This window comes from Lutra lutra, chromosome 6 (genome assembly GCF_902655055.1).
Source record: "Lutra lutra chromosome 6, mLutLut1.2, whole genome shotgun sequence".
NCBI lineage: Eukaryota > Metazoa > Chordata > Mammalia > Carnivora > Mustelidae > Lutra > Lutra lutra.
Genome location: NC_062283.1, coordinates 4,270,772 through 4,392,667, shown reverse-complemented (window position 1 = coordinate 4,392,667; position 121,896 = coordinate 4,270,772). Strand labels below are relative to the sequence as shown.

Here is a 121,896-nt window from a genome sequence, read left to right as displayed (position 1 = left end):
GTCTACTCGCTTCCTAATTCAGTTTCATTCTCAATACCCTACAGGGAAAAAAAGGAAAGAAAAAGGAGAAAGCTCTCTGTTTTGTTTCCTTATCTGTGTTTATACATAGTGATTGAATATCTGTGAAACTCATGTCTGTCTTGTATCACTACTGTGGAAGGGACAAGTCTATTAACTTAAAAATATGCATATAGGGGCACTTGGGTGGCTCAGTGGGTTAAGCCTCTGCCTTCTGCTCAGGTCATGATCTCAGGGTCCTGGAATCGAGCCCCTCATCGGGCTCTCTGCTCAGCAGGGAGCCTGCTTCCCCCTCTCTCTGCCTGCCTCTCTGCCTACTTGTGATCTCTCTCTGTGTGTCAAATAAATAAATAAAATCTTTTTTAAAAATGTATACTGTATTTAATCACTTCTAAAACCTACTTTTTTTTTCATATTTAAAGACCAAAATTGGGATGAGTCTTGAAATGATGTAATTAGAAAGCATAATTTATCAGCATTTTTTCTTTCTTGGTGGTACATAAAGTGTTTAACTTCTCCTTGAAATTAACACTATCTTACAGTTGATTAAATACAGAGTGTAAATCTTGTGGGTTTATGTTCCTCAATACTGAACCGCACAAGTTTAGACTCTCATTCCATAGTGCAGTTAATTGTTTCTACTACAATACATTTAAATACAAACTGAGTTAGGAATGGGCATAACGTCCTCACTTCCAAATTGCGCATTTTATCATCTGTATGAAAATCCTCCAGAAACTGCAAATCATGATCCGCAGCCCGGGTATTTCTTCACACTCTTGGTTACTAGGGATAACCCTTCCCGCGCGCCGCTGACCTCTCCAAGGGCGCAAGGGTCGGATCTAGGTCCGACAGCCCCCGCCGCACAGGTGAGCGTGCCCCGCCCGCCAGCCCAAGCCCGTCCCCCCGCACTTTCCAGGCACGAGACGCGAACTCTGATTGGCCACGGGACGCAAGGAGCGCTCCCCCAAAGCACCTTCCGAGCATGCGCGGTAGGGGAGGCGCAGGCGCAACGCGGCACGCGCATGCTCAGTACGCTGCGGTCGTACTTTTCTTAAGCGCCCGCGCCGGGTCGCGTCCGTGCCGGCTAACCAGCCACTGACCGGCATGAGGGCCTGGGGTGTTAGGGCAACCTTCTGCTCGCTCCAGCGCCATGGAATGCCTGCGGAGCCTGAGCCGGCTGCTGCCCAGCGTCGTGGGGCTGCCCCGGCGCACGCTGTGTACTCTGGCCCAGAGTCTGACCCCTGGGGCGCGCCCCGTTGTCGTCTGCGGCCGCGCGACCCAACTCCTCAGGCAGAGCCGGGCCGCGCCCCTGTGCGCACCCCTTCGGTCCCGCGTGGCAGGTACTGCGCTCCCCGCCCCGCAGCCTAGTACGCAGGTCTTGCGGTGTCCCCAGGGCCCTGACCTGACCGCCCGACCCCACCCGGCGTGGCCGTGGCTACCCCGCGCAGGCCTCGGACCCCGGTCTGCCCTTGGGGCGCCCGTCCGGGAGTGCTGGTGGCCCCCAGTGCGGACCCGCCGGTGCGTCGTGACCCCCTGGCCCTCACGCCCTCGCTGCAGATCTTCCCGCTGCAGATCTCCCCGCTGGAGTGCTCTTACGGGAAGAGTTTTGTTCTTTTTTTTTTTTTTTTTTAACGACAAGTTAACCTTTATCTAAGTGTTTTTTTCCCCAGTTTTTTCCCCTTTGCGCGTTGATGTGTTTTTCCAGTTCATTTAAGGAATGGGGAAGCACCTGTAGATGAGGCTGAAAACTTTAAAGATTTCATAGTAACAGTTGCTCCTGAGAAAAATCTGTTTTCAAGTACGGCGTGACAAGCTGCAGGGGTCAGAGTAGTGGGGAGGAGGAGGAATCGGAGTTATTTATTTACTTATTATTTATTTTTTCGCCAAATGATGAAGCATGATGATATGTTAACATTTTCACAAATGTCAGAATGTAGGTGCTAATGTTGCTCAGAAACCGGCGACATTAAAATGTACGGCTCTCAAAAGGATTGCGCTGTTCTCAAGTTTTCTCAGTTTTATGCTCAAAAGTCTTCTCAAGTAACCGCACCACCTTCCCCACACTCACTAAAGAGACTGAACTGGGGTACTCCCCATATTCCCTACTTTAATAACTCTTGGGAACCCAGTTTCAGCCCATCTGCTGTTTTAAGACAAGCACTGAGATTCAGAATCCCGAAACATTGTATCTAACTTGTGGCTGATTAGCAAATGAATCTCAATGGAAACATTTTATTTAACGTGGGGAAACACTTTATCTAACTTGAGAAACAACAAACCTCAGATGAGACACTATATGTAATGGGAAGGAATAAGATCGGAAATGAGAATATATCTGCACATTCCATGGAGTCCGCATGATTACTTTGGAAGCAGAAAATAATTGGTAATATTTTTACACTTTCTGTCCATTGCTTTTATGTTTAGTATTTTGAATGTTGTCCCTTGTTAGTCATTAAATTTATGTGATTACACTTCAGAACTCACTTCAACTCAGTCTAATCACACTTTAAATTTTGATTTTCAAATAAGGATTTTTCTTCATTCCAGTTCATGGGGGTCTGCACTCCAGTTCAATGGCTTATTTCATGAGTAGTCACTATGTAATGTGGAAAAGCTAATATGGAAGTAAAATCTAGGTTTCATAACTTATAGGTCAAATAATCCTAATATTGGAATGCTAAAACTGGTGGTATTTTAAGATCCATGTTTTCTAAAATACATGTACCAGTATAATTTTCATGAAGAGCCTTTTAAAATTATGCAAAAAAAGATGAACATTTTAATCTCAAAACACTGTTATGCATTTGTTCATTTGACTTTGAGATACCAGTAATACTTAGAATAAAAGTGTTTGGAATCCATAAATTGTTCTAGTACCTTGTCTAAGCCATTCCCTGCCAAATCTAACCTAATCCCCAGCAGATGTTAACATTAGCAAGTAAGAGTGTTTCTTTTTCCTCTAGGAAAAAGTTTCCAAAAAATTAAAGTAGTCTGAAGACCATATAATAGGACAGTTATATTGTAGCCATATGTTAATATCTATTGTATGATTACAGAGAATTCTCTAATTTAATCTTCAGGTGAAATGCACCGGTTTAGAACTTCCGATGTCTCTCAAGCCACTTTGGCCAGTGTAGCCCCAGTGTTTACTGTGGTGAGTATGTATGGTACATTTGATAACTTACACAAAGTATTTCCCATACTTACTGAGTTAACTGGGTTGGACTGGTCCACCAAGATAATACTTATTTTTTGTTTTATAGTGAGTCATTATACTTGTAAGTCCTTTCTTCTTTGTGTTTTGCCTAGCTAATGACCTGGATGTCTGCAAGATTCACTTAACAGCATCCTTGAAACTTTGCTATTGACTGACTATGGAGGTTTTCTTTAATCCTAGAACTGTTTGTTCAAATCACAGCTCAGCACTTCCCACTCAAGATTTCCTTGTGAATTTATGTAAAGTCCTTGAAGGCTATTAGCCATAGGTGCTTGACCCTGTGCTATGCAACGTAATATATGCAGAAGTATTTTGAAGGCAGTGAAGTGTAATTTTTAAGAGTGGATGCTTTGAAGTTTTATGATCTCTGCAATGGTCTCTGAAAAGCATCAGGAGAAAATAAAATAAGACATAAAAAATAATGTGTACCACAACCACATATTCTCGAAAGAAAAAAATTAGGCCATTGGGGCAAAATATTAGCAATATTAACAAAAATATTAGCAAAATATTAGCATTCTAGATTAAAGTCACAGGGGAATTGGCTGTAAGATATTCTTGCAACTTTTTTGTCAGGCTTTACTTTTTTCAAAAAAAAAAGTTGAATTTAAAAAAGTAATGTGCTTGTTCTGAACTAGCATCCCTAAATTCAGATCTCAGCTGTGCCTCTTACTATTAACTTGGTGGACCTGAACAGGGTATGGTAACATTTTTATGCCTTTGTTTTCTTATCTGTAAACTGGGGGTGATAGTGCCTACCTTATCAAATTGTTGTGAGCTGTGAACTAACTCACACTGTATGTAAAATCCTTACCCATGTAAGCATTCAATATATATATTAGCCATCATCATCATCATTATATAGGCTTATTTACATAAGTTTATTTTCTTTATAAACTATACAAAAAACATAACCTCCAGAATTACATGTGAAAGTTATCACTGTTATTCAATGTTCTAGAACATTTGGCCAGTTTGGTTAAGAATAGATTCAAATATTAAATATTGAAAGAAGATTCTTTGCAGGTGAAGTCATTGTATACCAAGAACACCTAAGAAAATTAGTTGATACTATTTGCTGTGAATTGTGTAAGACTGATGAATCAGACCTGTACCCCAGAAACAAGTAATATGTTAATTTTAAAAAAAGAAAGAAAATTAGTTGATACTGTTTGAAATGAGAGCTTGCTAATCAGCTCATTCTACATGATGTTACTTTATAAGATAGACATTAAAAAAAATCAGTTTGTATGATTTTTTTATCAGAAAATATCTCATTAAAGAAAAATGGTGAAGATAAATACTGAGATGCAAAAATACTCATGTTAAGTTGAAAATGGAAGAGAGAGTGCAGAAAAGTATAAAATGAATATATATGAGTAGGAAAAGTCTGGGAGGACATTCAGTAAAATACTGGTATCGTTTTCTCTAAAATTTATCTTATTTCATGTGATGTATTTTTTCAAATTTTCTACAGCAGATACATTATTTGTGAAATAAATTTGAGGAAAGTTAGTCTATTACACAAAATAAAGTTTCTTTTGATATAATTTGCCTTTAACACTGATGGCTTATGGTACTCATACTAATCTTTGCTCATGAAAAACAAACTACAATATGCACTGTGGGGTTTTATTCTGTTGCTGTTAACAGAGCACGCATACATTCCCTTGGTAGTGACCCAGCACGTGTAACTTCAGCTATACCTTAGAGTCTTTCCGAACATGCATATTTAGTAGTAATTAATAATTCAGTAGTAATTTAGTAGTACATTCCAGCACATATTCAAACTTGACAAGTATTCAATACTTGTGGACAAGTATTTCAGAAAAATGTTTCCTCTGCTTTATAGGAAATAAATATATTTTCTGCTTCATGTCCTCTCTAGAAAAAGCCAGAAGAGGGGGCACCTGGGTGCTCAGTAGGTTAAGGCCTCTGCCTTCGGCTCAGGTCATGATCCCAGGGTTCTGGGATCGAGCCCCGCATTGAGCTCTCTGCTCAGCGGGGAGCCTGCTTCCCTATCTCTCTCTCTCTGCCTGCCTCTGCCTATTTGTGATCTCTGTCTGTCAAATAAATAAATAAATAAAAAGCCAGAAGAGGCCTTTTTCTGTAAATCTTTGTTGATTCTGCAACACTTACCAGAGAGACTTCATAGCCTCCAGTACTTAGAGTCACAGGATAAGCCACATCTGGTCTCACTCTGTTCAGAAGGCTAACGGATAGGAAATGCAAAGGATAGCATCAGGTGTTTCCCCTTCCAGAGAAGTCCTTGCAGCCATCCAGTGGTTTCTCTGAACCTTGCTTGACAGTTCAGGTGCAAGGAGTTGATGTTCTTAAAGGTGGGTGTGAGTTCCACCTTAGCTTAGAATCCCTATGCCTTTTAGTGCTGATATCTCTTGTAATCATCTCCAAGGCCCATGCAGGGTTCCTGCAAGAAACATGGCCAGTTATAAAAGCCACCCCACTGAGGGAGAAGCAGGGGGATGGCTTCCTATCTGTAATTCTTTCATAGTCTTCCTTGTTCCATGAAATCTACCAGGCATTGGGCATTTTTACCATGAGCAATGTTGCCTAGTAACATAGCTGATACTCCTTTATCAGATTTCCGGGGGGAACCAAGACAAAGTTAATCAAAGGTCACATTTGTCCTAGCAGAAGAAAAAGGGGTTCTTTTAACCCTTAACTCATAACCGAATTTAACCTAAAGAAGCAGTTAAGGCTTACCTGTGCACTTCCGCATTTGGGAGCTCTCATAATACCATATGGTGTAATACTATAAAGAGCATACTCATTTGGGAGAAAATAATATTTTGCTTTTATTTTCTCTCTTCAGACAAAATTTGACAAAGAAGGAAATGTTACTTCTTTTGGTGAGTATCTTTCGTTATCTTATAATTCACTTTTTAAAAATCCGTGAATGAGTGAATCTCATGGAAATCAAGAAATTGCAGTGTTTTGAGTAGAATATTCTCTGTGTGTAGGGGTGTACTGAAAGAGATCTATCCTCTGCGTTTGTCCACTAGTCCTAATTGGAACTGGCAACACCTGGACTGTGCGTGTTCTCCCAGAATTGGTTTCTGGGTTTTTTTTTTTTTTTTTAAGATTTTATTTATTTATTTGACAGAGAGAAATCACAAGTAGGCAGAGAAGCAGGCAGAGAGAGAGAGAGGAGGAAGCAGGCTCCCTGCTGAGCAGAAAGCCCGATGTGGGGCTCGAACCCAGGACCTGGGATCATGACCTGAGCCGAAGGCAGCGGCTTAACCCACTGAGCCACCCAGGCGCCCCCCCTTTTTTTTTTTTTTTTTTTTTTTAAGATTTTATTGGTTTCTGGTTTTTAACAGGAGCCACTTTGTCTCTAACAGAAAGTTACAGGAACTTTTTTAGTGTCCCTTTCCACACCCTAGACCTCATGTACAGCTCCTGTTCCACATTTGAGGCAGATTTATGTAATACTGCTGATGTTGCGATGGCAATGAGGGACAAGCCTGGAGGGACAGGGCACTACATGGCACTCTGCTGATGATGGTGCCTACGGACAGTGACTTTGTAAAAGGAAACTAAGCATTACTTTACTCTCTGACCTCAGATGCAGGCTTCATTGAGATTTCCCATGTGTTTCCAGCCCCATGATCCTGTTCCTGCTGCTGCTGAGATCCTGGTGGGAAATTTGGGGTATTTTTGGCTCATTATCTCCTTCAAATGACTGTTCTACTTAGGGCTCTGTCGCAGGTGTGACTGGACAGTACAACTATACATGCTACTTTAATCACTTCTTGAGTTTCTTCATCCATTATGCTTTCTCTTGGGTAATAAGGTTAGTTTTCAGGTGGGAGAATCTAGTGAGAAAACCAACTGTCTTCTCATTTTGTATTAGTCCAAGAACCAAGAAAACTGAATTCTCTGTTCACAGATTTAAAATACTGAAGATAGAAAACATTGGAACGTAAAACAATGGAATGTAAAATAATCTGTATTTTTAAAAAATGACCTGTCTCTAGAGCTAGAAATTGATATTGTAAGTCTTAATTGTGTGTGGCTGTGGTTTTTTATACTGGTCCCAAGAGACATCTAAATGCAAAGAAATTTTATGAAGTATGAATAAGATGAAAAAAGAATTAGGGTTTGACCAAATTTTTATGTTTTTGAGGTAAAAATGGTTATTAAAAAGACTCCTTTTGGCTTGTTTCTTTCTGGTAGTAGAAAATGATGATGGGAGGGGTGCTCTGATACTAAAGTCTTCCATTAATTGGTTTGGCCCACTTGTTTTGTTAAAAATATTTCTTTTATAGAAAAGAAGAAAACTGACTTATATCAAGAATTAGGTCTTCAAGCCAGAGATTTGAGGTTTCAGCATGTGATGAGCATCACAACCAGAAACAATAGGATTATCATGAGAATGGAGGTAAAGGGCTTTATGTCACCTACCTTTCTCACTAGAGTCTTTAAAATGTTACTTTTTAGCCGTCTTGAGCAATATCTAGGTTAAAAGCAATTCTGTAATGAAATGGCTATGTGAAACATAGGATACTTTATATTATAATGTGTCATTGTAGTGTAACTCTTGTGGATTCTATACGTGAAAGGCATAACTCTGCTCTGTTTTATGTAGGAAAAGTTACGAATGCAGTCTCTGTTCTTTCTCACTGCTTGAATTTGGGCTCTAGTTTCTGAAATAAGAGAAAGAATCATGATTTATAATAGACATGTTCAGTTGTATGCAGTTACATGTCATCATAGTATAAGTTCAGCTACCAAGAACATTCTGGTTCTCCAAATAGATCAGGAATATCTCCTGAAGTTTATCATTTTAACTTAAATTTTTATTTTAACTGAAAGCTTCTTAAAATAAATTGTATCTTCCCCTGCCTACTGAGAGTAGACTAAATATAATTTGACTTTATGTAGTGATTGAGAATAAATTTGAACCTATGTAATTTTAGTGAGCTAAAGTCTAGGGTTCAGAAATAGTTGAGATATGGTTCTTGATGGTGTGGGCCCTGCAGTAAACATCAGACCTCCTTTCTTCCTTTTTTTTTTTTTTTTTTTTAAGATTTAAGATTTTATTTATTTGAGAGAAACAGAGACTGCAAGCATGAGTGGGAGGAGAGGCAGAGGAAGAAGCATACTCCCCGCTCAACAGAGAGCCCAACACGGGGCTTGATTCCAGGACCCTGAGAATGTGGCCTGAACCAAAGGCAGATGCTTAAGCAACTGAGCCATCCAGGCACACCTGAAATCAGTTGCATTTCTATACACTAACAATGAAGCAGCAGAAAGAAAAATTAAGAAAACTCCCATTTATAACTGTACCAAAAATAATAAAATACTTAGAAATAAACTTAACCGAGGATGTGAAAGATGTGTACTGTGAAACTATAAAACACTGATGAAAAATTCAAGATGACTCAAAGAAATGGAAAGATACTATGTGTTATGGATTGGGAGGATAAGTATCGTTACAATGTCTGTACCATCCAAAGCAGTCTTCAGATTGAATGTAGTCCCTATCAAAATACCAACAGCGTTTTTATTATATTTTTTTATTTTATTTATCCATTTGAGAGACAGAGCATGAGCAGGATGAGGGGCAGAGAGGGAAGCAGATTCCCTCCCTGAGCAGGGAGCCCGACACAGGGCTCAGTCCTGGGACTACAGGATCATGACCTGAGCTGAAGGCAGATGCTTAACTCAGTCCCCAGGTGCCCCTAAGTTTTATTTTAATCACCAGTGCTCCTCATAACAAGTGTACTTCTTAATCTCCATGGTCTTTTTCCCCCATCCCCCTACCTACCTCCCCTCTGGTAACTATTAGTTTGCTCTCTATAGTTAAGAGTCCGCTTCTTGGTTTGTCTCCTTTTTTCCCCCTTTGCTCCTTTGCTTTCTTTCCTAAATTCCATTTATGAGTGAAATCATCTGGTATTTGTCCTTCTGACTTCACATAGCATTGTACTTCTAGCTCCATCCATATCTTTGCAAATGGCAAGATTTCATTCTTTTTTTTATGTCTGAATAATATTCCATGATACACATATACTACATCTTCTTTATCCATTCATCAACCAATGGATATTTGGGCCACTTCCATATCTTGGCTATGTAAATAATGCTGCTATAATTTATGGGAGTACATCTATCTCTTTGAATCTGTATTTTGTATTCTCTGGGTAAATACCCAACAGTGCAATTGCTGGATCATAGGGTAGCTCTATTTTTACCTTTTTTTTTTTTTAAGATTTTATTTATTCATTTGACAGAGATCACAAGTAGGCAGAGAAGCAGGCAGAGAGGGGGGGGGAAGCAGGCTCCCTGCTGAGCACAGAGCAGATGCAGGGCTCAATCCCAGGACCCTGAGTGCATGACCTGAGCCGAAGGCAGAGGCTTTAACCCACTGAGCCACCCAGGCGACCCTATTTTTACCTTTTTTGAGGGACCACCACACTGTTTTCCACGTGGCTGCGCTAGTTTGCATTCCTACCAACAGTGCACGAGGGTTCCTTTTGCGCCATATCATTGGCAACACCTGTTGGGGTTTTTTTTTGTTGATTTTAGCCATTCTGTGAGGTGTGAGGTGGTATCTCATCATAGTTTGGTTCGCATTTTCCTGATAATAAGTGATAATGAGCATCTTTCCATGTGTCTTTTGTTGGCCATCTGGATATGTTCTTTGGAGAAATGTCTATTCATGTCTTCCACCCATTTTTAATTGGATTTTTTGGGTTTGGGGTGTTATAGCAGTTCTTAATATGTTTGGATACTGTCTCTTCATCGGATATATCATTTGCAATATCTTCTTCCATTCTGTAGGTTACCTTTTAGTTTCGCTGAGCATTTCCTTTGCTGTGCAGAAGCTTTATTTTTATGTAGTCCCAGTAGTTTATTTTTGCTTTTGTTTCCTCACCTCGGGAGACATGTCTAGAAAGATGTTGCTACAGCCAGTGTCAGAGAAATTACTGCCTGTGTTCTCTTCTAGGATTTTTGTGGTTTCAGGTCTCATATTTAGGTCTTTAATCCATTTTTAATTTATTTCTGCATATGGTGTAAGAAAGTGGTCCATTTCATTTTTTCGGATGAGGCTATCAGTTGTCCCAAACCATTTATTAAAGAGACGGTCTTTTTTCCATTGAATATTCTTTCCTGCTTTGTCGAAGATTAGTTGACCAGATAGTTGTGGGTCCAGTTCTGGGTTCTCTATTCCTTTCCATCGATCAGTGTGTCTTTTTTGTGCCAGTGCCATATTGTCTTGATGACTACAGCTTTGTAATAGAGCTTGAAGTCTGGAACTGTGATGCCCCCAGCTTTGTTTTTCTTTTTCCAGATTGTTTTGGCTATTCAGGGTCTTTGTGATTCCATATAAATTTTAAGATTGTTTGTTCCAGTCCTGGGAAAAATGCAGTTGGTATTTTGATAGGGATTGCATTAAATCTGAGATTGCTTTGGGTAATATAGAGATTTTAACAGTATTTGTTCTTCCCAACCCATGAACGTGGAATGCCTTTCCATTTCTTCGTGTCTTCTTCAGTTTCTTTCATAAAGGTTCTGTAGTTTTCAGAGTACAGGTATTTTACTTCTTTGGTTAGGTTTATTCCTAGGTATCTTAATGGTTTTTGGTGCAGTTGTGAATAGGATTTTCTTTTCTTTTTTTAAGATTTTATTTATTTATTTGACAGAGATCACAAGTAGGCAGAGAGGCAGGCAGAGAGAGAGAAAGGAGGAAGCCGGCTCTCTGCTCCGCAGAGAGCCCAATGCAGGGCTCGATCCCAGGACCCTGAGATCATGACCTGAACTGAAGGCAGAGGTTTAACCCACTGAGCCACCCAGGTGCCCCAGGATTGTTTTCTTAATTTCTCTTGCTGCTGCTTAATTAATGGTGTATAGAAATACAAGAGATTTCTGTACACTGGTTTTGTATTCTGCAACTTTTGAATTCATGTATCAGCTCTAGCAGGTTTTGGTGGTTTTTAAGGTTTTTTTTATATATAGTATCATGTCATCGCAAATAGTGAAAATTTTACTTCTTCCTTACCAATTTGGACGGTTATTTTCCTTTTTGTTGTCTGATTGCTGTGGCTAGCACTTTAGTACTGTGTTGAGTAAAAGTGGTGGGACTGGATCTTACCTTGTTCCTGATCTTAGGGAAAAAGCGTAGTTTTTTGAGTATGATGTTTGCTGTGGGCTTTTCATATTTGGCCTTTTATGTTGAGGTATGTTTCCTCCCCAGAGATGGAGGGTTTTTATCATGAGTGGATGTTGTACGCTGTCGGGTGCTTTTTCTGCATCTATTGAAAAGATCATAGGGTTTTTATCCTTTCTCTTGTGAACGTGATATATCACATTGAATGATTTGTGAATATTGAACCACCTTTACATCCCAGGAATAAATCCCACTTGATCGTGGCGAATTATTATTTTAATGTATTTTTAATGTATTATTGAATTTGATTTGCCAGTAGTTTGTTGAGAATTTTTGCATCTGTGTTCATAAGAGATACTGGCCTTTGGTTCTGTGTGTGTGTGTGTGTGTGTGTGTGTGTGGTAATTTTATCTGGTTTTGGTGTCAGGATGATAGTGGCCTCACAGAATGAATCTGGAAGTTTTCCTTTTTTTTTTTTTTTGAATACTTTGAGAGGAATGGATAATAATTTTTCTTCAGGTATTTGGTAGACTCTGCCTGTGAAGCCATCTAGTTCTGAACTTTGTTGGGAGTTTTTTGATTACTGATTCAGTTTCATTGCTGGTAATTAGTCTGTTCAAATTTTCTATATCTTACCTGTTTCAGTTTGGGTATTAGTTTCTAAGAACTTACGCATTTCTTCTAGGTTGTGCAGTTTGGCATAGTTTTTCCTGATATTCTCTTAAAATTGTTTGTATTTTGGGTGTTGGTTATTATTTCTCCTCTCTCATTTGATACTACTTTTGGTTCTTTCCCTTTTTTTTCCTTGATGAGTCTGGCCAAGGGTTTATCTATTTTACTGATTCCCCCCCCCCCCCCCCCCGCCAAGAAAACATTTAATTTCATTAATTAATTTGTTCTATTCATTAATTTGTTCTATTGCATTTTTAGTTTTTATATCATTTATTTCTGCTCTAATCTTTTTTATTTTCCTTTTTTGCTGGCTTTAGACTTTGCTTGTTATTCTTTTTCTAGTTTCCTTAGGTGTAAGATTAGGTTGAGATTTTTCTTGCTTCTTGAGGAAGACCCGTATTGCTATATACTTCCTTCTTAGGACCACTTTTGCTGTATCCCAAAAGTTTAGAGCCTCTATTTTCATTTTCCTTTGTTTCCATGTACCTTTTTATATTTATTTCCTGGTGGACCCATTCATTGTTTATGAGCATATATTAGTGTTCTTTCCAGATGTCTTCTTGTGGTTGATTTCTAGTTTCATAGCACTGTGGTCAGTAGAGATGTCAGCATGACTTCAGTCTTTTTTAATTTGTTGAGGCTTGTTTTGTAGCCTAATATATGATCTGTTCTGGAGAATGTTCCATACACACTCAAAAAGAACGTGTATTCTGCTTTTTTAGGATGTAATGTTCTGTATATATCTGTTAAATCCACCTGGCCCATCTGTTACTCGAAGTCATTGTTTCCTTGTTGATTTTCTGTTTCGATGATCTGTCCCTTGATGTGAGTAGGGTGTTAAAGTCCTCTACTATTATTGTATTAGTATCATTTACTTCCTTTATGTTTTTATTCACTGTTTTGTTATTTGGGTGCTCCCATGTCCAGTGTATAAATGTTTAAATTGTTACATCTTCTTGTTGGATTGTCCCTTATCATATAGTGTTCTTCTTTGTCTCACATTATAGTCTTTTTTTTTTTTAAATTAACATACAATGTATTATTAGCCCCAGGGGTACAGGTCTGTGAATCACCAGGTTTACACACTTCACAGCACTCACCATAGCACATACCTTCCCCAATGTCCATAACCCAACCACCGTCTCTCTACCCTCCTCTCCCCAGCAACCCTCAGTTTGTTTTGTTAAGATTAAGAGTCTCTTGTGGTTTGTCTCCCTCCCAATCCCATCTTGTTTCATTTATTCTTTTCCTACCCCCCAAACCCCCCATGTTGTCTCTCAACTTCCTCATACCAGGGAGGTCATATGATAATTGTCTTTCTCTGATTGACTTATTTTGCTAAGCACAATACCCTCTAGTTCCATCCACATCATCGCAAATGGCAAGATTTCATTTCTTTTGATGACTGAATAGTATTCCATTGTGTGTGTGTGTGTGTGTGTGTGTGTGTGTATTTATACACCACATCTTCTTTATCCATTCATCTGTTGATGGACATCTAGGTTCTTTACAATTGAGGACATTGTTGCTATAAACATTCGGGTGCACGTGCCCCTTCAGATCACTACGTTTGTATCTTTAGGGTAAATACCCAGTAGTGCAATTGCTGGGTCATAGGGTAGCTCTATTTTCAACTTTTTGAGGAACCTCCATTCTGTTCTCCAGAGTGGTTGCACTAGCTTGCATTCCCACCAACAGTGTAGGAGGGTTCCCCTTTCTCTGTATCCTTGCCAGCATCTGTCGTTTCCTGACCTGTTCATTTTAGCCATTCTGACTAGTGTGAGGTGGGATCTCACTGTGGTTTTGATTTGTATTTCCCTGATGCCTAGTGATGTGGAGCAATTTTACCTGTGTCTGTTGGCCATCTGGATGTCTTCTTTGCAGAAATGTCTGTTCATGTTCTCTGCCCATTTCTTGATTGGATTATTTGTTCTTTGGGTGTTGAGTTTGCTAAGTTCTTTATAGATTTTGGACACTAGCCCTTTATCTGATACGTCGTTTGCAAATATCTTCTCCCATTCTCTCAGTTGTCTTTTGGTTTTGATGATTGTTTCCTTTGCTGTGCAGAAGCTTTTGATCTAGGGGTGCCTGGGTGGCTCAGCCAGTTAAGTGTCTGCCTTCAGCTCAGGTCATGGTCCCAGGGTCCTGGGATCGAGCCCCGCATCAGGCTCTCTGCTCAGCGGGAAACCTGTTTCTCCTTCTCCCTCTGCCTGCCTCTCTGCCTACTTGTGATCTCTCTCTCTGTCAAATAAATAAAATCTTTTTAAAAAAAGATAAACTTTTTTAAAAATTCTAAAAAAGATGTTGTTAAGTTGGTTAGGAAAAGAAAGAAAAAGAAAGTGGAGAGAATTTGCTCAGGCTGGAGACTAGAACAAAGCCCTGTGCTAGGTTTAGGGTATATTTTGATCTATTAGAAGTTGTATCCCAGGGGTGCCTGAGTGGCTCAGTGGGTTAATCCTCTGCATTCAGCTCAGGTCATGATGTCAGGGTCCTGAGATCGAGTCCTGCATTGGCCTCTCTGCTTAGCGGGGAGCCTGCTTACCCCCCTCTCTCTGCCTGCCTCTCTGCCTACTCTCCCTTTCTCTGTCAAATAAATAAAAAAATCTTAAAAAAAAAAAAAAGTATCCCAAATTTTTTTAGAAGAAAAAACCCTATGTGTCTACAAAAAATAAATTTAGATACAATGAAGGATAAATATTACTATAATAATGAAAGTTCAAAAATATTTTTTAATGACAGGTATTATTAAGATAAACTAGTTAAAAAACGTTAAAAGAGAAAAGAGTAAAAGTTAAAAAAATTAGAATTAAAAAATTTTAAAAAATTAATTAACTTTGCAAGACTAAAGAATCATGGGGAGAAAGCCATAAATTCCATGCTTTGCTTCCTCCTCCTCTGGAATTCCGCTGTTCTCCTTGATGAGTGAACTTGGTCTTGGCTGGATTTCTTGCTGATCTTCTGGGGGAGGGGCCTGTTGTAGTGATTCTCAAGCGTCTTTGTCCGAGGCAGAATTGCACCACCTTTGCCAGGGGTGGGGCTAAGTAATCTGATCGGGTTCAATTTCGGGAGCTTTTGTTCCCTGAATGCTTTCCATAGAGTTCCCGAGGATGGGAATGAAAATGGTGGCCTCCCAGTCTCCGGCCCGGAGGAGCCGAGAGCTCGGGGCCCCACTCCTGAGTGCACCCTTAGAGCAAAGTGCTTAATCACTCCTGTCTCCCTGGCCTCCAGCCGCACCCTGAGCTTACCCAGCCTGTGACCAAGCATCTCTGTCTCTGGCACACAGCCCTGCCTGGAGTCTCTAAACCCAGCACTGCTCTTCCAGGGGGGTGTCCCCGGATCTGCCACTTCTGGGGTCCCTGCTCAGAGCAGTAGTGTGACTGTGCCATGGATCACAGTTTAAGGTACCGAGTTGAGCGCTCACTCCTTGGCTCTGTCTCTGGAGCTGGCTTCCCTGCTCTAATACCTGTAAGCTCTGTGACACTCAGGCACTCCCGATCTTTCTGTGGCCCCGCAGGACCTGAGATCACACTGTTCCCACATGGGCTTCACCCTGGCTTAGCCCCTGGAGCATTGTCCCTCAGTGGAGCAGACTTTTTTTTTTAATTTCTTTATTTTTTTATAAACATATTATGTATCATTAGCCCCAGGGGTACAGGTCTGTGAATCGCCAGGTTTACACACTTCACAGCACTCACCACAGCACACACCCCCGCAACGTCCATAACCCCACCACCCCTCCCGACCCCCCTCCCCCCAGCAACCCTCAGTTTGTTCTGCGAGATTAAGAGTCTCTTATGGTTTGTCTCCCTCCCGATCCCATATTGTTTCATTTATTCTTTTCCTACCCACCCCCAAGCCCTCCACATTGCATTTCCACTTCCTCATATCAGGGAGATCATATGATAGTTGTCTTTCTAGTGGAGCAGACTTTTAAAAGTTCTGATTTTGTGCTCAGTTGCTTTGCCACTTGCTGGGAGCCGGCCCCTCCCCCTGCAGTCTATCTTCCCGTTGCTTTGGATTCATTTCTCTGCAGGTCCTGCCTTTCAGAAAGTGGTTAATTTTCTGTTTCTAGAATTGCTGCTTTTCTTTTCTTCCATCTCCTGTTGGATTTTTAGGTGTTCGGAATCTAGTCTTTGTTTTAAAGTCTGTTTTTTCCCGTATAAGTTATTGTTACTCTGGCTTTCTTTTCCATTTGCGTAAAAGATGCTTCTCCATCCCCTCACTTTCAATCTGTGTCTCGGTCTAAAATGAGTCTCTTGTAAGCAGCCGATAGATCGGTCTTTTTTTTTTTTTTTTAACTCTTCTAATAACCTATGTCTTTTTATTAGAATGTTTAGTCCACTTACATTCAAAGTAATTTGGTAGAAATGTATTTATGCCACTTTATTACTTGTTTTGAGGTTGTTTCTCAAGATTTTCTCTGATCCTTTCTTGTCTTTTTTCCTAGTTTGCTGGGTGTCTTTAGTGATATACTTGGAGTCCTCTATTTTTTTTACATATCTATAATTGGTTTTGATTTGTGGTCATCATTATGTTTGTATAGAACATCTTATACCTATTGCAGTCTTTATGAAGTTGATAGTCATTTAAGTTTGGAACCACTCTCCCTGCCCCTCCCACCTTGTTCTAGGTATATGGGATCATATTTTTCATCCTTTCAATTTGTGAGTTCCTTGACTGATTTTTTTTTTTTACAGATATATTCATTTTTACTGCTTTTGTGTTTCTAAACTTTATACTGTCATTTTTAGTCTTTCCTTTTGCACTCAGAGATTCTCCTTTAATATTTTTTACAGGACTGGTTTAGTTGTCATGAACTCCTTTAGTTTTTGTTTCTCTGGGAAACTCTTGCTCTCCTATTCTGAATGATAGCATTTCTGGATAAAGTATTTTTGACTTCAGGTTTTCCCATCTAGAACTTTGGATAATATATCATACCACCCCTTTGTCTTGGAAAGTTTCTGCTGAAAAATCTGATAACTTTATGGGGTTTCCTTTGTATGTTACCATCATCTTTGTCTTGCTGCTTTTTATATTTTTTTCTTTATCACTATATTTTGCCATTTTAATTACAATATGTCTTGGTGTGGTTGTGCCTTTGTTGATTTTGTTGGGAGGTCTCTGTATCCTGAATCTGGGTATCTGTTTCGTTCCCCGATTAGGAAAGTTTTCAGCTATTACTTCGGCAAGTAAATTCTCTACTCTCTTTTCTCTGTCTTCTGGGACTCCTACAAGGTGAATGTTATTACATTTGATAGTCACTGAGTTCCATAAGTGTTCTTCTGTTGCATAATTCTTTTTCCTCTTTTTTGTTCAGCTTGATTACATTAGTCTGTTTTCTAGGTCATTAACTCATTCCTCTGCTTCTTCCAGCTTTCTCTTCATTCCATCAAGTGAAATGTTTCTTATTTCATTTATTGGTCCCTTTATCTCTTTATTATTCTTCATCTCATTAAGGATCTCATTGATATTCTCCACACTTTTCTCAAGTTCATTGAGTATCCTTATGATCATCATTTTAAATTTTCATCAGGCATATTACTTCTGTTTTGCTTAGATCTCTGGCTGTGGCATTGTCCTGTTCTTCCATTTGGGATAAATTCCTCTGACTTCTCATTTTGTCTAAGTCTCTGTGCCTATCTCTGCGTGTTAGCAAAGTCATTTATGTCTCCTGCTCTTAAAGATAATGGCCTTATGAAAAAGAGGTCCTATAGTGCCCTGAAATATAGTGTCCCCTGTTTCCCAGAGCGTGGCACTTCTGCATGTATCTCCAGTGTGTGCTGGCAGAGCTCTGCTGTTGTGTCCTGGCCACTTTATCCTTCAGGCCAGTCATCTGGAGAGGCTTTCTTTGCCTGTTGTGGACAGTGTTTAGTCTCTGGCCTGAATGTGGCACATTTTAACTAGGTATTCTCTGGTCTGCTTGTGAAATGAGAGCTCTTGCCGCTGCCATGGAAACCAGGGCCTTGTAAAACTCCTGGGTCAGGAAGTGCGGGATGAGCAGGGGTTTGGGTTGGTCTTCTGAGGTAGGGAGCCTGCTGTGCCGGGATTGAGAAAGGCAGGACTGAGATGACCATTCCTCCAGCGTGTGGGCTGGTGAGATTTGGTGTAAGCAGTTAGGTAATGAGGGTTGCTGCTAGGCTGGTTTCTGCAGGCAGCTCAGTGCTGATGCTGAGGGGCAGGGGAGAGAAATGGTGTCTGTCTGTTCCTTTGGCCCTTGAGTGGTCTCTCCATGAATGCTGCCTCTCTGGGGCACTTGCCAAGATGAACAGCGAACATTTCCCCACTGTGTGCCCCAGGTGCTCTTCAGATTGCTGTTTGCCCTGCCTTTTCTCTAGGAGCTGCCCTAGTGTCCTCTATGCTCCAAGCATGCTGACCTTTAAAAAGCCCCAGGCTTTAACTCACAAAATTCAGGCTTTCCTGCTTTTCAAACCAATTGCTGTGGGGATTTGTTTTCCCCATGCTAGTTTGCCTCTTGTCTTTCCCCGAAACCACGGCTCCCTCCCCACCACAGCGGGCACAAATTGCATCTCCATACTTCCTGTCTTCTTTTTTGTGGTCTCGCTTCTACCTTTAGTTGTGGAGTTTGATCTGCCAGTCATCAGATTAATTTCTGGAGTATTTAGGATGGTCTCATAGTTACCTAAGTTGTATTGGTGGGAGGAGGCAAGCCTAGTGTCCTATTCCACCACCATCTTTTCCTCCCACCAACAGCATTTTTCACAAAACTAGAACAGTATCCTAAAAGTTGTATGGAACCACAAAAGACCCCAAATAGCCAAAGCAGTCTTAGAAAAGAACGAAGCTGGTGGCATCACAGTCCCAGATTTCAAGATCTATTGCAAAGCTGTAGTAGTCAAAACAGTCTGGTAATTGTACAAAAATAGACATATAGATGAGGAATAGACTAGAAAACCCGGAAACAAACCCATGTTTATATGGTCAGTTAATCTTTGACAACAGGCAAGAATATGCAATGGGGAAAGGCAGGCTCTTCAATAAATGTGCTGGGAAAACTGGACAGCCTCCTCCCAAAGAATGAAACTGGGCCACTTTTTTACACCATACACAAAAATAAACTTAAAATGGATTAAGACCTAAATGTGAGACCTGAAACCATAAAAATCCTAGACGAGAGCATAGGGAGAAACAAACTCTTCATTCTAGAGAACAGACAGATGATTACCAGAGAAGAGGTGGGTGCAGGACGGGGGAAACAGGCGATGGGGATGAAGGGGGGCACTTGTGATGAGCACCGAGTGATGTATGAAGTGTTGAATCACTGTATTGTACCCCTGAAACTAACACAACACTCTGTTAAGTATATTGGAATTAAAATATTTTTTTTATTTCCCCTCATCATTTTTTTAAAAATTATCTCTTTGATGAAGGGAGAAGTGTGTGATAAAGCGAATTTAGAGGAATGTTATTTGTACAGTCTTAATGATATGTTTATAGGTGTTCACTGGATAATTTTTCAACTTTTATGTTTAAAAATTTTCATAATATGTTGTGGAAAAATGTGAAAAATCTCTAATTTTATATTACTAATACAGAGGCCACAGGCTACTCTTCTAACTTAAATGATGCCACTCTTCAGTATAAATTTCTAATTTCTTGCTCCCTAAATTAGAGTACTAAGGCTATGTTTTGTCTTTATAATTTCAGATTAGCTTAATATGTTTTGGTGACAGTTTAAAAAGGCAACTTTTACATTTCAGCCAAAGTAGTCATGATTAATCTAAATCTTTTCTAAAAGTCTACCAAATATATGGCTTAAGAATACCTTGGGGCGCCTGGATGGCTCAGTCAGTTAAGCAGCTGCCTTCAGCTCAGATCATGATCCCAGGGTCCTGGGTTTGAGCCCCGCATTGGGCTGCCCAATCAGCGAAGAGCCTGCTTCTCCTTCTCCCTCTGCCTGCTGCTCTGCCTACTTGTGCTCTCTAATAAATAAATAAATAAATAAATAAATAAAATCTTTAAAAAAAAAAAAAGGAATACCTTGTCTAATTTTCTTTGTTCCCTGTGTTCTCCTGATTATCCTGGATATCTCTTGATATCCTGGAAGTCTTGATATGTAGCTTAATTCCAGTTGTGTTGAGAGTGAGGTAGACGTACATATATTTTAGGCTTCCTTTCTTTAAAGAATATCTTTTTTTCTTTTTCTTTCTTTTTTTTTTTAAGATTTTATTTATTTGACAGAGATCACAAGTAGGCAGAGAGAGAGAGGAGGAAGCAGGCTCCCCACTGAGCAGAGAGCCCGATGCGGGGCTCGATCCCAGGACCCTGGGATAATGACCTGAGCCGAAGGCAGAGGCTTTAACCTACTGAGCCACCCAGGTGCCCCTCTTTTTTCTTTTAATAGTGATTTGGTTTAGGGTTAATCCAGAATTAAAGCAGTATTAAACCCTATTTTATGAATGTTATTCTTTTCCCATAGCTATACAGCTTGCTTATATGCATGTATGTGTGCATGTATATACCTATGTATAATTTTTTTTTTTTACAGTACTTGAAAGCTGTGATAACTCCAGAGTGTCTTCTGATACTAGATTATCGTAATTTAAATTTAGAGCAATGGCTCTTCCGGGAACTCCCTTCTCAGTTGGCTGGAGAAGGACAACTTGTCACATACCCTTTACCTTTTGAGTTTAGGGCTATAGAAGCACTCCTACAATATTGGGTAAGCCTGTTTTTATTTTGCTTCTTGAATTTTTTCTTGTTTTAAAATGCCATTGAGTAGGAAGACAAGTTGGTATTGTTTCAATGACACCATCCCTAACCATACTCTACCTCCCAACAAAAGTTCTCTGAGGGTCCTGTGTGAAGAACGTACTTAATTCTTAAGCTATACGATCCAATCAAATAGATCTGAGGTCTCTAGGGACAGTTTATAGAGTCTCTTTGAGAGTCATATTATGACATTCAGTTAAGCACATTTTAAGTTGGCAGTCCTTTGTATAGTTTTGATAATTGTATTTGAGGGGTGATAATTCAAAATACTTAACATCATATCAAAAAAGTTTTAAATATTCTCTATTATTCTGTAACTAAAGTGAATATTGTAAAACTGCATACATACGGTGAACATAGATCATTCTCATACTTTCCCCGTCACTCTGATTTGTGGGTACAGTCTTTGGAGGCAGCTACATGATGCCACTGTTGGAGACCTACTTTGACATAGGAACCAGGGATAATTCTTCCAGTGATTCCCCTATTATGTAGATCATTCCTGGGTGTCTAGGGACCCTATCGGGTCCTGAACAACAATGGTCACTGCCCTCCTGGCCCCACAAAATGGTTCATTATCTTTTCTTACCCCCCAGTGGTCAGTGCAGTGCTGTTCAGGAGCTGGCTGCCTGCAGCGGTCGGTTTAGAGCGTGCCAAGTGGAGGGAGGGAGGGAAGCAGGCGAAGAGGACCTGCAGTGGCTGAGGACTGGATGGACCCGGACCCTTCTCTTTTGTCTCCCCTGCTGTACCGAGGGAGTAGGAAATGGCTACATCCCCCACTCGCTCGGGTTCGTGAGGCAGAAGCACTGGCTAGTACCAGCCCAGGAGATGGTGACCAGTTGGAGCCCAGTTACTAAACAGGGAAAATGCAGGGGAGGGAAAGGAGGGAAGGTGCAGCCAGTGGTGAGTGGCAGGCTGCGTGGGCTAAGCTCTCAGGAGCTCAGGCTGAGATGAATAGTGCATGCTGGCTTCTATGCCATTCGTTTGTTTTACTAATTAACTGCTTAATTCTGTTAATGCTGTTTGCCAGCTGGTACGGGAATATTTCAATAGTTTAACAACAGGTATAGCCTGTATCAGTGCTTTCCTGCTGAATGCCTGAACAATAAGTAGTATAGTTTTGACTTGACACTGGTTTATTTTTCAAGTCCCAAGTTATGTTTTGGGTTTTGAAGAATCTTTTTCATAGGAATTTTGAACTGTGTTCTGTTTACGAAGAACGTGGGTATTGTTTACCAAATGTAAAGTATGTGTTTTAACCATGAAATGGCAGGTTTTAATCAGCCTTGCATTCCTTTCATAATAAATGTTTGTGGGGGAAGACTCTTAGGAGAGTTAATTCCCTGTCAACCAAATGGAAGCCTGGTAACATGCATGGTTATCTTTTAACCTGGTGGATCTAGTTTATGAATCATCTGAAATAGGCATTTCAGCAGTGACCACGTTCTGAAGCATTACCAGCCTGCCTAGCTATTACAGATTTCTGTGTCTAATCAGAGGATTCACTGATCCTGAGTATTCTAAAAAGATTGTTTTGATTCTTATGAAAGGTCATGTTGTTATCTAGATCAGCACTCTTCAGGGGAAACTTAGCATTTTGCAGCCACTGATCCTTGAGACATTGGAAGCTTTAGTGGATCCCAAACATTCTTCTGTAGACAGAAGCAAATTGCACATCTTACTACAAAATGGCAAAAGGTAAATATGGGTGATCTACCAATTTGGGAGATAGACAAAAATATCTTAAGCTTTTCTTTTAGTAGTCCTAATAGAAAATGTATAGCATTAATTCAGATACAAAATCAGTGTGATTATTCCCTGTTTTAAAAATACCAACTAGTTTTGCTAATGGTAATGGTTTTCTCTCTGTGCTTTGAAGTCGGAAGGTAGCCTAGGTGAGAAGTTGAGCTAACAAGGGCACATAGACTAATGATTATGGAAAAGCTGTTTTTGCATGAAATGTTATATCAGGGTCTTTAATTTATTTCTGGATGGAAATTGATTCTTGAAGTGCATGGTGAATTATCAAAAATTTCTTTTACAAGTCGGTGTTTACCATTAATGTATAAGTGGGTCTACTTGATAAGATACTTTAAAAAGTTATGTTTTTTTAATAGGAAAAGTGTTTATAAGTTAATGTTATTGATCATTTATATACAACTACTCTTATAGTTTGTCGGAGTTAGAAACAGATATTAAAATTTTCAAAGAATCCATGTTGGAGATCTTGGATGAAGAGGAGTTGTTGGAGGAGCTCTGTCTCACGAAGTGGAGTGACCCACAAGTCTTGTAAGTCTGGAGTCCTGCTTTGTCACTGGTCTTGTTAGGATCAGTCTTCTGTCTTCTTCAGGATGGTTCTTCTTAGAGAATGTAACGTTTTCTCCAGAGTAGAGAATACAGGCACTTTTTATCCTCAGTTGTTTCACATTTGCCCATATGCATGTTTAGTGTAATGAGGATATACTGAGTGTTTGCTGTGTACCTAGCACTGCGCTGGGCTGTGATGAATACAAACAACGCCATTACCTTTATCTTCAAGGGCCTGACCCCCAAAGTGGCTGACACATCTACCCGAATAACTTAGCCTGGGGAGTGCGGTGGGAGAGCGGGAAAGAGACTCACATGGGGGCAGGGAAAGCGGGGTGGAGGAAGATAGGACACTGGCATATATTCTGTAACTTTGATCTGATATAGAAAAGGCTTATCTTAGGGGCGCCTGGGTGGCTCAGTGGGTTAAAGCCTCTGCCTTCGGCTCAGGTCATGATCTCAGGGTCCTGGGATCGAACCCCCCATCGGGCTCTGGCTCAGATCATGATCTCAGGGTCCTGGGATTGAACCCCCCCCCCCATCGGGCTCTCTGCTTAGCAGGGAGCCTGCTTCCCCACCCCCCACCCCGCTCTGCCTACTTGTGATCTATCTCTATCTCTCTCTCTCTCTCTGTCAAATAAATAAATAATCTTTTTTTTTAAAAAAGGCCTATCTTGAGGCACCTGGGTGGCTCAGTGGGTTAAAGCCTTTGCCTTCAGCTCAGGTCATGATCCCAGGGTCCTGGGATCGAGCCTTGTATTGGGCTCTCTGCTCAGCAGGGAGCCTGCTTCCTCCTCTCTCTGTCTGCCTCTCTGCCTACTTGTGATCTCTGTCTGTCAAATAAATAAATAAAATCTTAAAAAAAAAATGGCCTATCTTAGAAAACTTTTATCTCTTACAGAATTAGAAATTATTTATTCTTCTTATGCACATCAAGTTAAATGTTTATTTTTTTAAGTACTCAGAATATTTCATTTTTGTTCTTTGTAGACAAATATTAGAAATTAATGGAGACACCTCTGTAATGTATACAGTTTCCACAACCTGTACAGATTTTTTAAGCATTTTGGGAAATTAGTTATCTATATTCTAATAAGGAAAAATTAAGACTATAAGGGCTATTATATAGCAGATATAGTAGCAGAAACTTGAACACATTTGTAACTCTTGTTTGCTTTATTAGGCCAATCCGTGTCTAATGTACTCTATGATCTAACTCTTTCACAGAGCACTTCAGTCCCACTAACTCTCCTTGGTAGGGGGTGGGGGGATGAGTAAAGGGGTACAAAATGACTATTACCATCACTCAAGGACATATTTCTTCATATATGAAAATAACATATGTATCTGCCTTGGAAAGGAAAAGCTTTTTGTTTTGTTTTTAGTTTGTTTTGCCTTATTTTCACTAATTTGCACTCATTCATCAGCATTTACACATTCAGAATTTTCCTTTGTCTGGTAGTGCGTATGTGCATGAGAATCCCTTGACCTGGGACCAAGTGCAGTGAGCCCAGGCCTGCGGGCTGGAACCCGCACCCCCGCTTACTCTTCATAGTGTTCAGGATCACTTGGTAAAGCCACTCACTGATTGAGCTCAGTCACAGTAAGAAAAAACCGAGGCCACTTTTTCGTTCATAGTTGAGTATTCTGTACGGATTTAGACAGTTTTTGGTACCAAATGGGTGATGCCTGTGTTGGGGTGTGCTAATTATGTTAACTCTTAACTGAAGTGAAAAGAGCAGTGCTGGAATCGACCATGCAGAAGAGATGGAGTTGCTTTTGGAAAACTACTACCGGTTAGCTGAGGATCTCTCCAATGCAACACGGGAACTCAGGGTATTGATCGATGATTCTCAAAGTATCATATTCATCAATCTAGACAGGTGAGAAAGCATCCTGTAGAACAACCAAAGGAATTCTAAAGTGATGAATGTTTTAAGAAAACTGTCATTTTGGGAGGAGTTATACCATCATTATCATGTATAAATGCTACATAGAAAGATGTCCTTTTCTAAAGATATAGATTTAATTTATGTGGTTTTAATAAATGATTTCATGAATTTACTATGTATAGTTAGTGGGCCCTTCTGATGTAAGCTGTTCTCCTCTCCAGCCACCGTAATGTGATGATGAGGTTGAACCTACAGTTGACCATGGGAACCTTCTCTCTTTCTCTCTTTGGACTAATGGGAGTTGCTTTTGGAATGAATTTGGAATCTTCCCTTGAAGAGGTGAGACTATTATTTCAGTGATCTAGGGATTATTTTTTGTTTTGAATATCATTTTTTAAAATGGTTTTTAAGGGGCACCTGGCTAGCTCAGTCAACTCTCAATCTTGGGGCTGTGGGTTCGAGCCTCACATTGGGAGTAGAGATTGCTTCAAAATAAAATCTTTAAAAAAAAAAAGGATTTTAAAAAAGAGTCTTAACATGTATACATCCCTAGTGAATTAAAATGTTTACTCTAATTCATTCAAAATTCAGGCAGTATTTTTAGACCCTGTTGTAACACAAATATAATTATAGCCATGGTTACCTCATGTTTCTCAAAAAATGGAACCACACATAGAAAAGGTTTGACAAAACAGTATTACACTGTGAAGGAATGCTCTTTGGAGGATCACACCGTCAAAGAGACTGCTCTTCCAGGACTGCGCCATGAGGCTCTGGTGATGTGGGATCACAGGATGAGGTGGTGCTCCCGCGGGATCATGCTGTGAGGCTCTGGTGATGTGGGATCATAGGATGAAGTGATGCTTCTCTAAGATTGCGCCATGAGGCTCTGGTGATGCGGGATCACAGTAAGAGGTTGTGCTCCCCCAGGATCGTGCTGTGAGGCTGTGGTGATGTGGGATCACAGGATGAGGTGGTGCTCCCGCAGGATCGTGCTGTGAGGCTCTGGTGATGCAGGATCACAGGACAAGGTAGTGCTCCCGCAGGATCACACCATGAGGCTGTGATGATGCAGGATCACAGGGTGAGGCGGTGCTCCCTCAGGATCATGCCATGCTGTGGCGGTAAGCAGGATCACAGTGAGGCCATGCTAACAGAAGACTACCTTTCTAGTTTTCATGTTCCCAGGATTGGTAGTTCGCTTGCTTTATTTGGTGAGGTCACAACTATGAAGATGGACGTGTTATCCCTACTTTATAGATGAGAAGACAGACTCAGGAAATTGAAGTGATTTGCCCAGGGGCACAGTGCTAGAAAATCACGGTTGTGATCTGAGCCCAAGACTTGTACTCTCCACTCTGCTGCCTTTTCATATTAAGAGAACACTAAGGTGCCAGAGCTCTTCCTATCATTGCAGTGTGGTCTTTCAGAAAGTATCTTGCCGTAGGATTTCTAGAAAATAATCTGCACACTACACTGCATTCAGCACACGTGGACTCTATGTCCTCATTAATCTTTTTTTTTATTTTATTTTACTTAAATTCAATTAATATATAGCATATTAGTTTGAGGTAGAGGTCAGTGATTCCTCAGTCTTATATAACACCCAGTGCTCATTACCTCAGGTGCCCTCCTCTCACCTCCCCTCCAGCAGCCCTCAGTTTGTTTCCTATGATTAAGAATCTCTTATGGTTTGCCTCCCTCTCTGATTCTTATTTTGTCTTTCCTTCTCCTCCCCTTGATCCTCTGTTTGGTTTGTTAAATCCCACATATGAGTGAAATCATAGGTTATTTGTCTTTCTCTGACTGACTTATTTCTCTTAGCATAATGCCCTTTAGCTCCATCCATGGCATTGAATGTGGCAAGATTTCATTTTTGATGACTGAATAGTATTCCATTGTGTCCTCATTCATTTAAAAGATCTGTTCTCTGTCTCTTTGGCTGCCATCCTGGTTGAACCCATGTCATCTCTGATCAGGACACTCTTTGCTTCTGGAAAATGGTCTGTAAAAGCAGCAAACCTTGTGGTCACTTTTCTGTGAAATGATTCACTGGTGTTTGCCCTTAAAATAAAGACCCAGACTCCTTGGTCCGCAGGGCTCTCCACGCTGAAGCCAGCCACCTCGCCCTCGCCACGGGTGTTGCATCAGTATTTCCTCCCCCTCGAGCTTCCTCCAGGCCACAGCTGTCCTTGGCTCCCAGCTCTCCTGCCCAGCCGACTTCTGCTTACCTCTACATCTCGGCTTATGCACTGCTTCCAAGGACGATCTCCAGGGCCCAGTCGGTGTTAGTCATTTTCACGTTCTTTATAAGATGTGAAAGGAAAAATCAGTGCAGTACATTTGTTCCTTCATCTTATAAACGTGGGTTTTGGTGCCTCCTCTGTAGTGCACGCTGCTTTCGGCCCCAGGGAAACGGCAGGGAGTGTCTGCCCTCAGGAAGGAGACACAGAGCACGTTTGGTGGTAAGTGCCATCAAGAGGAAGCCGGGTGGAAGGATGCCAGGAGGTACGCTAAGGAGCATTTTAAAGCTGGGTGCTCAAGAACGTCCCGAGAAGGTGATGCTAGAAAGCAGGACGGTCGGAGGGAAAGTGTTTTCAGCAGAGGCGCGCGCACAAGGAATTACTGGAGCGGGAACAGGCTGCGCTTGTTCAAGGAATGGCAAGGGCCGTGGGGGCAGGAGAGGGTGAGCCCGGCAGAGACAGGTGGGAAAGGTCAGAGCAAACGAATGGGAGATGGTGTTGAATTTGTAGAGCCTATGAGGGTTTGCATTTAAGTGTGTTAGGCATCCGTTGGGAGGCTTTTAAGCCCACACGTAGTTACTAGAAAGTTCAGAAGCAACCAAAACATCTTGTGCAACATAAACCAACCCTTGAAATTCTCCAGAGGTAACTTCTAAAGACCTCTGCAGATTCCCTAGTGTGTGGCTACAGAACTCTATACAAGATCAGGTCATTTTTGTTAAGAATCGTGTTTCTATACATACAGTCTACAAACTCACTTTTATACTTTTTTTTTCATTTTATACTTATTTTCTCATTTAACGTCCATTTTTAAAAGGGATTTTTGAAAATTCCTCTCTGATAGTTCCACGCGGTCCCAGGTGTAGAGCAACCCAGTTATGACGGGAGGTGAGTGGTTCGTGGCCAGTTACTTGCTCAGTACAGGGTGATTAGCTCCGGCAGAACAAGATTCAGATCAGTCCCTCATCAGTTACTAATTATGTGTCTAGATAACCTGAAGAACAGCTCAGACATGTTTACTAAATCCCCAGATGTCAAGGTCTCTACCCCTGTGTAGATGGGGTTACTATTGACAATGATCAACCTAGGATAGGAAAAACTTTTTTTACTTCTTGTTTTAAGATAATTTTAGACCCTTCTAAGAGTAGTCAAAGAATTGCCATGGAGCCTTCCCCCATTCTTTTATCACCAACATGTATCACCTTCCCTGTCTCATTCTCTTTTTTTAAGATTTTATTTATTAATTTGACAGATCACAAGTAGGCAGAGAGGCAGGCAGAGAGAGAGGAGGAAGCAGGCTCCCCGCTGAGCAGAGAGCCCGATGCGGGGGCTTGATCCCAGGACCCTGGGATCATGACCTGAGCTGAAGGCAGAGGCTTTAACCCACTGAGCCACTCAGGCACCCTCATTCTATCTTTATATACAGCCTCTTTTTCCTAAAACCACTTGAGAGTAAGCAACAGAGGTGATACCCCTTTACCTCTGGCAACCCAGAAATAAATCCCACTTGACAGTAATGAATGATTGCTTAATGTATTATTGGATTTGATTTGCTAGTATTTTGTTGAGCTTTTTTGTATCCGTGTTCATCAGAGATATTGGCCTATAGTTCTCTTTTTCGTAGTGTCTTTGGTTTTGGTATTTGGGTGATGCTGGCCTCATAGAATGAATTTAAAAGTTTTCCTTTTTCCTTTTTTTTTAATAGTCTGAGAGGAACAGATATAATTTTTCTTTAAAGTTTGGTAGAATTAACCAAAGCAATCTGGTCCTGACTTTTATTTGTTGAGAGCTTTTTGTTTTTTTTTTTTTTATTACTGATATAATACCATTGCTGGTAATTGGTCTGTTCAAATTTCCTTATTTCTTCCTGATTCAGTTTTGGGAGGTTATATGTTTCTAGGAATTCCACTTCTTCTAGGTTATCCAATTTTTTGGCATATAATTTTCTATAGTATTCTCTTACAGTCCTTTGTATTTCTGCGATGGTTATTATTTCCTGTTTCATTTCTGATTTTGTTTGAGTTTTCTCATTTTCTTTTTGATGAGTCTGGCTAAAGGCTTCTCAGTTGTGTTTATTTTTTTTTTTTTCTCAAACAACCAGCTTGTTATATCTTGTTGGATTATCTTCTTTATTATTATGATGTCCTTCTCTGTCTCTTGTTACAGTCTTTGTATTAAAGTGTTTTTTCCAATGTAAGTATGCTACCCTGGCTCTCTTCTAACGTCCATGTGCATGATAAATGCTTCTCCATCCCTTCACCTTCCATCTGCAGGTGTCCTTAGATCTGAGACGAGTCCCTTGTAGGCACCATGAGATGGGTCTCGCGTTGTTATCCACTCGGTCACCCTGTGCTTTTGACGGGAGCATTTGATCCGTTCATGACGTTCATAGTAATTGTTGATAGGTGTGTGCTTTTTGCCATTTTGTTACTTCTTTAATGGTTGTTTTATAGTTCTTCTGTGTTCCTTTCTTCCTTTGCTCTCTTCTCATGATTAGTTGGCTTTCTGTGGTGTTATGCTTGGAGTCTTTTTTTTTTTTTTAAATTTTTTGCATATCTATTACTGGTTTTCAGTTTGTGGTTGTTGCTGGTTTGTGTTTAACACCTTCTGGGCATAGCAGTCTGTATTAAGCTGATGGTTGCCTAAGTTTGAGCCCATTCTTTTTTCCTCTCCCCACCCCCACCTTTTAGGTGTCATACTTTACATCCCTTTACTTTGAGTCCGTTGACTGACTTTTACAGGTGTACTTATTTCCACTGCTTTTATGTTTCCTACTTTTCATACTGTCTCTTACGGTCTCTCCTTTCTGCTCAGAGTCCTCTTTAACATTTCTTAAAAGGCTGGTTTAGTGGTGATGAATTCCTTTAATTTGTTTCTCTGAGAAACTCTTCTCTCTCCTACTCTGAAGGACAGCCCTGTGAGGTAGAGTGTTCTTGGCTGCAGATTTTTCCCTTTCAGCCCTTTGGATTTGCCATGCTGCTCCCTTCTTGTCTGCATTTACTGCTGAGAAATTAGCTGGTAGCCATGTGGGGTTTCCTTTGTATTTAACTGCTTTCTTTTGCTACTTTTAAAATCCTGTCTTTATCACCACTTTTTGCCTTTTTAATTACTAGGTGTCTTTTCTTTTTTAAGATTTTATTTATTCATTTGAGAGAGAGAAGTGAGCATGGGGCGGTGGGATGGGGAGGGAGGGGCAGAGGGAGAGGGAGAAGCAGACTCCGTGCTGAACAGGAGTCAAACCCAGGACCCTGACATCACGACCCGAGCTGAAGGCAGACGCTTAACCTACTGAGCCACCGGGCGCCCCAATTACTGTGTCTTGGCGTGGACCTCCTGGGTTGATTTTGTTGGGCTATCTCTGTGCCTCCTGGATCTGGATTTGTTTCCTTTCCCAGATTCTAGACGTTTTCAGCTATTATTTCTTCACATAAATTTGCTGCCTCCTTTTCTCTTTCTGGGGTGTTATTACGCTTGATGGAGCCACTGAGTTCCCTAAATCTGTTCTTGTTTTGGATCATTTATTTCCCTCTCACCTGCTCAACTTTACTTTCCATGACTCTGTCCTCCAGGTCATTGATCTGTTCTTCTGCTTCCTCTAGCTACTAGTTATTCCAGCTGGTATATTTTTAATTTTGTTTATTGTGTTCTTCATCTCTGAGTGGTTCTTTCTTCCCTCCTTGTTAGGACCTTACTGATGTCCTCCACTTTTAAGCCCAGTGAGTATATTATCATTATTTTTTTTTAAGATTTTATTTATTTGACAGAGACACAGAGAGGGAACACAAGCAGGGGGAGTGGGAGAGGGAGAGGGAGAAGGAGACTCCCCACTGAGCAGGGACTCCGATGTGGGGCTCAATCCCAGGACCCTAAGCGATCATGACCTGAGCCGAAGGCAGACACTTAATGGCTGAGCCGCCCAGGCGCCCCTGATGATTACTTTAAATTCTCCATCAGGCATATTGCTTATCTCCATTTCACTTATGTCTCTTGTTGTGAACTTCTCCTGTTCTTTCATTTGGGACATAGTCATTTGTCTCATTTTGTCTGCCTCTCAGTGTTTGTGTGTGCGCACTAGGAAAGTCCGCTGTGTCTCCTGCCCTCGAAGGTGGTGGACGCATGGGGAAGAGGTCCTGTCTGCCTGCAGGGCGAGGTCCCTGCTCACCAGAACCTGGTGCTTCAGAGCTCTTCTCTCAATGTGCTGCGATTCCCCCCCCCCCCCCCGCCCGCCCACCGTGTGGCTGGGCTGTGTTTGCCTGCGGTCCAGGTGTCCACATGGCTGTTTTTGCCTGCTGTGGGCCGTGTTCGCTCCCTGTGACATCAGTGGGTCAGTCTGGGGCCACCCTGGGCTTGAGCCGGGTCAGACCGGGTGTTTGGCAGAGCTGCAGACTGCTTCTCTGCACTGTCCCCCGAGACACTTCCACAGGTGGGCAGGGCCCGCAGTCTGACCAGCTGTCTGCGGCCAGCCTGCTGTTGGGGCCACATTCAGTGTGTGCGGTTAGTTCCCCTCTCCCCGGGCAGGGGGTACTTTGGAGTGGTGCCGGCCCCTATGGGGGCAGCTTGCACAGGGCCAGGAGTGGGGTGCTTCTTTTGATGGGCTCCTGCTTTGGAGAGGGTGGATGCAACCCCCCTACTGGGTACAGGAGCCTCAGTGTTAGCAATGTTTGTTGGGTCTTCTGGGGGCGCAGACCCCATGCTGGACTGAGGCCAGCCTGGCTGGAGCGTGCGGATGGGAAGCTCCGGTGAGCGGGTGGGCGCAGTGTAAGCAAATCAGTGGGTGTTGTGCTAGTTCCCCCAGGCACTGTGTGTTTGGGGGGGGCAGTGGAGACAGCACCTGCAGGTCCTTCGTTCCTGGAGGAGTCTCTCACGATCTCTGTTTCTCCAGAGCGCTCTCTGAGGTTAGCGAGCCGCTCTCCCACTATATGCCCAGGTCTTTCCAGATGCTCCTTCTGTGCTGTATCTCCCCAGGCTGTTGTGTTGTCTCTTTAGTGGTGGGGACTCTGTTTCCTCTCACCCTCTCTGCTCTCCTAAAGTTGAGCCTGCTGATTTTCTACAATTCCAGGTTTTAAGTCCTACTGATTGTAAAAACTCACAAAACGCAGCCACTCTGGTTTTCAAAGCCAAATGTTATGGGGACTCAGCTTTCCACGCAGCCTCCCCCGAGTGACAGTGTGGTTCTCTCCCTTCTCTGTGCTGGCAGCTTCCTTCCTTTCATGGACAGCCCCACAGTTTCACTGAGCTCCCCGCCAGGTCTCTGCCCTGCCCGCCCTCTTTGATGTGGCCCCTTCTTCGTTGCAGAGTCCGTTCTGTCAGTCTCCAGGTCATTGTCTGCGTTACTTACACTGATGTGTTGTCTACTTGTGCCTGCGTACGAGGTGAGCTTCCGGTCCTCCTCCTGTGCTGTCTTCCCACAGTTTGTGTGTGTGTTTGGAATTTCAGGCTAGGTTGGAACTTCTCTCTCTAGTTTATCACATTTTGGCATTCTCAGATTTTTCTTCATAGGTGGGTTGTAGAACCAGTCTACAGCAAAGACAATAGTAATCTATTGTTCTAAATCTCATTTAAATGTAATTTTTAATAAACTACACCTCTTTTTGGGTAACTGGAAATGTGTTCACCAAAAATATTTAACTTGTGTTAGCACTTGTCTTCCTGATATAGGTCTAAGTTCCTGTTCCGAAGAGATGGGTTTCTCCTTCATATGGTGTGCATTGCCCCCAGCGAGAGCTAACCGTTTGCGCAACACACCAGCCTGGGCCGGGGAGCTCCCCGTCCCTGGAGCCACCCGGACTGTGGTTGGTAGCCAGCGGTGGCATAGCTGGCAATGGGATTCCTTTCGTGGAGGCCTGTGGTTCCGTCTACGGATGCGTGCACATTACACTGCCAGATAGTACAAGCTTGAAAATGACGGGAAGATGTTTAAGTCACAGGTTCCCAAACTTTCTTGGTTCGTGATATGTTTAGTGTCTAGTGTCTCGGGAATTTTTGCATAGGATTACTAGACCCAGAGTTTCTTTTAGGACATCGTTTCTGTGATATTACCTAACAGGTTGTTTATGAAGTAGCTAGGTCTGTTTTGCAGATGACATTGTGTTTTCCTTGAAAACTTAAAATACTCTCGGGTGCTGTGGTGCCCAGGACACCTCAGCTCACAGATCGGGAACTGTGGCTCTAAAAGCAAAAAATTCAAATTTGGTGTATGTCCTCTGTGATTACAACTATTAACATTTGTATACATGCAAACGAAGACTGGGAGGAAACACAAAAGTGGTTATGTTTGGCTTATAGATGATTTTTAAATATCGAAGCCCTTTATGTCTTGTTTTTCTTCTGATCTATTCTCTGATTCTCTGGATGCTATCAAGTTTTGTTCTTAGGTCCTTTCTATAGGAAAGAGCTGTATGGACAACACCAGGCCTCTTTAAGCTCCGGGGCAATCGTAGTTGGGGAATTTTACAGCTGAGGAGCCTGACCTTTTGTGATTGAAACTCTGTGTTCTCTTTTAGGACCACAGAGTGTTTTGGCTGATTACAGGAATTATGTTCATGGGAAGCGGCCTCATCTGGAGGCGTTTGCTGTCATTCCTGGGACGACAACTAGAAGCTCCTCTACCTCCTGTGGTATGAAGGGTCTGGGTTGGCGCAGTGTAGTCAAGGGGCTGACGTCTGGTTCTGCAGGCGCACCGACTGCCTGGGCTGGTGGTGTCCCCGGCTTTGTGACCCCGAGCAAGTTCCTTCATTCCCACATCCGTCAGTGGCACCAGTGGCAGCGGTCGGAAAGCACTTCTTCCAGTAGCGCTCCTGGCACGGTGCCGGCGCAGCCCCCCGTGCTCGGGGCATCACTCTGTGATGAGCTTTCTGCCTTTAGATGTTGGCAGTTCTGCTGCAGGCTTCGTCATAACCCAGTTGAAACAGAAAACATGGTGTCGTCATTAAGAAAACAGGTTGACCCTTTCTTTTTCCTTTCCACACTCCGTTTCCTCCGGGAGTGAGTACTTAGGGTACTGACAGGGGCTTCTAGTCTCCCGTCTGCTAGTTACCTCTGCTTTTACTTGTGGCATTTCTTTTAACACACACACAGACTGAAACGAGTCCTTGTTCTGCTTTATTTAGATGGCCTCTTTGCCCAAGAAGTCCCTTCAGGCGGACAGAAGGACGGAAATGAAGCACAGCTTCCGGCCAGACGGGCTCGGCTCAGGCAAGAGTGTCCTGACAAACCGTTAGAGACATCGGCCCAGCAGAGACTGGGTTACTTTTTGCGGTAGTCACGGGAAGCTTCTGGTACTTTCATTATTTTATAGAGTCAGAGACTGGAAAAAAATCACTAAAATTACAATGTCTGATGATAAAGATACCATGGCACTCCGTAATGCTAGAACTTCTGCATTTTCAAAATTGAGGAAAGAAGCAAAGGATATGCTTTGTAAAAGGCCAAAATTCTATTTCCCACAACCTTAAAATGCTGTTTTTTATAGATGTGATGTGAGAATAGATTGTTGTGTACATTTTCTGATTCACACGTGTCTCAGGCCAAGCAAAGCCTGAAAACTTGACAAGCCCACAGTGACGAGCTCGGGTAGCAGTAGTTCTTACTAAGGGGATCATGTTCTTGGGAGCTTCCTGACTCGCAGGTGACTGGAAAGGCAGGAAAAAATACATACTAACCTTAGAACAAACTCTGAAAGTTTGTGCTTTAAACCGATCTTTAACATACTCTATTTTCTTGTCTTTTTTATATAAGGCAAATAAAAAGGAAATGATTAACTAGAATCCATTTAAGCTGATATTAAATCAATATTTTATTCTCTTGACTCCTGAAACACTTTTTCTCTGCTTGGCTACAGTGGAAGCCTTTGGAAGTAATGTTGAAACTGTTTCCATTTTGTTACTGTTTTTTAGGTCTGGAGTAGAGGGAGTAGATGACTGAGTAGATGGAGGTGTCCCCTCAGTCACTCCCATCCCCAAAAAAGAAAGTGTATGGAGCCCAGTTAATCTGTATGCCTACGCCTCAGAGCTTGACAGGGGGCTTCCTAAACCAGAAGAGTGGCCAGAGCTGCTCTGCTACTACAAACGTAATAGTAGTAAAGACCGTGCGCGGACAGTGTTGGGGTTATCTGATGCCGTATAGGATGGCAAAGGAGGAAGTTTGCGAGTCCATTCACCAAGTGGTTTGGTGAAGAGAATAAAAATGCTGTTCCAGTAGCAGATTTGAGAGAAAACAGAGTTGTTAAGTAGTTTCCCTGCTCCCCTGTGTGGTTAGAAGCAGCCACTAGAAGCTGGCACATACGATGACCCAGGCTGGGTTGGTCTCAGCACGGAGTGGCCCACTTGGCACCTCCCCGTGGGTCAGGGACACGCTTTGAGGTATGGGTGTCGGAGTGAGGCTCTCTCTCTAGCATCATAGATGTGTGCGAGGACTTTCAAAACAAAGTATCTTTGATAGTCTTCCGATTCCATGGGACACTGTCCTACCTCAGAGCACTGCTGCTGTTCTTGATCTTAGGGACTCACTGGACATAGGTTAGAAATAGGACTTCCCTGTAATGGGAAAAACAGAGCCCAAGGGGCTTGACTCCAGTCAGGCACAGAAATAGAATTTTGGCCTTTTTCCTTCTGGTGTGACTTGTAGACTTGAATAAAAAAAATTTTTTTTTCAGGAGTCCTGTTTCCTCAATCAAAGGGAAACGTAACTACCTCTTAAGTCTGATGCAGAGAAGTGACGGGTGGTTTATAAAGTTCTTGAAGGTGGTTAGTTCAAGGAGGATTTCAAAATGTCAATTCACTCTGCTTTGTGGATAGCAGGATGCTTCTTACCCAAGAAGTTAGGCAATTTTAAACTTTGACTTAAAAATGATAGAGCACAAGTGTTTCGTTATGTGAGTGAGCAAGCAGTCTCATCCCCCGTTTAACAAGGTCAAGGCATGAGATTCTTAATAGACTGTTTTTGGAAGGCCTCTAAGGAAAGGTGGCCGAAGATAGCACAGACTGTGAGAAATAACCACTAAATAAAAAGCTGTTGGTCTCGTTATTCCAGGAGTTGTACATAGCTTTATTTTTGGAGCTACAATATTTAATACACTTTAATCTCAGGATTTACTTTCCCTACTTTAGTAATACCTATGGAGGTGGTCTGAGGGATGGTACGTGGACAGGGCATTCGGAGATCTGAGCTCATTGCCGGACTTACTCCAAATCCTTTTACGTCTCTGTTTCAAAGGCTTGAAACCATTTTGATCTTAAAGCAAGTTTTGTAATAGGAAAATTGCAAATACATACATGTGTTTTGATATCTTTGAAATAAAGGTCATGGAATTAAGTGCAGAGTTGTGTCAATGAGAATAAAACCCTACAAGGTATTTGTTTGTTGTTAACCATTTCAGAACCTGTGTTTAGAACTATAGCTAATACTTAGCGTGAAAACAGTCCACCTACGGGGCTAACGCACAGACTGTACAGGCCGGCGTGTACGGCTCTGCCATCCAGGGTGACCTTCAGGAGTAGGAATACCACTTCGCACTTTTGAGTGCGGGATTATGCAGGTTAAGGATTCTGGATGAGATCCTATGTGAGAACCTGGTTCGGTCTGGTGTGTCTAGACACTGAGAGAAATGTCCATCCTTGGGTAGAAGATGGTCGTGCGTCAGCACAGGCCCTCTCTCCCAGCTGAGGCAGCAGCCCCTTGCTCCAGCCATGGCGGTGTGAGAACACAGACTTCTGAGGAAGAGGGCCAGCGCTCACAGACCTCTCAACGCGTAAGTGAAGCTAGTTAAGGAATTCTGGCCCCTAAAAGTAAACTTCAACTAAACATAGTTATTTCACACGAGTTGAGCTACCACTCATTGTTACCCAAATGAAACCAAATGTGCTGTTCCCTAGAGATGCAGCGGCTAGCACCTGTCCGGAGGAAGGACGACAGTCCCCGCAGTCATCGCGAGGTGCTCTCTGGTATACGCCCGTTGGTCCCCCTCTTCCCTGCCCTTATGCTCAGTGTTAACTCACAGAGCGTTGCCGTGATTTCTACTTTGACTCCTTAGCTGGATTCTATCTTTGAACCAGTCTCAACGCTGCCTCTAGGGAAGTTACAAAGGGATCTTGTCATCGGTTACTTTTCTCTACTGTTAGAGCCAGGAGGAGGAATGGTTCCTCCCTGATGGCTGCAGGAGCCCTAAGAACGGCTTCACATGTTTAGTGAAGCCAGAGCCTGTGGCAGATGCCTTCCCCACAGTGTCCCCACCTGCAGGCCTGGCCGATGTACGCTCCACCAGTCACCAGTCAGCCCCGGAACCGAGGAAGCCAAGACACGCTTCCCTCTGCTCGCTCTCGCGCGGTGGCCTCCACCCGGAGCTCTACGGGGCGAGTTTTGTGGGCACGGCTTGCGCCAGCACAGTGCGACGAGGGCTTCTCTTGGGAGGACACAGAACCAGTGGAGTCACTGGGTTCAGCTGTTAGAACAGCCGCTCCTACAAAAGCAGGTGAGGGCACTAACGGGAGGTTTTGGTTTTGTATTAGTCGTTCACTCTGTGAAACCCTGGAAATGCCGCAGTTCTCGTAAGGACCCACTCGCTTCCAGCAGGTGACTGGAGTGGCAAGGCTCTCCCACACCCCCTGCTGCTCACCGCACTGTTGCTCTGCCCACTCTGTCCTGTACGCTGTGCTTTCTGTTCCATTTTGATTGGAATGAGTCACCAACTTTAAAGGACATTTTAGGAGAAACTGTGACAGATTTTCCTAAGAGCTAACTAAGTACAGAGAAGCCTTTCTAGGCATCAGGAGGACGTAGGTATGGTGTGGAAAGGGCAGCGGTCATACAGCAGGGCTGAGGCCAGGCCAGAAGCTGGGAGTAAGTTTCAGTACAGGGGAAGCAAGGGAGGAAACCTGGGAAGGGACACGAGGCAGCAGAGTATCTGTCGTCATCCACTGGGTCGTAGTCGCCCCCCCCCCCCCCAGGCCTGTCTCCACTCCAGGAGCCCCACTTCTAGCAGGATCCGCCCGGCTCCCCTGGAGGTGCCCCTTTGTCCACCAGAACGCTCACCCTGGCGAGGACTCGGCCCAGAGAGGGGACACAGAGGAGGAAGAGGTGGCGAGGTCTTTACTCAAGGCCGAGGCTGTAGACGTGCAGGGCCCCGGAGAGTCGGGCTCCCAAAGAGCTCCTCCCAGCAGCGACGACCACTTGGTTCTGTAGAGGACACGAAACAGTATTGTTCATCACGCCCGTGAAGTCCCTGCCTGAGTCCAGGCACCCTGCTGTGCTCCGGTGGCAGAGATGGGGAAAGTGCCATGAGGGTTCAGAAGTGTGGACTGAGGCGGCTCAGGTGCAGGCTGAGTCCCAACTCCGTCCCGGCCCTAACCGGCTCGCTGCGGGAGGTCAGTGAGCGGCCGTGCTCCTCCTCAGACTGTCCGTGTCCACTCCGCAGCGGACCCGGACTCGGGGCTTCACGCCACAATCCCAGGGAGCTGGGAGAACTAACTGGAGTGTCCACCTCAGTGAACTATCCTGACAAAGGCGGACTTGCACTGTTAAACAGCAAAGAATCAACTGCCAGTTTCTTACAATCTAGAGCACCTCGCAGCTTGTGTAAGTCATGGCGGATGTATAATTCACGGGTTCTTGATAAAATTCATTTTCCAAAAAGTTAGATATTAAGTGTAAGGCAAGCTTACGATGTAATCTGTCACCAGACCTTTTGAGAATCCTCCCATAAATTTAGTAATCCATCTTTTTTGTTCTAGGTAACCCTACATTTTGCTCATCAGTATTGCCTAGAAATGGAGTCAGGCAAGGGCCACTTGAACTGTGGGCCACAAGAGGGCAGTGTCCCCCAGCGCCAGGACGCCGGGGCCAGCTGTGCCGCAGCTGGTCCTGTCCCTCTCCTCTTTAGCCCTTAGTCCCGCCCTGATGGGCATTTCCCTCTCCTTCCCGTGCGGGTAGACCGTGTGCTTCTCAAAGGTATGGCTTTGTCTCAGAGCCTGCACGGTTCTGTGCGATTCCGATTCCAAAGTAAGCGAATGGCTGGGTTCGGTTGGTCTGGCTGCAGGGTGGAAGATAAAACCCTTTCACTGCTGTGTCCATTACAAAGTGTGCAGACCCTCTGCTTAGCGATCTTCCAAAAACAGCAGCAGGGATATTTGCACAGTTATATAAAAATATAGCTGTGCAAGAATGCTCACGATAGTAAATAAATTGGAAATAATGGAGAAATAACAGTAAATATCTGGGAAAAGTGAGCGGAACAAGACAGTGCGTCGGGACAGTCCCCTGCAGCCGGCAAGCAGCTGGCCCTGCCTGTGTCTGGCGGAGAGGGAGCGCGATACACGGGAGCGCGCGAGCGGGACCAGTGGGAGAGTGCGCGTGCGCACGGTGTGCCCCGAGAGGCCGGCAGCGACTCCGCAGTCTGGAAGGAAACACTAACAGTGCTCGGCTGACGTGGCAAGGGTTTGCCCACGCTCCCCTGAAGGCCCAAGTCTGTATTCAAACGTGAGGCTTCGCGGGGCAGCAGCCGCCACAGACGTGCAGGGCCGTGGCCCAAGGAGACTACGGACACTGAAGTTTAAACTTCATATAAATTTCACGTGTCATGAAATATCCTTTTTTTCCCAGCCATCTAAATGAATCCTTTTTAGTTCACGAGCTATACAGAACTCGAGGCGGCCCACAGGCTGGAATTCGCTAGGTCCTGCCGTGGGGGATGAAACCGGGAGAGCGATGGGATGGTGTGTGGAGGTTCCTTGTGTGTGTGTGTCTGTTTCAGACAAAAGCTGAACGACGAAATGAGATCATCCCACCCCAGCCTTAGCACGGAAACTTCAGGAGCGCCGTCTTCACCCTCACCTTGTCTTTAGACCTCACGGTGACCACAGAGCTCCCGAACCTTGAACTTGCCTGTAAAATGGGGAAAAAAACACCAGATTTTATCAGTTTAAATTAAGGGAAAGAGCACTTCCGTGGTTTTCCTCATTCCTACAGGAAGTACTTACCTCAGGAGAAACCAGTACGTATTGGGCCTGAAAGGAAAAGGGGAGAAGGGGACCGGTTACCGTCTGTGTGGGTTTAACGGACACCCCACACGCACACCTCCGCACGCGAGACGAGCCGGGCCCGGGTGCCGCCCTCAGACACCAGAAAGTCACCTCACAGGAACTTAGCACAAAGCAGATGTAGTCACATATATCCTCACTTATAATTCACTTATAAATTCGTTTACAATATAATTCCCACTGTATCTCTTTTATAACACTGGACTGAGGTGGACTCAGGGACTGGTAACCGCTGCGGAGGTTTACATAACGGTGGCTTATCCGCAGATAACCCGGAGGCAGCCGGGACAGTTGCTGCGGGAGAATGGAAGCAAGCGTGAAAAAGCCAGGGGAGAGACCATCACGTTACAGAGTATGTGCAGCAGCTCAGTTAATACAATATACCCACACCCAGTGTAATGACGAAGAGTGCGTTTCGGGTGCAGGTCCCTGTCCTTTCATTTCCGAGCACTGTGACCTAGAGCACCTTCCTCGGGCATAGTGCCAACGTACCAGCGCTGATGGGGGTCAGAGGTGGCCGGGCAGGTAGGGGGAGCTGTGCCGTGCTCCGCACAGTGCTAGGCGCAGAGTAAATGCACAGTAAGCAGTAGCCATGGAGGTCAGGAAAATATACCAGAAGGATGCACATCGAAAGGTTAATGATTTCTGCAGCGTGCAATTCTAGGTAGATGATTTTTGAATTTTTAAAAAGAAATTTTGTACCATATTTTCTACAATTTTACAATAAATTTTAATTTTGCAACTAAATAGTTTTTTTAAAATAATGGGTGTTTTATGCTCAGGGAACTTAAGGAAACCCACCTGAGACAAGGAATAAAAGCAGTGAAATGGGCACCTGGGTAGCTCAGCAGTTAAGCATCTGCCTTCAGCTCAAGTCATGATCCCAGGGTGCTGGGATCGAGCCCCACATCAGGCTTCCTGCTCAGCGGAGTCTGCTTCTCCCTCTGCCCCTGCTCTCTCTCTCTCTGTACTCTCTCAAATAAAAATCTTTTTAAAAAGGCAGTGAAACGGAAATTAGAGTGCGTTTTAACGAGAGTGCAGTGGCCTGGGCCTGTTTTCCTCTGCTGTGGGCTCCCACCCGGTGGTGGCAGGGTGTGACCAGAACCAGTGGGACACCATGTCAGCTAGACTTGAGCCACGGGGACAAGCGCTGCAGACCTGCAAGAAGGCAGGGCCACTTGGCCTACAGAAACAGACCGTGATGGTGTCCTGACCGCAAACAGTCCCGGCAAAAACTCTGGGATCCGCAGTGGACATGACTACAAGGCATCGTGGGCGCCCGCCTTTCCCAGCACGGCACGAACACCTTACCTTTTCTTCAGGACACGGAGCCGTCCATGATTTGCATTTGCCTGTCATGTCACCAAAGGTGATGTCTTTGCCATTATATACATAAACACGGCCATCTTCTCCCCCCATCAGTCCAGAGGTGACATCTGTTATCCTCAGGGGGGCGGCCATGATGACTTCATCTGCAAGCAAGAGAGACCAGAAGGAAGTATGTCCCCCTCACTGTCCTTTCCACTGCCCCTGCTGGGTCCTAGCCCAACCTCCCACAAGTCGGATTAGTGCATCCTTCACGGGGTCTACCCTGCGCTCATCCCCGCCCAGCAGAGGCGCGCTTTCCTAGCTTATCCTCCATCGGTGACAACGGATGCGGGTGGCTCTCATGTTACCGCCTTCAAAAAGTGCAGCTCAGCCGGCTCCGGTCCTGCCGGACTCAAACCAGTTGTAAAGGCCGTCGGGCCACTGAGCTGTCCGTGTGAGGGCAGAGGCTGCGTGATCCAGTTAGGGGACTGGTCTGTTGAGCAAAGGGATTCGATTCTGAGCCAGAGGCCCTGTTCCTTTCCCACCTAAGCCATCGCCGTCCAGGTCACTCAAGTGCAGAACTCCGCCAAATCGAGAGAAGCGGCGGTCCCCGCTGAAGGTGCTGAGCAGAGCAGGCTGGGTGTCGGGGGTCAGCTCGTACATCCGAGTGGTTCCGCCTTGGTGCAAGGTCATGGTCAGGAATGCCATTCTGGACACCTCATCTGAAATAAACCAGGGCACACTGTCTGCTGCCATCCCAGGAAGGAAGAGAAGACACAGTCCCAGCCTTGCTTCAGCCTTCCATGCTCCGGTGACACGATGGCGCAGAACCGCACAGGGCGGGCATTTGTAGCGGGAAGGTCCAGCTGGCTGGGGCACGGAGGCCCAAGCGAGAGCCACACTCAGGGCTACCCCATCTGACAGCTCTGACCCACACAAGCGTCTTAGTTCTAACACTAGGCCCCTCAATCCTTTCAGTGGCCTCATACCTTCGCAAAACTGGGATTTGGGGATTATAATAAAATGCAGGTACCATGAGAAAATCCACGTGGATTGAAAATGAGGATGGAACTGCCTGATCGGATTCCAGGTTTGAGAACAGGTGCGGTACCCAAAGGGAGCCACGTTGTTGGGACACAAATTCAACCTGTGCAGAACAGTCACACCAGGCCCCATACTTGGCTTAACACTCTCCAGTCACCAACGTGAAAATCTGATTAATCTTGCAACAGAGGGGCCCTGGGCGGCTCAGTCAGCAAAGCGTCTGCCTTCTGCTCTGGTCACAGTGCCAGGGTCCTGGGTTGGAGCCTCGCATCGGGCTCCCTGCTCAGCGGGGTGTCTGCTCCCTCTCCTCCCTACTTGTGCTCTCTGCTGCTCTTGCTCACTTGCTCTCTAAAAATCTTTAAAAAAAAAAAAAAAAAAAAAAAAAAAAAAGGCAACCACCTTGGATGTGAAAGCTTCAGGGTGCTTGTCTATGGAAAGCTCAGAACTGCCTGGACCTGTTTCTTGGGGGAAAAAACTTTTTTTTCCCCCCCAACAGAGGGCTCTGCATTTTTGTTTTGTACCAGGACCCACAAATTTATGTGGGTGAAATCTAAGCAAAATGCAAGTGAAATAGGAAAATCTGAATAAGATTCGAGTGGTGGATTGTATCGGTGTCAACAGCCTGGTTGGGACATACTGTGGTTTGCGAGTATCTTGAAAAAAAAACTGGATAAAATGGGACATGGATCTCTGTATGATTTCTTACTATCGCAGGTTCATGAGAATGGTCTCGAAATGGTTGATCTCTGGGGACATTTGGGGGCCTCAGCTGGACAAGCTGCCAACTCTTGGTTTCCTCTCAGGTCAAGATCTCAGGGTCCCAGGGTCGAGCCCCACACTTGGCTCTGTGCTCAGTGGGGAGCCTGCTTGTCCCTCCCCCTCTCTCTCTCGTAAATAAAAATAAATATGATTGGGGCGCCTGGGTGGCTCAGTGGGTTAGGCCTCTGCCTTCGGCTCGGGTCATGATCTCAGGGTCCTGGGATCAAGCACCACATCGGGCTCTCTGCTCAGCAGGGAGCCTGCTTCCTCCTCTCTCTCTGTCTGCCTCTCTGCCTGCTTGTGATCTCTGTCTGTCAAATAAATAAATAAAATAAAAAAAAAATAAAAAAAAAATAAATATGATTAATTTGTATAGAATACAGATCTCTAAGTTAGTCTTTTTATATTTCACATACTATTCTGAAACAGGAAAATACTAAGACAGGAAAAACATTAAAACAAAGTCTGCACAGCACTGCAGTGGAAAGAGAAGTGAAGCAAATAAAACCACTAACAGGTGTTGTAAGAGTTTGGAAATCACCAGCTAGTCTCTGTGAAAGGGGGAGAAACCCCGACTACTGCAAGGCTAAGTCAGCAAGTTTCCGGGGTTGCAGTGCTGTGTCCTTAATCATGCAGTGAGAAAATCCCGTCATTCAGGGTTGGCTGGCCGGTGCCATCCCCAGAGCACGCACCCCTTGATCTCCGGGGTCGTGAGTTCAAGCCCCACGCTGGGTGTGGGGCCTAGTTAAAATGATAGAAAGAAGAGAAAAAAATCTAGCCATTCCTGTACCCAGTCCACTCTGCTTATTATCCTAATGTGTGACACAAACACCTTCCTGAAAAATAACTTGACGATATGTAAGAAGAGCCTTACTGGTAACCCCTCCAGCCCAGTGCTTCCTCCAGGACGCTGTTTTAAAAGCTATCCAGGAGGCAGAGTTTTCCGTACATCGATGTTCGAGAGAGACCCTATTCAGGAGCAGCCTGAATCTCCAGCAGCGGGATGGTGGTAAGAGTGGACATGTGACATGGGAGCAAATGTGATCGGGATCGAAAACCACACTGTAGAATCAGTACCATGAGGACGCGCTCAGGGCATACCATTTAAAAATTACTTAGGAAAACGTATACACACACATATATATAGTATGAGCTTAAGTTTTTAAATATTTGGAGAAGGGGCAATTTCTAGCTACGTCTGTATTTTCACAAATTTCTACAATAAGCATGATTCACTTTGATCATCTTCAAGGGAGTAGGTTCTGTTTTGTTTTTAAGATTTTAGTTCGAGCGAGCGAGCGAGCGAGTAAGCGTGAGCAGAGAGAGAAGAGGGAGCCTGATGCAGGACCCGATCCCAGGACGCCGGGATCATGACTTGAGCCCAAAGGCAGACACTTAACCAGCTGAGCCACCCAGGGGCCCGAAGGGAGTAAGTTTTTGTTGGTTTCTTCAAACTCTTTCCCATAAAGTAAATAAGATAATGGCTCGTTAACACATGTCCTTAGAAGACCTAGTCCTAGAACTGACTCGGGATTTTCTGAGCCTCCCTCTCGTTCTAAGCTCAGCGGGACAGGAGATTTAAAAACACAGTAGGTGACTTTCCGGAGGGATTGTCAACAACTCTTTGAGGTGGATTATAATCAGCATTTTGCAGATGATGATACTAATGTTCCAGGAGGTTAAGTAACCTCCCCCAGGAGGTTCTCATAACCTCCAGGTTATGAGAAAAGGAAATATTCGCAGTCAGGTCTGTCTGGCTCTAGATGTCACAACACTCCCCCCACAGGACAGGGTCAGGGAGCCACCGGACTGAAACGCAGCCAAGTCTCGCGGTGCGTGACCTACCACGAGTCGGGGCTCCAACCAGCAACACCTGTTTCCGGGTCCTGTTCACCAGCACGTGGCCACTGGACAGGGAGGCCCCCAGCTTCTCCATCGCCTGTGAAGGGCAGTCAGTCAACACCGTGCGGCCCCAAAGACGGCAGGGTGCCCCGGCTCCCGCGGAGGGAGCGGCGGCCGTACCTTGTCTCCGGAAATGGCAAACGAGCTTTGGCAATTTGGGGGCAGAAAGCCGTACACCCGGCCGAGGCTCTGTTTCTCGTCGTGAGCGCGGAACTGGGCGGCCAGGCTGGAACGAAGCACACACGGGCGGCGGGGGGAGCTGGCCACGTATTCCGGCCCCAGCAAAGACGAGCTCCCCCTGCCCCTGCCCGGCCCCAGCCCTGTGATCCTCGGGGCAGCAGCGCTGGCTGTCCGGGATCCCAGTACGAAGACCCCCCATGCGAGGCTCGCCGCCCTGAGAGCGGCCACAGGGAGACCCGCGGCCACGCGCTCGGTCGTGTTCCGCCAGAGCCCACGTGTTGGATCCTAACCCCACGCCTCAGAATGCACGTTTGGAGAGCGGGTTTTCAAAGAGGCAACTGTTACGCTGGGGTGCCTGGGGTGGGGCCCTAATCCAATGGGACTGGTGTCCTCGTAAGAACAGAAAGACACCAAGGACGGGCACAGGGAGAAGGAGAGAGGTCTGCGAGGTGAACGCCACCGACGTCGACCTCGGATCCCTGGTCTCCAGAACCAGGAGAAAATGTGTTCCTGTGGCTTCTGCCACCAAGTCACGGGAGCCCTGGCGGACCCTTCCTCCTTCCTCCTTCCTCCTCCCTCGCTCACATTTCAGCTTCTAAGGAGAAGGCTCTTGCTGCACAGCCATAGCTGTTCCTCGCCGGGGGGGGGGGGGGGGGGGGGGGGGGGGGGGGGGACTCGGCCCCTCTGCGCATCCCCCGCAGGCTCCCGCAGCAGCAGGCACCTGCCCCTCACGCCCCTGGGTCCCCGGGCCCCCAGGAGCGCTCACCCACTGGTGTTCCTCCAGGTCGGGCTCCCCACCAGCAGCACGCTTCTGTTGCTCACGCGGAGCCCGTGGAGCGCGTAGCCGAGCCAGGAGAAGTCCGCCTCGCCCCGCACCGTCCAGTTGGCCGCCTCCACGCCCAGCTCTTCTACAGAGACAACAGGCGCCTTTTACCACGTGGCGGGGCGGGCAGAGTCTGTCAGAGCTCCTGTGTGCCCCCAGCTGCTCCCAGGGGGCCCCCGTGTCAGACATGGAGCCCACACTTCATAGGAGAAGTACACTTCTGGAGCCCACGTCTGGGGGGTAGAGGATGTGATACAAAGGGAGCCCCCCTCCCCGCCGCAGGCCGGGGCATCACTGGGATGCCTTCCGTGGAAAGCCTCTGCCAACAACCTGCTGGCCCCTCTGCATCTGGACCTGGACGTTGGACCCCTTTTTGTCTATCCAGGGACTCTCTATCACCTGGATGATAAAGGTACATGCTCAGGCATCTTAGCTGCAAGAGGAAGCGTGATCAGAAAATTCAGACGAAACGAGAGTGGAAGGAGGGAGAAAGGACAGAAGCCCCTAGGCACGAGGACTGAGCAGACCGGAGCAGAGAGGTCTCCAGTCCCCCCTCCCCGCCACACAAGCACTACCTTTGTGGCTCCAGCTGGGGTCGGAATAAAACGCAGCCACCATGCCCTTCTGTTTCCCTCCGCCTGGGGCGAAAGGGGAGCCCATGACCAGATCAGGCTCGCCATCTCCGTTCACGTCTGCGGCCACGAGCGTCCAGCCCAAGTTACAGTACGTGTCCTGCAGGGGAAGCCGGAGAGCACATCCCGTTCAGAGGCGGACGGCCAGAGGCAGCAAAGTCCGGCCCGCAGGGCTGGCCGCGAGGGGGGCCCCGTACCTGGCAGGAGATGGTGACGTTAGGGCCGGAAGACATTCCTCCTCGTCTGGAACCGAAGTAGACGTACACCGCACCCTAGGTGAAGGCAAGCCATGGGGCGGTCAGAGGCAAGGCTGGTGACCCGGGAAACTCAGGTCGCAGCAGAAGAGATAGGGTGACGAGGATCTGAATCCCCCCGAGCCCACGGCCAGGGCTCAGCAACAGACAGAAACTGGTCCTGTGTGTGTGCCGCTGGGCTGAGGTGGTTTTTACAACTGCCACTTGCATCAGCATTGAAGTCCCCAATGCTGAAACGGTCACTCCTGTCCTTGCCTGCCGTGCACACTTGCTCAGTGCACCGGCTGGATAACCGCTTGCCTCCCTGCGAGAGGCCTCCCTGACCCCGCCCACGATTACTCGAAACATGCCATGTGGCCAGCATCCACAGCAGACGCATGTGCACCATCAGGCTCTGTCCCAAACCAGCTCCTGTCTTGTAACTTGCTGGCCTCTGTCCTCACTCGGGAAGCATCTATGTTCCACCACGAGCCAAGGGCAGGGAAGACCATGATAAATAAGACACACTCTGTCCTCCCGAAAAGTGGCCCATGGACAGTGACACCACGGCGTGGAAGGTACTAGAGTAGGTGTGGAGGCTGCAGTGTGAGGACAGGCAAGTGTGACCTAGACCAGAGGCTGCCGACAGCGGGTGCCGTGTTGCTCCTAAAGGAAAAAGGCAAGAAGACCTTCCAGGGGGAGGGATCCTCTGAGCCATGTCCTCGAGTGAGGGGGCCTGTGGGCCCAGAGATGACAGACGGCTCACAGTCTAGGAGCGCAGAGTGAGAACATGGGCACAAAGGCGAGCTTGTGGCAGGCAGAGAGTGATAAAGGGCCTCTGACCTTTGGGGTCACACAGGGTCTGAAGCCGGTGCCCTACCATGTGCGGGGTACACACAGACGAGAGCCTGTGCTGCAGGAAACAGGTGACCAGGGAGGTCACTGCTCTGCTGTGATGACAGGGCTCTCGAGGGCCTGGAACCCCCGTCCCCTCACTACCATTCAGTAGCCTGTGGGGGAGGGGAAGGAGTACAATTTCTGGGGTCACCAGGAAATGCAGGAGGCCAAGTGGAGGCCAGGGAGGAAGTAGGCACTGCCAGGCAACCCAAGGTCACGTCAAGGACCCCAACTGGGGGGCCCGAGATCATCTCCCCACAAATGCCGGCCCGGCACATCCGGCTGCCGGCTGTTCATGGAGGCTCCACCCGGCCCCAGCCTGCCCCTCCCCGACGCCCCCTCTTCCCCCGCAGCGGCAGCCTTACCGTGTAGGCAAGCTTCTCGGAGCCCACCGATGGCGCGCCCACGGCCAGGTCCGGCACGCCATCCTTGTTGAAGTCCAGCACGGCCAAGGCCGAGCCAAACCGACCTGAGGGCTGAAGGGGCACCAGTGACCTCCGGGCTGAGCCACAGCCTTCAAAAGAGCACACGACTCCCTGGGACTCCAGGGGACCCGGGCACCCGACCCGGAAGCCGAGGGCCAAGGGCCAAGTCCGCAGCGACTGGAACACATCTGCACCCGCCCACTGGGTGGCTCGGCCCCAATAAGGTTTCGGGCACATCTGTCTGCTTGGAGGGGAAGACCAGGTGCCAGAAAGAAAAGGGTCCGTTCTCACAAGTTCTAGGTTTTTCGAAAATGGTCCCCCACGAAGGGCCAGACTCCCTTTGGAAAGTGTCCAAAATGAGAACCTCATACATCAGCAAGCACGGCCACCGCATTCGGAACGTTCTAGAACCACCCCGTGCAACGTGGGGGCCACCAGCTAAACGCAGCTGGATTAGCTGAAGTCGCGTTAAACCAACAACTCAGCTCTTCGGTTGCGCTGGGTGCATTTCGGGTCCTCAAAGCCCCCGCGGCCCACTGCCCTCCGACGGGACGGCACAGCCACAGAGCGGTCACGTCGGGCAGAGAATTCTGTGGACGCCACGCTTGGCCTGACCCGCACAGGGCAGGTCCGTTTATTATCCCCGCTTGCGCGGTTACAGATGGGAAACCCAGCCGGGGCGGGGACCCTTCCTTCTGAGGTGGGTTTTCTCCGTCTTCCATCTCCTGCTCTCTAGAATCGGCCTCGACCGAAAGCCACTCACTCGGTCCTCCTGATCTTTCACAACGGAGAGAACAAAGAATGGTCTTGCACAAGTGGAGGTTTGCCCCGCTCGCACACACACGCCCCAGAACCTGCATCAGTTACGGATTGGCCAATCGTGCTGCCCCTGTGTGCGATGGCCTCTCTACGGAGACTGTCCCCTCCCGTGAGGCGGGAACCTGATAAACCAGAAAGGGCTGCTCCGGCCACAAGGCAAGCAGGGGCACCAGCCGGCTGAGGCCAGCCTCGTTTCGTCATCGCCAGCTGCACCCCAAGGCCTCCCCCGGGTTAACCTGTGGTTCCTCGACAGGCACAGGATCTCCTCCTTCCTCCATCGGGGCCACAGCCGGACTAAGCGCAGGCCACGGCTAAGGACAGGGCTCTACCCTGGCCCACGCCTTCAGCCGGCCACTGGCCACGTTACCCACGGTCCTTGGGAGGAGAGAGCACAGAGCTGCCTCCTTCTGGTCCCCGTCTGAGGGAGCGGACCACCCTCAGACAGCGGCTGCCTCCTCCCTCCCGGGCTGCAGGAGCCCAGAGGATTAGGTTTTACCCAACAGTCCGACAGGGGCTTGGCTTCGAGGAGCAGGGGCGCCTGGGGGCCCAGGCGGTTGAGTGTCTGCCTTTAGCTCAGGTCGTGGTCCCAGGGTCCTGGGATCGAGCCTCACACTGGGCTCCCTGTTTGACCAGGAGCCTGCTTCTCCCGCTGCCTGCCGCTCCCCCTGCTTGTGCATTCTCGCTCTCTCATCTCTCTAGTAAATAAATAAAAATCTTAAGAAAAAAAAAAAAGTAAGGAGCACCTGGAATGGGTAGACTTATTTTGGAATGTTCTCATGTGGTGGCAGATTCCAGAAAACACTGCCCCTCCTAGACGGTGGAACCTCACATGTGGCTGCCAGCGGAGGATCGCCTGTCGGACTCAGGGCTCCCCCGGCCTGTCGGTAACCCCGTACCTCCCGTGGGTCGAGGCCTGTGCACGCAGGTCGTCTAGCTTTGTCCTCCCAGCATGAACTCCACAGCAAAAGCTTTAGCAGTTTCCCCGCAGCAGAACCACCATCTGACCCGCAGTCCAGCGTTCCGTGCCCTGCTGCTTGCTCCCGGAACACGCCGTCCCATCAAGGCCCCCGTGCTCGCCTGTCACCGGTCACAAGGCGCCTGCCCTCCCTCCTGCCCTCGTGAGGACTAATGCCAGTAACTCCCGACGAAACCCTTCCAGGTCCGTGGTGCGCCGGGAGGCCCTGACCCTGACCCCATGCCGAGCATTCCTCCCACGGTCGCTGTGGGGTTTTCCTGGGGACTCGTCACCACTTGAAACCGGGGAATGAAATCTGAGTGAGGTCTGGGGTTCGGGCAAGAGTCATGCACCTGTGTCGGTTTCTTAATTCCGACACGTTGCCACCAAGGTTACATAAGCCGTTACCTTAGGGGAAACTGGGGGGAGGGCGTTTGGGAACTCTGTTCCGGTGAGGACAAGAGGAGCCTTTTAAACAGGACAGGTGTCCACAGAGAGAGGCCACCAGCATGGCTGCTCCCGTCATCCTCGGCACTGGCCGCTTGCTCTGAGGAGCGCAGCGCACTGACGCGAGAAGGGGGACTTGGGGACAGACGCCTCACCTGGAAACCCTCCAGCATCACGTGGGCCTCCTTGTCGAGATCCAGGTCGATGGGGGGCAGCCCCAGCTCGTTGCCGTAGAGGAGGTACACGCGGCCGACCTGGGGGTGGCCGGGGCGGCTGTAGCCAGGGGCGCCCACCACCAGGTCCCCGTGCCCGTCCTGGTTGAGGTCAGCCGAGGTCAGTGCCCTGGGGGAGGGAGAGAGAGGCCCGCCCCGTTTCTGCAGAGAGCCATGCTCCCCGCAGATGGTCGCCTACTTCTCTCTAGAGCCCACGGCTTGAACTCCCCATGTTGAGTTATCCCCCCCGCGTGACTGTGGAGAACACCCCTCCTGCAGCTATCTTGTCTTTGGGATTGGGTCTTGCTCTCCAAGAAACACAACAGCAGCAACACTGGACACGTTAAGGGCTCTGGGCATTTCTGAACTGTATGACCCGAGCAGGAGAAAAGCATCTTCACGAAGCATCACGTTCTGTGCAAACCACAGCCACCACGCAGGACCCTGGGCTCCCAGGGGACAGACAGGAAGTCTGCACCCGGCCAATGGCCCCGGCTGCTTTCGGGTGGGGCAGGAAACGAACGGAAGAGAAAGGAGCCCGAGACCCACGTGTGTTAAGCACCCCGTGGTACTGCTGCCACGGCTGCCCGGGGTTCCTTGTACTGTGAAGAGATGAAATGCTGAACGTATTTTGTGGTTGTTTCTAAGTGCGGGTCGATGACCTACCGGTTAGAGAGCAAAGGTTCAAATGTGTTTGTTGGGGCAGCTAGAAGGACCAGAATCATGTACTTATTCTAGTTCTTATGGCCACAGAAGCAATCAGAGATAAAAGAGGAAAGTCGTTTCTAAAGGGGCTACCACCTGGTGAGAGGGACCGGACCGTTCCCCGGCTCCCGGGGCTGGACGCTGGGGAGGGACCTCTGCACACCCCCACCCGGGCCCAGCCAGAGACCGTCTTCGGCTGTGTCAGGAAGAAGAGCCACCATGCACGGGGACGGGCCAATAAACACAGCATCCACCTGCCGTCACCTGTGCTGGGGCTGAATGCATCAGGGGCCCAAAAAAGATGGCCTGTCAGCAAACTGCTCCAAGGGAAACAATGTCATTTCAACCTAGGAAGTGTGGCTGAAAAAACAGGTTTCCCCAAAACTTCCATATCCTTGGGCTCCGTTTGGGTTGATTGTGAAAATCTGACAACTCCCCAACGTTCCACTTCTACAATTATTGGGGGGGGTGGGGTGCTAGGGTTTTCTCACATGAAGCGAAGCTACCCTGATCACCGTACTAGCGGCTTATCCGCTTCTGGTGTCATGCCATTCCCCAAAGTCTGTAACATCACGTCTTTAGAACATCGAAGCTTTGCGATCATTCCATGACACCGCATCATGGGAATTTTCAGTAAAGAGAAAGCTCCCTGCACTTAAACCCATCCTGACCCACTTTAAGGAGGCAGTTTCATCTTAAAGTAACTTGGCCGCTATGTTATGTTTTTGTTGAGGAGCTGACTGGGATTTAAGACGCCAACAGGTGCCACCAAAACCATCTGTCAAATGACTGAACTTCGTACCGACACCAGCTTTCAGGAGTGGGAGAAACTCACACCTACCAGCCGAGTCTTGTGTAGGGAAAAGACAGGAAGTAAGATGCCAAGGGGCTGGACACATGCTTGTAGGACTGCTGGGAGCTGCCCGTGAACATTGTCCGAATGTTCCTTTCCAAAGCCTGGTACATAAAAGTAAGGGAATCCTGGAAACACAAAAACATTATAGATAAAAGACACGTGGCCGTGGCATCGTCAACAAAACTAATATTTCCCATCAAAAGTATTAGACTTTCTAAAGGAAACCCATTTGGACAAGAACTAAAAAATAAAGCCTTGATTCCTATCACAAAGTAAGATCTCGGATGCCTGAGTGGCTCATTGGATTAAGCCTCTGCCTTTGGCTCAAGTCATGATCTCAGGGTCCTGGGAATCAAGCCCCACATCAGGCTCCTTGCTCGGCGGGGAGTCTGCTTCTCTGCCTGCCTCTCCCGCTGCTTGTGCTTGCTTGCTCTCATGCGTTCTAACAAATAATATTTAATAAATATTTAATAAATATTAAAAAAAAAAAAAAAGAGATCAACCCCTTGGGATGAGCAGTTAGGGAGGGAAATCATGACCCCCTGTGCTGGGAGGGTGGGTGGTTATGACCCTCACAGCGGTGCCAGTATGGTAACGGAGAACAAGCTGGGCCTTTACCTGGACCAAAGTCAGGAGAGTCTATAAGAACCCACAGAACATAATCAGATCAATGTAATGAATCAAAATGGCTTAAACGTTAATTTAATCTGGAACTAGTGCTGCCCCCACCCTCATGCCCCCTGTGCCCAGCTCGCTCATCCAGGAAGCATTTATGCAGCTCCTACTATGTGCCAGGTGCTAGGACAGGCCTGGCCCTCCCCTGCAGGACTCCCCCTTTCACGGAGGACACAGATCCAAGGAACTACAGGACAACACAGTACATGCCGTGGTAGGGCCCCACGTCACGACGGGCTACAGAACGTGCAGAGCCTGTGCAAAATGAAAAAGCAGAGCCCCAAGCTCAGAAGTTATTAAGAATTTTTTCTAAAGATTTCATTCATTTATTTGAGAGAGAGACAGTGTGAGCAGGGAGGGGTGGGAGGGAGGAAGGGTCGGAGGCAGACCCCACCCTGAGCGCAGAGCCCCATGCGGGCCTCGATCCCACGATGCGAAGACAATGACCTGAGTCCAAACCCAGAGTCTGACGCTCAACTGACTGAGCCTCCCAGGCACTGCCAAGTTATTAAGGAATTTACGGCAGCAAGAGCAAGAGCATTAGCCCAATTGTGGGGCCCTTCTCAGGGCGATGACGGCCCCGTGCCACGGCGCACCCACACAGCAGCCTGCCCGGCCGGACCAACTCCCAGAGGCCCCAGGGAGACGGTGTCCTATGACCCTTCTCCAGACATTAAGAGCCTTCACAGTCCTACGCCTGCTTCCCTTCCCAGACCTCTCCCACCTGCTGCCTCGGATCCCGGTCTTGCTTTCCAGGCAAACAAGTCTACTCTCATCTCCAAATATCCCCAAACTTCCCCAAGAGATAAACGCTCACTAATGAAATACTACCTACTATTCAGGGCCTAATGCAAATGCCACCTCTGCCATGAAGCCTTCTCTGATTGACCACAAAGCTGTTAAGCTTTATCTTACAGGCAAAGGACTCCCCACCCATGTGTTACTTGCATTCTATTCACATATGATCATTTGTGTATGTATCACCCCAATTAGACAGATTTGCTAAAGGTCAGAGCCCATTTCCCTTTCATCTGAAACCCCCAGTCGAGTGTCTGACTCTTAATCGGTGATCGCACGGCCGGATTTCACCCGCAGCATCCCCCGTAGGGGCTCTGTGCAGTCCTCCTACCATGCTGCTGACACAGCTGGCCTAAGGACAAAGCAGGACTGGCCCAGGTGCCCCGGGGCCACCTCGGGCTCCACCGGTCTCGCCCAAGGCCGTGGAGGTCCAGACCCACATCTCAGAACATCTCTGGAAAAAACCCAGGTTTGGCAGCCAAAGATGTTTGTGGCCTGACTCGGGCACAGGCGACTCCCAGTGAACGAGAAGAGCCGGTGAGTCTACAGGACGAGATCCCGGGGGCAGCATGTCCCTGTCCCCCCACTCCCTGGACACACAAGATTCTTACCGAGGTCCACGAATCCACGCTAAAGAACACACCTCTTCTGGTGTGGTTGATGTTTTTCCTGACATCTTTACTTAGGGAAACAGTCAAATTCCTATGGAAATCATTTTTCTGTACTCGTGAACTGCTGAAAAGTGAGAACAAACAAAATGGGTCAGACTGAAGAACGGCGGGCCCCCCAGTAATGGCATTGAAGGTTACGTCAGGTTGATCACAGCTCAGAGACCGTAACATTCAAGTTTCTGGGAGCTCAAAGAGAAACACCTTCATGGGACATTGCATGGAGTTTTAGTCCAATGTTTCCAAGGTGTAAAAGCCTATCCTTACCAAAAATACTTCCCAGAACCCCAAAGTCCTATTGCATTAAAAAGTATGATTTCGGGGCACCTGGGTGGCTCAGTGGTTAAGCCTCTGCCTTCGGCTCAGGTCATGATCTCAGGGTCCTGGGATCGAGCCCCGCATCAGGCTCTCTGCTCAGCGGGGAGCCTGCTTCCCCCTCTCTCTCTGCCTGCCTCTCTGCCTGCTTGTGATCTGTCAAATAAATAAATAAATTTTTTTTTTTAAAGTGTGATTTTTTTCTAGATTACTACACACAAAACAAAGAAGACAAAACAAAAACAAAGGCATTTCAGTATTTCACGCACGTGGTCACAAAATAGCATGTAGCTCTTTGGGATACTGGTGTGCGGGTACGGACTTCCGACGTGCTAGAATGAATCCTACATTAAAAGTATATTTTCAAATTTGTGCATTCTAATGAGACTACAGACCAGGTGCCTGGAGGAGCCCAACAGGCTTCCCCAGTGACTGAAGCGAAGCCCCCACAGCGGGAGTGAGCGAAGGGGATGTGTGTCAAGCAGCCAGCGGAGGGACCCTGACAGTCAGGGGACTGAGAGCCCCATGTAAACACACTCAAGTCAGTCAGAGGAAGGAGGGAGGGAGGGAAGGAAGTTAAGGAGGGAGGGAAAGAGGGAAGGAAGGAGGGAGGGAAGGAGGGAGGGAAGGAAGGGAAAAGAAAGGAAGAAAGGGATGGGGTGCCTGGGTGGCTCAGTGGGTTAAGCCTCTGCCTTCAGCTCAGGTCGTGATCTCAGGGTTCTGGGATCGAGCCCCGCATTGGGCTCTCTGCTCAGCAGGGAGCCTGCTTCCTCCTCTCTCTCTCTCTGCCTGCCTCTCTGCCTACTGTGATCTCTGTCTGTCAAATAAATAAATAAAGTCTTTAAAAAAAATTAAAAAAAAAAAAGAAAGGAAGATAGGGAAAGGAAGGGGCTTAAGGGAACCTGACTGTCTTCTGTTCTCCTGAAGCTCGATGATCTGACCTTAGGACCCTTCACCGCTAGGACTGCGGGAGCGTCTAACCCTCGCTCACCCTGAAGTATCTCGGCCAAAACACTGCTCGCTCACCGAGAGCTCCCCTTAGGACGCGCCACTGCACGTCCCTTTCCCTCCTAACACCTGAGAGCATCAGGAGCTCTGCTCGGCGCCCACGTACCCACCGGGACGCAGCCCCAGCACGGCAGGAACACGCTCTGTCCTGCTCTCGATGAGCCCTCGGTGCCCACATAAGCTCCTGGCAGAGACGGCGCAGGAAACGCTGCTGTATCGGTATTTATGGTACGAATCCAGCTTTTAGGCTCCTGCAGCTGGCACACGACCCCCGCAGGAATCCCACCTCAGGATACAAGTCAGGCTTCTGGCCCTGTGCCTCAGCAACGGCCTGAAAACCCCCTCCTCATCCCATCTCATCGACCGGGACTCTCTCAGGGTGGAATCTGGGTAAAAGTTATGCATCATAACAATAATGAGTAATAATACTATAATAATAATACTAATAATAGTAATAATAATGTACTAATACTATTAATACTATTAAATGCCATTTCTGTTGGTGAGCGAGCACCTTACCGCTGCGCTCTTTACCTCCATTCCTGCACACCAGCGAGGTCGTGATTCTGGGAAGCTGCACATGTTCTGTCTTTTTCTTTTTTTAAAGATTTTATTTATTCCCTGAGCAGGGAGCCCCACGCAGGGCTGGATCCCAGGACCCTGAGGTCATAACCTGAGCAGAGGGCAGATGCTTAACCGACTGATTCCCCAGGTGCCCCGAGATGTCCTTTCTCTAGGAAGGTTCTGGAATCCACTTACCCCTGGCTGCTGGCTGGTTGGCCGCCGCACGGCCCACCTGCCCGGACGCATGTGATGAACAGAGGGTTCTCGGGCAGGCTACAGTGGCTGGGGAGAGAGGCAAAGGAATCAGGCATTTTCTTACCTCCCTGGCAAGCATCAGTCTTACTGAGAATCACGGTGCACGTCACACTGTCTCTGGCTGTGAAGGGTCCAGGGCTCACTGCAGAGCCAGACGCGGCAGGTGAGGAGCTCGGGTCCTAACTGATGATGGCCCATGACTGCAGGTAGCAGGATGGTGACACAGGCGGCCCCACGCTTGGGTCAGCCAGACTCACAGCTGCCCCCCGCCCCTGCCCAGCAGCCCCAGGCTGACGTGAACCGCCCGGAAGTTCAAGACGGACAGAAACGGATTCCTAACTGCGCCCCTCTCTGCCCGATCATGCCCATTTCTGCTCAAATAGGTCTTAGTCTCTCAAACTCATTCCTTTAAAAACAAAGATTTGTGAATGGACAAGGCCACCGAGAGTACATAAGGTGAACTTTCCATCGCCTCCGGAAAAAGCACTAAGGGAGGGCGGACTCCATTAGAAGAGTGGACGGTGATCGCGGAGGGAGGCTGGGAGCGTGGAGCCCACCCCACGGGGGCAAGGAGTTCAGAAAATGAGGTCAGGAGAGGCTGAAGACAAACTTCTGTCAGAATCTTTCTTGGGGCCAGCTTCAAGCTTAGGAAAAGTTTCTTCCTCAAATTCCCACCAGGATTAGGATGGGAATTCCTCAGACTCCTCCACCAGGATCCGGACGGCAGCCTTGCAATAAATAAGAGCACTACAGTTACGGGTAATCTTTGTTGTTGTTCTCGTTAAGATTTTACTTATTTATCTGACAGGGAGAGAGAGCAGGAGAGCACAAGCAGGGGGAGCTGCAGGCAGAGGGGGAAGCAGGCTCCCCACTGAGCAGGGAGCCCAACATGGGGCTCGATCCCAGGACCCTGAGATCATGACCTGAGCCGAAGGCAGCGGCTTCACTGACTGAGCCACCCAGGCGCCCTGTGAATTGTCTCTGAATTACGTAGAGCTCCGGCTGGGAATGTGACCACCATTCTTCCACTGTTTCTTTAGGAAGACACACTAGGAGTTTCAAGCAACACATTGCTTTGGAAGATAATTATCAGGTAACAAATGCTTATAACATGAAACTATGTACACTATTTCTTTCCCTCATGAATCTGTGTCCTCTTTCTTTGGAGCTTTCTCCAAAGTTCCCATTCAGTTCCACAAATGCTGACGAATCTTCCTCTGTGTAAAGGTGCAGCCAATTCATGGAATTTTCCGCCTTGACAAATTAGAACAGACATCGAGAGACAAAAACAGTTCCCCAATTAAAGAGTAACGTCTAGCTGCCTGTAGCTATTTGGACGGCCTAACCGAAACGAACACTAGCGTTGTTCTCCACTCGAGGATCGTGACCTACGGGCTGGAGACAGCAAGTACGAGCCCCTCACGCTCACGTGACCAACGCAGACTTCACTTCCTTCCGTAATAACAACACCCGCATCAACACACTTCAAGTGCCATCTACACGCTGACCCGTTTACCTGAGTGACCTCGTGTGCTCCTCCCGACAACCCCGTGACAGACGACTGTTACTGTCCCCATTTCACAGAGGAGAACACAAAGCTTAGGGAGGTTCAGCTACTTGCTTGGAATAACTCAGCAGTGAGAGGCAGGTCCTGCAAATTCTGAGACTCATCCTCTAGTGTCATGTGCGCTTAAAATCCTGGCCACAGGAGGAGAGCCTGGGGATGTTACAGGAGGCTTATTTCACTATTAAAAAAATAGTATTTATATGGGACTCTTTCCTGTTTACCAACGGTTTAAAACAGGTTTAACACTCACGGCCTAATACCGACTTGATCATGCAAGGCGATTTTGTTTCAGATCCCGGCATGCAGTTACGGTTAACAGCCTCTGTGTACTGGCAGATGTTTTCAAGGCCGAAGAACATCATCCCACACACAATATCCCGAAGCCACTCGGATCTACGTCCCTCCGATTTAGAGCCTGTGCCCCTCGACCTGGAAGAGCCGCCTGGTGCAGATGCAGCCCGACAACCCTCTCCCACTTCACGGCTGCTGCTCGGGCTTCACACCCTGCCCTTTCCTGCACAGGGTGCTGCCTCCACAGCTCCCTCTCCAGACCCACCCCCCAAGCCCACTCAGTGCCGGGGCAGGTTGCATACTTAGGAGAGGCTGGGATGTCGTGAGACCTTTTCATCTGATCAGGTGGAAACCTGAGAGCAGCACCAGGAGAGGGAGGGACGGGGCAGGAGTGGCCGGTGGGAGAAGTGGGCCAGTGTCTCACCTGGTCCCGTTCTCCAGCATGAAGCTCGTCAGACGGTAGATATTAGTGGACCAAAATGCCATGTCATCCAGTCCCCCCAGGAAATACTCTTGGAATTGTTCCACCAAAAATGGAGACTTTCTGGAGTACGTGGGATAAAGCTATGGCACACAAAAAAAGAAAACTTATCAGTAAGTGTTTTTTCTGGTATCTTTATAATCCTTTAAATGAAGGTTCTAAAGAATGAAGCCTTTCTTTACCTTGGAAATAGCTAATATCTCTCCGTACCTGCAACATGAACAAAAATTGTGCCCGTTGAGTGAGGTTTGGACAAAGACGGGAAGCAAGTCAACAACAGGTCCCACCCACAGGTGTCTGCTCTCACGCCACTGCCTTTGGAGAAAGCAGAAATCCAGAAATCCAACTCGGGAAACTAAAACGTCGAAACGCGCACTAAGGAAGTCACACTAAGCTCAGCTACAAATTTTCCTCTGGGTCACACCTACATTTCCAAGAACTGAAGGTATGAACAGTCAACAATTGCACTTCTGGTGATGACTTCTCGGCCATAGAGTTGCTTGTAAATTTCCAGCAGATCTTCAACAGGCACGTACCTGAGAAAAGCATTGGAATAAAATAAGATTCTGAAATTAGAGGGAATATCGGCAGCAGAAGCATTGACCATTTACTGCATGATTGTTCCATGCCAGGCACTATGCAAGGGGCCCTCCATGGACTCTGTATTTAATGCTACCCTCAAGCCACAAGGATGCGGCTGGTACTGCCACATTCCCAGCAGACATCAGTGTGCACTACAGCGCAGGACGCGAACCAACAACGGACACCCCAATCCGACCGTCGAAGGTGCGCTCAAAGATCGGAATCTAGCTCTGAAATAGAAAATGAATGTTTCGTCTTGTGAATTCACAGCTCAAGGAACAATATATTTTATTCCCTGGAGGACTGAACTATTCTCAAAAGTTATTATTAATTTCTGAGAGAGAGAGCAGGGAGGGAGGGGCAGAGGGAGAAAGGGAGAAAGAACCTCAAGCAGGCTATGTGCCCAGTGCGGAAGCCGACACGGGGCTCAATCTCACCACCCTGAAATCAGGACCTGAGCTGAAATCAAGAGTCAGATGCTTCACTGACTGAGCCACCAAAGTACCCCAAAGTTATTATTTTAAAACACCAAAAATGGCTCCTCACCCCCATCCCAGTTTCAGAGCACACAGCGTATGGTAAGAAGCACCCAAGTCAGGCCTCTAGCTGACAACTGCTGTTACTTCAGCTGGAAGAAGAGACCACGTGTGAGACGAATGCTGAACCAGCTTCCGGCTTCATTTCTGAAGCCTTAGACTGTATCACACAGAAATCACAACCAAACAAAACCTGATTTTAGTGTATTTATAAGAAAGAATCTATGGTGATGCCCACTTTTTAATTTCTAAGTGCCCCAGAGCATCCTCCCAGCAAAAGCAGCTTCAGGCCAGACAAAATAACAAAATATTTTTTTAGATGAATCACCCCACTAGCAAGAAAGTGCAAATTTTCCAAAGGCCCAAAACAAATTGAATCTGGAAGCTTGAAGAGGTAATAAGCAAGTGTGGAAGCCAGCCTGTGCCCCGAGCCCTTGGAGATTTTCCGATGGCTGTGCACACACCAGAGATGCGGGCTGAAGCGTAGGAACCAGCCACAGCAGCCCGTTTCAGAAGAGCCACTGCACTAAAAGCTACAGCCTCTGCATGAGTATCCGCGAGAAACAAACCCAGCCTACTAAAAAGGACAGCAAAGAAACCGGGCTTCATCCTGAAAATCGATTGAGTAGGGGAAAAACAGATCTCCCCTGACCACTGGTAACTACTACCAGTCCCGCAAATGTCCTTTCCTGCATTCATGCTGTTTCTGTAATCAGGAAAACTTCAAGAGCTGAATGTAATGCAACGTGGTCCTAGGTTCATGTGCCCCGACGCAGCCTACAGAAGTCCAGAGAAATCCTCGCTGAAGGGATGCGAGTCTATGTCCAGCCATGAGCACTTCGAGCAGCATGGGACATGACCAGGAGATGAGCTAAACTCCCATAAGAGCTGCTGAAGGACACCTGAAGGCAATTCATTCATCAGAGATGAGGAGGGTCACTATGCCAAGAGGAAAAGGGCCAACTCACCAGAAAGACGTAAGATTTTTATACTTGAATGTATTTAACAACATATCTTCAAAACATATACATAGCAAGTTGAAAGACCCTCAAGGAGAAATGGAAAAAAAAATTCACCATCGATGGGGGAAATTTTTTAACAAATTTTTCTCTAATTATTACATCAACCTAATACAAAAGGGCCATTTTATTTATAATTTTAACAGTAAATTAATAAGCTTACAGTAATAAGGATATATGTAACATTAGGTCAAAAACTGGAGAACATTCTCTTCAAGCAGAGATGGGATATTTACAAGAGTTGATTATATGCTAGACCTTAGATCAGGACTCAACGGGAGACCGCGGGCAAAGATGGCAGAGTAGGAGGAACCGAGATGGAGCTCAGCTCACAGATAAAACTCGACAACACTCACACCAGTGCAAACAACCCAGAAAACTCAAAAGCCAACAGAAGAGTGGCACCTGGCTAGCTCAGTCAGAAGAGCGAGGGCCTCTTGATCTCAGGCCTGTGGGTTCAAGCCCTACATTGAGGATAAACATTACTAAAATAAATAATTAAAACACATACACATGCATATACACACACACGCGCGCGGCAGAGGAAACTCCACAAGTAAATGTAGAGAAGAGGCCAGATCAAGGCGAGTGGAAAAGTCTGAGACATGGTCGGGTGCTAAACCCCACAGGTCTGGCGACCACAGAGAGGGAGCCATGGTTTTGGGGTGGGTGGGAGAAGCAGATTATCACACTGCGGATCCCGAAAGTGGGAGCTACATCCCCACAGCATTTAGCTTTGAAAAGAGGGGCCAAATGTTCTGAGTTCTAGCCAGTGGGACTTAAAGCCTGGAAAAAAAAAAAAAAAATCAGTGGGCTTAGCTCAGGGAGAGTCCAGGTAGTGACAAGAAGCTGAGTCTCTGCCCTTAAAGAGACAGCATGACAGGACACCTGGGTGGCTCAGTTGGTTAAGCATCTACCTTCAGCTCAGGTCATGATCCCAAGATCCTGGGATGGAGCTCCCACATCATCGGGCTCCCAGCTCAGGGGAGAGCCTGCTTCTCTCTCTGCTTGCCACTTCCCCTGCTTGTGTGCATGTGCAGAGAGGGATTCACAAAATAAAAGGATGTAAATTATGACACCGTATCTCTAAAATGACGAGTAAAGAATGGGTTTAAATTAAACAACCATCAGCTTAATACAGACTGAGGTAAGCAAAAGATGTTATATATAGCCATAAATCAAAAACCACTAATAGATATGCAAAAAATAAAGAGAAAGGAATCCAAGTCTATCACTACAGAAAGCCAACTAATCATGAAAGAGAGTAAGAGAAGGATCAGAAAGAAACTAAAGAAAGCACAAGATAAGTAACAAGATGGCACTAAATATACTCCTGTCAATAATTACCTTGAATGTAAATGGACGAAATGCTCCAATCAAAAGACATGGGGTGACAAGATAGATTAAAACAAAACAAAACAAAACAAGATTCACCTGTAGGCTGCTTACAAGAGACTCAACATAAAGTGAAAGACACCTGCAGACTGAGAGTGAGGGGATAGAGACGCATTTATCATGGAAACGTATGTCAAAACAAAGCTAGGGTAGCAATACTTATATTGGACAAATAGACTTTAAAACAAACACTAAAAAATAAAAAATAAAACACTATAACAAGAGACAAGTAAGGGCACTATGTAATCAAAAAGGTCCCCATCCAACAAGAAGGTATAACAACTGTCAATATTTATGTTCCCACTACAGGAGCAACCGAGCAGTTGGTTACTAATAGTTAGTAACAAGCAGAAAGGAAGTGGCTGATACTAACACAATAACAGCAGGGGACTTGAACACCCACTCACATCAACGGACAGATCACCCGAACAGAACATCAACAAGGGCTTTGACGGACACCTCAGATCAGATGGATCTAACCGATGTAATCAGAACATTCTATCCTGAAACGGCAGAATGCACATTCTTTTCCAGTGCACATGGAACACTCCAGAACGGATCACTACTTCCCTACCAAACAACAAGCCTCGACAAATTCAAAAAGACCAAAGTCATACCATGCATCTTCTCTGACCACAAGTGCTAGGAAACTAGAAATTACAAAAACTGGAAAGAACTCGAATACACAAAGTTAGTTAAACAAGCTACTGAAGAATGAGTGGGTCAACTGGGAAATCAGAAATTACAGTTTACACTGAAACAAATGAATATGCAAACAGTCTAACCGTCCAAAACCTTTGGGATTCAACAATAGGGGTTCTAAAAGAGGAGAGTTTACAGCAATACAGGCCCTACCTCAAGGACCAAGAAAAATCTCAAGTAAACAACCCAACCTTATGCCTAAAGGAGCCAGAAAAAGAACAAACCAAACCCAAACCAGTAGAAGGAAGGAAATGATGAAGAGTAGAGCAGACATAAAGGATGTAGAAACTAAACACCAAGAGAACAGATCAATGAATCCATGAGCTGTTTTTTTGAGACAATTAAAATTGATAAACATTTAGCCAGACTCATCAGAAGAGAGAGAGAGAGAGATTTTAAATAAACAAAACCCCCCCAAAAGAAGAGAAATAAATGATACCACAAAAAAGACAAAAAACTGTAACAGAATATTATGAAAAGCTATATGCCAACAAGTTGGACTACCTAGAAGAAATGGAAAAATTCCTAAGAACATACAAACTACCAAAACTGAAAGAAGAAGTAGAAAATTTGAACAGACTGATTACCAGCAATGACATTGAATCAGTAATAAAAAAACTCCCAACAAACAAAATTCCAGGACCAGATTGCTACACAGGCAAATTCTACCAAATATTTAAGGAGTTAATACCTATTCTCAAACTATTCCAAAAAACATAAGAGGAAGGAAAACTTCCAAATTCATTCTATGAGGCCAGCATTACCCTGATATCAAAACCAGATAAAGACACCACAAAAAAAGAGAACTATAAGCCAGTATGTGTCATGAACACGGATGCAAAATTCCTCGAAAAGATACCAGCAAACCAAATCCAATAATACATTAAAAAAAAAACTCACCATATTGCTGGATTGAAAGGGTAGTTCAATATTCACAAATCAATCAACACAAATTACACCATTAAGAAGATGATTTGAGAGGCGCCTGGGTGGCTTAGTGGGTTAAAGCCTCTGCTTTCGGCTCAGGTCATCATCCCAGGGTCCTGGGATTGAGCCCCGCATCGGGCTCTCTGCTCTGTGGAGAGCCTGCTTCCTCCTCTCTCTCTCTGCCTGCCTCTCTGCCTACTTGTGATCTCTGTCAAATAAATAAATAAAATCTTTAAAAAAAAAGAAGATCATTTGAACAGATGCAGGAAAAGCATTTGACAAAGTACAACATCCAGTCATGATTCAAAAACAAAAACAAAAAACCTCTACAAAGTAGGTTTAGAGAGAACGTGCCTCAACATAACAAAGACCTTGTATGAAAAATCCACAGTGAACATCATACTCGATGGTAAGAAACTGAGATTCTTTCAAGGTCAGGAATAAGACGAGTGTGTCCACTTTCACCACTGTTATTTAACATAGTACTTGAAGTCCTAGCTACAGCAATCGGACAACAAAAAGAAACAAAAGGCCTGGCATCTTGGTGGCTCAGTCAGTTAGCCATTCACCATGGGCTCAGATCATGATACCAGGGTCCTGGATTGAGTCCCCGATCTGGCTCCTTACATCACAGGGATTCTGCTTCCCCACCTGCCTGACACTCCCCCTGCTTGTGCTCTGACAAATAAATAAATAAAATCTTAAAAACAAAAAAAAAGGAAATAAAAGGCACCCAAATTGATAAGGAAGAAATAACATTTTTACTATTTGGAGATGACACAATACTTTATATGAAAAACCTAAAGACTCCACAAAAAACTGTCAAGAGTTGGTAAATGGATTCACTAAGATCATAGGACACAAATGTCAATGTATAAAATTCTGTTGAATTTTCATATATGAATAATGAAGTAGCAGAAAGAGAAATTAACAATCCCATTTAGAATTGCACCAAAACCAATAAAATATCTAGAAATAAAGAGGTGCAAAACCTGTACTCTGAAAACTATAAAACACTGATTAAAAAAAAAAAAAACTGAAGATGATACAAAGAAATGAACAGACATTCCAGGGAGGCTTGGGTGGCTCAGTCGGTTAAGACTCTGCCTTCAGCTCCTTGTCCAACAGGGTGCCTGCTTCTCACTTCGCCTCTGCCTGCTTGTGCTCTCTGACAAATAAAATCTTTTTTAAAATCTTAAAAAAAAAAAAAGACACTCCAGGTTCATGGATTGGAAGAATATTGTTGACAGGTAGATACTACTCAAGGCCATCTTCACATTTAATGCAATCCTAAATCAGGACGCGTGGACTGCTCAGGTCTTTAAGTGACCAACTCTTGATCTCAGCTCTTGATCTCAGGGTAATGAGTTCAAACTCCTTGTTGGGTTCCACACTGGGCATGGAGCCTACTTAATTAAAAAAAAAAAAAAAAAAAGATAATCCCTATCAAAATACCAATGGCATCTTTCAAGAGCTAGAACAAAAGACCCCAAATAGCCAAAGCAATCTTGAAAAAGGAAAGCAAAGCTGGAGGCATCACAATTCCAGATTTCAAGTTCAAAACAGTATGATCTTGGCACAAAACAGGCACATTAATCAATGCAACAGAATAGAAAACCCAGGGACGCCTGGGTGGCTCAGTTGGTTGGACGACTGCCTTCAGCTCAGGTCATGATCCTGGAGTCCCGGGATGGAGTCCCACATCAGGCTCCCAGCTCCATGGGGAGTCTGCTTCTCCCTCTGACCTTCTCCTCGCTCATGCTCTCCCTGTGTCTCTCTCAAATAAATAAATAAAAATCTTTAAAAAAAAAAAGAATAGAAAACCCAGAAATGAACCCACAATTATATGTTCATTAATCTCCACATATGAAAGAATGTCCAATGGGAAAAAGGCAGTCTCCTTCAACAAATAGTGCTGGGATGTTCAGACAGCTACATGCAAAAAAATGAAACTGGACCACTTTCTTACACCCACACACAAAAATAAATTCCAAAATGGATTAAAAACCTAAATGTGATATCTGAAACTATAAAAATCCTAGAAGGGAGTAAAGGCAGTAATTTCTCTGACGTCAGCCATAGCAACATTTTCCTAGGTATGTTTCTTGAGACAAGGGACATAGAAGCAAAAACAAACTATTAGGGCTTCCTCAAAATAAAAAGCTCTGCACAATGAAGGAAACAATCAGAAAAGCTAAAAAATATTATGTGGGATGGGAGAAGATACTTGCAAATGACATATATGATAAAGGGCTAGTATCCAAAATATATAAAGAATTAATATAAGTCAATACAAAAAAAACCTCCCAAATAATCCAATTAAAAATGAGCAGAGAACATGGACATGTCTCCAGAGAAGACATACAAATGGCCAACAGACACATGAAAAGATGTTCAGCATCAGTCATCAGGGAAATGCAAATCAACACTACAATGAGCGATCACCTCACACCTCTAGAATGAGGAAAAAACAAAACACCCACAAACAACAAGTACTGGGGAGGATGTAGAGAAAAAGGAACCCTCGTGCACTGTTGGTGGGAATGCGAACTGGTGCAGCTACTGTGGGAAACAGGATGCAGGTGTCTCAAAGGTTAAAACTAGAACTGCCTTATGACCAAGCAATTGTGCTACTGGGTATTTACCTCCAAAACACAAAAACACTATTTCAAAGGGATACATGCACTCCGTGTTTATAGCAACATTATTTACATTTGCCAAGTTATGGAAGCAGCCCAATGTCCATTGACTGATGAATGGAAAAAGTGGTATATACAGACAATGGTATATTACTTGGCCATAAAAAATGAAATCTTGCTATTCGTAACATGGATGGAGTTAGTATAATGCTAAGTGAAATAGAGACAAAAGCCATATGATCTCACTCATATGTGGAACTTAAGAAAAAAAATGAACAAATGAGGGGGGAGAGGGAGAGAGAGAGAGAGAGGCAAACCAAGAAAGAGACTCTTCACTATACAGGACAAACTGAGGGGAGATGGGTGGGGATGGGTAAAACAGGTGGAGGGCATTAAGAACACACTTTTTTTTTTTTTAAAGATTTTATTTATTTGTCAGAGAGAGAGGGAGAGAGAGCGAGCACAGGCGGACAGAATGGCAGGCAGAGGCAGAGGGAGAAGCAGGCTCCCTGCCAAGCAAGGAGCCCGATGTGGGACTCGATCCCAGGACGCTGGGATCATGACCTGAGCCGAAGGCAGCTGCTTAACCAACTGAGCCACCCAGGCGTCCCAAGAACACACTTTTGATGAGCACTGAGTAACGTAGAGAATTGCTGAATCACCGTATTGTACACCCAAAACTAATGTGACACTGCATGTTAACTACACTGGAATTAAATTTAAAAACTTAAAAAAAAAAAGACTCCACAAATTTCATAAGAACCTAAAGAAAATAAATATATGAGTAAAAAGTAATGAAAGAGAAAATGAACACATAATAGAGAGGATCAAAAACCCAAACCCATTCTTTACAATAATGAAACTGCAATATATTAGATGAGACTAATTGAAAAATGCAAGAAACGTCAGGATCAAGATAACAAGGGAACACGAGTACAAATAAGGAAAATAGACAGTAAAATATTAAGAACTTCAAGTCACAATCTTTAAACATTTAGATGAAATGGAAAAACCCTAGAAAAACAGAACACCTTAAGAGGAAATTGAAAAACTGTGTAGTCCTATAACCATGACTGAAGTTTTTAAGAAGTCCCTGTAGAGAGAGAACACCATGCCTAGAGAGCTTTACAAATTCTACCAAACATTGAAGCAATCAAAGTGTTGATCTTACAGAGACTTCCAGAGAACAGAAAAGAAAAGAACTTTCCTCCTGATATCATGAAACTAGCATAACCTTGATACCAAAACCAAACAAGAAGAAAGGAAAATGATAGCATGAACTCACCCATAAATAAAAATACAAAATCCCAGGCAGTAACAGATGCAACAAATATTAAAAAGGAAATATACTATTGCTAAGTTGGTTTTGTGCCAGGAATTCAACTTGATTAAATATTGGCAAATAGATTAGTACAAGTGCTATATTATCAGATTAAAAAAGAGGGAACTATTTCAACAGATGCAGAGTAAGAGTTTCAACATGTGTGAAGTTATTTCATAATTACTACTAGCAAACTGAAATAGAGGGAAACTGCCTTAAGCTGATTAAGGATATTCACAAAAACCCAGGGCAAACATTGTGTCTGATGAAATTTTGAAAGCATTCTCTTTAAGGTCACAAACAAGGTAAGTATGCTCAGTATCGCCACTTCTATTGTACTGAAAACTTTATAACTTTCTTCTTTCTGCTGAATCACACAGGCTAAAGACTGAGAAAGGAAAAGCAAAATGGTCGCAATTTGTAGATGATGCACTGTGAGTATACAGTAAATTCAAAAACATCTCTGGAAACATTAGAATGAATGAGGGAGTTTAGAAATGTGGCTAGAAGCAAAAATCAAAATGAGAAAGTCACTTGCATTCTACACAGCAACAATCAGCTAGAAAATAAAACTGGTACTGAAAGTTACCATTTATGGTAGCAAATAAAAAGTCTCTGCAACAAAATTGAACAAAACATGTAAGACCTTGAAGGGAAAAACTTAGACAAGTTTAGTTAAAGTCACTAAAGGGGGCTTAAATAAAATATATAGCATATTGAGAAGACTCAATATTTCAAAGTTGTTAATGCTCTTCCAATGGATCTCTAGATTCAATACAACTCTAATCAAAACCCCAACAAGATCTTTCTTAGAACATGGCAGCTTGCTCTTCTCACTTTATTTGAAAGAGCCAAGGCAAAAGATTTGGCAAGGTATGTCTGAAGAAAAAGGATAGGCTGAGAGACCAGCCCTACTAGATATCAAGATGTATTATAAAGCCACTGTAATTTAAAAAGAAAAAATCAATATTGCTCATGGACAAGTAGATCAATAGAAGAGAATAGAAAGCCCACAAAAAAAAAAAAAGGGGGGGGGGAGACTATGGATAAGTGTCCTGATTTGGGGACTATCTAAGTTACATCCACAGAAAGAAAGAAAATCAGATTCTATCTCAGAACATACAGAAAATTAACTCCAGGTAAATGAAAGACAAAGTTTAAAAAAATAAAACCATAAAAGCTTTTGAAGGCCAAGGAGGAAGAGAATGACCTCATCCCCAAAAGGTAGGGAAGGATTTCTTAAATCAGACGTCGAAAGCACAAATTACAAAGGAAAAGATATAGTCAACTACATTAAAATTAAGTTCTGTTTATTAAGATACATCATAAATAAAAAAAAGTCCCAAAGTATAAAAAGATATTTGTAACAAATAAATGATAAACCAACAAAGATTAGAAGCCCTAATACACAAGGACCACTCACCAGTAAGTAAAAAGGCCAAACCAACCAACAGAAAACTAGGCTAAAAGCTAAACAAGATGTTCACGGAGTATCAAACACAGATGATCCGTAAAGTATGAAGGAACTTTCAGCCTCATTAATCACTGGGAAATGCAAATGAAAACATCAGTAAGATACCAGTACACACCAAACAGACTGTATTTTAAGTTGGACAAGACCAAGTCCCGGAGAACGCAGGGGAAGTAGATCTACCACATACGCCCGAGGACAGGGTCCGCTGGGAAGGCCTTTCTGAAAGCCTCGGCTCACTGATGCTGAACTCGCGTCCACCCCAGGACTCCCTGCCAGTTCCGTGTCCGGTGCTGAGGATGAGAGACCCCCCTGCGGTGCACAAACGTACGAGATGTTCACCGCAACACCGCCCGTAGAGCAAACACACACGCTCCGCACTAACACCGCCGTCCCCGCGGGAGGGAGCACCGTGTGGTCCATCGCGGTAACAGATGGCCTCACAGCGGGGAAAATCCACCATGGCCAGACACAGGTGACCGGACCTCGGAACCAGAAACGCGATTCTATTTATCTGAAGATTAAAATCACGTCCTATTTTGTACATGGACACATCCATATGTATTCATCTCTGAAGAGAAGCAACAAAACGATTAACAGGAATCCCACAGGAGCGGTTTAGAAGAGGAGAGAACGTTCTCGATGGGAGAGAACGGGAGGCGCTTAGAAGACACCCAGAAGGCTTGGCTGTGAGCCAAGTGTTAGCTACACGGATGCATGTGATCTTATTTTTTGTAAATATGCATCGGATATGGTGTCAGTCACAAGTTCAAAGCATCTTAAACTGTCCTCATCTGCAGTTCTGCTTTTCAAAATTTACAAATTTTTGATGCCTAATTGCATCGGAGGCCGCATTTTCTACGGGGATGAAAAGGGTCCAGCTTCTAAGCGCCATTCAGGGAACACACGTGTAAGCGTAGTTGTTCTTACCAGCGCCGTGCGAGGTAATTAAAATTGAACTCGAACTGGCTCAACACATCTCCTCCTAAAGCACGAGAAAAATATTTACACTTGGTGGGTCAGCGACGACACTCGGCTTCTTTCCGCAGATCTGCACGGTCAGGTGATGAGTTCGCTACCTTGCCCGCATGTTCTGCTGTTTTAGGTACAAGCAGATCTCAGAGAAAAAGCGATCATTCACAGCTTAGCCAGTGAGACTTGTGAATTAAGAAACACCCAGATAACCAAAAGTTTTTCACTTGAAAGAAAGATGAACCATAAAAGTTCTTTTAAAATCCCATTCACCATCTACTTTGGCTATTTCAATAATTCATGGGAGGAAAAAGACAGAGGTACCAAGTTAAAGTGAGGGCGACCTTAGGTAATGAATTTTAAGCTAATATAAGGGTAAAGCTTTACTAAATTAGGACATATGCCAATGATGAACTGTGATTTCTTTTTATAAAGACATACAACTTTTGGGAAATACATCTCTATGGCAAATGAGATATGCCGTACTCTAAATGAAATATTAAAATAGAAAGCTAGTTAGTATATGGACTGGCGAGCTGTGATTAAAAATCTGTATTTTACTTTAAATACTTGGTTTTTTAATATAAGTTGAAGTTGACACACACAGGAGAGAAAGAGGTACTGCGGGAGTCCGCCATGATCTGCGCACGTCTCTGCCAGCAGCCACTCCCGGAAGCATCTCTCTCTAGTCGTCTAGACACCTGCCTGGTTATTAGCCATTTCCCAAAGTGACTGAATACCCACCCCATAGAGTATGAAAATGACACTTTTGCTCAAGAGAACCACATAGCCAGGCCTAATGCAGCATGAGATGGTCTCAGTTAAGGAGAGAGGTTTTTCGACATGGGGTTGAAAAGTACAGATTTAAGGTACAATAGTGACTCTAGGACAAGGGAGACAGAACCATTGCAAAAGAAACCTGGCAAATGTAGACAGTACCGAAATCACCCGCTGAATGCGCCTCGGAATAGGAGCCATGAAAGTCAACCTGAGAAAGAGAGAATCATCTGATGTGTGTACGGGTATCACTGACTGTAGCCCAAAGCCCACCCTGCAGCCATGCCAGGGGCAAGGAGGTGAACGCCTAACCTGGTCAATGCAAAGGGTCCATAACAGATGGACTTGATTTAAAAAAAAAAAAAAAAATGATAATTTTATTTTTTTGTTACAAATTTACAATGGCAGCTGAGCCACATATTAGCATCTGGAGACAAAGCTCTTGCAAACACTTGCACCGCTGGGGATGTAGACACAGTCTCCAGTGAGTCCAAGGGTAAGCTCTGCACAGAATGGGACCAACGACAACTGGGGACCAGGGGGGCTTCCAGAAACAAGGGCGCCATTTGAGTTCGGGGCCCTGGCATTTTCATATAGAAAACAGGGGGGGGGGGGCGGGAAGCCAGCATGGGGAGATGGGCGAAATGGGCGCAAGGGAGTAAGAGGTTACGGAGTGACTAAGTCACAGGAATGAAGGCACAGCCCAGGGAAGACCGGGACTGGCAGTGTGGGGGGCTGGGCGGTGACGAGAGGTGGGGGGGCGAACACGGCTGCACACAGCTGGTGGATCGCCACGTCGCCCACCTGGAGCTCACGCGACGCTGTGTCAACCACACGCAAATAAGAACACATTTTTGCATGTTAGGGAGGAAAATTTTAAAAGAACAAACACGTAGAGCGGAGGAGAACTCCAAGGAGAACTGAGTGGCAGCTCTTCGTGTCCTTATTAAGACACACGACTTGCCTGGAGCGTGAAATTTCACAAATGCTGTTTGCGACGACACAGGACAGCACATTTACTGCTGATTTCGGTGCACGTCAGGGTCCTGCCCGCGGGCCGAACGTGCAGGGAGCCCAGGGAAGAAGGGGAATGGGGAGGAGGAGCTGGAGATGGACGGCTGCTGGGGCTGGAAGTCTCGCTTGCGTCCACATGGCCCTGAGTGACCTCGAGTTCTCCCTCCCGGGCTTCGTCCCGGGCAGGACGGAACAGTCCCCTCGAGTCACCCACCACCGACGCGTACTCACGGCGCCCATGGTACGAAGGAATCCCTGCTCGATGCCCAGGCTGTGCCAGCTCACGTCAGCCGCCATGTGAGAGGTGACGCCGAACAGGAAAGCCACCAGTTTCTCCGTGTCCTGCCAACAAGCAAATTAGAGGGACGGGCGCTGGGGTTATTTTGTAAAAGTCCTATTACGGTGTTTAATAAAGAGGATTTCCATCCCTGAGCCTTCAGAGCAATACAGAGGCTGGTACACTGCAGTTTCTAGTGACAAAACCCACCAAGGACTCGTGGAGAAGTGTCGGGGGTGCCTTGGAAGTGCTTTCAGAGGAATTACTCTTGGGGCAGAAACGGCCAGGTGACCTCCCGCACTTCTCTGAGTAGTTTGCTCAGGTCTTAACCAACCGCATCCTGGGCTCACCCTCAGCAAGGGTGAGCTGCTCTCCCGGAGCCTGGGGGGGGACAGGGTGCAGACAGGGGTGGGGGTCTGGAGCGGAATTTCTTCTCAGCACTGGAGGGCAGGCCATGCCTACCTTCTCCCAGGGAAGCGGGTAGTTCTCTCGGATATAATGGATGCTGGCATTCAGAAAGGGGGTCCAGTGCGTGCTCTCGGACACATCATGGAACTTCCCTGGTGAGACAAGAGCAGGTGTCAGGAGTCCGTCCAGAAAAGCTGGAGAGATCTCTTCCTTCCCTTCCAGCCTCCTGTGTTCTTCCGTTGATGTTCAGAGGAAGCCTCTAGAAGAGAAGGGCCAGCTGGGAGGGAGAGAGAAAGCTGGGACTAGCTCACAGCATCTGGAATCACAGGGGCTGCTGCGGGGCTGGAAGGGTTTTCCGTTTCTGTGCTAAAGGGAAGGAGAAAGCAGCTGTGCGGGGTAGTGGGTAGAGGGTGCTGGAGTTGGTGGGGGGCAGTGCAGGTGGGGTGCAGGGGGGTGGGAGGGGGCTGTCAAATGTCACGAGGGGCAACGGAAACCAAAACACCAGAGTTTAGATCCTTCTGTTGAAATAGTTTTGCTGTCACTGAAGTAAAAACATTCTTTTTTTTTCTAAGATTTTATTTATTTATTTGACAGAGGGAGAGAGATCACAAGTAGGCAGAGAGGCAGGAAGAGAGAGGAGGAAGCAGGCTCCCCACTGAGCAGAGAGCCCGATGCGGGGCTCGATCCCAGGACCCCGAGATCATGACCTGAGCCGAAGGCAGAGGCTTAACCCACTGAGCCACCCAGGTGCCCCTAAAGTAAAAACATTCTAACCAGTTTTAAACCATCGGCTTTTCTTGAAATGATTTTCAAAGACACCACAACTAGAAATTTGATCCGCTCTAAGTTTTCCTGGAGATAAAACTTACAATTCCTATTTTACAGAATTCAGTAAAAATCCCAAATTAAGGGTAACAGCAGCTCTTTGAATAAACCTCCCCCTTCACCAAATTGCCCGATTAAGCAACGTTTTTGTTCCCCTCTGTAATCCTAGTGAACGGAGGCCAAAGGAAGCCTGCCCAGGGAGCCTGCTTCTCCCTCTGGCTCTGCCTCTCCCCCTGCTTGTGTGCTCTCTCTCTCTCTCTCTCTCTCGCTCTCTCTCTCTCTCTCACAAATAAATAAAATCTTAAAAAACAAATCACTGGGATAATGGCCATGACCCTGAGACTCCAAATATGGATTCCGTGACGACCAATATACTGGATGTCTTTCATTTGTCCCTCCAGACCCTCTGTCCAACCTGCTCTGCCCTGCACGGTGCCCCTGAAGGGACCAGCCCGACTGGCCTCTTTGCCCCCCAGCTTTGGGTGGGTTGGGTCCGGCCAATGTGGAGAACGGAGACGAGATCAGAGAAAAGGAAGGGAGGTGAAGGTATTCGTTCCCCCAGATCCCTGACTTAGGGTCCTGGGGGCTGGCTTCAGTCCCTGAATGAAGGACTGGCCCCTCACAGGGGCCTTCCGGCAACTGCTCCCTCCCTGCACTGTTCCTGCAGATTTCTTAACCAGGCCCATAGCTCCTACAAAACACCCCCCGATTCTCTGCCAGAGTGCACCTTCCACACCCACACGGGGTCCTGATACTACCCCCAAGCCCAGGTCACTGATACCACTGCCTTAGATCTGCACACCACTCGACAAAATAATATACATTAACACCAACAAAGTCCGGTAGAGGCAAGGGAAACATTATTATGATTATGTCCCAGGCATGGAAACACTTTCTGAAGGTCACAAGGCTAATAGCACAGCAGGAACGAGAACCCAGACCCTTCCACCGCTTTCAAAATCTTTTCTCTTCTGCCACAAAGTAGTAAATTAAGGACACACAGGATCATGAAAATTTTCAGAATTTCTACACTTAAGTAGGTAAGATTTGGTTAAATGAAAAATGCAGTTATGTGAACCAAGTCAGTGACCAAGGACAACAGAAACACGCTGTTGGGAGTTCTGTCCTAGCTGCTCCTGTTAACCAAGTGGAAGCCGCATCACTGGGTCTGTGAGACTCGAGCTTACCTCTCTCGCAGATGCTGGGGTAGAAGGCATCAGGGAACACGGCTCCAGCCTGGTACGCATCCTGGTGCTCAAGTAACAGCTGGGTAAGAGGAAAACAGAGATTAGGGGCAAGAGGCAGCAGCCTGGGGAGGGGACAGAAGGAAGGAGTAAGTACGCACGTAGTAAAAACTCGGGCATGATCCAAGATGACACCCTACAACAGAGAAGCTCAGGTTCTGTCCAAGCAAACACAGGCTGGCCAAGAAGGACCAAAAATCACTCATTTGATTTCAGCTCCTTTCTCTGGCCACTAGCAGAGCAGGATTTCCGCAAGGCTAGTTCACTGACTGGTTTGTGGTGAGATTTTCAGCGATCCAGTGAAAAGTCAGTGCAATGAGAGAAATACAGACATAGGCATATAAAACACACACACACACACACACACACACACACACACACACACACACACACAGTTACACCGCTGACCCCGGAACACAGATTTGAACCACATGAGTCTACGCAGATGCAGATTTTTTTGCTAAATATAGTGGAGTACTAGAAATGTATTTTCTTTCACGTATTTTCTGTAGCTGCTTTATTAGAAGGATATAGGATATAATTCATATAACCTCCAAAGTAAGTGTAAACTGATCAGTAAGGTTCCGGTCCACAGTAGGCCACTAGTAGTTAAGTCTGGAGGGAGTTAGAAGTTACATTTGTGTTTCTGACTGCCTGGGGATCAGCGCCCCTGATCCCAGTGTTGGTTCAAGGGTCAACTATATACACATAAACTGATCTATTCACATACAAGTTTATAGTTGTTACCTGTACTTTACAGTCAGATATCTTGAGGGCTTCTAGGGGGGTTTAAAAACTCCTTTACCTTTTAAAATTATGGTAAAAGAACATTATACTTCAGGGCGCCTGGGTGGCTCAGTCAGTCAAGCCTCTGCCTTTGGCACAGGTCATGATCCCAGGGCCCTGGAATCGAGTCCCACGTGGGGCTCCCTGCTCAGCGGGGAGTCTGCTTCTCCCTCTCCCTCTGCTGTTCCCCCTACTTGTCCCTCCCTCTCACTCCCAGCCCTGTCTCTCTCTCTCTCTAATATATAAAATCTTAAAAAGAAAAAAAAAGTTATTATATTTCAATGTTCTCCTTGGTTGACTGGCTCACTCATTCCATTCTAACCCACTTCAGGCGGCCCAGCTGTGGCCACAGTTCCCAGACTCCACACGCAACCCCTCTCCCCTTCTCCTTCCTCAGCTCACAGGTGACAAGGGGCCGTGGCTGCCACCGGGGAACCCTGCAGGCCAGCTCTGCGTGAGGCTCTGGGAGCCCTTCCTGGACGCTCCGCTCCGAGTGTGCTCTTCCAGAGCTCAGAGACCATCAACACCCAGTTCTCCAGTTCTGGGGGGTGCTCACCATCAACTAGCTGAGGGGTTTCCAGGATCTGCAGATAAACTCGGATTGCCAAAGTAAAAATGTGCAGCCTCAACCTTTTTTTTTTTTTTTTTAAAGTATTTAACTAATCTCTATCCTCTCCCCCCAACCTGGGGCTCAAACTCACAACCCTGAGATTAAGAGCTGCACATTCTTCCAACTGAGCCAGCTAGGTGCTCCCTAAGCTTTAAGATTTTATTTATTTGAGAAAAAGAATGCGAGAGAGTGAGAGAGCCAGAGAGCATGAGCAGGTGGGTGGGGTAGAGGGCAAGGAAGGGAAGGGGCTCCCCCGCTGAGCAGGGAGCCAATGATAGGGCTCGATCCTAGGATCCTGAGATCCTGACCTGAGCTAAAGCCAAACGCCCAACCAAGGCCACAGGTGCCCCACCTTAAACTTTGTAATTTATTCATAAGGACTGAAGAATCCCCACGGCCACCACAGTCTGTGGCTCAGAGATGCACGTCTGATCGAGAGCTTTCCCTTGGGGGTTTTCAGGCTGAACGCTGAAGGCCTATGTCCCCCACGTGGAGAGAGACCACCACCCACCTCTGCGCGCAGCTCTGCTCCAAGCGCCATCAATTACATAAGCCAGTGGAGTCTCCTTTTTCTCTAAAGATAGCCTGCAAGTTGCACTTTGGTCACTTGAAAATAATAATTAACTTTATTGACTATTTACCTTGCTTTGGTCTTGGTTGCTTTATATGATTAAAACTTGTTGAATCTGCATTTCTAGGTGAAGAAGATGCTACTGTTTAACACTGAAAAATAATCTGAAGTAAACTTTGAAAAGTAAATGTGTCAGCAAAATAGGAAGCTGCTGGGGGTGGGGATTAAGTACTGGGGGAGGATGGCTCCCTTAAATAGAAAAATGTATTTCTAAGCTACAGAAATAAGAGCAATAGGATATTGGAATCAAAAGAGATCAAGGAAACAGAATAAAGAGCAAGAAAACAGACTCAAGCCCACACCACGTACAGTGGGATGAATGAAGATGGAGTCCCCAGCCGGTGGTGTCGGCACAGCCCCGGGCAGTGGGGGTTCCATTCCTGGTGGGACCCAGTGTGGCCGACGTGACAGGGATGTGAAATTAACATGACCAACAAGAGGTTCCCAGACTGCTCACGGGCTTTATGCCAAAATATATACAACATGAATCAAAGAGTTAAAGGCAGAACAGGAAGCCACAGAATGAGCAGGACAAAACTAAAAGGAATAAGGGCATAATCTCGAGTGGGAATGATTTTTCTAAGGAAAGCATACAGGCAGAAGCCATAAAAGAATAGAATGATGCACTTAACGACACAAAAATTGGAGCATTCTGCACGGTGAAGAGCACTGGAAGCAAACTGAAGAGAAAAATAACTGAATCATTTGACACACGATGGGGCAAGTAAGTTTAAGAAATCATCCTTACGCATTGAATGTAGAGAAATGAGCAAAATGTGCAAAACTGAGCAAAACACATAAGTGATTCACAGAAGACGTAATAGAAATAGTTGATAAACACCTGAAAGTATATTTAACCTCGTTAACTAAAATGCCAATAAAGCCTGTAACAAAACACCATTTTCTACCTACCAAATGAGCAAAAATGAAAAAATGTAAGTCTCCTTCTCCTTCTCCCTCTGCTCCTCCTCCTGCTTGTGCTAATAAATGTTTAAAAAAAAAAAGAAATTTCAATGAAATACACAAGCAACAGAGCATATTAAGCCTTCCTCTGTTGTAGAGGTCTTTTCTGTTTCGTTTTGTTTTTCCTTGGTTTCTGGGCCAGAAGAACTCGGGTAGCAGTGTCAGAACTGAAGGTTTTGCCAAACGTGGTTGGGGACACTGGTCACAAACGAGGAGACTGAGCACAAAGGATATATTGAGAATGATGGCCAGGATTCTCAGTGTTGGAGAAAGGGGACACAGATGCGGGCACAGAGAAGGCTAGAACGATTCATGTGGCGAAGGCCCCTAACTGGAAATATTCTTGCGTGAACTCATGGTTTTAAAAAAATAGGCACATAAACAGACACAAAAGCCAACTTGAAGCAGAATCTGGGGCAATGTCAGTGTCAAGATGAATGATAAGGTAACAAACGATTAAATAAAAATCCATTAATGTACATATATGAATGGGGAACAAGGAATGGCTCTACTTTAACAGTAGAAAGCCAAGAAATGTAGAAAGACTGATGGAATCAGATAAACAATTTGGCAACCATCATAATAATTATTTCAGGCAAAAATTAGAAAGAGATGCTACAACCAGTGGCTAAAACTTGATGAGAAACAGTATATTTACATTAAGATCTCTCCCCACAAAATATTTACTTGCTAATTAAAAAGCAGAAAATACTATTAACTTTCCATTGTTAAAAATGTGAAGACATCATCTTAACCAGGAGATAGAAATTAACATCACTAGGACTTCTGTTCCCAGGAAGAGGGAACAGATGTATTTATTCCTCTTGCTAAGCTAACCCCTGGGTGTTGTACACAAAATGAGCATAAGAAGCCCGTGAGAGGTAGAGGTGTCTGGGAGCTCAGGGCCAGAAGAAGACACTGGTCAATTCTCTGGGCTTTCTCTTTGCCTCAGAGATCCCAAACTGGATACTTGGAAAGCATGCCAACCTAGAAACTCTAATGAGCATAAACCACACACACACACACACACACACACACACACACGCCACAACAAAAGCCTGCTTTCTCTAACCCTAAGACCAAGAAAAGAGCAGCCTAGCAAGACAGAAAGCTTTTAGACAATAGCCTTTTACTCCAGCCGAACATCACAGAAAACACTGTGGCCCTACCCTCACCAGGACTTTCATCTGTCCCCCGTCCCTACCCCTCCGTGTCAGTGGAGACGGTGGGGAGAGCCTGGGCCTCCAATCCCAACTGCAGTAACATGGCGCCTCTCCCCATCCCCACTGGGTGGGATCAGAAGAGGCCCTGGGGAGGGCAGGAAGTTCACCACCACGAGGAGACACCCCCCCCCCCCCCAGTATCTGTAGAGGCCACAGAGAAGAGCAATAGTTGGGCACTTCTACCCCTCCCAGCCAGAGAGGTGTCCGTGGAGGTTCAGAGGGAACCTTGACTTCTACCCCGAGTTGGCAGTCAGGAGAGTCAGGAGGTGGGTGACCCTCCCCATTCTGTTCCCTTCCCAACGAGGTGTCAGAAGAAGTCAGTAAGATCCAGAGTCTCATAACCTAATGCCTGAAATGTCCAGGTTTTAATCAAAGATCACCTATCACACCAAGAACCATGGATCTCAGAAGGAATGAAAGGAGATACCAATAGAGGCCAACACCGAAATGGTAGAAATTTTAGAATTACCTGGCAAATACTTTAAAGCAGCCGTCATAAAATACTTCGGTAACAAACATACTTGAAACAACCCCACCCACCACCACCAAAATAATCTCAGGAAAGGAATATTAAAGAACCACCCACTGAAAGTCTTAGAAAGGAAAAATTCAGCATCACCAAAACAGTACACTTGACCCCATGAACCTTCTGGTACGATGCGATAAGAATACGGCATCGCTTCTGTGTTCTGTGATGTTTCTGTCAAAAGATAACCTGCAAGGGGCGCCAGGTGCCTCAGTCAGTTAAGCGTCTACTTTCAGCTCAGGTCATGATCTTGGGGTCCTGGGACTGAACCCTGCATCGGACTCCCTGCTCAGATGGAAGTCTGCTTCTCCTTCTCCCTCTGCCCCTCCCCCAACCCCTTGTGCTCACCCACATGTGCTCTCAAGTAAATAAATCAAATCTTTAAAAAAAAAAAAAGGTAACCTGCAAGGAGGAATTAGCACATGAAACCAAACTAGGGTATATTTGACTGTTATTGGACTGTGCCCTTTCCAAAATATCAAGGTCATTAAAGACAAGTTAGGCCTGAGGAACTATTCTAGATCATATGGTCCTGGATCAGTCCTGGAACCAGAAAGAAGATTAATTACTGAGACAACTGGAGAGATTTTAATAAAGTCTGAGGACTAGGGGAGAGTGTTACTCAATGTTGGTTTCCTGACTGATTATTGTGCTGTGGCTCCATAGTAGTGTCCTCGTTTTTAGGAAATACACGATCATGAGTTGAAGGATAATGGGCATCACAACAGGAATTCACTCGAGAATTGTCCAGGGGAAAAGAAATCAGCATGTATAAATAGTGTGGAATTGCATGGAATCTCCAGCCACGAGAGACTCCATTTTCATGCCAACTGACAAACTGAACTGGGCCGGAAGCAGCAAATCTTTGACAAGCGGTTGGCCCATAAGATTTCAACAGAGCCACTGGCATCTGGATCAGACGAGGACAGCAGAGTTAATAAATACACAGGAGGACTTTGGCTTGATAGCAGCGATGATCAGTAAGACAGTCATCACAAGTGGTTCCACTGGTTAGCACCAATACAGCAGCATTCTTTTCTCTGCTTTATGTAAATCCTGTAATTCTCTCTTCCTTCTCGTAAAATCCCCTTGCTTTCCCTGCATGAGTTGGACACTTTTCTGGTTACTCTGGAATCCGTGCTCCCCTGAAGTGCAATTCTGAGACACCAAATAAAGACCTTCATTCCTTCCCTGTTCTACATCCTTCCCTTGGGGGACAACAGAGAGGATGAAAGGCCAAATATGCCAATAGAGGATCTACAGGAATATGGTAAAGGGCATATAGAGATTGCCCAACTGTCCAGCTTTTCTATGGGTTTTTAATTACTTCCAAGTAAAAAGTTAAAATATAAAATTGGCTGAATAAATTATGATACAGTATGGTAATAGAAAAATATGTAATTGTTCTAATTGATTCTCAACATCTTTTCTGACATGGAAAGATATCACCAATATATTCAATGAAAAATAGCAAGTTGCATAGTGTGTAGAGTGTAATTTGGGGGGAAGAAAGTACTAATAAATTAAAAAACAATGTCTAGAATGATATAAAGCCAAGTGTCAACATTCATTGTCTCAGAGTGTTTTACAGTGAGCATCTCTCAGTTCTCTAATCACAAAAGGACAAATCTCTCCTGTAGGCAGGCAGAAGGAAGTGGGGCAGAGAAGACAGCACCAACCACATAACTACCATTGTAGGATTTCATGGTTAAAATAGCAAATTATGTCTATTTTTATAGAAAGTAAATCTATATAGTGAATCTAACCATCACAGTATGAAACTAGAAATCAACTATAAGAAAAAAAAAACTAGGGGAGAAACAAATGGACGCTAAATGACATGCTAGTGACAACAGACGGTCAATGACGAAGTCAAAGAGGAAATGAAACAACACAGAAAGACACACAAAAATGGAAACACAATGACCGAAAATCTTTGTGGGGACACCTGGCTGGCCTGGTTGGTAGAGCACAGGACTGTCAGGTCTCAGGGTCATAAGTTGAAGCTCCATGTGGGGTATAGAACCTACTTAAAAGGGGCGCCTGGGTGGCTCAGTGGGTTAAGCCGCTGCCTTCGGCTCAGGTCATGATCCCAGGTCCTGGGTTCGAGCCCCACATCGGGCTTTCTGCTCAGCAGGGAGCCTGCTTCCTCCTCTCTCTCTCTGCCTGCTTCTCTGCCTACTTGTGATTTCTCTCTGTCAAATAAATAAATAAAATCTTTAAAAAAAAAAAAAAAAAAAGAACCTACGTAAAAAAAAAAAAAAAAATCTTTGGGATACAGCAAAAACCGCTCTAGGAAGGAAGCTTACAGCAGTACAGGCCTATTATAAGAAAGAAGAAAAGTCTCAAAAAAGCAATCAAATCTTTATCCAAAGGAACTAGAAAGAGAATAACAAAGCCCAAAGTTAGTAGAAGGAAGGAGATAAAGTTTAGAGTGGAAATAAGTGAACAAAATTATTGTTTATCAATGAAACCAAGAGTTAGTTCTTTGAGAAGATAAACACGACTGATAAACGTTTAGCCGGACTCCTCAAGAAAGAGCTCAAGAAAGAGCAAGCACTCGATAAAATCAGAAAAGGTGAAATAACTATACCAACACCACAGAAATACAAAGAATTATTAAACAATACTATGAAACGTTACATAACAAATTGGAGAAACTAGAAAAGATGGATAAATTCCTAGAAACATACAATCTGCCAAAACTGAATCAAGAAGAAGTAGAAAATGGGATGCCTGGGTGGCTCAGTTGGTTGGACGGCTGCCTTCCGCTCAGGTCATGATCCTGGAGTCCCAGGATCGAGTCCCGCATCGGGCTCCTGGCTCCGCGGGAGTCTGCTTCTCTCTGTGACCTTCTCCTCGCTCATGCTCTCTCTCTCACTGTCTCTCTCTCAAATAAATAAATAAAATCTTTAAAAAAAAAAAAAAAAGAAGAAGAAGTAGAAAATATGAACAGACCAGTTATTAGTAAAAACACTGAATCTGTAATCAAAAAATTCCTCAACAAGAGTCCAGGACCAGGGGTGCCTAGGTGGCTCAGTGGGTTAAAGCCTCTGCCTTTGGCTCAGGTCATAATCCCAGGGTCCTGGGATCGAGCCCCACATCAGGCTCTCTGCTCAGTGGGGACCCTGCTTCCCCCTCTCTCTCTGCCTGCCTCTCTGCCTACTTGTGATCTCTGTCAAATAAATAAATAAATAAATAAATCTTAAAAAAAAAAAAAATCCAGGACCAAATGGCTTCACAGGTGAAGTGCTACCAAACATTTAAAGAAGAATTCATTCCTATTTTTCTCAAACTATTCAAAAAAATAGAACAGGAAGGAAAACTTCCAAATCCATTTCACAAGGCCAGCTTTACCCTGATTCCAAAACCAGACAAAGACAACACTAAAAAAAGAGAACTACAGGCCAGTATCCCTGACGACCACAGATGCAGAAATCCTCAACACTTATTACCAAACCAAATTCTATAGTGTGTTAAAAGGACCATTTGCCATGATCAAGTGGGATTTATTCCTGGAATTCAAGGGTGGTTCAATATTCTTAAATCAATGTGACATATCACATTAAGAAGAAGTATAAAAATCATATGATCTAAAGAGCTCTAGAAAAAGAATCTGATACAGTACCTTTGTTTGTGATAAAACTGTCAGTAAAGTGGATTTAGAAGAACCATGCTTCAACATGATAAAGGCTTCCACGAAAAACCCACAGCTAACATCCTTCTCAATGGGGAAAAACTGAGATCCTTTCCCCTAAGGTCAGACTCAAGACAAGGATGTCTGCTCTCACCACTTTTATTCAACAGAGTACTGGAAGTCCTAGCTGCTGCTAACAGACAAGAAAAAAAAAAGGCATCCAAACTGGTAAGAAAGAAGGAAAATGGTCACTCTTTGCAGACGACATGATACTATATATAGAAAACCCTAAAGACTACCGAAGAAGCTATTAGAATAAAGGAATTCAGTAAAGTGGCAGGATACAAAATTAATATGTAGAAATCTGTGGCAATTCTATTTGTTCATAATGACATAGCAAAAAGAAAAATTAGGAAAACAATCTCATTTACAAATGTGCCAAGTAGTATAAAGTATCAAGGAATAAATTTAACCAAGGACGTGAAAAACCTATACTCTGAAAACCGTAAGATATTGATGAAAGAAACTGAACATGACACAAACAAATGAAAAGAATTTCTGTGCTCATGGATTTGAAGGATTAATGTTGTGAAAACGTCCGTATTACCCAAAGCAATCTACAGATTAATGCAATTCCTATCAAAATACCAATGGCATTTTTCACAGAACTAGAACAAACAATACTAAAATTTGTATGGAATCACAAAAGACCACAAATATCCAAAGAAATCTTGAGAAAGGAGGACAAAACTGGAGATATCACAACCCCAGAATTCAAGATACACTACAAAGCTACAGTAATTAAAGATTTTATTTATTTATTTGACAGACAGAGATCATAGGTAGACAGAGAGGCAGGCAGAGAGAGAGAGGGAAGCGGGCTCTCTGCTCAGCAGAGAACCCGATGTGGGACTCGATCCCAGGACCCTGAGATCATGACCTGAGCCAAAGGCAGCGGCTTAACCCACTGAGCCACCCAGGCGCCCCCAAGCTACAGTAATTAAAATGTATGGTACTGGCACCAAAACAGACACATAGATCAATGGAATGGAATAGAAAGCCCAGAAATAAACCCTCACTTAGTCAATTAATCTATGACAAAAGAGTCATAATATACAATGAGAAAAAGAGTGTTTTCAAGAAATGTTGCTGGGAAAACTGGACAGCAACATGCTGAAGAATGAAACTGGTCCATTTTCTTAAACCAAACACAAAAATAAAATAGATTAAAGACCTGAACGTGAGACCTGGAACCATAAAAATTCTAGAAGAAAATATAGGTAGAAGAAAAATAGGACATTGGCTTTAGCAACATATTTACGGATAGGTCTCCTGAGGCAAAGGAAACAAAAGAAAAATAAACTACTGGAACTACGCCAAAATAATAAGATTTTGCACAGGAAAAAAAAAACAAAACAAAAGAACACAACAGAACAACAAAGTAACTTACTGAATGGAAGAAGATATTTTCAAATGATACATCCAATAAAAGTTTAATATCCAAACTTTAGAAAGAATTTCTATAACTGCGCGCGCACGCGCGCACACACACCCCTTAACAATCCCATAAGAAACAGATGACTTGAGGACATTTTTCCATAGAAGACCTACAGATGGCCAATACACATATGAAAAAAAGTACAACATTACTAATCAGTGGGGAGATGCAAACCAAAGTCACAATGAGATTATCACTTTATACTTGTCAGAATGGCTACTATCAAAAAGACAAGAAATAAGTGTTGATGATGATGTGGAGAAAAAGGAATCGTCGTACACTGTTGGTGGGTATGTAAACTGGCGCAGGCACTGTAAACATAGTATGGAGGCTTCTCGAAAAATTAAAAATAGAAATACCATAGGATCCAGTAATTCCATTGCTGGGTATTTACCCAAGAAAATAAGAACACTAATTTAAAAAGATACATGCACCTGAATTTATAGTCAAACTATAGAAACAATCCAGGTATCCATAGACAGGTGAATGGAGAGAGGAGATGTGATTACGCACGCGCGCACACACACACACACAAACACACACACACAAGGACTATTACTCGGGTATAAAAAAGAATAAAATCTTGCCATTTGTGACAACACAGATGGACCTGGAGGTTATTATGCTAAATGAAGTAAGTCCAAGAAAGACAAATACCGTATGAATTCACGTGCATGTGGAATCTAAGAAATACATGAACAGACAGACTTTTAAATACAGAGAAGAAAAACTGCTGGTTACCAGAGGGAAGGTGGAGGGTAGGGAGGGATCAGCAAAATAGACGAAGGGAGTTAACGTACAAGCTTCCAGTTACAAGTCATGGAAACAAAAAGTACAGCCCGGGAGACACCGTAACATTGTGATAACACAAGGTGACAGGTGGAGACCACACTTCTCAGTGGTGAGCACGTGGCAATGTGCAGAAGTGTGGGGTTACTATGTTGTACATATGTAATATAGCAGTATCTGTCAACTACACTTGAAGACTAAATAAGGATAGGAAAAAAGTATCAGGGCAATAATCACCACCAATATGAGGTGAGCTTGCTTCTGATAGTTCTTATAAATTAATACGCTGATTTTCTCAGCTTTATGCATTATTCTCTTGAAGTCAAAGGCTTCAAAGAGCAGTCAACTCTGGATATATTAACAAAAGATAATTCCAGAACCAACAAAATTCAGACCCCAGTGAGTCCGGAAGTCCCTGAAGAGCAGGTGTGAATGGGGAGAAAGAGACACTACAACAAGTCCCACATACAGAGATACAAACTACGTCATGAAAAGGGATCGTGTATCATAAGAGGTGAGGCAGTCCGACCCTCAGAAACTGAAGGTGGACTGTAAGCACTCAGGGCATGTAGTCATTTCCAATGATGGCATCAGTATCTGCATTAGGACCGATACGGAGGGGAAGGATAGGTGTCCAGCTCACACATTTCAAATTAAGTTAATGATACAAGGGTATCTCTACAAGAAAATCGCTCTGCACACACTCACGACTGACTGTTCACATGATGAATTCAGCAGGTTCTTGCTTCTCCCCTCATCCCTAGCTACCCTCCACCAGGGTCAATGAAGATAATCAAACACTATTCAATTGCCAAGTAAAAAAGCTGAAACAATGTCTAAAAGTGGTTTGAGAATATGACAAATTTGAGATATCTCGCCATCCTGCTTCCCATACTGAATTACAGAGACTTACTGGTAATAAATTGATTCAATTCTGATGTTACCCGGGAATATTAATCTCTATTATCAACTGTTAAGTATTAAGAATCATCTTTGCACAAAGCATTATTTAGCCTAGAACCAGAGTGTATAGCGTCAGAACAGAACCAATTTGAGGATAAGTACAGGAAAGCCATCGGATAGTCTTACCAAGAATAGAGTGGGAGGAGACACAGACCAGCATCTCAAAGCAGACTTCTGAATAAACATTCCCTGCCCCTTGTGCTGATGCAATTTTTATAGGATTGCAGTCAAGAGGTGAAAAATAATTTATCTCAGGCATGACCTCTCTTTGTAAAAGCAAAAAGATGTACCATTTTTAAAAAGTTCTCTCTCAATTCTTCAAATCTTGATTCATCATTAAAATATCCCAGTGATACTATTTAAGTTATATATAATATATATAATAGCATATAAGTTACACGTTATACATATAAAAATATATAGTATTAAAATACCTTAATTATATAACATATAGTATGTATGTTCAAGTATAAACTGTATATATGTTATATAATACAAACATATATAATGTATATTCAAGTACATTATATGTATATATATAATATATATATATGTATGTTCAAGTAGTACTGGAGGGGACATACACCTTTTATAACCCTAAAGATCAATGTTTTATGAAGAAAAAAATTGACTCCTAAAATTGCCTAAATATCTGTTAGGACCTTTATTTTGGCACCAATGGAAGAGAGTTAATGCACAAGGAATGAGAAAAAAAAATTAAACTTCATACCTCTTTGTAGTTAACTCTCCCATCCTGAAGGTGGAGAAACTCCAGAGCTCTGTGTCCTGAGAGAAATAAGTAAATCAATTAAATTCAACTGTAGCTGAGACAGAACTTATTCAAGATATTTTAAAAGAAAATGGGGGTGTATGGGTGGAGCAGTCTGTTGTGTATTACACTTTTGGTTTCGTCTCAGGTTGTGGGATCGAGCCTCAAGTCAGGCTCCATGTTCAGCATGGACTCTGCTTAAGACTCTCCCTCCCCCTCTGCCCCTCCTCTCTCTCCCTCTGTCTTAAAAAAAATAAGGGCCGCCCAGGTGGCCCAGTCAGTTAAGTGTCTGCCTTCAGCTCTGGTCATGATCCTGGGGTCCTGGGATCGAGCCCCACACCGGGTTCCCTGCTCAGCACGGAGTCTGCTTCTCCCTCTGCCTCTGCTTCTCCCCCAGCTTGTGCTCTAATAAATCAATAAAAATCTTTAAAAAAAAATAAAGTAAAAGGAAAATAATTTTGTTACTCTATCAAGGAAGGGGGAAATGAAAATTAAGTGTGTACTCACTAGTCACTTTCATTAGGCATGATAAGATTCAGATGATATTTATATTGCTAAAACACGAATCAAGTTTGCGGGGCGATTGGAAGCTTCTGCTTATCTGGCACCACTGCCCTGCTAAAGCCAGGCCTCAGTTCCCTCCCGGGTAAAAGTAAGTCAACAAGGTGTGCTGAGAGGGTCACACAAAATACATGTGATATGATGAGCACAGTGGCTGATACACGGTTGGAGCTCGGTAAACACCCTGTGTCTTCATTTTATTTTGCCTCAACAACCCACTGAGATAAATGACCCTCAGCAGGAAATAGGACACACGGCCAAAACCATGGACGAGTCAATGGCTCTCAAATGTTTTATCATCAGTTGGGCCACAGTAGATGGACCCCCCCCCCCCAAAAAAAATCCCAGGTCACCTGCTCCACCCACACACCAACACACAGACACACACACCCTGAATCTTACTAGAATCTCTAAGACAAACATGCCTTCTGAAGGCACATTCGAAGGGGACACCTTACTCCTGTTGTGAATCACATCCAGCTTTGTAAGTCATACAAAAATAGAGCCACTCCTCTAAGCCTAACACTAGAAGCCACAGACTCCCAGCCCACACCAGTAACCTGCACACAGGACTGGGGGGATTTCCAGCTACAAACCACTGCACGAGGCCCATTCCAACTAACTCACAGAACCATCTGCCTCCCGACAGGCTTTACGTAAGGAGTGAAAATGTGAACCAAGATATTTACAAAATCCTCTAAATAACTAGCAGATGTTGGAGTTTTGTCTCTCACATATGACTCCTCAGAATCTGTGGTTAGGAATGGTCTTCAATTATGTTCACATAAACAAAGTTTTATACTAATATATTTAATATATTAATATTTATATATTCATATCATATATAGAATAGGTAATTAAGAGCATATACTTAATTTTATATTTAATAGATATAAACATTCATATACTTGCTATATACTTATTTTTATTAAAAATTAATGTTTACATTTTAATATATTCAATATATATTGAATGGTAATGTGTTATAGTCAATGGTAATGTGTTGATATATATTCATAATATATAGACTGGTAATATGTTTGCATTTAATAAATCTTATAAACATGTTTAATAGATATTTATATATAATGTACTACTATGTTTAATATTGTATTAATAGATTAATATATATGAAACATATATCCAGCATAATCTGTTAGGATCTTTGGCACCTACTGAAAAAAGGCAAGCAGTTATATGATTTCATTAAGATTTCATATTTCATCTGTGTTTAAATTCTCAAGATTGGGACACCTGGGTGGCTCAGAGGCTTAGCCTCTGCCTTCGGCTCGGGTTGGCCTTGGGGTCCTGGGATCAAGCCCCGCATCGGGCTCTCTGCTCAGCGGGGAGCCTGCTTCCTCCTCTCTCTGCCTGCCTCTCTGCCTACTCATCTGTCAAGTAAATAAATAAAATCTTATTTAAAAATTCCAAAGATTAAAAGCTTTCCATTTATACTTATTCTTGAATATTTTCATTTATACTTCTTCTCAGCCCACTTTTAGTTTTAGCAATTTCAATCTCAAAGAACAAAAACAACAAAACGACAAAACTTTCAAATTCACAGAGATGTTCGGCTGCTTTACAGAAGAGGAACACACAGAAAATGAACTGCTCTGAGTCACGTACTTAGTGTACAGCAGAGCTGGTATTAGAAGCTGGGTCTAATTCTCCTTTCTATTGTTTCCTGACTACCTCTTAGCAATAAATGTGTTTGGAAAGAGCACTGGCCTGACTCTCAGGAGCTGCAATCCTAGGCCAGCCCTCTAACGAGTGAGCTGGGAGACTCTCCAGATCGATTTCCTTGTACATGAAGTACAGGGACTGGGCTCCGTGACCTCTCCTGCCCTTTCAGGAGGCAAAATTCTGGGATCACAGGTTCTTGTCCACCAGAACTCAATAAATACCTTGGTTTATTTGGTACTGGGAAGTTTACACACCTTATTTGTAATCTTGCTCTGACTGGTACCTTCTGGCCAGGGTCCTAACTATAAAATATTCTTGTTTTTAATCTAAAAGAAAACCCAGACATCAGATATAGTTGAAATCTGAAACTGTTATAGAATATAAATGTTTCTCATGGCATTACAAATTGGCTTACATTTTCCATGAGTTAAAAAAAAATTACAAATAGGGGTGCCTGGGTGGCCCAGTTAGTTAAGTGTCTGCCTTTGGTGCAGGTCATGATGCCAGGGTCCTGGGATGGAGCCCCACATCGGGCTCCCTGCTCAGGGGGATCCTGCTTCTCCTTCTCTTACTCCCCTTCCTTGTGTTTCCCCCTCAGTGTGTCTCTGTCAAATAAATAAAATCTTTTAAAATATATACATATATTACAGGGGCGCCTGTGTGGTTGAGTGGGTTAAAGCATCTGCCTTCAGCTCAGGCCATAATCCCAGGGTTCATCGGGCTCTCTGCTCAACGGGGAGCCTGCTTCCCGCCCACCCCCCCCCACCCCCACCTGCTGCTCTGCATACTTGTGATCTCTGTCGAATAAATAAATATTTTAAAAACTATATATATATATATATATATACATATATATATATATATATATAAAACATACACTTCAAGAACCAAATCCACCATGTGCCTGTATCTGCTACTCGGCCTCCAGCCCCAAACCTGTCCTCCCCAGCTCCTGTCATCATCCCGGGCCCCTCTAATGCCAGTGGTCAGACTCCCTCGCTTCCTTGCCCTCCCTGGAGCCAAAAACTTGACTCAGGGGACCCACTCCCGTGACCACAAGAGGCCTTGTATGCATACTTGGAAATATAAAACAACGAAAACACATTCCTTAGTCCTACCGAGTTCCACCCATCTTCCTCCTCTCCCATGCTATGGTCCTGCTGCACGGCAGCCTCGAGTTCCTCCAGCTCCTCCTGTTTGCCCACCTGGAGGAACAGCCTGGGACCGGATCATCAACCAGGCATTGTTCTGGAGCCTCCTGCCCGCCCTACACGGAACCCACCCGCCTCCAGTCCCGGCTCACTGCAGTCCTGGAAACTCATTACCAATACATGGGACGGACTCCACATCTCTTCCTGAATGCCCTCTGACAGACTTAGCATCCCTCATCCCATGGCCAGGTGCAGGCACTTACCTATCTCGATGTGCGTGGAGATGCCGCACGAGCCTGCTGGGCGGACGGAGCCCAGCGCGATCAGCAGGCCAAGCCAGAACCTGCGAACAGACATGCCCTCGTTACTCGCCGCTCCTCGGTGACACAAAGTGCTCAGAGCTGTGGCAACTGGCCTGAAACCCGGGCCCAGATCCACTGCTTTCCCTCTAAGCAGGTCACTGACACGGAAAACCAAGCCTCATTTCAAAATAATAACACTTCCCAGTCAACTGTTTAACTACTGTTTAACTTCACCAGAACAGCAAACAAACTCCACCTGGGAGAGGGGAAAAAGCTATCAGCCAAAATGTGAATGTCCTGAGCAGGGGGCATGGCTACTTTCTGACCCGGGTGTCCTCCAGATTTCTTGTTAACATGAAATGAGTATGGTCACCCTAACAAACTTGTCTGTAAGCGTTCTTTGCTTTCTTCAAAAAAGAAAAAGAGAGACAGAGAGACTCACCTGCCTAGACGGAGGGTCCGCATGCTGGGCCACCTCAGCTCAGAGGGCAGATCCCTCGGGCATCTTTCACACATGTGGATCAGGGGGCCCAGCGTCCCTGGCCTCCGAAGCCACAGTGGCTGGGAGAGCTTTTATGACGATCAGCTGGCGCTGGCTTCTAGTTCAGGATTTGGCAACAGATACCGACACCTGCACGGGATTACACAAGAGCAAGCCTTCTGGTCTCTCGCTTCTGGCTGTTCTTACGGACCTTATCTCAAGCTTGCTGCACGCTCAGATTCCTGCTCCCCAAGCAAAGACGATGATTCCGCGGCAGGGCGGGAGACGTGGGACAGATTTAAGACCAAGAAACAAGGATTCAGAAAATGCTAGTCTCAGAATATAACTGTCAAGAAGTATCTGGTCTGCAGCACTTAATCCATGGGTAAAATTTGGAGAAGCTCTTCATGAAATGATGGTGATCTTACAGCTCAAATTATACATATTATATGTGAAAGGCAAGAAAGGAGATCCTGAAAGAGTGGGAGGAAACCGTACTCATGCTCAGGTGAGCAAATGGAAGAGAAGAATAGGAGAAGATAGGATGATTTGGGACCCTTAGGTGTCTGCCAAGTTTGTTCTGTAACCTTAGCTTGGCCACCTGCAAGCCCCAAAGAAAAGAAGCCCGTGGCTCTCTCCCAATCCGGAGGGCACTAGGTCCAGCTGCTCCTGACTGCTTTTAGGCCAGAGGCCATGAACTTTGGCTAACAGGGTGTTTTATATACAGAGGTCTAATCTCCCCCTTATGGCAAGTGGAGGAGCAGATGGAGAAGGGTGGGAGTAGAGGTGGAGGTGCCCAGGTCAAGACCGGGTGAAGAAGAAAGGTCCCAAAAGCCAATGGTCTTGTCCTCATAGGCCCCACTGAACCATCACACCCAGCCAGGCTCTGGGAGGCATCGGAGCCTTGGAGCAAGACAGGAGCGGGGGGTTGTTCCCACTCGGAAAGGGGCTCACAGAGGGCACAAGGCCGTCAGAGAGAAGGGGAGGCCAATGTCATGACTTTCCTAGGACTTAGGCACTTTTGATTTTGTGGTCCCCTTCCTGAAAATAAGTCAGAGTTTACATCTCTGTTGGCCTAAAAGTTCTTTTTTCCCCCGATTTTTAAAAGAAATGCAACAGTTTTGTGTGCCTCCAGAAGTACTATGGGCCTTAAGCAGTGTGCGTTTTTTGAGAAGTCAGCTGGAAAAGGGACTGGACCCAGTTTGAAACAGAACCTTAAGATGATAAGCAGACTGGTTTTGGATCCAGAGAGGTGGCTACAGTTGTCGCAACAGCAGGGCGCCCTCTGCAGGCAGCAGGTGGAAAGACGCCAGGTTCCCCATCCTCAGTGATAACCCACCTGGCAGCATCCTCCCCTCCAGGAGGTCCTCTCTCCCCCAATTCCTTCACTAGAATATAGAAGGAAATAGCCAACACACACACACACACACCCACACACACACAGACTAAACTCCACTGTTCCCACTTCGGCTAGATGTGGGACTGAGTGACGCCGGCTCAGCAAAAAAAAAAAACAAAACAAAGTCAAAACTTAAAGTTACTGCCTCTACATTTCCCAGAGAAAGTGGAAGAGCCCACAGACTCCGGAAAAGACAGCAGGAGACTTGATGCAGCAGGAAAAGAAGAGATATGCTGAGACTAGTGATCCTAAATCAATGCATAGAAAGGAGATGGACCCGAACCTACAGATGCCAAAGACAGCCCTGCTAAATATGGATCTGTGTCATTAAAGCTGTGACTCCCTTCCTGCTTCCAGATTCTTAGGCGCTTGTCTACTTGTAGGTATACCTCGGCTGACTCAATTCTGACAAATGGTCCCATTGACTAGTTGGAGGCCTAACTTAACTAGTGGCTTGTTCCAGGGCATCTACTAGAACTTTGAACGATGTGAACTTAATGTAGCAACTCTGCTAAGCAATTAATTATAGGTTATCTCACAGTAAAACAGAGAACTTTCTACAAGAAAAAGAACTGAAGTTAAGTAATTTGTCTAAGGTCACACAGAGCTTGTGAACAACAGATTCTGAGTTTGGGACCAAGTCGGTCTCTCTCCGGAAGCTCTGTGGCACATCAGGGGGATCCCTGCTCCCAATAAATGGAGAAAATACGTAAACACACTCCCAGAAAAACACCCAGGCCTCAGAACACTGAGCCACGCTTGGCCAGGGTAGAGAACCCTCAGCCCAGATCCCAAGTGCGCGGGAGCTCCGGCGATGAAGAGCGGGGATCATGCCCTTAGCAGCTGGGGCAAACGCCACCAGCGCATCCACAGACCCAGGACAAATTCCAGCGGCAGGGCATACAAGTTTGGGGTGGGGGGCGGGGGTCGTGGGGGAAGGAGCTGTTGGCTTGCAGCAGATAGGGAACTGGGGAATAATTACAAATGAGCACTCGAGGCTGGTAGGGTGAGGGGGTGAGGCCCGCAGGTGCATCTCCGGGGGAGCCTTCCCAGGTCTGCCGGAGAGCGAGGCGGCGCGCCATCCAGGACCAGGTGCGGCGTCAAGGACGCGGGAGAGGGCGCTGCTCCGCGTCCCCTACGCCGCCTCCAGTCCGCGTCCCCGCGTCTCCGGCGCGTCCCCGCCACCGCCTCGCTCCTCCCGCCGCCCCAACCCTTGCACTCGGGCGCTCGCTCGCTTGCCTGCTTCCTGCCGCCGCCTGCGGGGCCATGGCGACCTGGCTGCGGTTGCGGAGCTGCCGGGCCCCGCGCCTCCCGCCGGCGCCTGCAGGCCTCGGCCTGCGCCCCCGCGGCTCGGTGCCCGCCGCGCCCGCGCTCGCCTCGGTGCAGCCTGGCCGCTCCGCCGGGGGCCTGGCGGGCCTGTCCGCGGCGCTGCTGCGCACCGACGGCTTCGTGGGCGGCCGCTGGCTCCCGGCCGCCGCCGCCTTCCCCGTGCACGACCCTGCCAGCGGCGCCGAGCTGGGCTTGGTGGCGGACTGCGGGGTGCCCGAGACCCGCGCCGCGGTGCGCGCCGCCTACGAGGCCTTCTGCAGCTGGAGGGGCGTCTCGGCCAAGGTGAGCGCGCACGGGGCCCCCGGGTTGCCCCATAGAGAAACCAGCTGTGTCGGCTCCCCCTCCCCGATCCACCGGGATTCATCAGGCAGAAAGTCATAGGAACAGGACAGAGGTGATCCAAAAGTAAGTCTGGAGCGTCGGTTTTGTCACAAGCACTATGCCAGGGGTTAGGGACAGGCGCCGCCCTCCAGCCTCTGAAATGTCCAGTAGGGGGAGCAGAAGCTGTGTGCTTAACATGAAATTACCAGCCAGCGGGGGCTCTGGTGAGCAGGGAGAGGGGCCTGACGGTGGAGGGCAACTGGGCGCACACACAGATAGCTCTCCCTGGCTGCTAGTCTAACACAGGAAGGCTCGTGGAGAAATCGGGCTTTGTGCAGGCCGACGACCATTCTCCAGGTTTCGGCCTGAATAGCGCGAGTGCGGTTAACATCTGCTTGGCTTGTGGACGCCGTCTGTGCACGACCTTCCCTCAGCACCTTCCCATGTCCTAACCTCTTCTGGCAAAGACACCAGTCATACTGGATTAAGACCCACATCTCTGACCACATTTAACCATAATAACCTCTTCCAAGACCCTGTTTGGAGGTTAGGACTTCAACCTGTGAATGGAGGGTGGGGCACGGTTCTGCCCACACATCAGGGCGGCCTCCTTGAAGACAGCAGCTGCAGAGATTAAAGAAGGGGCGGGTATTTGGCTGAGTGAGGAGCATGCCTGACCCACTTGTAGAACAGCATGGAGTCCACGGCAGTTCTGAAGGCCGTAGTAACAAGGGGAGGCAGGGCTGGGTCCAGTGGGGTGTGTAGCCGTCTTAAGGACTGGGGTTTTACCTTGAGGGAGTTGGGGCACCACTCCAGGGTTTGGAGCAGAGCTGTGATCAGGTTTGCATTGGAAAGGGTACTGTGGGCCCCAGCATGGAGAACAGGCTGAAGGAGGGGCATGGTTGGGCAGAGGCCCGGTAGGGGGCTGCTGGCAGTGACCGAGGTGAGAGAGGAGGGCGGCTTGAACCAGGGCGCTCTGCAAGAGGATCTGCTGGGACTGGAGAGTCAGCTGGAGGCCCTGGTGATGTTGGGATGAGAGAAAGAGGGCTTCGGGCCAGAGCAGTGGGAAGGAGGACCCACCGGCTGAGATGGGGGAGGGGAGGAGAACCTGGTGGTGGGACAGGTGTGGGGAAGCTCTTCCGGCCCAGTCTCGGCTTCAGTGGTTGTTCGGGGCACCAGGGCTAGTGCCGGGACCGCTCACGGACGCTGTCCGCTTGTGGTCACATCACCCACCTGACATCCACGCCTCTGGAACGTGAACGTGGCGTCAGCCTGTCCTGGGGAGGCTTGAGTCTTCTCAGGGAACCTTCCTCCTGGGAAGGACCTTGGAGTGTCTTGCTGAGGAGTGAGGCGGGTCCACCTATGCGGCAGGGAAAGGTGGGCTCAGGTGGAGCCCGGACCCTCCCCTCTTGCCCCCAGAGGCCTGTCTCCACCCTGCCCGCTGCTGGTTTGTGTTCCCCCTCCGGCCCCCTCCTCCAAGTCTAGGCCTAGGGTTGCGTCTGCCGTTGCAGGGTCAGAGCACGCACCCTGCCGCTGTCCCTGCTTCCCTGAGCTGCAGTGTGGGTCCATCGCCCTCCGGGGACATGGTTTTCATTGCCTCACGTCTTTCTTTTTGCGTGTTTTAGGACCTCGTTTCCCACCCTGTGAACTCTAGGGGATCTCGGGGAAAGCAGCAGCCAGACACTTACCACTCTGTGCCCTCAGCCGTTCCTTACGTTTCACCCTGTAACAAATTAACACCAGTTTAGTGGCTTCCGACAACACAGATTTATTCTCATACTGTCCTGGGGGTCGGAAGTCCCAAATGTGTTGGCAGGGCTGTGTTCCTTCTGGAATCACTAGGGGCTTCCTTTCCTTCCCGGCGTCCAGCTCCGTCCAGCCTCTGTTCCTGGGAGCACGCGCCTTGTCTGATGCAGACCCTCGTGCCTCTCTCTTAAACGAGCCTCCTGATTCCACTGGGCACACCTGGGTGATTCCAGAAGCCCTCTTTGCCCCCAGATCCTTCAGTGATCTCATCTGCTGAGTCCCCTCTCTGATGGGAGGGAGCAGATGCACAGGTTCCAGGGATTAGGACGAGGCCGCCAGGTGCCCTCCACGGCCGAGTGCTGCTCTCGGTGCTTTCCAGGTGCTTTATCTAGTACTTTCAGTGGCTCTCGGAGGCAGACTTGAGCCAGGGTACAGATGAGGAGCACGACTGAGAGGCTCCAAGTCCACCGTCCACCACGCACCCCTGCTCAGGTGGGCCCCGAGCCCCAGACCCCGAGTGCCACCCTGTTGGAGACCCAGGTGCTCTCACAGCTCCTCACAGAGACTGTAGTAGCTTTCCTGGGGTGTCATCACAAAATACCCCAGACCTGACGGTTTCAACAGCAGAAACATACTCAGTTCTGCAGGATTGAGATCCCAAGTCGAGGGCTGGATCGGCCCCGACCTCTGTCCTTGACTTGTAGGTGACTGTCTTTTCCCTGTGACCCCCCCCCCAATATCATCTTCCCCCTGTGCATTCCTGTTTCTGTGTCCAAAGTCGCCTTTTTACAAGGACCCCCTCCCTTTATATGTTGGAGTAGGGCACACCCTAATTTTAGATTAATAAAACTTTAAAAAAATTTTTCACTTTAAATTTATTAAAAGTTGAACTTCATGGTAACTCGCTTGCCTTGGTCACATCTGGAAAGACCCTGTCTGTCGCCGTCTGAGGTACTGAGGGCTGGAACGGCGACAGATCTGTTTGGGACAAATACCGTTAACCCACGACACAGGCTGTGCATCCTGAGCAGGGCCCATTGGCCTCCCTGATTTCTGGAGTTCGGCCCGGACATCGTGTTTCCCGCCAGGAAGCCGAATCTGCTTTGCATGCCTGCCGTTCTCCCACTGTTCCGTGTTCTCCTCTCCTCCTCTCCCAGGCGAAGGGTGGGCTCTGTGTGGAGCAGGCCCTGGGCTTAGATCTTTGCTTTCTTGCTCCAGGCCAGGCCCCCTAGAGCTCAGCCTTTTGTCTCTACCCCAGAGTAAGCACTGGCCTCCCTGCTCGTGCTCAGGGCGGGCAAGGACCTAGAGCTTCGTGTGGGGAAGTTATTGTCTGTGCTGTTCCACACGAGCCTTTTTTTTACAGCTTATGACTCAATACACCCCTTCAGATGCAACTTGAAATGGAACCTTCCTTATTGCTTCTCAAAGAAAGGTCTGCATACCTGTAACTAACATGTCATAAACTTCTGCCCCAACTTAAAAAAGCAGAAGACAGGTCAGTGTGTGTCTCCCCGAGCCTGAGACCACACACACCAACCGCCTGGGGACACAGGTTATTTAGTAGTTCTGTTGCTCTTTTTCTTTCCTCCCCAGGAGAGGAGTTCTTTACTTCGGAAATGGTACGACTTAATGATACAAAATAAGGATGACCTTGCCAAGATAATTACAGCTGAAAGTGTAAGTTCAGGGCCCTAACTTGCTCCCCTAAGAAACTGTCCCAGGATGCTCAGGCTCGAGCAGGGGCAAGCCCGCCGCTAAAGAACACGGGAGTTCATGGCCTGATGATGCGATATCAACTAACTCTGTGCCAGGCCTCACATCTGCCCAACAGTTTGGATGTTCTACCCGAATGTTCTATTCGAGAAACATGCATGGAGCAAGAGCCCATTCCACTAAGTGAAATCAGTCATTCTGAGGAAGACAGATACCATAGGATTTCACTCTTACGGGGGATTTAAGAAACAAAAAAGAAAGAAAAAAAGAGAGAATGACTCTTACAAACAGCGAACAGACTGGTGGTTGCCAGTGGGAAGAGTAATGATACTAAACTGAAGAAGTAGATTTTGAGTGGAACTGTGTGAATAATGCTTTCCCACCTTTCCAGATTTTTTCTCTGTGATTGGTGTGCTTGACTTTTTTCACACGCCATGTTTGTACGTTTAAGAATGTGCCAGAAGTTTGTCCATAGCTGTAATCGTGGCTTTTCAGCAGGGTCCCAACACTGAGGAGATGTCAGAAGGAGAAACCAGTGGGACATCTGGGATGCAGACAGCTTGTGGTCTGGCTTTCTGCCTGCACCTGTCCTGCTTTCCCAGGCTCCTGCTGGGGTCACACATTTCTCAACAGCCCCGGGGTTTTGTTTTTTTGTTTTTATGATTTTTTTAAAAGATTTTATTTATTTGAGAGAGATCACAAGTAGGCAGAAGCAGGCAGAGAGAGAGGGGGAAGCAGGCTCCCACTGAGCAGAGAGCCCGATGTGGGACTTGATCCCAGGAGATTGGGATCATGACCTGAACCAAAGGCAGAGGCCTTAACCCACTGAGCCACCCAGGCACCCCAGCCCCAGGGTTTTGTAAGGAGAGAGTGTCTGCTCTGTGCACAGCCTGACAGAGTTCCGCCTTTGTCCTGAGAAGGCAGCCAATGTGTCCTTTTCTGATTCAGGGGAAGCCACTGAAGGAGGCGCAGGGGGAAGTTGTCTATTCTGCCCTTTTCCTGGAGTGGTTTTCAGAGGAAGCCCGCCGCATCTACGGAGATGTCATCTACACCCCCACAAGAGACCGGCGGGCCCTGGTCCTCAAGCAGCCACTTGGGGTGGCCGCAGTCATCACCCCGGTATGAGGACGGGCAGACAGGTGGGGTCCCAGGGTAGGAGATGGAGTGGGACTGGGACAACACTGCCTTCTTCCTTGTGAGGAGGTGTGCTGCCCTGTTGGCTGCGTCACCTGTCCCGGTTCCCGGTTCCTTTGCTGTCCGCCGGTCCTCTGGGATACCCAGCTATGGGTGCGGTGCGTGGGAATGCCAGCCTGGTCACACCTGCAAAGGTGGGAAGACCCACAGCAGGACCCAGGCCTGTTCAGACCAGGTGTAAAGGCTGCTTCGAGGTCATGCCTGGCACGTCAAAAAAGATACATTTTTTTTAAGACTGAAGCTATGACACATTTAATGGGCCATTTTATGCTTAATCGATGACTGTCATCAACAGTAGGGTGTCATCAGTGTGCTGGCCCGGGTTCTGCAGGTAGTAAGTTTTCCAGATACAGCACCATGTGACCCCGGCTGGAGCCGTGGCACGCTGGGGACACCCTGCTCTTTCCTGGTGGCCAGCCTCGTGTGGCCACTGTCCACGACGTCCCACGTCCACTCCTCTTGGGTGCTGGCGGGTCTCAGGGCTGCTGTCCTGGCCCAGCAGAGGTGCAGATGGACACCCCCTGAGCCTCGCCTGACTCGGTATGACTCAGAGCCCCCTGTGCACGAACTGTGTGACCTGGGGCAAGGGACTTGGCGGCTCTCGGTTCCCCTGAAATAATGTCCTCGTTATTCCCCAGTTTAATAAGGGCCTCAGCGGGTTGGGATGAGGATTTCATTAATGATGATTTAAAAGGGCTTCCTAGCTCAGCATGAGCACAAGACAAGGATTTGTCAAAATTTTTTAAAATGCTGTTCATGTAGATATGGAGATATCTACAAATACCTATCCATAAATAGAGAGAAGGAAGTCGTAAATCATCTGCCATTTTCAAAATTACCTTGGCTAATACAATCCAGCCTGATGCATTGGATTAAATGATGTTGTGAATAAAGTTTTACTGGGACCCAGCCAGGCCCATTCCTGTACTTACTGTGGCCGTCTGCACACTGGAGCCACGGACTCCTTGGGACAGAAACTGTACAGCCCACAGAGTCTAAATATTTACCATCTGGCCTTTTACTGAAAAAGTCTGCCAACTCCCAGTATGGATGGTCTTGCACTGTTTCAGATTCTGGGGAGGTTTCCTGTCTTTATGAGCTCGTGGCTCCGGAGGTGACCGGTGTCAGGGGTTCTGAGCGCTCACCTGGGCAAGAGTGGGAGCACCGCTTTGAGAGCCTGTTTGTGCAGTGGAATTGGTTGACTGACTCCTTGACCTGCCTTGTTTTGAACTACAGGGCAGTCTACCCGGTCTCATACTTTCTCTGTTCTTCTGACCCCAGTGGAATTTCCCCAGTGCCATGATCACCCGGAAGGTGGGGGCCGCCCTGGCAGCTGGCTGCACCGTGGTGGTAAAACCCGCCGAGCACACGCCCTTCTCCGCCCTGGCCCTGGCCGAGGTGAGCCTCTCCCCCAGGTTTGCACACAGCTGGCCAAGTCCGAGCGGGGTCATTTATCCAGGCCGGAAAGAAGCTGACTCGAAGCCTCCTTTGGCTGCATCTCATGCTGGATGTGCTGTGTGCTTTAATTTAGCAGCAGTCATTTTAAGTCTGATATTTTATTTTAAGTCTTTAAGTAGGCTCCACACCCAGTGCAGAGCCCAGTGCAGGACTTGAACTCACTACCGTGAGATCAAGAGCAGATGCTCAACTGACCGAGCCCCCTAGATGCCCCCAAGTCAGATGTTTTAGAAAAAAACAATGGATAGGGGAATCCCTGACATAGAGCCAATGTATATTTTAGGCTGCCCTAAAAACATCATCTGTCCATCACTTTCATTAAGTCAGCAGGAGGATGACTAAAATGTGGGCATTTCTCACATTTATGGAACCTCTTCTTAACCTCTCCCTCTTCCAGTTCAATCAGCATTCAGTCAGGTCTCGCCATTCTTGTTTAAAACCCTCCCCTGGCTTCTCTTGTCCCTCAGAGTGAAACCCGGACTTCCTACCTTGGCTTCCGAGGCCCTATAAGATCCCACCCCCCCACCCCCAGCCCTAGTCCCCCTCTGCCTTCACCCTGCCTGTCACTCCAATGTCCCAGACCCGTCAGCTGCAGCCAGTCGGGCCCCTGCCACTCCTCAGACGGCAGCAGGGTCACCCCGACTCAGCTCTACACCTGCCTTTTCTTCTTCCAGAAAGTTCTTCCCCAAATGCCACCTTTCCAGGGAGGCTCTGCTTGGAAAATCACAGCCTCGGACTCCTGTGCTCCCGATCCCTTCTCTACTTTGTTCTTCCCGCTGCGCTCCATGCACCTGACATGCCGCTGTCTCACTCACTGGCACGCAGGGCCCACGGAGGCCTGTATCTGTTGGGTTCACTGCTGAATGCCAGCGCCTCTATGGTGCCTGGGCCCAGGAGGCCCCCAGGGAAGGTTCGTGGCAAGGAGGGCTTCCGTGAGAGCCATGCTCAGTGTGGGGTCAGTTTCTGGCCTCATCACCTCCATCCTTCCTGGGCTGGGACCTCCTCCTCATTTGGGTCCTTGTGCCCCTGTCTTTGGCCCTGTGGTCAGCTGGAGAAGCTTCCAGAAGGCAGAGGCATTTGCCGCGTTTGCTGTTCTGGGCTGTCAGAGACTGGATGTAGCTCCAGACCCAGTGACTAGAAGCTCCTATCCTTCAGGGCGCTTCCCCCAACGGCACCTTATTTCAGAGGCAAATTGGACATTTTAGTCCTATGGAAACATTAACCGCATGGAAGGCTTCTTTTAGATGAGCCATTACAGTTTTCCTTGAAATAATTTAAAATCTGTGCGACATGTGTAAAGGAACTTATTACTAGACTCCTGAGGCGTACACAGAAACAGAGTGAGCCGTGTGCTTCCTACAAATTCTAGTGTCCGGAGCCGGTCTGTGACCAGCAGACCCTCCTGCTTATGAGGTTGATCTGGAAACACACATCTGTGTTGCTCGGAAAGGTGCAGGACCACGTTTTTAAAAACCTCCAAGCCTCATCCAGACTTTGGTTTGGTCTCCTTGTGTCCTTTTATCAGGAGGCACAGCCAGTTTTCCCTGTTGTCATGACACTGGCAGGGCTGCTGGTCCATGCTGCTCATTTTTAAGTAATCTTTATACCCAACTGGGGCTCAAACTCACAACCCAGGGATCAAGAGTTGAGCTTCTCTGAGCTACCCAAGCACCGCTGCTTGTCACTTCTGAAATTAGTTTTTCCTCGTATTTCTAATCTCTCCTACGTTCCCTTACCTCATTTCCAGAATTTCTCTAATTCTGATTCATGTTGTTCTTTTGTATCTTGGCACATTTTTTCCCTTCATAGTAAGTTACCACTTTGATCTGTTTTGTGGGCATGTCTTCCTGGAATGCTTTTGTCCACGAGGATGCTTTCTGCTCTTTCTTCTCTTATTTTCCTCTATTAATAATGTCATATGGGATTTGATTTGGGTATTTTTCTGAGCATTTACTTCATTCTTTTTTTAATTATTTTATTTATTTGAGAGAGAAAGCGCACACGAGAGAGCAAGAGCACAAGACGGGAGAAGGTCAGAGGGAGAAGCAGGCTTCCTACTGAGCAGGGAGCCTGATGTGGGACTCAATCCCGGGACTCCAGGATCATGACCTGAGCTGAAGGCAGTTGGTTAACCAAGTCAGCCACACAGGCGCCCCTGCTTCATTTTTGTACTTAGTTTTCCAAAGCTTTTGGCAGGAGGCCCATTCCCTAACTTCATGAGTGTCTTGTTTCCTTGCTCTGAGATTTCCTGGCTGCATTCCCTTCCCTGCTTGAACCGAGCCTGCCCAACCCACCACGTTCCCAGCACTCCTCCCTGCGGCCCTGCTCTTCCTCTATCACAGGGTTCCCTGCGCTCTCCCTGCGCTCTCCCTGCGCCCCTGCACTCCTCCCTGCGGCCCTGCTCCCCCTCTGTCACAGTTCCCGGTGCTATTACTCACCCCCCACCTTCCTCCCTGCAGAGTCCTTGCGGCACCTGCTCTTGGGCTGGGCAGTCCGTGGGCCGTTCTGGCCAGTCTGCCCCGGTTCCAGGGCGGTTCTCTGGCACCCGTCAGACGGTTTCCTCTACAGCTTCTCCTGCAGGTGCTGTTGCTCCCAGCTGCCACCGGCATGTCCACACCCCCTGGTCAGGCAAAAAAGCCAGTTGCCAAACCCCAGTTTTCCGAAACTTCAGAGGGAGGGCTGCCTGGCTCCTCATCTTAGCGGCGTGGCCGGCAGAGTGTGTGCCCTACACAGGCATTTAAGTGGATGCCCGGGCGGTCAGACCTGAAGTCGGCCTGCGCTGCAGTAAAACACAACTGTCCTGGGCCCCCACCACATCCTGTCTTGGAAATGTTGTCTCTGATGCTTTGGTTTGGCCCCGTAATTGCCCTATTTTTATAAGATGAAATTACTCTGCAACACTCTGCTGTTCCCGCCGTCTTCCCAGAATCCCCAGATTTGCACAGTGAGCATTTTAATGAGATTCGGAAGCTATCTTAATCCCAATATGCCCCGTCCAAAGAGGGCCGCTGTGGAAAGAGCACAGGTTTCCGGCCCAGGCAGCGGTGGGTCCGCATGCTGGCTCCATTTCTCCCTGGCCTGAGGCATGGGCACGATCCCCCAACGAGGCCTCCAGGTCTTCACCACTGCCCCAGGGGTCCCCTGCGGGACGGCCTGCCCACTTTCCCCCACACAGGCGGTGCTCTGGGCGTGCTCCGCTGCACCCTCTCCCTTTGGTCCTTCTACAAGTGAACCCAAAACTTCTGGAACTCTCTCCAGACTTTTCTCGGGAAAGAAATCCAAGGGGTTTTTTTGTTTGTTTTTTTAACCAAAGTGGCATTAAAAATTTAATTAATTAAAATAAATTTTTTTAAAAAGTGGCATTGAAATTCACGCTATAAAATATTTAATTGTGTAACAACACATTTAATATCACTTTAGCATGAATAAGGATCTTATTTCAGTTCCAAGTAGTTCTAAATGTATTCTTATTCTGTCCCCAAAGTTAGCTTCGGTTTTTTTTCACTCCACGTTACGTTTTGGATTAAAACATCTATTTCTCTTTTTCTGTTTTTCCAGTTTGATCATTTGCTGCCCCCTGTTTGCTGTTTCTCTTTATAGCTTGCAAACCAGGCTGGAATTCCCCCAGGTGTGTACAATGTCATTCCCTGCTCTAGAAAGAAGGCAAAGGAAGTAGGGGAAGTACTTTGTACTGATCCTCTAGTGTCCAAAATATCCTTTACTGGCTCAACAGCGACTGGAAAGGTACGTGACTTAAGTCAGACTTCACTGACTTCAAACAGACGTCATACTAGTATTTTCTCTCCTATGGCATATGAAAATACTAGTTCATCTTTATCACCCTTCTTAGGGAGATTTGCAGTAGAGAGTTAAGAGGTCTGTGGGATAAAGTAACGTCTGATCACCGTCCAGAGACTTTTTGGATGGTGTCCCTTACCGTGACATGACAGAGGTTCCTCTCTGACGATCCCGAGGTGTTGGGGCAGCCACAAGTTCCCATTATTTGTTGCATGTGAAGTGGCTGAAAGCTCTCCCTTGTACCTCCTCAGTTCTGGAATGCACGTTCCTTTCACAATCTAGAATTAAACACACAACTGATGTTGAAATGGACCTCTTAGAAGGGAGCCAAAATTGTATTTAGTATAAACGTACTTACAGAAACAGAAAGGTCTTTCTGTTTCCTTAAAAAACTTTATAATTGTGCACTGAGCTGGCAATTCTATTTCTACAAACTATACTGAGAATAATTGCAGCATTATTTTGAATAGCAAGGAATTGGAAACCTAAATTTCCCACAGATGGGGGCTGAATAAATAAATGCATGGAACAGCCATGCAGTGGAGTTTTATGCAGGCATCTGAGGGAATGTTCTAGAAACACGTGTGCTACCATGAGCTGGTATAAGGTGTTATGAACATGTTAAAATGTTCCAGATATGTGGTTGATTGGGAAGATCAAAAGATTACAAAACTGTTTAAATCTACCATTCTGTTTTCTTAAAAAAAAATACATCTACATGAAGCTGTGTGTGTGGCCAAATTCTGGATCGATAGACTTTAAACTTCTGTCAGCGGTAAGCGAAGGGTGTAGGCTTCTGGATGACTCTGTTATCTTCCCTATATTATGATTATATAATTTTTAATAGGCAGTGTGCTTATGGGGCTCAAGGATCAAGACCGTGTAAACACGCTTAGGTTCAGAAGGCTCACCCCTGCCTCGACTCCCTCCCTTCCGTCTGTAACTACCTTTAGTTTCTTGTAATCTCCCTGCTGTCTCTAGCATGTACAAACGCATGTTTCTATTTCCTCCTGTTTGTGTGCAAACTAAGTCATCCCACAGACCGTGCTGAGCGCCTAGCCGTTTCCCTGACGGGTCAGAATTTAAACAAAGGCGTAGGCAAGTGGCTGGGTCGTCGGATCCGGCTCACCAGGTCTGGGGTCTGCCCGCAGGTGCTGCTGCACCACGCCGCGGGCTCCGTGAAGAGGGTCTCCATGGAGCTGGGTGGCCACGCCCCATTCATCGTCTTCGACAGCGCCAACGTGGACCAGGCTGTAGCAGGGGCCATGGCGTCCAAATTCAGGAACTCTGGACAGGTGAGCCCTGCAGCGTTTTCAGGGTGTGTGTGTGTTTCACAAAGTTTTTACCATCTAATCACTCCTGGAAGGAAACTTGCAGGTTACTTCCGTCATTCTTTCTTTGCTCACTTTCAGCAAATATTTAGTGAGGGCCCTCTTTGCCAGCGATGTTCTAGCTCAGAGGGTCCAAAGAGAAATAAGGTGTAGTCCCTGGACAGCAAATGTTTTTTAATCAAATTGTTCTCTTCGTCTTCCTGCTCTTTGAATCTGGTTATTTTTGTAATTTAACCTCTTTGGGCTTTTCTCTGAATAGGTAAAATCATCCCCTCAGACACAAAACAGCCCAAACAGCTAGGGCCTGAGGCCCACAGTCTTAAGGAAAAGAAGGCAGGAAAATGTTGAGATTGTTCTTGAAAAACTCAAAATGCTCTTGCCTGGGTCTCCCTGTGCCTGAGATGGAGGTGGCCTGATAGGCACATGGTACAGTATGCCCAGGGGGTGTCCAGGCTGTCATCGGAGAGGAGTGGCTCAAGTTCACACCTCCATAGGAAATCCTGGCTGAGCACACCTGGCATGACCTTCAAAGTGACCTGATACAGACCTCACATTTCACAGTTGAGGAAATGGAACTCTGGAGAGACTGGTTGACTTGGAAGTCCTAGATCCTTGGGTCATGGTCCGAACTCAGTGGACTAGGGTCCTGTCTCCCATTTTCTCTCCAAGCTGTTGCCAGGAACCTGACTTCTTACAAAATATTAAGTACTTTCTCTCAGCGGACCATCAATAAGTAGTTTTAAATGCATTCCAGAGACAGAATAAAAACTCCTGAAAGGTTATATTAGGGGGAAAAAAGGTAAAATGTTGTATAATACTCTGTATCAGGTAGTCTTCATCCATCTTTTGACTTTGAGTAATTAATTTTTCCCCTTTTATATAACCTTAAATAAGCTTGGTTGTTTCAGAAATACCTGTGTTTCCTTTTAGAAACATAAAATGCTAATGGGTGTAACTTCAGAGTCACACTCCTAAAGCTACAACTTCAAGGTATGTTGCTTGAAGCCAATAAAAATGCGTAGGACACAAAATTATATCTATATGTATCTATTTACCTGTAGTTTCTACTAGAAAAATACATGATTAAGAAAAAAGACAAGAAGAATATCTATCAGTGATAACTGCATTTCCTATAATATGGTTATATTTTATAATTTAAAAATATTAGGTCTAGGAGTGCCTGGGGGGCTCATTCGGCTGAGTGACCAGCTCTTGACTTCAGCTCAGGTCATGATCTCAGGATCCTGGGGTGGAGCCCCATGTCACACTGCACTCAGCAGGGAGTCTGCTTGAGGATTTTTTTCTCTCTCCCTCTTCCTCTCCCCCTGCTCACACATTCGCTCTCTCTCTCTAAAATAAATACATATTTAAATATATATATATATGTATATATACATATATATATATTAGGTTTAATTAGAAAAAAATAAGAGTATTTTTTTTAAAATTTATTTATTTATTTATTTGACAGACAGAGATCACAAGTAGACAGAGAGGCAGGCAGAGAGAGAGAGGGAAGCAGGCTCCCTGCTGAGCAGAGAGCCCGATGTGGGACTCGATCCCAGGACCCTGAGATCATGACCCGAGCCGAAGGCAGCGGCTTAACTCACTGAGCCACCCAGGCGCCCAAAGCAAGAGTATTTTCAATAATTTAGGCTGACATGGATGAATGGTATTGTGTCCATTTTCAAAATGTCGGATTCAGCGAAACCCTGAACAATTTAATAAGCTAATGGATATAAGTCAGCCTTCGACCGCCTTTCATCCTGCCCCTGCTCTGTTACTGCTGCATCCCTGTCTCTCATGGAGTTACAGGGTTTTTAATTCTCTTTTTTTTTTTTCTTGACCTCTGTTTCATAGTGGCTTACTTAGGCCATTGGGAAAAATTTGGTCAGGCAGCTTTCTCTTGTTCGCACAGATATCTGTATTCACTTGTTTAACCACAAGGTGTGGCAGACGTGGGGAAGGCTGGAGAGGAATGCACACTTCCTACGTTTATCTTCGGGGCCCCACCCACATGGGGAGGAATGTGGCAGGTTGGACACAGGACGGGACCCAGCTGGGGAAGGGTTCTCATATTCAGAGAGGTAGCAGCAGTCACACTTCTTGGGTTGGGTCAACAGCCTCTGACAAACTGTCCTGTGAATTTGGGTTTTTCTGTTTTGTTTTGTTTTTTTCCCCCCACGTCTAGACTTGTGTTTGCTCAAACCGTTTCTTGGTGCAAAGGGGGATCCATGATTCCTTCGTGAAGAAATTTGCTGAGGCGATCAAAACAAATCTGCATGTGGGCAATGGATTTGAGGAGAGAACTACTCAAGGCCCATTAATTGATGAAAAGGCAGTAGAAAAGGTACGTTCGTTTGATTTTTTGTTAAAGTAAATTTCATGGTTTCGATATCAAAGGCTTAACTAGCAAAGGACACTTCGGTAAGGTGCCCAGCAAGGCTGTTTTGGCAAAATGGAGAAATCAGGAAAAAGTGAATTTCTGCCCATAAGTATAAATCAGGTGGCTTCATCTGCCTCTAAACTTTCCCAGCTCTGGGTTTACACTGAGTGCCCATGAGATCTGTCACTTTAGATCTTCTACTGCCCTCCCTAAATTTTCTGTGATCGTGATGATAATCTTATCCCTAGCTGCCCTAGGAATTAGGATCTTGAAAGACAAAGGTCTTTAATTTTTTGAATACCCAAAAGGAAAGGAAGACTCTTTTTATTTTTGAAGTCATGTATGTTTCAGCTGAAATGCTGGCTTCTGTTGACAAAAAAAATACCCTTCCTAAAGAGTCCTTGACAGAAGCATCCTGGTAGGGAGATACGGAATAGCAGAAGCTGCGCCCAGGATTTACAGATGGCAGGAAAGGGAAATTGCTTTCAGGAAGAATCTCTTTGTTCATAGAAAGTCACAGTCTAGACAGACCACTAGCTAAGTGAGACTTTTGTCCTTGCGGTTTTAAAACATAATCTCTTGTTTTTAAAACATAACCCTTTCTAATAAAGATGATGTGGGGGGGGGGGCGCCTGGGTGGCTCAGTGGGTTAAAGCCTCTGCCTTCGGCTCAGGTCATGATCCCAGGGTCCTGGAATGGAGCCCCGCATTGGGCTCTCTGCTCAGTGGGGAGCCTGCTTCCCCTTGTCCCTCTACTTGCCTCTCTGCCTACTTGTGATCTCTGTCAAACAAATAAAATCCTTAAAAAAAAAAAAAATAAAGAGGATGTGGCATATATATACAGTGGAAAATTACTCAGCCATAAAAAGAATGAAATCTTGCATTGGCAGTAACATGGACGGATCTAGAGAGTATGATGTGAGGTACGTCAGTCAGAGAAAGACAAATACCATATGATTTCTCATGTGTGGCATTTAAGAAACAAAGAAAAAAGATACAAACAAAAAAATCAGACTCAACTACAGAGAATTACTGGTGGTCTGCGGGGGTGGGGGGGGGAGGCGGAAGAAAGAGCTGTGGAATAATTGTGTACAATAATTGCTGAATCACTGTCTCGTACACCTGAAACTAACCCAGCGCGTGTTAACTACACTGGAATTGAATAAAGGGGAAATAACATAATCCTTTTTAGAGTTGCTTACAAGGAACTTTCTAATAATATGAACATCCAGAACAAAAACAAAACAAAAAATATGAACACCCAGTATGTTCCTTAGATAAGTCTCTACTCATGGAAAGGATTTTAGTGGACTCATTGAGCAGATAAGCTGGAGGCTGGACTGTGTGTGAAGAAGGACGGGTGACACAGCCAGCCTTCTGGGTGTCACTCGAGGAGCCAAAATTAAACTAGAGCCAGGTCAGCCCCCAGCTGGGACGCACAGCCTGCCTGGTGTTCGTCGGCTGCCTGAGGACCAAGACCCCCAGGGCTGTCTGGCCTCAGTGGGCAGACAGGCCGGCTGAACCCACGTCTGTTGCCCCAGCCAGTGGGAGCCAAGGGGAGCATCGAGGCTGGACAGAGCCCTGTAGCTGTTGCCCTGGGACTGCCCTAGTAGAGAACATGCACTAGAGTGTCCATGGGCACCACCAGCACTTGAGGGGACTTTGGACCCTGTGACTTGATCAGCTGGTGCCCACGATTTGGGTCTGTATTAGCTGTGGTTCAAAGGCCCAGAGGGCTGGTTCCCAACCCATTCTGTGCCTTTTGCAGCTCCAGATGCTGGGTCCTACCCGAGGAGACTGGGTGTGGGCAGGGCCTCAGCACTGGTTGTTTTTGTTTTGTTTTGTTTTGTTTTTAAGTGCCCCAGCTCTTGCTCATTTGCCAGCCCTGGAGACCTCCGTCCTCAAGATTTTGTGGTTGCTGCTGAAGTGAAGGTGCAAACATTGCCCTGTAGAGGGCGCCGTTTCCCAGCACTTCAAGCAAAGACTGCAAAAAATTTATTTTTAGAGGGTTTAGAGAAAACACGTCCTCTGAAAAAAATCGACTGTGTTGGCTTTAGTATACAAACGGTCACAGGGGAAATTCCAGGGGAAGAAACTGCACATGACATTTTATATGACCAGAAAAAGGCAAAGCATATAGTCTATCTGGGGGCAAATTGGGGGGCCTTGGTAAATATGTTAAATGTAGTTATTTTTGGAGCTGTAAATCATGCGAAGTAAGCCACTGTGGCTACTGGGGATTAGCTGCAGACACTGGACTTGGCACCTGTAGGGGCAGGGGCTTAAAGAGGGTGGGTCTGGATGGTAGAATGTGCCCAAGCACTTTCCTGAAGTGCCATAGAATATTCCGCTGAGAATGGAGAAGAGTGGACGGCTCCAGTGGACCAGAGGTTGTGGACTTCTGAAGGCAGAAGAGATGGTGTTAACAGAAGTCAGCGCAGACAAGGCATGCCCCAGGGGAAGTGGGTGCCATATTTTAGGGTGGGCCTATCTAGAACTGGCTGGGGTCCTGAGTAGGCAGGGGAGTAGGGGAGACATAGCGCCAACTGGTTGTACTTTTGCAGTTTCCGGAGTTGTTCCTATATCACTCGTCCTCGCAAGCACCACCAATACACACAGGACAGCAGAGGCATTTGCTCTGGGCTGGGCTCCAGCTTCAAGAGAGGGTGGGTGTGACAGAGCCAGGCTTCCCTGCCCTTGCCCCTTGGGGAAGGGGGCTGTCCCTGAAGTGAAGCCTCCCAAGTCAGAATAAACCTGAGCTTGCCGTTGGCCCTCTTGTTCAGGGGAGAGAATGGAAACCGCAAAGGCCACCCATGTCACCCACTTAAATTAACCAAACCAGGCCTTCATGAGGGAGGTGAACGGTCCGGAATCATGATGCCTTTAGGGCAAACCCTCAGCGTGTAAGAGGAACAGTTGACCCTCAAGGAAGAGGTGAGTCTGGGAGCAGAAAGGAATTTTCTGAGAACCGAGCAGCATTCTCCGTGTGGTTTGAGCAGCATCGGTAAAACAAAAGCAGGTTCTGTGAAGATGAGGCAATGAGGACGAGAAAGTTTTTAGAAATTAAACACATGACGGTCAAATCTTTTTAAAAAATCAGTAGATGAAGATGGAAGACAGAATCAAGAAGAACTCTTAGAATTTAAAGCAAAAGACAAAGAGATGAAAAATATGATAGCAATTTGAAAAGAAGATAATTAATCTGTGGTGAGGGGGATATCCATTTCAGCAACAGGCGCTCCAGAAAGAACCGAGAGGGAAGCAGTAGCAAATAAATAACATGAAAACTCAGAGCCAGGGGAAATCATTCTTCAGAGGGAAAGACTTTACTATTCTACCTAGTGGAATGAAAGGGAAAAAACCCAGCCACGTTCTGCTGAAACACCAGAATGTCAGGAACATAGAAGATGATCCTAAACGCTTGGGGGGGGGGGGGACAGGTACCCACCAAGGAGTAAGAACTGTGTTTGAACATGACTTTCATCAGCAACACTAGAAATAGAGGCATGTGCTCAAGAGCTCTGAAGCAGGATGATTTTGGATCACCAATCCATCACCAACCAGTAGCAAGTAGGACATCAGACATGCCTTGGAAAACTCAGGAAGTAGGCATTTCCAGTGAACCTTTCTCAAAACAGCCACATGAGGAGAATGTATTAGAACAGGATGAAGGCCGAGAGGACAGCATGGTGCCCGAGAACCCAGAGCTGACTCCAGAGTACGAAGAACAAATCCCAGGAAAACCAGAGTGTCAGGCCCAGAAGGACATCAGGCCATACCAGACCCTCAACAAATTACAGTAGAGAATCTAAGGGCAGGGGAAGGTGGCACAGGGCATGTCGTTCTCAACCTATTTTTTAAGAAAAAAAAAAAAAAAAGTTTTCTGCAGATTTAACACTCCAAGAGACTATCATCCCCACAGTATCTTTAAGCCAGCTTTCCTAAGCTTCTCTTTTTCTCTTCACACAGGTAGAGACACACGTGAGTGATGCAGTTTCCAAAGGGGCCACCGTTGTGACCGGCGGGAAGCGACACCAGCTTGGAAAAAATTTCTTTGAGCCCACCCTGCTCAGCAACGTCACCGGGGATATGCTGTGCGCCCATGAAGAGACGTTTGGGCCTTTGGCGCCTGTTATCAAGTAAGATCACCCCGCCAGCGGGAAGACTGGAGAGGGTTCGGGCAGAAGGGCCCCGGGAAAGAAACACAGCTGGAGTGCTGTCTTGAGGCCGGGGGTGGGAGGGGGAGCTGCAGAGTAGAGCTCTGTTATGTCAGCTGAAGAGCCAAGAACTATTCATGGTTCTCAGAAAGAACATATATAGCATATAACAATATTAACATATATAATGTATATAACATATAACAATATTATTACCTATTTAGATCCCTAAATAGGGATTCTTTCCTTCGCCTTCTTTCGTCTCGCTTTGGGCTGAAGTCCGTTTTCTCCTCAGTGGAGCACATACTCAAAGAGTTCTTTCGAGGGAGTCAGTGGTTCTTAGGTGATGTTCTGTCTCACTTCCGGAGGTCGGTAATAGTTCACCTGGATAAGATTCTCGGTTCAGCGCTGTGAAGATATCACTACTTATCTACTTATTTCCGGGGCTGTTACCGAGGAAGCTGGTGTCTGTCTGGCTCTTGTTCCTATTTCTCTTGGAAGCTGCTGGGATTTCTCACGGTCTCTGACATCCTGAAGTCTCACGGGTGAGGCCCATCACGCACGTCTCCGGGCTGCGGTCCTGTCAACTTCCTCTCATATCCGAGCTGTCTGTCTAGTCCTGGGAAATCCTTGGTCATCATTTCTCCAGATACTTCTCTCCCCTCCTTTCATTCTGCAGTGACCTTCTAGGAAGTCTTGTGACGGTGACACATCTGTGTCACCCCCCACTTCTCTTCACACCTGTCTCTTCGTCACACGTCTTCATCCATTCCCAAAGCCTTCTGAGACCCTTGGTCCCCTCCGCCTGCAGCCGAGCCCCCCATTCCTCAGAGGCATGCACGCTGCTACCCTGCCGGCCCACCACACGCCTTCGGCTACTCTACCGTCCCTCATCTCTCCAGATCATTCTTCCCCATCGTGGGTTCTTCCCGCTTCATTATTCTCCCTTATGTTGCTGTGGATGCTTATCCGTTTCTTGTATCTTATTCTGTTGCTCTGTTTCCACCTCCTGCGGTGTGGCTTATTCTGTATGTCATCCTTCTCCTTGTCAGAGCTCCACTGGTGTCTTGTAATTTCCCACGTGGCCTCGTCTAGAGCTCCTGGAACTCTCAGCAGCCCTGACTAGAAGTGTCTGCCTTGGAGTTGCGGTAAAAAGCTTAGACCTTAGTCTGGGCTGCTTCCAATACATTTGAGCCTCAGGAAGGAAGCTTCTAGTATGAAGACCCAGTCTCAGCACAACTGCCCGTGCCCTGGGTATTCCTGGGGTTTGGCTTCCTGGGGTATTTTGTTGTTACCTCTGGTGTAAAGAGAGGCATTCAAGGGAAGAGGCCTCTGGTTCGTGCTGTTTGCACGCGTGTGGGCTGACTCGCCAAGCCGGCTGGGCTCCAGTTCTGCCTGGGCCCCCCACCCTGAGCTGGCCCTGCTGCTTTTCTGCCCATAGCCATGAACCATTGGTCCAGGGACCCAGGTCTGAAGGCAGCAGCACCTGAATTTGCAGGCACAGTGGGGAGGTGCAGCCCCTCACCCCACCCCCACGTGCAGGCTGCCAGCATCCTGGCCCTTCCCACCCCTCCATGGGTAGCCCCCAGCCCTCTCCCACTTGAGGCCATCATTCCTTGAGGATTCCACCACCTTCTCAGCCTCCAGAATCGTCTTGTTTTGGGTGTTAGTTGCTGATTGAGGGTTTTTGAGCAGATTCCTTCTCTCTCCTCCAGCATCCGGTTCTCAGGGAGAGCTGGCTCCTGGCGCTCCCCAGGCCGTCTTGTCTGGGGCAGAAGTCCGTCTTATCATACAGTTTCCTGGCTTCGTTACCATCTTGCCAATACAGTTTACATATTAACCCACCAGAAATGGAGCACTGGAAGAACTTTCGTCTTTGTCCTAGTAACAGTTGTTTTACCTAGCATGTGAACTTGACATTTTCAAGGAGTCTAGAGGATGTAGTCGGTGGTGAGGGGTGCAGGCTTTGGAGTTGAACTGGGTGTAGATTCAGGCTTTGCTGCGTCCTACCTGTGCGCTTGGACGGATTGACGTCTCGGAGCCCCAGGGTCCTCTCCTGGGAAAGGAACAGGACTAGTGCTTGCTCTGCAGAAGTTTCAGTTAACGTGGTGTGCATAAGGCACTACGCCCAGTGCCTGCTAGCATTATGGTTGTTGTTATGTAGTTAAAGAGTGAGATCGAAAAAAAAAAAAAAAAAAAGAGTGAAGTCGGGGAGGGGGACGGTTATTACTAGTGGGCTCTGGTCTTACCACCCCTCTGCTGGGGGCACAGGGTGGCGGGCGCACAAGTCCAGTGTTGGTAGGAGGTGAAAATCCTCAGAGATGCCACAGTCAGTGCTGTGGTGACCGTGTGAGGAAGGGGGTGTAGGAACCTCAGCCGTGACTGACTTTCTGTGCTCCGGCAGGCAGGACGGCTTGTTGTCTGTCTGCAAGTCGACAAGCTCAGGAGATGCGGCTGCTCCGCCTCAGGACAAGTGATCCTCCTGGGGTGCCCCTCCTTGGTCTCTCCCTGGAGCCCTCTTCTCTCCTACCCTTCCTCTTGGGTAGACGGGGGCCCAAGGCGACCCCGCTGCCTCTGCCCGGTGCCTTCAGAGAGATGCCTGGCGTCCACAGCCAGCAGATCTCTGAGTTTAAGAATGGGGGCCTGAGGGGCGCCTGGGTGGCTCAGTGGGTTAGGCTGCTGCCTTCAGCTCAGGTCATGATCTCAGGGTCCTGGGATCGAGCCCCGCATCGGGCTCTCTGCTCAGCGGGGAGCCTGCTTCCTCCTCTCTCTCTGCCTGCCTCTCTGCCTGCTTGTGATCTCTGTCTGTCAAATAAATAAATAAAATCTTTAAAAAAAAAAAAAAAAAGAATGGGGGCCTGAGAGCCCTCTGCCCCAGGAGAGTGCTTCTCAGATATTGTTCAAGAAATAAAGTGATAAAACTGGAAGGGAGCTCGTAAGGCTTTGGAAGGACCGATCCTCGTTTCAGGCAGGAGCGGGCCCCCAGCGCTGCACGCGCAGAGCCCCGGCCCTCCCCCTCCAGATGCCTTTCCGCTGCATGATGCCTGCTTCTCGGGGGGTTGCTGATCGTTACGTGGCCTCCGCAGGGAGCAGAGCCGTCATGCTTTTGGGAGGCGCAGGGTCAGACGTTCCGGATACACTGTGTCCCGTAGGCCTGCTTGCCTCTCGTTCTCGCGGGAGAGGAGCCAGCGTGTGGAACCGTGGGCTGCTTTCCTCTCTCCCCTGCCCTGGGGTCTCTGTGCAGAATTGCCATTCACCCTTTGCCACTATTTGGGAAACCGGTCAGGAGAAAAGATGGCTGGTTTTCCTTACTCTGGCCAACAGATTCTGCTGACCGCGTGTTTCCCTCTGGTAGGTTCGACACAGAGGAGGAGGCCGTGGCGATAGCTAACGCGACCGACGTGGGGCTGGCAGGTAGGTGGTGGTCCTTGTGCTGTGCGAGGCTCCCGTTTCTCCAGCTGGTGCCACGTGTGCCTTTCAAACGTCACCCTGGGTTTTGAGGAGACGCCCTTGTGGGGTGTGTTCTATTACTTTCCGGGGCACAAGGGGGTTTGTGCAAGTTCACGGTCTGCCACCTGGTCCTTCCGTGTTTGGGAGCTCCCTGGTGAGAGTGGAGGGAGTTCAGGAGGAGAGTGGGGCAGCCCACACCCCACAAGTCCCATGTCCTCTGAGGCTTGATGCCTGCAAATTCCAAGTCTTTTTTCTTCCATTCCACGGGGCTCCGGGCAGCCTGGCCCACTGAGGGCAGCAGCAGAGCGTCAGGGATGGTGGAAGAGGCAAGGGGCATGTGTGCAGACAGAGCCTCGGTGGCTGCCGTGGTGCTCTTAGTTTGGAGATGGTCAGGGCAGCCGCAGCACTACCCCGTCACCCTGACATCACTAGACGCACACACTGGCTGGACATCAACGTTCAGTGTCCGCAGTGGGGGGAGTATGGAGCAAGATGCTCCGTGGGGTCCCTTCCTCCATGCTGCGGGGTCCCCCACAGCACCTACAGAGTTGTTCTAGGGCTCGGGTGAGGGGGGTGCGGCAGAGCCTCTGGGACACTGCACTCTGGGCTCCCTCCCTTCATGATAGGACGAGGGGAGCTGCACTAGGTCCTCAGTGATGGGCAGCGTCCTGATGATGCAGAGATGGGAGCAGAGAGGTTCTGGGCAGAGGGGACCGTGGGAGTTAAGAAGGAACGAGGAAAGGACAAGGACAGTTTGGTCACAGAGTTCAGAGAGGATGGTTGGCGAATGGCATGATGGAAGGGAACGCTGAAAACGTTGCCCGAGTCCACACTGGGGAGGGTTCAAGTACCCAGAAGACTTTAACCTTATTTTGTAAACAGCAGGGAGTCACTGGAAGGGTAGGGCAAACACAGCACAAGGACAGTCCCACCGGGTGGCAGAGTGTGCGTGAGAGACTGGGCCCCGGACGGCAGGACCTGGGGAGGCTACGGCTGCAGTCCTGCTAGGGGGTGCAGCGATCCCTCATGAGAGTGGGACAGGAGCAGAACTAGATGTCCCCCGGGTCTGAGATGAAGACACGGACAGGACCAGCTTAGGGCCCTGTGGGAGCAGTGGGATTCCAGGCCCGACGAGACACCCCGTCGCCCGTGGCTTCCTTGGCGTTAGATGGGATGTCTTTAATGGCTGTCCTATGTATGTCCCTTATCCCCATGACAGGTTATTTCTACTCTCAAGACCCGGCCCAGATCTGGAGAGTAGCAGAGCAGCTGGAAGTCGGCATGGTCGGTGTCAACGAAGGACTGATCTCATCTGTGGAGTGCCCCTTCGGAGGCGTGAAGCAGTCGGGCCTCGGGCGAGAGGGCTCCAAGTATGGCATTGATGAGTATCTGGAACTCAAATACGTGTGTTTCGGGGGCTTGTAGGGTTCGCTAGTTCTTTCAAAAATAAAAAAGGAAGCTAGCCTACATATATGGGGACATGCCATCCATTATTTTAAGTTAACTTGTAGGTGACTGGGATTAGGCATTTTTAAAGACTCATCCAGTGCTCATTATCTCAAGCAGAGGTGAACCCCACCCCTCCGCGGACCTGACTCAGGACGGACCTGACTCGGGACCCAGGGATGCCCCGTGCCTGTGGCGGCTTTCCTGCCAGGAACCAGCACGGCCCCGGGGTCTGTCACAAAGGCTCCATCCCTGCCTGGGCGCCTGGGGGCCCCGCGCTCCTACCGGAGGTCTGCAGGGAAGAGCCCCGGGCACAACAACGTCAGGCGGGCCGGGCGGGCCCAGCAGCCCCGGCCACCCGCTGGCTCAGCACTGCAGACCCCGCTGCGTGTTCAGAGGTCTGGACGCACGGGCTGAGGTAATCAGACCTCTGAAACCGCCCAGAACTGCCTGTGTTTCTGTGGGCGGTGAAGGAGCACCTTGCCCTTTTCCCGGACCTTTTTTTTTCTTAGATTTTTTCTTAGTAGTCTCTACACCCAGCATGGGGCTGGAACTCATGACCCCGAGATGAAGAGTCGCGGGCTGAGACAGCCAGGTACCCCTGGACTATTTTTTAAGTTGAAGGCTTCGTCGTCCTAAATATACTACTTAAAGATCATGTTTTCATTTCCATCCCGTGTTCCATCTCATTTTGTTTCCTTTAGGAAGCGAGCCTAAGCCTAAAGCAGAGCCCCGCCCCGCTTCAGCTGGTGGAAGGGAAGGGAAGGGAAGGGAAGGGAAGGGAAGGCCCACGCACCAGAAAGGCCTGACCCAGCGGCTCCTCCCCCACCTCCCCGCCCCACCCCGCCCCAGTAGCTTTGTTTGCATAGACCTGCCTTTCAGCACCCCTGTTCCTCCTGTGGACTGGAGATTCCGGGTATGCCTTACTTAGCTTAACGGGCAGAAAGTGAAATATCTGCAAAAACAAAATCAGTGTAAGTACAGGGGCTGTTAGTAGTAGTAGCAGCATAGCCCTCCTTGGGCACTGAGCTGTGGCTTTGCCAAGATGGGGGAGGCCGGTGCCCACCCGCTCTTCTACCTGAGACGAGGCGGTTGTCACCTACAGCCTGCTCTTCCTGTCCTCTCGGGGTGCTGCTCCCTCACCTCCAGGAGGACAAACACAGTCTCCCCACAGCAATCCTGAGAGGAAAACAGATTTCCATAAGGGCCCATCCACCTAGCGGAAGGGGTGTGAGGCCTTGAATGGCAGGTACCCTTTATCCAGTAAGAGTTTTTACAGTTCGTTATTTAAAACAAAAATGACCGGTGTTTCCTGTCACTCTGAAAGAGGAACTCTGATTCGGAAAATTCTAGGCTTTTCTGGACACGTCTCCCGTCCGTACTCAGACACTGAGGAAAAGGAATCAAGGCTGTTCGTGGGTGAATAAGCAGTGATGGAACTTTCCTTTCCCACCATGTGTGGAATCCACCGTCATTCCGTGGATATTCTGGGCGTTGGAAGGAGACCCTGAGGGCAGGTGTGCTGGGGAGAGGTGTCCCCTCCCTGCCTCTTGGTAGTTAGCATCGTTCCCTGTACCCCTGGGGAGCCGAGGTTAAGTCACTGTCTGGAATGCCCGTGGGCACAGAGGAACTCGCCTCTGGTCCTGGCGCTCCCTCCTGTTGGCCTGCCTCGCACCAGCCATCTCCCGATTCCCACTGGAGAGACAAGCTGACCTCCGGCTCGGGCCGACGTATCTCAGCCATACCCTGTCCAGAATCACATGTGCAGCATACTGATGGTTTCTTTCTTTTATAGTTTTAGGTGGTTTTCTAGAACTTTCTAATTATTTAAGATTTGGTTGTATCCATCTGTTTGAATAAAGATGCTGTAACATTATTTGTCAGAAGTCTGGAACACGGACACCAGGAAGTGTTAGGGAATGCGTTCACGTGCGTGGGTAGCTTGGTAAGCCCGTGGATTCCTTGTCCGGGCGGCAGACTGGAGTTTTCTTGCTTATTTGGTCCCCCTGGTTCCATAAATCGGGGTCCAGAGGCTCACTGCCATGTCTTTAATTATGTATTTAAAGTGATTTGAGAAGGAACTAGGTTCCTGTTGAGTAAAACTGTTCTGGGTTGTGGGAAGAAAGAAGAGTGTCTCTAACTGAACATTTCGGAGGGCGGGTATCTTTCAGTAAGGTGACCCCGTGAGGTGAAGTCGGGCAGCGGCCGGCAGACAAGAGCTCACAAGCCAGACCCAGCCCACCACGTGTTTCTGTGTAGCCCAGAGCTAAGAATGGGTTCGTATTTCCAAATGATTGGGGGCAAAATCAAAAGGACGGTATTTCATATCACAAAACTGTAGGAAATTCCGACTTCAGATTCCATCGGTAGAGCTGCGGTGAAACACAGCCACGCCCATTCATTCAACATCAGATCCACCGCTGGTCTCTCGGCGGAGTTTAGTACCGGCAACACAGACCGACAATACGGCCTGCAAAGCCCACGGTACGGACTCGCCGCTCACGGGAAAAGTTTGCCAACCCGAGGTGTAGTAGAGCTACTGATGCTGAGGGAGATCTGATCTTCCTGCGTTTATCAGGCACTAGTTCATTGAACACCTGTGTAAAAGGTACTTTTCTGGGCATTGCTCCAACGAGTTCTCACCAAGAACTTGCCAGCAATGATCCTGTGATCAGATGAAATTACCTGGATAACAGGAGTCTGTTGGCCTCGAGAAAACTACTCCATTCACTTTCCCCAGCTAGGCAGGGATTCGCATTGAAATAGCTTATCTGCACTTACCCCTTTGAGTGGCTTTCAAACACGATTTTATGTCAGGCATTGTTTTCTTTTCTCCTTTATTCTTAGGGAGAGACTGTGAAAATAAGCATTGGAAGCACAATGCAAATAAATCTGCTTTTACTGTTAAACTGTTAGTTTTAGATTGTGCCACAGGCCTGCCTTCTCCAAAGGCTGCAGCCCAGGGTTTTAATCATTCATATGCAGCTATGTTAGCATTTTACTTGAATAATATTGATGCTGTGATTTTCTGTGTGTGCTTTATTTTGTAGGATAAAATTTGGGAACAAGTGTAGTGGGAAGTATGGGAACATTCTGCTTTTTAAATGTGCCTACAACTGTTTTCCAGTTTTTGATAATTGTGTACGTGTATCAGTCTCATCAGCAGAGTTGTGCGTGTGTGTGTATAATTAATAAATGTTGCATTAACAGAATTTCCTGTTTCTGTGTTAAGGTTTCTGGTTGTGGTTTCCTCCTTCCCAGTTCATCATTTCTGTTTATATTGGATACTATTAGCCCAGTTCAGATATGCATGAAGAACAGCAGAACATGCTATCCCAAAGTATGCTGCTTTGGTATAGCAATTACCATGAGCTGAAGATGTCCAAAAGAAACAGATACTAGAAAAGCTCTCTGCCCTCCTCCTACTTTCTTAAAAGCAGGACCTAATTTACACAGGTGTCCCCACCCCTGCAGTAGGAAGGATAAATGTTGATCCCCGGAGACACCTCCAGACCCTGTGGGCCTGAAGAGGCACCAAAGGAATCTACAGGACAGATTTTACCAACTGGCTTTTGTCTCAGCCCTTGAAAGCCGACAAATGCTTTCCTCTGTCCTGTCATTTCTCCATAAATGTACTGCTCTTTGTTGAGGATGCTATGTAAGCCAGAGTTTCAAGCTGCCTCTCTGAGTTCCTCATTCTTTCCCGGGCATCTCCAGGACACCTGAGGCATACATGGTAATAAGCTCCTGTTTTTTTCCTCTAGCTTTTATTTAGCCAAGAACTCAGAAGGGTAGAAGGAAAATTATTCTTCCTCTCCTGCAGGTGTAAATAGTGAAAGTCGTGGGCCAGGAGCCTGCATGTGAAATTCTGTACCCTAGCATCTTCACAAAGATCTGTCCCATGGTTTGTGCTCATTAAATGTTTGCTGAATCAGACTGAAAATTTACATGGTTTGTAAGTGTGAGAAAGGAGCATTCTCCAGCTTTCTCAAATTTCTACTCACTCCACTGTTATCCATTATGTACTCTTCCTCAAGTTTGAGTTTTTCTGATAAAGAGAAGTATGAGGAAGAAATTCCCTGAAATCCTACTATTTGGATATAATCACTGTTAGTTATTTTAACAATGTATCCTATATTTTCACTCAGTGCTCATTATTTTTTATTATTAAGCTTTTCACTGGAAGAAAGAACTGTGCCACTGGATACGTGTTTCCCTCTGCCATTCCACGAGTTCATGCATTTCTTTTCACCTGCTTTGGTTTTTTAAAAAATGAACCTATGGTAAGTATTTTATTTAACTCATTATTGAGGAAGCTGGTAAGGGCATTATAACCAGTTGAAAGGAGAAGCCAAAAACTCCCACAAATTTATATGGGTGAGAAACCTTGAAAGGAATGTCCGAGTGGAAGTACAATAGCT

The 121,896-nt window shown here is 46.5% G+C and overlaps 3 protein-coding genes and 1 pseudogene across 8 annotated transcripts; 2 read left to right on the top strand and 2 right to left on the bottom strand.

The window, feature by feature from the left end:
* Positions 1 to 1,060: 1,060 nt before the first annotated feature.
* MRS2 (magnesium transporter MRS2) lies at positions 1,061 to 35,871 on the top strand. 3 transcript variants are annotated; one of them, XM_047732360.1, is made up of 11 exons: positions 1,061 to 1,361; positions 3,105 to 3,178; positions 6,075 to 6,111; positions 7,531 to 7,643; positions 20,551 to 20,724; positions 22,342 to 22,472; positions 22,947 to 23,063; positions 24,812 to 24,964; positions 25,195 to 25,312; positions 33,720 to 33,833; positions 34,326 to 35,871. In XM_047732360.1, exons 1-11 carry the CDS (start codon positions 1,172 to 1,174, stop codon positions 34,434 to 34,436), a joined length of 1,332 nt encoding a protein of 443 aa, XP_047588316.1. In that variant the 5' UTR covers positions 1,061 to 1,171; the 3' UTR covers positions 34,437 to 35,871. The 3 variants fall into 3 exon arrangements, with proteins under 3 accessions (XP_047588316.1, XP_047588317.1, XP_047588318.1); XM_047732361.1 differs by lacking the exon at positions 22,947 to 23,063; XM_047732362.1 differs by lacking the exons at positions 6,075 to 6,111; positions 7,531 to 7,643.
* Positions 35,868 to 96,114, bottom strand: GPLD1 (glycosylphosphatidylinositol specific phospholipase D1). Of its 3 annotated transcripts, none has more exons than XM_047732354.1 (27): positions 96,031 to 96,114; positions 91,710 to 91,898; positions 91,229 to 91,308; positions 87,532 to 87,587; positions 75,119 to 75,197; positions 73,161 to 73,258; positions 72,653 to 72,763; positions 71,570 to 71,618; positions 70,589 to 70,643; positions 59,495 to 59,602; positions 59,249 to 59,276; positions 59,010 to 59,149; positions 56,668 to 56,754; positions 54,529 to 54,652; positions 52,430 to 52,569; positions 50,827 to 51,013; positions 48,391 to 48,501; positions 47,093 to 47,167; positions 46,839 to 46,995; positions 46,207 to 46,348; positions 45,381 to 45,486; positions 45,204 to 45,297; positions 42,101 to 42,277; positions 41,559 to 41,719; positions 40,188 to 40,214; positions 40,042 to 40,092; positions 35,868 to 38,388 (listed from the first exon to the last, which is right to left on the bottom strand). In XM_047732354.1, the coding sequence occupies exons 2-27, from the start codon at positions 91,781 to 91,783 to the stop codon at positions 38,302 to 38,304; spliced, it is 2,604 nt and encodes an 867-aa protein (XP_047588310.1). In that variant the 5' UTR covers positions 91,784 to 91,898; positions 96,031 to 96,114; the 3' UTR covers positions 35,868 to 38,301. The 3 variants fall into 3 exon arrangements, with proteins under 3 accessions (XP_047588310.1, XP_047588313.1, XP_047588311.1); XM_047732357.1 differs by having other exon boundaries at positions 54,529 to 54,649; XM_047732355.1 differs by lacking the exon at positions 96,031 to 96,114 and adding an exon at positions 94,130 to 94,274.
* On the top strand, positions 94,331 to 117,497 carry ALDH5A1 (aldehyde dehydrogenase 5 family member A1). 2 transcript variants are annotated; one of them, XM_047732358.1, is made up of 10 exons: positions 94,335 to 94,758; positions 98,137 to 98,220; positions 99,205 to 99,375; positions 100,732 to 100,848; positions 104,509 to 104,652; positions 105,858 to 106,001; positions 108,229 to 108,387; positions 112,392 to 112,561; positions 115,935 to 115,993; positions 117,249 to 117,497. In XM_047732358.1, the coding sequence occupies exons 1-10, from the start codon at positions 94,414 to 94,416 to the stop codon at positions 117,452 to 117,454; spliced, it is 1,599 nt and encodes a 532-aa protein (XP_047588314.1). In that variant the 5' UTR covers positions 94,335 to 94,413; the 3' UTR covers positions 117,455 to 117,497. The 2 variants fall into 2 exon arrangements, with proteins under 2 accessions (XP_047588315.1, XP_047588314.1); XM_047732359.1 differs by lacking the exon at positions 104,509 to 104,652 and having other exon boundaries at positions 94,331 to 94,758.
* LOC125101851 (uncharacterized) lies at positions 95,002 to 105,536 on the bottom strand (annotated as a pseudogene).
* Positions 117,498 to 121,896: the final 4,399 nt, after the last annotated feature.

Bases quoted from the DNA above. Each gene is read 5' to 3' on its own strand.
- MRS2 (XM_047732360.1), top strand. From the start codon at position 1,172: ATGGAATGCCTGCGGAGCCTGAGCCGGCTGCTGCCCAGCGTCGTGGGG. The intron at 1,362-3,104 runs GTACTGCGCTCC...TTTAATCTTCAG, and splicing joins CCTTCGGTCCCGCGTGGCAG to GTGAAATGCACCGGTTTAGA. The intron at 33,834-34,325 runs GTATGAAGGGTC...TGCTTTATTTAG, and splicing joins AAGCTCCTCTACCTCCTGTG to ATGGCCTCTTTGCCCAAGAA.
- GPLD1 (XM_047732354.1), bottom strand. From the start codon at position 91,783: ATGTGTGAAAGATGCCCGAGGGATCTGCCCTCTGAGCTGAGGTGGCCC. The intron at 87,588-91,228 runs GTAAGTGCCTGC...TATTTCTCTCAG, and splicing joins CTCCACGCACATCGAGATAG to GACACAGAGCTCTGGAGTTT. The intron at 42,278-45,203 runs GTAGGTCACGCA...GGTTTATTTCAG, and splicing joins GGTTGGAGCCCCGACTCGTG to ATGAGGTGTCCAGAATGGCA.
- ALDH5A1 (XM_047732358.1), top strand. From the start codon at position 94,414: ATGGCGACCTGGCTGCGGTTGCGGAGCTGCCGGGCCCCGCGCCTCCCG. The intron at 94,759-98,136 runs GTGAGCGCGCAC...TTTCCTCCCCAG, and splicing joins GGAGGGGCGTCTCGGCCAAG to GAGAGGAGTTCTTTACTTCG. The intron at 99,376-100,731 runs GTATGAGGACGG...TTCTGACCCCAG, and splicing joins TGGCCGCAGTCATCACCCCG to TGGAATTTCCCCAGTGCCAT.